A 144,179-nucleotide genomic window follows, 5' to 3' on the forward strand; every position below is an offset into this window, starting at 1 on the left:
GATAAAGGAGAAGGGGGAGGAGTCTGGCCAGCTCCCACCTCCCGGCTGCTGTTCCAGCCAAGTGGCTGAGCTGGAGAAAGAGAACTGATAACAGATAAGGGGCTTGCTTTCCTGTGGCCTTGTTTACACAAGCTTAGGTTCTTGCCGGCTGGTCCCTGGGGTTGGGGTGGGGGTGGAGGAGCTACGTGGGTGGAGGGCAGTGTGGGTTTCTGGACTGAGGCTTGCTTTCAGCTGGCCAAGGCCTGCTTGGCTTATAGATCTTCCCCGTACCTCCCACCCCATCCCCAGCACCAGATTTCCTGCAAGAAGCTGGTTGAGTGGAGGCTTGAGCTGAAATGCAAGGCTTTCCACACGTGGAGTTGGGGGGGCCTTTCACCTGAAAACAGTGGACATGGCAGCTCTGTCTCTCACTTGGCCTCTGGGGCTCTGGGCATCTGACAAAGGATTTCTAGTTCCAACAGAGCTTATAGTCACATATTCAAGCGAATTTGAGAATCCCCTGCACTCTATTCCTCAGCCTTCCTGCAACAAATTGGGTCAGACTTGTGCTGTGTCTGAGGCCCTGGAAGCTGCGGAAGAGCAAGCGCCATGTGCCAGGTCCTGTGCTAGGGAATAGGGGTCGGGTCATGAACCAGAGAGACACAGTCCATGCCCTGGTGGACATTAAAAGCAGATAAGTGAGTCTACGAATCATGGCCAAGGCAGCATATGCTCTGGAAATGCGGCAGGGAATCTAATCTCTCAGGTGGTTGGGAAAGACTTTTTGGAGGGATGGCATCTCAATAAAGGATTGGGCTGGGCACGGAGGCTCACGCCCGTAATTCCAGCACTTTGGAAGGCCGAGGCAGGCAGATCACTTGAGGTCAGGAGTTCGAGACCAGCCTGGCCAACGTGGTGAAACCCCATCTCTACTAGAAACACAAAAATTAGCCGGGCATGGTGGTGGCACGTGCCTGTAGTCCCAGCTACCTGGGAGGCTGAGGCAGGAGAATCACTTGAACCTGGGAGGCAGAGGTTGCAGTGAGCTGAGATCGTGCCATTGCACCCCAGCCTGGGCAACAAGAGCAAAACTCCATCCCCTACCCAGCAAAAAGAAAAAAAAAAATAGAGGATTGACAGACAAGCAGGATTGAGTAGAGTTGCAAGAGACACATAGAGAAAGAACATCCCACACAGAGAAAACACTACAGGGAAAAGCATTTTAGAAGCAAAAGAGATGGGGTGTTTGGGGAGAGAAGAAAGTGGCAGTGTTTAGTGGGACCCTGAGGAGGGTGCAGGCAGAGCAGAGGTGGGCAGAGGCTAGATTATGGTTGGGGGTAGAAGTGGAAGGCAGAAAGCGGATTGGAGAGAGGAGAAGAGCGGGCAGACTGGAGGACTCCGGGAGACTTTCCTCTGCAGGAAAGCGGGAGCCATGGTCCTTTCTGAGGTATTCTTAGATGGTGACTCCTGGAGCAGAAGCTTGTCAACCTCACCCGGCTGCCTTCTGTGTCCAAGCCCAGCAAACGCTTGTGGGTTTGGGGCTCCCTCCCGTGGGTGTCCTCTTGGCCTCAGCCCCACCTGTGGCAGGCACATCTGGTTTCCCAGCCCCGCCTTGGTTGGGTGGAGATGACACCAGCCTGGAAGTATTGTCCTGGGAGGTCAGCATCTCCCAGGTGGGACGGGTGGGATGAGGGTTGAGGCTGAGCTGCAGCTCATCTGGGGAGGGCCTGACTCCCTTGAAGCTGTCTGCAACTGCCCCCCATCCCCATTGTGCCCTCCTAGGTGGCAGTGAGAAGGATTCAGAACTCCTTGCTTAAGGCCAACCCTCCCCCCGCCGCCCACCCCACTTCCAGGTGCACAAGTCACTCCCAAGACCTGCAGCAAATCATCCATTTCCCCTACTCATTCCTTCCTTCACTCCATTCCACTCAATAGTTACCGAGGCCTGTTAACTCTCTGGCACTAGCACACACACCTTCACTGGGTTAGGCGCCGTACCTTGGTCCAGGAAATCCCACAGCTGGGAATATTAAGTTTAATGGGTCAGGGTACAGGCTCTAACACCAGACTCCTGGAGTTCAAAGTCTCTAACTCAGTGACCTGGGGCAAATCTCTCCATATTTTTGCACCTCAGTTTCCTCATCTATAAACCAGTTAACAGTAGTACCTACTGCATAGACTGTTGGCAGATGAAATGACAGCATTCCCATAAAAGGCTTTGAGAATAGTGAGTGGTCAATGAATACTAGTGGCTACTGTTTATATACATCAGCTGTTCACTTTGGGAAAAGGAAATGGTTAGGAAGGAATCTTTTTTTTGAGAAAGCAACACAGTAACATTAAAGGTATCTACCTTAACAGCAACTATTTTTATTTTTAATATTCACTTCCAGTACCTTTTTTTTTTTTTTGAGACGGAGTCTCGCTCTGTCGCCCAGGCTGGAGTACAGTGGCATGATCTCAGCTCACTGCAAACTCCACCTCCCGGGTTCACGCCATTCTCCTGCTCAGCCTCCCGAGTAGCTGGGACTACAGGCGCCCGCCACCACACCCGGCTAATTTTTTGTGTTTTTTTTTTTTTTTTTTTTTTTGGTAGAGACGGGGTTTCAGCGTGTTAGCCAGGATGGTCTCGATCTCCTGACCTCGTGATCTGCCCGCCTCGGCCTCCCAAAGTGCTGGGATTACAGACATGAACCACCGCGCCCGGCCTCCAGTACTTATTTTGAGATCATGATAAAAAAAATCCAGAAGTCTGGGGAATTGCATGCTTTCTTTTCTTTTGATCTACTCCAGTAAACCTGCTATGTATATAGACTCAGTAAATGACTGTGGGTGTGGGATCCACGCCCATGCCCAAGCCTACAGGTGAGAACCCTGGATTTGGATTCCTGTTCATCCCTGAAGTCTTGTGTGATTGTGGGTATGTTGTTTAGCTTCTTGGAATCTGTTTCTCCTCACCTGTTAAATGAGGATACTAACCCTCTCCATGGGTTATGAGAAGTAGCTCTAATGTGGGCAAAGTGCCCAGCACAGAATAGAGGATTAATAAATGCCAGCTCCCAGCCTCTCCCTCTGATACAGTGTGGGGTTCAGAGGATGGTAAGTACCCAGGGGTTGGTACCACCAGACTGGCCCCCAGCCCACCTCCCACCTTCCCATAGTAAGCCCTGGAATTCACCTGAGAGCACTAGGGCTCTGGCCTACTTTAGAGGCTGGGGGTCAACCAGCCTCCAGTTTACTTTGCTGACACCACTATGGGGAAAGGAGGGGCCATGTGAGCTTCCCCAGGGTCAGAGGGACCTGGAAGTGGGAGAAGGTAAGGGTGAAGTTGTTTCCTGAGAGCCCTTGTGGGTTCTACCGGTTTATGGCCAGGGTGGACTGGCAACTGTTGGGGAGAAGGACCGTGGGGTATGTGGGTGGGGTGAGCTGGGGATTGCAAAGTTCAGAAAGCTCAGAAAGAGCCAGGCACAAGAAGGGAGAAGCTGTGGTGATTAAGAGAGGAGTCCATTAAATCAGACTGGTGGGAGCAACCTGGCTGAGTTACCTGAGTCCCCCGCCACCCCCAGCCAACAGGGGGCCTTTCTCAAATAGAGAAAGGAGAATATTGTATTCATAATGAGTAATCGCTTATGTCTTCAGAACATTTTCAAATCAGAGCATTCTTTTACATCGATTTTCTAATGTCAACCTTACTAAGAGGCAGGGAAAGGGAGGTAATATTCCTACTTGACAAATGAGGAAATGCAGGTTCAAAGGGGCTGAGAAACTTGACCACATACATATAGCTGCCAAGCTGGAACGCAAACCTGGCCTTCTAGCACCAACGTACCTGCAACTGAAGGATCAGTAGGCATTTTCCAGGCAACTAGTAGATTGGGTACTAGAATAATTTAGAATTTCCTCCATTTAAAAAAAAAAAAGGTAAAATAGAAAGACTCTCTGGCCCTCTTTCTTTTTCAGATTCATCGGCTTCTTTTCTGACTTGGGCATTAATATCCATGCAGAGGAGCTTCCTGGGGGCAGTGCCCCTCCGAGGAATAGCAGCATGCAGATGGGGGGCCTCAGGGCAGCCCTGCAGAAGGATTTTCAGAGCTGCTTGTTAACAGGCGACTAAGTGAGGTTGCAAAATCACACTGTCTGCGCATCAGCTGTCACCAATAGGATTAGGGGCCTCTCCATTTAGTTTGTATCTAAGAGATCATACTAACAAACAGCATGAATGTGAGCCTTGGGAAGGCCCATTTACCTCTCTGGGCATCAGTTTGCTCAGCTGTAAAGTGATGAACTTACCTTAATTTGACTTTCTGTGTGCAGGTTGGTGGAGCAAACGTTTCCGGAATTCCTGGAAACCAGCCTGTCTCTGCTATTACCAAATGGTAGCCCTGGATCTGTCACAGTCTCTCTGGGTCATGGTTTCTTCGTGTGTAAAATGCAGAGTGGTGGCTCTTTAGGGTCCTTTCAGCTCTAACATTCTCTGCAGAAGCCAGTCACCAGGCCTGGGCTAGAAGGAACTGTTGGAAAGTGAGGACTAGGGCCTGCATACATGGGTCTGAACGAGGGGACCCTGTGGGTGAGCTGGGGGTGATAGAAGCCAGTGGAGGGGAAGGGTCAGGGGGAGGGGCTGGAAGTTAGGAGTTGGAATTAGGAAAGAGGGAATCAAGATGCCTGGCTAACCTGTCAGGACCTTGCCCATCTATCTGGGCTATCTCCAAAGAGGTTCCTAGAGTCCAAGCCTGAGGTCCTGCCTGGGGAGACCCTCTGAGGAGGCTGTAGTCAGCTACATCCCTCTGCGCAGGCAGATGAGCCTTCTTACCTGGCAGGCTCACCCGGCAAGCTCTCTGCTCAGTGGACCTTCCCCGCCTGAAGCAGGGAAGGAGAGAAATCCCCCAGCTGGGCCTTGCCATAGCTAGCATGGGGTTAAAACTAGGCTCTCTAGGCAAACAGTGTCTTTGCTATCTTGTGTTTGGAACCCAGCATGGGGGAAAGGTGGAGTCCACAGGCAGCCAGTTGTGTCCAGCACAGCCTGCTGTGTTATCTCGGTGCAGGGCAGCTCACAGGGAGGCCAGCCTGCAGATTATGGCCAAACTGTGTTCACCCTGGCCATCGGGCTCCTTCCCATCAGGGCCACTGCTTTTTCTTTAAACAATTGCTGTGGAGCCACCTCCAGTCCAGCTGCTTTGGGAGACTTAGGAATGTATTCTTTCTTTCATGGACACGGGTGAGGAGTGGAGAGGTCTTGTGGTATCCTGGCAGATAATGCAACCTGTTTCAGTCCTTGCCACTCCCTCCTGGCAAGCCCTGTCTCCCCTCTGTGATTCAGTGTCTCCACCTTTAAAATAAGGAGGAGAGTCCCTTTGGCCACCCGTCTCCCCCTGGCTCATGAGGACATATGGGGATACATGAGGTCCTGTCTATCACAGAGCTGTGGGTCTTTAGGGAGGCCCTCAGAAAACACCAGCTGCTCTTGTTGGTTATGGGGATCTAAGGTTCAGGAAGAGCCCGGTGGTGTTATTTATTACTCACGAAGTCTTGGCCACCATGCTGATCCCAGGCGGGACGTGGTTAGCCAGTCCTAGACTGAGCAGGAAGCCAAATGAACTTCCTTTTTTTTTTTTTTTCTTTTTTTAGAACAATCTCAGAAACCTGGTGCTCTCAGCCCTCAGAGTCAGCTGATGCCCCTTGCCCAGTAGCCGGGGTAGAGGTGGGGGTGTCAGTTTCTGCATCTGGGCCCCTGAGTATTCTTGGGAAATGACGCATGCTGTCGCCAGCTGTACAGGCCATTACCCGTTAAAAAAATGTGACTGCGGGGCCATTAGCCCCGAGAGTTCAGCACCCTCTGCAGTGGGAGGGTAAGAGCTACAAAAGGTGCTTACAAAAGGTGCCTTCTATCAGCTGGAGACTAGAGCCTTAAACTCAGAGTCCAAAGGCAGATTGCACTTCTGCTGCACACCAGCCATGTAATCCTTAGGAGGAATGAAAGCTCTCTATGCCTTTGTTTCCCCATCTGTAAAACCAGCACTGCAAAAGAATAATACATGCCTTGTAGGGTTGTTGCAAGAACAAAACATAATCTAAAATGTTAATGGATGGTCCTAGTAGAACAGGTGTGTAGAAAATGCTCAGAAAGTGAAATAGAAGGGAGAGAAGCTAGGATGAGAGTTTAAGATATGTGGACAGAGAACATGGCAACAAGCTGTCCTAATCTTGGAATGCATGAACTGCAAATAGCGTGGGCTGCAGGTCCCCCAAGCACAGACTCAATGGCATGGCTGATGACATCAGTCCAAGGCTGTCCAGCCTGGGCAACAGCATTCTTATTTGGATTAAAGGAATAGAAGTTGCAGAGTAGAAGCAGGTTCCCAGAAGGATCCACCCTCCTTCCACCAAAGCCCACAAACAAGTGAGCTCCTACATGCCCAGAGCTCAGAGGCCTTTATAGACAGGTGTGAGGAGAGAGCGGGTTCTGTGGTCAGAAGCCAAGGCTGGGCATGGAGAATTCTGTTTTCCTGAAGCTGGCTGTTTCGTCACCTGGGACAAATTTCCTAACCAGTCATCCCCAGGTAAAGGGGAAGGCCGCAGACAATGGGCTTTTGGCCTTCTGCTTCTGAGCCCTCTGATCTTGATGTGTCATTTGACCTCTCAGCTGTGGTTACGCCTCTGGGAGATGGGGATCATAACCAACTCTCCTGGAGGAGGGTTGTGAGAATGGAATGGTGAGATGGCTGAGGTCCCCACGTGCTTCTGCATGGCCAGGTGAATGAAAGGGGGTGCTGTGATGAGCCATCTACACCTCTGTCAAGGGGCAGGGACTGGTCACCACTAGGATCTTCTCCATCCTGAACACTGCCTTGGGGAGCTTAGGTAAAGTGAATCACCCTAGGGGTAGGGAAGTGGAGAAGACTGACTGGGAGGAAGGCTCCAGGTTAAACTTTTTGGTGCCACCTTAAGAGAAATCTGTTTGGAGGCTTAATTCATCTGTAAATCGGACAAGTCCTACCTGCTTTCCTGAGAGAAGGAGCAAATGAGAATTAATTAGTAAACGTGGCTGTCAAACTTGGTCGGTGTTATTATTAACTTAATGTGTTTGTTTAAAAGGGGGAGGCTGGCTTGCTGCAGTCTACAGGCAGGCGTGTGAGCTGCTAGCCTGCCGGCCAGGTCTGATGAGAAATCCTGTAGATTGTTTCCACATGGGAGTTTACAACACAAATAATTAGTTGCAGTGGTGGAAGGCCTTGGAGGCGAGGGATGATGGATTCTGATGATGGATTTTGCAGTCCTTCACATAAAAGGCAGAGGTGTTCTCTAAGGGAGGAGTTGTTGTACTAGGGGAAGGGCGCCCCAGGGGCTTAGGCACCACAGCCTGAAGCCAGCAGGCAGGGTGACCAAGGGGGTCACCCCTGCTGTCTCAGATAGTTGGGGAGGCGTGGGGAGTGCTGCACACAGGCCGCACGTGTATGCCTGTATTCCTGGAGTGTGTAGGTGTCTGGGGCTTTCTCACAGGCAGATCTACCGTGCTGCTCCAGAAGATACCAGATGCTCAGCCAACCCACTGCATGCACCAGCTACACTAATGTGGTGCCCACTCAGCTGGGGTGGGGGAGAGGTGGAGACCGGTGTTGAAAGGATGGTTTATACTGAACAACTTCATTTTTCTAATATGTGCTGGTGCGTAAGGGTTAGCAGATAGAGTCTCTGCTCTAAATGACACTTTATTAAAGTGGCTCTGTGGCTTCAGCTTTACCCACTTTGGTTTCATGAACTGTCCTAATCTTGGGATACATGAACTGAAAATAGCGTGAGGTGAAGGTCCCCCAAGGATAGACTCAATGACATGGCTGATGACGCCTGTCCAGGGGTCACCCACTGACGTTTCTTGCCGTATATTGGTTTCTAATGCTTCTCAGTCCTTCCTTCCAAGGCTAAAATCATGGACTCTGGAGCTAGGCTACTTGGATTTAAATATTGGCTCCACCACGTATTAGCTGTGCAACTTTGGTTATTTTTTTGTTTTGTTTTGAGACAGTGTCTCACTCCGTCACACAGGTTAGAGTGCAATGGTGCGATCTCGGCTCACTGCAACCTCTGCCTCCTGGGTTCAAGCAATTCTCATGCCTCAGCCTCCAGAGTAGCTGGGACTACAGGCGCATGCTACCACACCTAGCTAACTTTTGCATTTTTTGTGGAGATGAGATTTTGCCATGTTGCCCAGGCTGGTCTGGAACTCCTGGCCTCAAGTGATCCACCTGCCTTGGCCTCCCAAAGTGCTGATATTACAGGCATAAGCCACAGCACTTGGCCTAGCTGTGCAACTTTGGGCAAGTTACTTAAACTCTCCGTGTCTCAGTTTCCTTATCTGTAGAATGGGAGTGATGATACTTCATAGGTTGGTTGTGGGGATGGAATAAGTTAATATTTGTAAAGCTTTTAGACCACTGCCTAGTGAATAATAAATGCCGTATAATGCTGGTTAAACGAATGAATGAGTTCTGGTTGCCCTAAGCAGACTGGTTGCCCATGTCTCTATATGATTTCCTCTCCTCTAAGCCATTTTAACACACAGTAAGAACAGTGTGCTTGCTATGCACTTAACATTACATTTTGTAGCTCTCCCCATATCTAGAAGCTGCCCTCCTCTGAGCACATTAGGGTTCTGTGAGCCCATTTTCCTCTCTGGGGCCCCCACATTCTGTCTGCTGCTGTGACCTTTGTTATTTGAGGTCAACATGGCAAAACCCTGTCTCTAATAAAAACACAAAAATTAGCTGGGTGTGGTGGTGGGCACCTGTAATCCCAGCTACTCGGGAGGCTGTGGCAGGAGAATCCCTTGAATCCGGGAGGCAGATGTTGCAGTGAGCCGAGATCACGCTACTGCACTCCAACCTGGGTAACAGAGTGAGACTCTGTCTCAAAAAAAAAAAAAAAAAAAAGAAAGAAAGAAAGAAAGAAAGAAAAAATCCCTCTACGTCAGGCAGGGTGAGACCAGCCCCCACCTACACACGAATCCTTGCTGTGCAGCTGCCTCCAAATGTTGGTGATGACCTTGAACTAAGGAGAACACTGTCCTGGTGGCACGTAGGACAGGGGTACAATGGGGTACTACTGTGTTCTTTGGAGTTCCGTTTGATGTCTGGAGTCCTTGGAGTCCCTGTGGCTATCTGCTGCTCTGGTTTTGCATGGGGTTAGGCCAGAGTCTTCTTGTATCAATAAAGGACATTTTATTGACTGTCTGCTCGTTCCTTAACTACTTGATTGTGACCCGACTCATTATTTTCAGTAATAAAGGTAGAACATTGTTGAAAAGAACTGGAAAATAAGAGTTATACAGTTAAGTAATTGGCAACACACTTCTCCCTGGAACTTGAGCAGACCTTGTGGTTAAACGTGTGTGCAGGTGTGTTGTGTGTTCATCAAGCATCTTTAACAGGTTCACACCATTGACATCATAATATCACTTCTAGGAAACTGTCCTAAAGAAATGCTATAAAATTTGCAAGATGCTTTATGCACATAGATGTTCTACACACAAGTATTTATAAAAGAAAACCCTGGAAACAACCAAAATGTCCAGCATTTCAGATAAGGTTATGTACAACCACAGTTGCACTAATTCTAGTGGTTTTCAACCTTTTGTAAGTTCATGAGTTGCTTGAGACACTTACTAAGATGAAGATTCCCAGCCTCCACCCCTAGAGATTTTGATTTAATGGATCTGGGGTGAGATCCAAAAATCTGCATTTTTAACATACCGCATATAATTTTGTTGCAGATGTTCTGCAGTTCACATTTGAGAAAACTGATCAACTTGATGGGATATTTTACAGTCATTTAAAATGATGTTTGCAGAGAGATTATAATAACATGGAGGAATTCTTTATAACTAAAAAGGTATGAAAATTGTGTATACAACTGCATCCAATTATGAAATACAACTATATAGAGCAAAACAAAAATATACAAAAATATAAACACAGGTGGTCTCAGCATGGTAGAGTTATGGCGATTTTCTTATTTTTTTCTGCATTTTCTATATTTTCCAAAATTTCTAAAAGCAAGCATTATTTTTATCATAAAAACTCATATGCCTGTAGTCCTAGCACTTTGGGAGGCTGAGGTGGGTGGATCACTTGACCCCAGGAATTTGAGACCAGCCTGGGCAACATGGTGAAACCCCGTCTCTACAAAAAATGCAAAAATTAGCTGGGCGTGGTGGCTCATGCCCGTAGTCCCAGCTACTAGGGAGACTGAGGCAGACGGCGGAAGTTGCAGTGAGCTGAGATTATGCCACTGTACTCCAGCCCGGGTGACAGAGTGACACCCTGTCTCAAAAACAAAAACAAACAAACAAAACACCCATAGGCTCATACTTTTAAGACAGACAGTATCCTCCTTGGAACAAATTCAAGGGCTTTCTCTTGTTCACCCTCTTTCCTGGGATTTATATGCTGGAAGGTTCCATCTTCTCTTTGAAGAGGCTGAAGGACCCTGAAGCAGAGTGAGGCTGGTCTCTTCACCTTCAGATGGGCTAAACCCCTTTTGGAAGTGCCTTCACACTCGGCTTTACCTATAGACATTTGATAAGCTTCTGGAGTTACTGAAGGCGCATTCAGCCCTGTTAGTGGTTGTTAAGATAAAAAGAATACTTAGCCTGGGATTGCACTTTATTTTGTAGAGCTGAACTATCTTAATGTCATTCTCTTGAGGATTTTTTTTTAAAATATATATATTACAATTTGTACAGGACAGTGAGGCCCTGTGTCAAGAAGTTGAAAATAAGGAAAACAAAGTTGTCTGCTGAGAGCTGTATGTATTAGTTTGCTAGGCCCATCATAACAAAGTTCCAAGCCTGGGTGGCTTAAAAAGCAGAAATTCATCGTCTTCCAGTTCTGGAGGATAGAAGCCTGAAATCAAGGTGTTGGCAGGGTTGGTTCCTTCTGAGGGCTGTGAAGTAGGATCTGCTCCAAGTCTCCCTCCTTAGCTTGCGGATGGCCGTCTTCACCCTGTGTCTTCTCCTGGGCTTCCTTCTGTATGTGTTTGCATCCAAATTTCGTCTTCTATAAAGACAGCAGTCATACTGCAGTAGGGCCACCCCAATGACCTCATTTTAACTTAATTACCTCTTTAAAAACCCCATCTCCAAGGAAAGTCATATTCTGAGATACTAGGGCTTAGGACTTCAACATATGACTTTTTTGGGTGATTCCAGTCACCCTATAATGATGCATTGCTAAGCGACCGATAGCAGGACACAGAGCTGTGCAGACTCTTAAAGAGTTGGAATGGGTTCCCGACATGTCTGATTTAACTGTCAGATAGCTTGGAAAGTAAAAGTGAGAGGCAATGTGGGCTGTTTCCTTTGGGACCTGATCAGGGAGGGAGAGCTTGGGCCCAGAATTGCCATCTGGCTCATCCTGGGGAAAGGCAGGTACCCCTGTAGTAGAGACAAACTCATCAGCTTAACTTGCTTCTAACCAGATCCACTTGTGGCTCTCTGAATGTCAAGTCATGACTGGGACCAAGATCGGTAACCTGTGCAAGCCTCCCCTGGAGAAATGGGAATAAGAATTCCCTGCGAGACTGTCCTGCCAGTCCCGAAGGCTGCTGTAAGGCAAGATTGTGAAGATGCTCAGTAAATTGCCAAGCTCTTTCTGTCCCCAGCAAGCTGACAGAGCTCTGAACATCCTTGCTTACCTGCAGCAGCCGATCATGATGCTGTCTTTGAAGCCTACAGGTTAAATTATACTTGGAGGAGTCTGGAACTTGAAACAGTATTCAAGGAGGAGAGGTGGCAATGACTATTAGGTTGGTGTAAAAGTAATTGCAGTTTTGACATTAAGTGATGGTAAAAACCACAATTACTTTTGCACCAACCTAATAGTTGTAGCATATGTGGTGGTGATAGAAAACCTTCAGAAGGTCCATTGCCAAGGGCCTCCATACATTCTTAAAAAAGTAAAATGCCCGGGCATGGTGGCTCATGCCTGTAATCCCAGCACTTTGGGAGGCTGAGGTGGGCTGATCACCTGAGGTCAGGAGTTGGAGACCAGCCTGGGCCACATGGTGAAACCCCATCTCTATTAAAAATACAAAAATTAGCTGGGCATGGTGGTGCATGCCTGTGGTTCCAGCTACTTGGGAGGCTGAGGCAGGAGACTCTCTTGAACCCAGGAGGCAGAGGTTGTGGTGAACCGAGATTGCGCCACTGTACTCCAGCCTGGGCTACAGAGTGAGACTCCAACTCAAACAAACAAACAAACCCATCTTTATTTTGAAATTGACATATGCTTCATATATGAAAATTTATAAGTTTGATATAGAAGAATAAAAAGTAAAAGTTCCCGTTCTCTAGCCTTCTACCTCTTTTCCATCACCAAAAGCCCCTCCCCTCAGTGAATGACCTGTTCCGGATGTTCCTATGCGTAGACAAAACATATATGTAAATACTTAAAAAACCAACATGCTCATGATTTAGTTCATACTGTTTGAAAATTTGTGTTTCTAACTTAATGAATGACTGTGGGCTTCTTTTCACGGCAGTTCGTGCACAGGGATTTTCATGTTACTTTTTAAAACTGTTGCTTAGTCTATACCACATTATAGATACACCATGTACCATTTAACTCATTGGTGGACATTTTGGTTGTTTCCAGTTTTAAAAAATGTGACAAACCTGATTATAAATGAATATCTTTGCTCATGTATCTTTGAATCCTTGTGTGAATGGCTCTCTGTAGGATACATTTCTAGGCATGAAATAACCTAAGGTGATATTTATGTATTTAAAATTTTGATAGATTTTATAAGTTGCTCTAAAAAAGAAAGCTATCAATCTACACTCTCTCCAAAAGTTTATGAGAATTCCTGTTTCCTCCCATCCCTGCCAAGAATGAGCACTATGCCATTGGGCCCTGAATTTGTTAAGATGTCGAGGCTGAATATTATTTTGAGAGTGTGTTCTTTCAATATGTTTCCAGAGATACTTAAAATCATGATCATAAGGCCTTTTGGAAAATAGCATTTGGATCCAAGATCACAGGAAATTGTCAACAGATTTTCCAAGGAACCCACTAAGCTCTGGGAGCGTATTCAAGGGGACCTAGGATTTTCTACCTGAACCCAGACGTTGCACCAACTCATAGAGAAGCTACACATCTGTCTTTCTTTTCATGTGAGAGGGGGAAAAAATAAACAAAGACAGATTTGAACATGTAATCACACCCGGTGCCCTTGAAGCAGTTCTCTAGTTATCTATCTAATCTATCTGTCTGTCTGTCTATCTATCTATCTATCTATCTATCTATCTATCTGGTTATCTCCTGGGCCTCATCAGTTTTCCTGATTCTCTGAATGCCCTGTAAATAGTGCTTATATGGGGTGCCTGTATGAAATGTTTAGAGACAATCAACTCCTTATCCAGTGGCGGGGGGCGGCGGGGCTGTGGAAGTAGCTGGCCTTGCCTAACTTTGCTTACCCCTCAATCTCATGGAACACAGGAGACGCTGGCTGCTGCCTAGTCCAGTGGGCAGACCAAGGGCCTCATTAGGGCAGCAGCAAAGCAGAGGTTCCAGAGCTATGAGAAAATGCACCTTTGATAAAATGATCCAGGATTTTGTGTTCAGTAATATCCAGAAGGTGCCATTTTAACTGCAGCATACATGTAAGTTTTGCATTTTATGAATCTGTTATGTTTTTCTCTTGAATCACATTGCAGACAATGCTATATCTTTAGAGCTGAGGACTTCTAAAGGTCTGCCAGTATCCCCTCCTGCCTCCTCCACCCACAATCATGACAGGTTAAGTGTTCTCTGAGGTGCTGGAATTTTCCAGTCCTTCATGGAGGCCCTGTCTGCTGGGATTCTAGAGATGGGGCTTCGTTTCCGTGTTCAGAAGACCTGCATTACAGGGTGGGGATGGAGATTTCATCAGAAAGCATGTGAAGGTGCCAGCAGTGTTGGTGCTCAGCAAGGTTAATTTCCTACCCACTACAAGCTCATCCCATCTGAATCACAGGATTAGCAGAACAGGACTCTAAAGACTTTAAGAAGTGCTTTGTTGCTTTATATACAAAGTTCTAGAGAAAGAAGAGGCAGGAATGAAACTGGAATTTCACCATCTTCTTCTTGGGCTGTAGCACATATCTGTGCCTGCAGTAAATGTAAATAAATGTAAATATGTATATCTAGACATACATATATATAACTGTAGTTTTTCCTTGAGTTGAGTTGAAGTGAATTGAATCATGTTTGTATTCACCCTATGGAAGGTCAAATGTGTAATTCATGATAGGACAAAAGGTAAAAGCTTCACTCCTTTCTAGAGCTTCTTAATATCTGCCGTTTTCGTTACCTATGGAAGAATTCCAGTCCATGTTAGAGGTAGGGAAGTAAACATTTGCATTTCTACAATGTACTAAGCCCAGTGCCTCATTTTACCTTCCCAACAGCACTAGGAGTATTGTTTTGCAACTCAAGAATCAGAGAGTTATAACCATTTCTTCCTGAGGTCACAGGTGACAAGGGGTGGGGTCACGATTCAAACCCAGGCCGGCCTGATGGCACACCTTGCTCTGGTCCCACTCACCGCCTCCACGGCATAAGCTTCCTGGAGTCGGTCATTTCAGAAAGGAACGCCAGCTCATTATTGAGTTCCAGATCTGAGTGTAAACAGTAACCCCTGGTCCTGCCCCTTGAAGGCTAGCTTGGGGCTCTGTCCAGCCACCAAGTGTCAGGTGTCTCAGGAACGCTAGTCATTCCTGTGGGATAAAGTCATGTCATCCAGGGCACAGAGCAGGCAGGCATGGAAGGACAGAGGGACAAAGCAACCTCTGCCACGGTAATGGGTGACATGTTTCTCAGACTCCTCCATGGCTCAGGCTTTCCTGCGTGTCCTTCCCAAGACCCTTCTGTGGCTTCTTCCTTGGGAGAGGCCCATGCCCTTCGTTAAGTCCCCAGCTTACAGCAGTTGCTGCAGAGCCCATCCATTCAGGTATTTGGTCGTTCATTCATCCAGTGACTATTCATGGAGGTGCTACCCTGACCCCATCACCCTAGGTGCAGAGGACAGAGCAGGAATCACGGGAGACCTCGTCCTTGCTCTCCAGGAGCCTATGCATGGTGGAGAGAGAAAGTCAGCAGTCACAGAGGTAATAATGCATTGACCACAGTCTTCTCAGCATAACCATGGAGGAGGTGCTGCAGATATCTAGAAGAAACGTGCACTCTGAGGTCTACAGGGGGAGCTGAAGTTGTCTAGGGAAAGAAGTGGGGAAGAGTATTTATTTAATAAACCCAGCAGCCACTGTTTTAATGCTTTACACATACTAACTCATTTAATCCTTCTAACAACTCTATGACCGGGTACTATTAGAAACCTCATTTTACATTTGAGGGGTGAAATGACCTGTCCACGATCACCCTGCTAGGCACAGTCTTAGCCAGGATCCAAACACATGAGCCTATGGACAGTATTTAAAGCAGGGAGGGGAAGGGATCTCTCCTGCGTGAATGCAGGCAGAGAAAAGAAGAGGCCCTCGGCTGCAGCCGGGGCGAGCTCCTGTGCTAAGGGGGACTGAGTCCAGGAGATTGAAAACAGGCATTAGAGGGGTAGAGAGTCAACAGAAGAAAGTATTTCTAGAAGGAGGGAGCAAGCAGTTGGCCAAATGCTTTGGACTGATGGGGGAGGATGGGGACTGACTGAGGATTGACTGGTGGTATCATTGTGATGCTTGACAAGAGCCATTTTAGCGGGGGTCATGGGGGGCAAAGCCCAATTTTCAAGAGTTCAAGAAAAGATAGGCGGAGAGGAGGTAGTGACTGTGATAATAATTCTTTTGAGGAATTTGACTCTAAAAGAAAGAAGCTAAGTAGGGCAATAGCCGAAGGGTGATCTAGTTCCAAGGGATTTCTTTTTAAAGAGGGAGGTAGTAAAACATGTTTTGCACCAGGAGGAATGCCTCAGCAGAGGAGAAGCCAATCAGGCAGAGAGAGCACCCAACACAGAGTGAGGGCCTTGGGCTACACCAGGGGCTGGAATCCAAGGTCGAATGAGGGTGGCCTTAGACAGGTGCGTGGCCGCAGGGGCATGGCAGATGGGCTGACAACAGATGGGCATGGTTGTATGCAGCCGCCTGGGCATGGGCATGGTTGTGTACCGGCTTTCAGTGGCAGGTCCCTGACCAACATCTCCTCCAGAGCCTGCTGGTTTGATTTTCCCCTTGTCCTCTCTGACATTTTAGCAGAGCCACAAAGAGAGGGAGGCAACCTTCTTCTCTGGATGCTGCAAGAGCTAGAGGGCATCCCTAGGCATTCTGTCCCCCCAGGTGTCACCACCCTTTGCCAATTGGTGCAGGCTGAGAGGAGGGACGCTGACGGTGGGGTTCAGCCTCGGCTGTGTTCCTGGTGAAGCTGTGAACTGAGTGCGAGGAGAGAGCTGCATCCACTGAGAGTCATTTTCTTAAAGGCTTGTTTGGCACTTGCTCTTCAGGAGCCCTGGGGATTTGAGGACACAGGTCAAGGGATTCCTGCTGTCATGTGACAGACATAGTATCCACCCACTCGACACACAAAATGGCTATGAACCCCATTCCAGCAAGTTTATGTAAACTTACCTCACAGAATTTCTTTCTTCTTCTTCTTTTTTAAATTATTTTTATTTTTATTTGTTATTTTTTTGAGATATAGTTTCGCACTGTTGCCTGGGCTGGAGTTCAGTGGTGCGATCTCAGCTCACTGCAACCTCTGCCTCCCGGGTTCAAGTGATTCTCCTGCCTCAGCCTCCCAAGTTGCTGGGATTACAGGCACCTGCCACCATGACTGGCTAATTTTTTGTATTTTTAGTAGAGATGGGGTTTTGCTCTGTTGGTCAGGCTGGTCTTGAACACCTGACCTCGTGATCCACCCGCCTCAGCTTCCCAAAGTGCTGGGATTACAGGCGTGAGCCACCATGCCAGCCCTTCTTTTTCTTTTTTAGATACAGGTTCTTGCCCTGTGGCCCAGGCCGGAGTGCAGTGGCGTGATCATATCTCACTGCAGCCTCGAAGTACTGGGCTCAAACAATCCTCCTGCCTCAGCCTCCGGTGTAGCTGGGAGCACCACCACACCCAGATCATTTTAAATTTTTTTTGTAGAGACGGGGGTCTTGTGGTGTTGCCCAGGCTCCTCACAGAATTTCTGATGCACAAAATTGGCCAATTAGGGCCTTGGGGGTGATTTATACTTTTTGAAGGTTTGAATCTAAGAAATTCACAGCCTGAAGTAGGCACCTATTCCTCCCTGGCTCTCCAAAGCGCACCTCTTCAGCCTAGCTGTGTTTCGCAGATAAACACACAAACAAAAAGGGGGAGAACGAAACTGGGAGAGCTCTGAATACAAAATCAGGGATTTCCCATTGGGGAAAAATTCCTCTGGTTAAAAAAAAGGATTTGGGTAAATGAGGCAGACACACCAGAGGTATAAGACAGCTAGCATCCCACAGTCCTGGTTTACTTCATCAACCACTTTCTCTTGAAAATAAAGTATAAAAAAATAACACGTAGATATGTATCCCCTACTCTCCCCACCAAAGAGAAATTCTGTCTGTCAATTTCTCTTTTCCCCCAGTGTATTGTAGGCTGTATTGTAAATTGTTTTCCTACAAAGTAATAAAATGTAAATGTGAGTTTTAGATATGCTAATGTTTTGGGTTGTCCAAGCATGAATTCCCAACCAGTTATGGGTTGAGGAAGCTGTGAGAACCAAGGGGGTGATGAGAAGGCAAGACAAAAGATCCCCATTGTTGTAGCTGAAGAAGGCTAGGATTTAGGAAACCTGGGATCTGATGTGAGCTGGAGGCCTTCAGGGGACACCAGAGGCAGGTAGGCTTAAAAAACCTTGAAAGCAGAAAGCATCAGGAACATTTCTCCACCGCAGAGTAGAAGAGGAGGAAGGGTTTTGCTGGCAGGGGCTCAGCTCCTCACCTCTGGAAGACTGAGCAGACCCCTACTGCAGACCCTTGAAGAAAGAGGGCTGCACAGGGCAATGGCGAAAGGCATGGTGCCCCATGGAATGCTATCGAACAGCTACCCCAGCAGAACTCTGAGAGGCCTTCCAGGAGTTCATTTTCTTTCAAACCCTTCTTCCAATTTATCATGGTAATCAGAGGTAGTATTCACATCAGGTGAATCAGGTGAGGATTCGCAAACAGAAATCTGTTAAAACCAAATTGATTTTGTGAAACAGGGAGTACCTGAAGCTCTGGGGGATTCATCTCAAAAGACTTCACAAAACAACGTGACTTTGGATTTCATATGTTTGGACAAAAAATCCAGCTTTTGTTGCACTTTGAAGGAAGGCTGGGTCTGGCAGGGATTCCAGGGCAGCTGGGGAGATGCGTGACAAAGGGACAAATGAAAGGCGAGGGGTATGTGAGAATGCTGGGGAACCTGCTTAGGGGACTAGACAGTAATGAAGACCGATGATGTGGGAGAGAGGGTAAAACCCAGGATTAGCAAGGAAGAGCTCAATAATAGCCAAGAGCTTCTGCAAGCTTCGGGAGGGTGATTTGGTTCAAAGAAACCTTAAGAGGTAGAAAGGCATGAGCGAGGGGAGTCTGAGAAGGGCTTTTTCTCAGCCTAGAGGCACAGGAAGAAGTTTTAGAAGTGTGGTGGGAGAGACAACTGTGAAATGGGAAAGATGCTAAGAAGGACGCCTCAGATTGGTGGACAGCCCCAGGAAAGACATGGAGGAGTTACCAGGTAAGGTGAATTAAATGGGGAAGACCGTGCTGAAATTAACCAGGCAGGAAAGCAGGGGAGAAGCCCAAGGGGTGCATCTGTAGCTGTTGCTGGTCCCTGAGGGCCTGCTGTGTGCTGCCACACTGGACTTCCCTGTATCCCCAGAACCTAGTGTGGTTCTTGCGTATAGTTGACACTCATTAATTATTTGTTGAATGAATGGATGGGTGGAGAAATAACAAGTAAATTGTCATTGAGGCTGCTGCGAAAAATAGTGTTGCAGTTCCTCAGACAATTAAACATGGAATTACTAGATGATCTCCTAGGTACATACCCAAAATAATTGACACAGGGACTTGAACTGGTATTTGTACAGCCATGTTCCTAGAAGCACTATTCACAATAGGCAAAAGGTGGAAGAAACTCAAGTTTCCAACTATGGATGAATGGATAAGCAAATTAGAATGTTTTCAGCCTTAAAAAGGAAGAACATTGACACATGCTACAACATGGATGAACCTTGAAAACATTATGTTAAAGTGAAATAAGCCAGTCACAAAAGAACAAATATTATATGATTCCACTTACACGAGGTAACTAGAGCAGTAAAATTCATAGACACAGAAAGTAGATTAGAAGTAACTGGCGGAAGGAGATAGGAAGGAACAGGGAATTGTTGGTTAATAGATTTAGAACTTCAATTGGGGAAGATGGAAAAGTTCTGAAAATAGAAAGTGGTGATAGTTGCACACAGTGTAAATGTCCTTAATGCCTTTGAACTGTACATTTAAAACGGGTAAGTGATACTTTATTGGAGGTGGGGGGGCGGAGTCTTGCTCTGTCACCTAGGCTGGAGTGCAGTGGTGCAGTCTTAGCTCACTGCAACCTCTGCCTCCTGGGTTCAAGTGATTCTCCTGCCTCAGCCTCCCAAGTAGCTGGGATTACAGGTGCCCGCAATGATGCCTGGCTAATTTTTGTATTTTTAGTAGAGATGGAGTTTCACCATGTTGGCCAGGCTGGTCTTGAACTCACGACCTCGTGACCTGCCTGCCTCGGCCTCCCAAAGTGCTGGGATTACAGGTGTGAGCCACTGCGCCTGGCCACATTTTATGTTATATAAATTTATCACAAAAAAGAGGTAAAATTATCTCTCGAATATAGCAAAGAAAAAAAAAAAATGACCATGCAGAACATGCTAAAACCTTTCTTAAGACCCACATAAACTTTCATTCATGTAATCCTCACAATGATCTTATGACTCAAGTTCTATCATTTTCCCAGTGAGCGCCAGGCCTTGTGCAAGGTGTATTACACAGATGGCTTCTTATGGGGAAAACCCTTCACAGTGGGTTACTATGTTCATTTTGTGGATGTGAAGTGGAGTCTTCTAGGTAGACAGAGACATACAAGCCAGTGAGGTGCCTGAGTAGGCTGAAATTCAGGCTTGGCTGAACCCAGAAGCTACATGGTTTCTGTACACTATGCTATTTCTTCCAGCACCAAGTGAGCCAAGATTAGAACAGAGGCATAGAGAGGTCAGCAGTGTTCATGTAGGATGCATGTATTAAGCACTGACTGTGTACTCAGCTCTTTACTTGTCACTAAGAAGATCAGAGAAGTAGAAAACGCTATTCTTGCCCTCATAGGCTTGTCTAAGGTACATGGGGCTCCGCAGCAGGTATTGGTATAAAACTATCTTTGGTTGCATCACATTGGCTCCAGGGCTGTAGGATCCAAAGGGAGAGAGTTAGGGTGGAAGAGAATCTGGAAGATCTCTGGAGTCAGGGCTTCCTAGGAAGGAGTCATTGAGTCCATTCTATGTTCTAGGTGACAGAAAAATCTAGTTGTGTAAATAGGAATAATACTAACACAAACTCACAATTCCCTATCTGTAAGCCTGAAACTCAAAGATCCCAGGGACAAAAAGGTTTTTTTTTTACTTTTGCTGTTGTTGTTTGTTTCTTGTTTTTGTCAATCTGGTGCCAACTCTCATTTGGCAGCAAAATCTGATCTGAACTGGAGAGGCTATTTGCAGTCTGAAGTCCCTCCAAGTGAAAGTTGACATGGTCACTGCGGCATCATGAATGTGTCTGATTGTGAGGCCCTGCCTTGGCACCCACTGGGGAACATACACTAAAGACAGCCTAGGCACCATATTACCTCCTAAAATAAAGAAAAATGCCGGCTTGTGGCCCCAGGGATTTTGGATGAAGGATTGTTAACTTATATTCATCGCATGATAGACTATGTGAAGCAGGCATTTTACTAAGTGCTTTACTCCCATTACCTCATTTAGTCCTTACAATAACCCTATGAGGTAGGTCCTGTTATTATCACTCTTGTTTTACAGGTGAGAAAACTGAGACCAGAGTAGGAAAATAACTTGCCGAACGAAGGCTACAAACTTGTAAGTGATGGGGCCTGAACTTAAGGTCTTTCTGTTTGGGCAATAGCATTTCAGTGATATCCTTGGTTGGAATAGTTTTAGAATCAAGGTAAAGATGGAAGTCAGACCATGAAGGCCCCAGGAGGAAGGAGCCAGAGGGGAAATGGGACCTGAGGGGTGGGTTCCCCATCTGGCTGTTGACAGGCAGGGGAGGGCAGATGAAGGTCAGAGGCGACATCTCAGATCAGGTGGGCCTGGCTGCGCAGCCAGGGTTGGGGCTACAGAGGGGTTGGGCCTCTCAGGAGAGCTGGGGTTCCCGGTGATAGAGGCTGCAATTTGGACATCACAGAGCCCCAGAGAGCCTGAGTCCCCAGCCCTGGCCTTTAACTTGTCACCTTCTCTCAGACGTAAATGGCTACCCTCAGGCCTACAGCCATTCCCCTTTTTGTTGAAAGAGGAAGCAGTCAGAAGGCACCCTTCACCCACTCTATGTGGTCTGAAGAAGAGGAACCTGGATCTGATTTGGATTTTTTGAAGAAATCTTGCTTTGATGTGGTCTCATCCAACTTCTTCATTTGCTGGTCTGAGTGGGATGATGGGTGCTGTACCTCTGTGGGGACCAACCAAGGGGATTCTCTCAGCCAAGGATCTCCCCCATGAGGGAGGAGTTTCCCAGCCCTGGTACCTGTGACTCCTTGGGTACCTCCAATGATCTCCAGGCTATTGGAACCTTCTCAAGACAAAATTTAAATATTGAAATAAATATTCTATGGAAATAAACCTGTGGGAAAAAAGAAGCGTATGCCAATCAGATTTTTTTGTTTTTGTTTTTGTTTTTTGGAGAGGGGAGGATAAAAGAGAGTTATAACCCTTTAAAAAGATATCAGTATTCTAAAAGCATAGGCAATCAGGCCGTGAGTGGGGGAAGCCCTGGATTTTAGTTTTGACTCCCTTATCCCTTCACTGTATGACTCTGGGCAAGAATAGATTTTGTAAATTATAAAGCATGACAGCAAGAGGATCAATGCTGCATGATCATCACCCTAGAGCAGAAAATCCTACCATGTTACCTGCTTTGATCTGCTTTCCTGAATGAGCAGGGATCTGACATACATTATCAGGGCTACTCATATCCATACTTCCCCTCTCTATGCCTCAATTTCCATAGTAGTCAGGCTGAGCCAGGCCATGCTGCAGTGACAAATAAGCCCCCAGTTTTCAGTGGCTTCACAGAGTGAAGCTTTGTATTTCCTGCTCTGATGAGGATGGGCAGATCTTCCTCCATTTTGTAAGTGTGCCGTCTAGGGTACATGGACTGTCTGGTCACAGTGGCAGGGGATAAGAGGGATGGAGGAGGCACATCCTGTCTTCAGTGTTTGGGCCTGGAGATGACATGTGTCATTGGCTATAATTAATCACCTAACTGCAAGGAAGGCTGGAAAATTCGGGGAAGCACATGGATATTCAGTGGGCACAAATGGACTCTGCAACAGTTTCCACATCTCTCAAATGCAAGGGTTGGACTAGATGACCTTGGAACAGGCACCCCCCAGCTCTGGCCTTCTAAGATTGTCTGAGCCAGAGACCCAGAAATCGATGACTCACAGCAGTGACAGTGCCCTGCTTCCACAGGAAAAGCTGCACCCCTCACCACAAAAATCAATTTTACTTTCTTCATTCTTTCCCAGACCATCTCTGAGCTATTTGTTCTGTACTGCCCCTTCATCAACTCCCAACTCCCAGATACTTCCAAGGTAAAATGGCCTCCAGCGACCCTAGACCAGTGTAAATGTTTGCTCTCTGAAAGAGACGGGTCTTGCCTTGAAGGGACACTAATGAAGAGCTGAAAGCTGGTAGGCTGAGACCACCTAGAACCACTTGGCCCTGGAATCCCACCTCCCTTCTACCATCTCTAGAGGAACTCAGGAATAATTCTAATGACTGCCTCCATTTGCTTTCTCCTGTTTCCCTCTTGATGTGTATACTTCCTAATCCTGTCCCAGTTTGGTGAGATCCACACTGATCACTGGAAACATATCTGTCGAGATGACTAATGATGCATATTTGAGGCCAGGCGTGGTGGCTCACGCCTGTAATCCCAGCACTCTGGGAGGCCGAGGTGGGCAAATCACCTGAGGTCAGGAGTTTGAGACCAGCCTGACCAACATGGAGAAACCCCTTCTCTAAGAAAAATACAAAATTAGCTGGGTGTGGTGGTGCATGCCTGTAATCCCAGCTACTTGGGAGGCTGAGGCAGGAGAATCACTTGAACATGGGAGGCGGAGGTTGCTATGAGCCAAGATAGCACCGTTGCGCTCCAGCCTGGGCAACAAGCATGAAACTCAGAAAAAAACAAAACAAACAAACAAACAAACAAACAAAATCCGCACATTTGAAAGGCAATGACTGAATTATTGGATCAGGAATACGCTATATAGTATTTCTTAATATCAGCATGGGCATTTGACAAGGTCTCATGTGATCACAGGAGGAGGGATTGAAGGTGCTCAGCTAACCTGTGTGATGGCATCATGTCACACACTGCTGGTCTGACATCCTGCATGCTCCAGTTGTGATAATAGGGGTTCTGCCTTTTTCAGGAGACCGAGTATCCACTTTGAGGCTTCATTCTGTTAGACAATCCTTATCGTGGTAGTCTGGCCTATACCCCAGCCTCTCTGCAGGAATGTCAGAGGCCTCTCAGCACTGCTTATTCTTGATGACTTATCACCATTGAGTAGCCTGTCAGGTAGTGCCTACGCCCTGACTCAAAGGGACTCCCAAGTCATTCTGCATCTGGGTGTAGGCTTCCAGTGCTGCTGTGGCTGTTACAGAATTGTTAGACATTCCTCCCATCCAGCGGTGGGACCTATGCTCCTCCTCTTGAATCAGGACAGTCTTGTGACTGCTTTGATCAGTAGGGTATGGAGAAAGTAATGTTTTTTGACTTCTGAAGCCTGGCCATAAAAGACCCCACAGCTTCTGTCTGGTTCTCCTGGAATACTCACTCTTGTGACCCAGCTGCCATGCTTTGAGAAACCCAAGCCATGTGGAGAGGACACATGTCATTCGACACATGACAGTCCCGCTCAGCTCAGTCTTTGAGTCCTTCCAATGTAGGTACCAGACATGGAATGAAGAAGCCTCTAGATAATTCCAGCCCCTAACCACTCAGTTCGTTCCCTCACCCCTGTTGTCTACTTTTCCCAGCAGAAGCTCTGAACATGAACCAAAGAAGAGGCATCCCAGCTGTGCTCTGTCCAGATTCCTGACTCAGGAATCTGTGAGCAGAAGAAAATGGTTGGCATTTTTCATCAGCATGTCTGAAGTCATTTGTTCCATAGTAATCAATAACTAGAAAACCACCTAATCCTTCCGCCATTAGCATGAAGATGGGTGGATCGATGTCGACCTCTAGAAGAGAAGTCTCTAGTAGTGGGCTGCAGGCTCATTCCTATCCAACCTCTTTAATGACAATTTATAGGGAGCAACAACCTCACCAAGAAAGACAGCAGGATTATTGGGAAAGTGTGGGTGTCATAAATTGAGATAAATAGGCAGAACACTGGGGGATGGATAGGAATCCTGAAAGATCTCAACCAGTTCAGAGGAATGTAATCCTTGCACTTAGCCTTTGAAATTCACATGGAAATGTGCTAGGTGAAGTAGGGGTTAGCTGGGGAAAGGAAGGGGTTGATCCCCAGGCAAGAGGGCACAAGGTGGGTGAGACAGAGCTTGGAGGCACTGAAGGTAGGGCACAGAGGGATTATCCAGAGGCACTGAAGGTAGGGCACAAGGATGACTTGAGATGGGCTGGTCAGTGGACAGGAACCTGTCAAACAGGGTCTCAAGGTCCTTTTACCCTGCGTCCTAGCCCTCCAGAGCTCAGGAGCCGAATGGATCTGGCTGTTTAACACCTTGGTTCACCAATTCTTTTGGAAGATCCTAAAATGAGGTAGAAGTAGTTAAGCCAAGACAGCTTTGAAACATACAACTGGAATACCAGGAATACCAGGACCAGAGTGGCTGAGTTTCCCAGAAGTTCATTCTGTTCAGGTTCCAACGGGGCCTCCTCCACCATCCAGTCCACCTACAGTGCTGGGCATGCAGCATGCCAGGCGGCCCCACAGAAACACCTTGCACTGGGGTCCTCCTGCCTGCTGTGAACAGTGACCCTAGCAGTGCTCATGGTTAATATTGTTGTATCTCCCCATAAAAAGACTACTGGGTGGGAAGATCCCAGATGGATGTGACTTCCTGGGGCTACCATGTCTGAGCCTGGTGGGATATGAGCACTGTGGACACCTCTTTTTATGCGAGGTCTGGCCTGAGGTGCAGGATCTGCGAAGCGAGAGGACCCTGCCGGCACCCGGCCTCTGAGTGGCTCAGTGGGAGGAGGGGCGTCCTGGGTGCTGGGGGTGCCTGGTGCAGGCCCCCACTTGGCCTTCTCAGTCCCTCTCAGAGTTTGCCAGGAAGTGACACCATAGTAGACTCAATCCTTCTTCAGGCCTCAATCCCGGGGCTTCAGAAATAGCTAGAAATTGGCTGGGTAAGCAGGCGGTGGCTTATATGGAAAAAGAGGCCCCTTGGCAGCTGCCCCCTGTGTTTGTGGGGCTGTGTCCTGCCTCTGTCCCTAATAAGTATGATCCGCATTAGCACTTTCACCTCTTACAGTCTCAGTTTCCTTGTCTACAAAATGAGAATAGTGCCTATTTCAAGAGATGACTGTGAGGATTGGATGAAGGTGATTCTATTAAAAGGGTGTCTGGCATAAGTGGTTGCTGAGTGGCCACAGTCATTTCTCTCCTACCTGTCCTGTGGACTCCAGCACCTGAGCGTTCATGACTGGCATGCGCCCTCCCCTCTGTGCAGGGGAGCTGTGCACAGAGCCTTAAAGAACCTCCCAGGGTGGCAGTCACAGGTGAGGGAGGGCATCAGGCGCCAGTGGAGCTGGAAGGCTCAGCCTCGGTGTGGTCATCTCCCTCCTAAATTTCAAGGGACAGAAAAGGTCCTCCTGCTCTTTGCTTGGTGTCTCCCAAATCACCTTTCCTTCCTGACACTGGAAAACCAAATCCACAAGCACAGGTGACAGCTGCAGAGGGCTCCTCTTTCCATGTAAGCCACTGCCAGCTTAGCCAGCCAATTGCTAGCTATTTCTGCAGCCCTGGATGGAGGCCTGGAGGAGGATGAAGTCTGGCTATGGGGTTACCTCTTGACCCTAAACCCATGCTCACAATCACCACACAGGCTGCCTTTCAAAAGTTTATTTTCAGGGGAGTCACAGAACAGCAGGTGGAGACCCCTAGGAAGAGGAAGCAGCTGGGGTGGGCTCCAGAGGGGTATGGGTCAGGGAATAACCTCAGAGGAGAATGAGCTGCAGAGTGGTGGCCTGGCAGAGGCACCCCTGTACCCCTCACCTTCCCTCCTCCCCCACTCTTGTTCCCTGCATCGTGAACACCATTCCACCGGCTCCCAGGGCCCACCCGGCTGACCACGTGCTCGCCACTTGGCTTCCAGGCTGGTCAGGGCTGGAGGAGGGTAGGAACCCTGAGACACTTGGTCCTGGGAGGTTGGGGGTTGGGGCATGGGAAGGGACAGAGCCAGGCTGTGACAGAGGATGGAGGGCTTGAGTGACTGATGGAACAGGTTAGGTGGGGCAGCCCTGAGGACTGTCCCCCTGAGGAGAGGGGTTCTGAGCAGCAACCTCGCTGTCCAGGGCCCAGCAGTGAGGGAGGCGTGGCCTGAAGCTTGGATTCTGGCTGCGGAGGGCTTGTCGGGCTTGCTTGCTGAGGCCCAGGGCCTCTCTGGGAATGAAGGAATGCCTCCTGCTCTGGAACACTGAGGCCTGACAATTTTCCCTCTCAGCAACATTTACTTCTCTGTAAAACAGATTGTTATAAGCTCCTCGGGAAGTTTGTTGGATTTGGTGCCTGAGTTCACAATCTCCTGGGGTGGACAGAGGGTTTGGTAGAAGAATTAGGTGTGAAGATGGATGGGAGAGCAACGTGGAAGCTGGCTGGGAAGAGCCTGAGGTATTCCAGTCAGGGTTCTGTCTCTCTGTCTGTGTGTGTGTGTGTGTGTGTGTGTGTGTGCGCGCGCGTGTGTGTGTCTGTCTGTCTCTGTCTCTGTGTGTGTGTGTGTGTCACTCTCTGTTGGGGTGGGAGAGACCTCTAGCTCTTAGGATCATTGCCTGTCATGGCCTAACCCTATTCCCCACTCTATTTTTGCTAACGTAATTACTGTTTCCTTTGTATGATTTTTTTTTTTTTTTTTTTTTTTTACTTCAGTCCAATTCCAGGCCTCTTTGTTTAAAACAAAACAAAACAGTGCTCTCTTTGGCAGCACATGTACTAAAATTGGAACAATACAGAGAAGATTAGCATGGCCCCTGAGCAAAGAAGACACACAAATTTGTGAAGCATTACATATTTTTTAAAATAAAAAAGTAAAAAAACAAAACAAAATAAAGCTTTCAAAACTTAACATTTCTGTGACGTCTCCCTGAATCAGTGTAAACAGCCATGGCATTGGGTGCTGCCTGATGGTGAAGCTCTTCAGGCCTTGGAGACTGTTCTGCAGGTGTCTCTGGACATTCTTTTTTTTTTTTTTTTTTTTTTGAGTTGCAGTCTCACTGTGTTGCCCAGGATGAAGTGCAATGGTGTAATCTCAGCTCACTGGAACCTCTGCCTCCTGGGTTCAAGTAATTCTCCTGCTTTAGCCTCCAGGGTAGCTGAGACTACAGGCATGCGCCACCACGCCTGGCTAAGTTCTGTATTTTTAGTAGAGACAGGATTTCACCATGTTGGCCAGGTTGATCTCGAACTCCTGATCTCAAGTGATCTGCCTGCCTTGGCCTCCCAAAGTGCTGGGATTACAGGCATGAGCCACCATACCTGGCCATCTCTGGGACATCCTTGAGTATCCCACATCTGTCTGCTACTGTTTGGGCCTGTCATTCTTTGATCAGTAGATATGGCAATGTGTCATCCAATAACTGATCCCTTACCAACTTTTTGGTTTTTTTCTGAAATGGAGTTTTGCTCCATCACCCAGGCTGTAGTGCAGTGGTATGATCACAGAACACTGCATCCTCAACCTCCTAGGCTTAGCCACCCGAGTAGCTGGGACTAGAAGCACACACCACCACATCTGGGGACAAAAAACATTATTTTTATAGATGTAGGATCTCACTATGTTGCCCAGGCTAGCTTTGAACTACCGGGCTCAAGCAGTCCTCTTGTTTCAGGCTCCTGAGGTGTTGGGATTATAGGCATGAGCTACCAAGCCTGGCCCCTTACCAGCTTTAAGTTCTTCAGTTATCTGTTGGTTTTTCCCTCTGCAGATAAGAAATCTTAATTCCCATAATTAATTTTATAACCCAATCAACACAACTTCTTTTGAAATCACTGCATCCATCTCTCCTAAGTTTTCAGAGTCTCCATTTTATAACAAGTGGCTAAGCCCTGAGTACATAGAGACTGATGAAAAGATTGCATGGTTTATCTCTGCCTCTCTGCTTAGATTCCTGTTTAATAATCATTAAATCTCTCACGTGTCACTTCTATTTGCAGTTTACGGAGCACCACCATGTCCCTTATCTCAGGCCATCAGCCCTTCTTGGTGATCTTATTATTTCCACTGATTCAGGTTAAGCTTGGCTTTATTTAGATCATCTTTATTATACCTGTGGGTAGGTTTTGTAAGCAGGCCCTAGCACAGGTTCAGTTGTGGGTTTCCTTTTAAAAGGTCAGTGTGAAACAGGAAATGTGACTAAGAAAATCTTCTTCCTCCATGAAGCCTCACTTCGTTAACTGGAAGAAAAGCTCCTATCCCGTTTCCCCCCAAACTTACTCATGGCCCAGACACATTTCAAAACAGCACGTATTTCCCAAAACACTGACATGTGCATTCTAAGGCTCGTGTGTGCGGTGAGTAGTTCTTTGTCAGGTTCGCTCTGTGAAGGGGCCCTGTCGTCACACCAGTCACTGTTCTTCAGAGAGCTGAGGATGTGCAGGGGCCTGAGGGACCTGGAAACCTGGTGGCTGAGCAATGAGGAGGGTGGAACTCATGGTTGGAACAGTTGGCCATTCTCACGCAGATAGGGGCAGAGCCAGAACGGGAATCCAGGTCTCCCGACTCCCTGGCCACATTAACCCAAGTAAACCCATATCTACCTCTTTAGCTTCTGGAGGCCCCTGCATCTTTCTCCTTGTGGGACACAAGCCAGGTACAGTTGCAGGGTGGACATGTGGTTTCCAAACAGGATGCTGGGGAAATTAATCTGGGATTCCTGACTGGGGTTCTTCAGGAGGCAGTGGTGGCTCCCCTGTAGATCATGTGGTTTGCGACCTTGTTTCAGTTTTCTTATCTATAAAGTAGAAAAATAATAGTACTTATGATGAGGTAAAGATAAATGAATACACATAAAACACTTAGAGCAGTCTTGGTGTGTGATCACCCCATAAGCATTAGTGATTATTATTCTGGTGGGTTGGTTAGCTTTCCTCCGTTCTATTCAGTTCAATGAGGGTTCGGCACCAACCATGGGCTTTGCCGGGACTGTGAAAATGGCCACATTGAGGCTCCACCTTAACCCTGGCCAGTCTCCCAACAGCCAGCCATTTGTCTTAAGAAGAGCTGAAGGAAATAATCGAATGGTGCAATGCAAAGTCAACACTGATGGGACTGAGGGGCATCTTTTCGGATAAGACGTGCAGTGGGGAGCCCACCTCTGAGTTGGCCTGTTTCCGGTCTCGTGCGCTGCTCACTCCTCACAGACTCTGAGTGAGTGGCATGGTGGGCCCAGAGTCAATTCTGGCTTGGCAATGGATACTGTTACCGAGGGCGTGGGTTGAGGCGCAGGAGCTTGGGGCTCCAGATGCTTGGAGTAAATGCGAAAAGGGAGTGTGGGATGATGTGAGTGGGAGCTGTGGATGGGTTCAAGGGTGCTGAGTCCTGGCTTGACTCACCCTTCCAGCTTCTGCTCTAACTCTCAGTGCCTTTGTCTGCATGCTGGGAAATCCCTGGGTGCCGGGTTAAACCCTAACCCTAAAAGGCACGTAGACACTTCTCCTGAGCTTTGAGTTGCTTCATTCTGCCCAGCAGCTTCCTGAAAATGTAGTCTTGCCACACCAGAGGAAGGATGGACCCGTAGCTGTGGGGGACCCTGTGTCAGCAGGAGTGAGCTGGGGCTGCAGCAGCACATGTGAGCAACTTAACAGGGCTGATGGTTTTTCAACAAATTTTTAAAAATTAGAAAAATATTTAAAATTTTTGTGGGGACGTAGTAGGTGAGTATAGTTATGAGGCACGGGAGATATTTTGATACATGCATACAATGTGTAGTAATTGCACCAGGGTAAATGGGGTGTCTGTCACTTAAAGCTTTTATCCTTTGTGTTACAAACAATCCAGTTATACTCTTTTTGTCATTTTTAAATGTATTTTTAAATTCAGTTATTATTGACTATAGTCACCTTGTTGTGCTATCAAATACCGGATCTTATTCATTCTTTTTGCTCTTGTCGCCCAGGCTGGAGTGCAGTGGCTCAATCTTGGCTCACTGCAGCCTCCGCCTCCCAGGTTCAGGAGATTCTCCTGCTTCAGCCTCCCGAGTAGCTGGAATTACAGGTGCACACCACCCTGTCTGGCTAATTTTTTTGTATTTTTAGTAGAGATGGGGTTTCACCATGTTGGCCAGGCTGGTCTCGAACTCCTGACCTCAGGTGATCCACCTACCTCAGGCGTGAGCCACTGTGCCTGGCCAAGATCTTATTCATTCTTTCTAACAATTTTTTTTTGTAGCTATTAACAAGGCTGAAGTTTTAATACAGCTTACTTTTATTGCACACGCCGTGCATTATGCACCAGTCTGTGTTCTTCCAATGCTACCAGGAACCTCTTGCCTTTGTATCAGTTCATAGTTGTCCTCTTCTCCAACTGCCTGTGTGTCTGGGTCAGGGGTCCTCTTTTATCGAGTGGAGCAGATGTGCCCAGGTACAGAGAAATGCTTTGTGCTATTGTCTGCCAGGCAGGAGCATTTTCTTTTCTCAAATATTCTTGGTAAATAGGTGAGCAGTCTTTACCTGAACACACTGGGTGTCATATGCCCCAGCCCTAACTTGAATGTATGGGCTTGCTGCAAGTGGGTGATTCCTTAGACCTTTGCTCTGTCCCTAGACGGGATCACAATAGTCCTTACATTCTTAATGGGTCCCTATCTGGAATCCATTTGATCTTAAAATAAAATGGCAGTGGAACAAATTTTTCATTAATTTCTAGCTAATTTGCAATGAAATTAGATTTCTGAGTATAAGGAATATTTTTTAGGGAATAAACTTATAAGCGAGGTTGCTAGGTGTTTCCCATTGATTAGCCTAGTGTTTAAAAGTATAATGTCTTGATTTTCTGGTTTCTTACTTTTTTGAGTTCCCTCACTTTTCTTCCAGAGTTCCTTATGCAGGTCTGGAAAACAACAACAACAACAACAGCAGCAGCAGCCACCACCACTAGCAGCAGCAGCAGCAGCAGCAGCAAGAGAAAAGCAGGGGTTAGTTTGGGGGGTTGAAATGGGAAAAAGTAGACATTTCCAGCTCCCAACATCTTATTTCCCAAGTATCTTCAGAGCCCTAGAAAATGGCTCGGAGCTGCCTTTGCAGTTTTGAAGCTGCACTTGGGTTCCCATCAGCCCCTGGGCCTCCGATTGCAGCCTGGGGAGCACCTCTGCACTCCCAGCCTCCTGGGCATGGGTTAGGGTGAAGATGTTGTGCAGTGAGGGGTGGGAGCCTCACACCCTAATAGAGCCAAGCCGGCCACACTGCCTGTCTTTCCCAATTAGTTCCCCAAAGGGAACAAAGCCTTATTTCTTCCCTCCCTTAGTTCCCAGGCACTGGTTGGGGAAAAACAATCCTTGGCAGCTCAGGGGTTAAAAATAAAACACAGCGAGGGGGAAAACAAGCCGGGCAGCTGCAGCGGCTCCTCAGAGCCCACTCCAGGCTAAACAGAGGCCCCAGCAACTCCTTGGAGACTTGAACCCTGGGCGATGGAATTTTCCCTTGCATGAAGGCTATTGTCCTCTGGAAAGGGCCAGGGCCAGAGGAGGGCCTGGGGAGCACTGATCTCCCGAGCCCACAGCCAGGGAGCTCCTGAGAGCCCAAGGGCTCGGTCCCACCCAGCTGGGTTTGGGTGAAAAGGCAACGGGGGTGCAGCCCACCCCTCCCCCTTTGGGAAAAAGGGAGGGCTTGGACTTCCAAAGGCCTGGGTACCAGTTGTTGCCCCACTCCTCAGCCCAACCAGCTAGTCACGGATGGAATAAAAGGCTTGGTTCCCTTGGCAACTGAGGGGACTACAGTTTTTCACAGAGTACAAGATGGGTTGGGGAGGAAGGGAGGTGAAAGTGAGGGATGGGGGAGGTTTGCAGGAGGAGGGAGGAAGGGGGGAGGGGCAGCCTGTTTACCAGTGATGTTTGAGTTTGAGTCTCAAGGGAACCTTTTGTAGGTTCTGGCCTGGGAAATGCACAGGATCCCCTGAGTGTGGGAGGTGCTCTTAACTGCTTCTCAGTTTTGAGTCACCATTGGAGGTCTCTGGTTCATGGTGGAAATGTGATTGTTGTAGGCCTCATGCTAACCTCATGGACAGCTCAGGAGAGTTAAGCAGAGTCTACCTTTATAGGTGACTAGGCCTGGCCCTGTTTTATAACTGGAGACCCCTGGAAGTGTTGATAGATGCTTGAGCCCATAGAGAGCTATTTGTGAAGCAGAGATTAGAATAGCAGGCGCCTGTCTCCTGGGTCTGATCTCAATGGACTAGACAAGGCTATTTTTAATATCAAGCAGAAGAGTTGCTGAAATGTAGACAAAGTGCAGAACCTGGGCTGATTTTGTCTCAAGCACAAGACTTTGTGAGAGGAGCTTAAAAATCTATCCATGTACTGAACAGATACATTTAGCTTCAGTGAAAGCAAGTGATAAGGGACGGGAGACTTTGTCCCAAAACTTTGGGATGAGAGGTCCCCACATGTTGTCACTAGCACGGAGGTGTACGAGAGACTTGGTATAATCCTCTCTGAGGCTTTAGATGGTCAGGGCTGCCCACCTGGCGTTGATAGAAGCACCTTTTATTGCTGCCATTAAAAGTGTGGCATTTGCCAAATGAAAAGAAAGGAAGCAGAGTGAATCTGTTGATATGGTGGTTTAAGAAGAGAGAATAGTGTAAACCAACACACTGTTCAAGAGTCTGAAAACGATTTTTTTAACAAATGGAAAACAGAACCCCAGACCCCTATCTGGTATAGCAAGGAGTTCTTGGAGATGATGAGAATGGGGTTCATGGCTGCTTTGGTGGAAGGGCTTGCTTGGTTCTTCTGCTTTTGCCGGGGTACCTGGGAGTGGGACGGGGGTGTTGGGGGAGAGGTCACTGTGTTTTTGTGAGGGGGTGACGAGGGTCATCACCGTGAAGTACTTCCTCATGCACACCAGGGTCAGTTCCTTCAAAGCCTGGCTCCGATGGTGGGTCTCATCTGAAAGACACAATTTGAGGAAACCTAGAGGGCAACTCCTAAGATGAGGAAACACCTGGATGGCAGGTCTCTGATAAGGAAACAATCCTGAGACACAACTGCAGCTGCTTTGCAGGCATGACTTATGGCCAATCAGATGACCATCTGCTTTAATCATCATAACCAAATAGAAATAATAAAAAGATCAAGGAATCACTTATCACCTAATTAATTTACTTACTGACTGGTGGGTTGGCAGAGAAACAAGTCTGGGCAATGTAGAATAACAAGCTACTTAGAAAATATGCAGAGAGGCCAGGCGCAGTGGCTCACGCCTGTAATCCTAGCACTTTGGGAGACTGAGGAGGGCAGATCACGAGGTCAGGGGTTCGAGATCAGCCTGACCAACATGGTGGAACCCTGTCTCTACGAAAAATACAAAAAAAAAAAAAAAAAAAAAATTAGCCGGGCGTGGTGGTGTGCACCTGTAATCCCAGCTACTCAGGAGGGATTCAGGAGAATCACTTGAACCTGGGAGGCTGGTTCTCAGGAGGCTGAGGCAGGAGAATCACTTGAACCTGGGAGGTGGAGGTTGCAGTGAGCCGAGATCACGCCACTGCACTGCAGCATGGGCGACAGAGTGAAATTCCCTCTCAAAAAAAAAAAAAAAAAAAAAAGAAAAAAAGAAAAGAAAAAAAAGAAAACAGAAAATACGCAGACAATGGCAACCCAGGGAAGAGAAACTCACGTGAGCTCACCTCTGCGCTCTCGAGCTCATATACATTCATGTAAGTTTCAAGACAATTCAGTGAGGTTGGTGTGATTATTATTCTCATTCTGTAGATGAAAAAAGCTGAGGCTTGGGTGGGTTAACTAACTTGAGCAAGATCACAGGGTTGGAGGTGGTGAGCACTGGGTTTTGAATGCTATCAGATTTATCCTCAATCTTTACAGCAGCCTATAGTCAGAAAAGCATTTTCAGATCTGAAATTTCACTTGACTCTTAAAACCACTTATGGCAGGAGGTGATTCCCATTGACAGCCACAGAAGCTGAAGGTCATGGAGTTTAAGTGACATGTTCCAATCACAAGACTCTATGTGGCAAAGCTATGACTGCTCTGGGACTTTTCACACGATGGCCTGTTTCCTGATCTCAAATTCCATTCTCAAATATCCAGGAACATTTTTTTGATTTGTTTGTTTGTTTGTTGGTTGAGATAGGGTCTCACTCTGTTGCCCAGGCTGCAGTCCATTGGCACAGTCACAGCTCCCTGTAGCCTCTCAACCTCCTAGGCTTCAGCAATTTCCAGCCTCAGCCTCCACAGGCTAGCTAGGACCACAGATACGCCTTTTAAAATTTTGGGTATAGATAGGGTCTTGCTACATTACCCAGGCTGGTCTTGACCTCATCCAGGAAGACTTTGATGTCTGCCATTCACTCATACATATATTTATTCAGCCATTCAACTAATATTTGCCAAGCACCTGTCATGAACAGGGCATCAAGGGAAATGGAAAACACACTAGATTTTTAAGAAGGCCCTGTGAATAAAAAGAGTCTTATAATCTTACCGTCTGTGTCTGCCCTCACAGTTATCAGTGGAAATTTTCCAAAATCAATGTGCTAACCAATGTGTTTTCTTTCATAAACCGACACACTTACAATTGAGGAACTAAAATGTTAAGAACTATTGAATCACGAACATTCTCTGAACACCTTACACCTTAAAATGGAGGTAATAATTCAGTAAGGTTTGGATGGACTCACGATGACACCTCAGTGGGACACTTCCAGTTCCTGGAGACAGAGGAAAAAGAGTTTTGGCCAAGGCTGCCTTTGGCTGTCCACATTTGCTCAGACGCTCAACCTAACTAGCATTCCTGTCTCCCCCCACCGTCCCTGCAGACTCTATTGTGAAGGGGCCCCTCCCATGGTCAAGCTTCCTCCCATATCTGATTTTATGGCCCAGCTACTTCCTGGACAGGGCCAAACACTTAACAGATGCCTAGACTTGTATGGGTCCACGTCAGTGCGTATGCTGGTCATATTTCCTACACACCCATCCATGCAGAATCACACATTAAACATGATTTCTCACACAGAACTTCCAGGGGGAAAACCTCATCCCCAAAGAGACAGAAGTTGCCAGAATATGTACAGGGAGGCAAAAAGCACTTAAAAACAGGGGAGCATGGTCATTTGCCCTGGAAGAGCATGCAGTGTTGGGAGAGCTGATGAACAAAATTTCCATCCCTCTCCATTCATCATTCATCAGTAAGTCATGCAGGTCAAGGTGTAGAGGGAAGGGGAAGAGGGCAGAGAGAGGAGAAAAGGGAAAAGAAGTTGTTGTTGTTGTTGTTGTTGTTTCTTTTAGAGATGGGGTCTCACTATATTACCCAACCTGGCCTCAAATTCCTGAGCTCAAGTGATACTCCCACTTCAGTCTCCCAAATAACTGGGACTACACGTGTGAGCTACCACACCCAGAGAGCTATGGAGTTTCCATTATAAGGAAAATGAAGATGACAAAGGAATGCTGGGGACAGGCTTTTGAAGGGAAGAGATCAACTCAGGCTGAAGTGCAATGGCACAATCACACTTTAAATGAGTACATTTTTAAATTTGTGAATTATATCTCAATAAAGAGATTTTAAAAATAGATACCACAAACCTCACACATTTAAAACATACAGGATATGGCATACAAAAAATAGATGGGACATACTTAAACTAAAAAAAAATTACTTATTATTCATCTGAAATTAAAAGTTAACCAGATGTCCTATATTTTATCTGGCACTCCTACCTCCCCAGCCCTCAACACCCAAAGCTCTTTGAATTTGTTTTCATTTTCTGTCCATATGAAGTACCTCTTGGGGCAAAGAGCTTCAAGGTTTATTATCCTCTTTGTGAAGCAGTGCCATGCTTTGTCTTCACTTCTCCTAAGTGTCCCCTTCCCACATATTTCAGAAAACGGTGTATTTCTGCTGGGCTCGTTTTCTCCTTAATGCTATGGAGGTCCATGCTCAGCATCGGGCTTCCCAAACAGAAATATGCTGGACACATCAGACAATTTTTTCTTGGCCAACTCATCCCTCCATCCCTTCTTTATGGTTGCCTTTTTTCAGGTCTCTTGTTAGGAACTCATGAGTGAGTAACATCCAACAGACCACCAATCCAGATGTGATGGCCCAAGGGGATTCAATATTGGTGGGGGGAAAACTCCCTGAGGGTTTTCCAGGTCCTGTCCTAAGAACCAAGTGCTTAAGAAGCACATTCACAATGGAGGAAAGCCACACCATAGCATAAATTCATTTGCTATATGGAGTCTAAATTTTGCCTTTTTCCATTTCATGTGATGTGGGGGGTGTGTGTGTGTGTGTGTGTGTGTGTGTGTGTGTGTGTGTACGTGTTGTGGTTTTTGTTTTTTGCCTGTTTGTTTTTGTTAGCCTGATAACAATCCAGCAGAACAACTGAGAGGATGGTGGAGCGAAGGCAGGTAACATGGTTTGGCTCTGTGTCCCCACCCAAATCTCGTCCTGATATAATTCCCACATGTTGTGGGGAGGGACCCAGGGGGAGATAATCTGAATCATGGTGGTGGTTTCCCCCACACTGTCCTCAAGGTAGTGAATAAGTCTCACGAGATCTGATGGTTTTATCAAAAGTTTCCACCTTTGCATCTTCCTCATTTTTCTCTTGCCACCGTCATATAAGAAGTGCCTTTCGCCTCCCACCATGGTTCTGAGGCCTCTCCAGCTGTATGGAAGTGTAAGTCCAATTAAGCTGCTTTTTATTCTGAGTTTTGCATGTGTCTTTATCAGCTGCGTGAAAATGGACTAATACAGCAGGTGAGAAGGATCACAGTGTGGTCTTCTGGATGCTTTTAGTGCAAGAGAATGAATACACAATGAAGATGGTGGTTGTGTTAGGAGGGCGGAATTATGACTTTTATTCTCTCTTTTCTGTTTTCCAAACTTCATATCATATAGTTCTCTAAAGATAAATAATTTGAAAGAGTGCTTACATTTTCATTTAAAAAATATAAGGCCTCACAGTTAAAACTGACTACTAAAAGAAAATATTGCATTGTAAAATAATCAAAGTATGTAAATGCTTTATAAATTTTATATACTATTTTCTGAGTAACTTTCCCATGGTTCCCTTGTTCCATGCTACATGGTAGCATTGCTGGAACTGGAAGTCAGGTATGCCAGTCTCAAAACCCAGGCCCTTCCCATTATATCACATCAGACATGTACCAGCTGGATCTCGTGAAAGTGTGATCTGTTCAAGAGTCACATGGATTTCAGCAGTTTATTACCAAATTATTTATGCTTGGATATCTAGCATTGCCTATCTACACAATAATTATTTTCATAATATTGATTCTTGTGCACAAAATCCCTGCAGTCTATGAATGAATCGGCAAGGAACAGTCAATTACCTAATAATAGCTACTGTTTCCTGGATGCCATGGGCCAGGTACCAGAATTAAATTTGAACTTCATTTACCTAATTTAATCCTTGCAATAATTCTGAGGAAGATTTCAGCCCCATTTTATAGATGAGGAAATGGAGATTCAGCGATATTAAGATCACACAGTAAGTTTTTACAGGCTGAGATTCAGAAAATCCTAATTAGGTACAACTCGTTTTATCATATGCTAATATTTAAAACATTCAACCATACCAGTTGAGAGTAGTAGCCTTCCTTCTCTAAGCAGGGGGTAAACAGTTCTCACTTTTTGTGTGTGTTTGTTTTGAGACAAGGTCATGGTCACAAGCTCTGTGCCCAGGCTGGAGTGCAGTGGTGCCATCACAGTCAACTGCAATCTCCGCCCCCTGGGCTCAAGTGTTCCTCTCACCTCAGTCTCCTGAGTAGCTGGGACCACAGGTACACGCCATCTGCGCCTGGCTATTTTCTGTATTTTGTTTTGTTTTGTTGTGTTTTTAGAGACAGAGTTTCTCCATGTTGTCCAGCTTGGTCCTGAACTCTTGGCCTCAAGTGATCTGCCTGCCTCGGCCTCCCAAAGTGCTGGGATTACAGGCATGAGCCACTGCGCCTGGCCTTTCACCTTTCTAAGAAACTTAAAAGGAGAAAATGTGGCCAGGCCTGGTGGCTCAAGTCTGTAATCCCAGCACTTTGGGAGGCGGAGGTGGGCCGATCTCCTGAGGTCAGGAGTTCAAGACCAGCCTGACCAACATGGAGAAACCCTGTCTCTACTAAAAATACAAAATTAGCTAGGCGCGGTGGCGCATGCCTGTAATCCCAGCTACTTGGGAGGCTGAGGCAGGAGAATTGCTTGAACCTGGGAGGTGGAGGTTGCAGTGAACCGAGATCGTGCCATTGCACTCTAGCCTGGGCAACAAGAGTGAAACTCCATCTCAAAAAAAAGAAAAGAAAATGAGAGGAAATACTTGAATCATCCTTAGAGTTGACCTAACCCTTTAGATGCCTACAATTAAACTGGGAAGCAAATTTCTGAAGGAGCCACAACTTCCAAATCTTCCTCATGCACCTGTTAAACCACCCTTCTCTCAGTGTCCTTGAGGGTTTGTATTGTGAAGGCTGTGGAGGAAATCTGCTTCTTTATTTCTTCCCCTGCCTTGGGAGGATCATTTTCCATATTAAACAGAGCATCATACATTCCTGAGAATGCCTCTCCCACAGACTTGTTTTGACAACCAGGAGGGAGGATGGGAGGAGACTTGTAGAATGGGCTGCACAATAACCCAAGAAGATCAAGGAAAGCCCTTTCCAAAACAAAGGTTGATCATTTATAGTTCCCTCTCAATCTGGGCTTCTCAGAGAGTGCATTAATCAAAGGGGAAACACCTGGCTCTCTAATGCCCTTCTTGCTTGTCAGAGGCGTGCTTCAAGGCTTTCATCACGCTGATGGTGACCTTCTAAGTCCGTGTTTCTGGTCAAAGGTTTGTGTATGTGTTTCACTGACTGGGTTGAGCATTTATCAACCATTATTGGTATTTCATAACCATTCCCTGGGTGTTGTAATTAGAACTCTTTTGCATTCTCAAGTTTTGATATATGATTTTTAAAAACAGAAGACTTTGGTTTTAAAATCATGCAATTCCCTCCTTTGTGGGTTTGCACAGAAACGTAAGAAGAAATTGGAGAGAAGGGTTTCTTCTGGGACTTTTACTCACAATGCCTTCTTTCCAGAAAGCTCCATTTAGCATTATTTTGGCAATTGGTTTTAGCATAAGTTACAGATTCTCCTTCAAATAATTAAAAACTGTTTACATCTTTGGGGTAGGCATTACTCCCTGTTTTGTAAGCAAGGAAAAATTATTGCCTAAAATCTTAGTGATTTTGCCTCCCTACCAGAAGTAGTGCTTTTATCATTACGTAGCAAGAATATCTGTACAGATCTATTTGGCAAAGATTTTATTCAAAGGTCTGGGTGCTGATTAACACTGCCTGGCCCAATGAACAATGGGTGTAACCTGGGCTTGATAAACCAAATAAGACCTTTGTCTTGTTTTGCTGGCTGCTCAGAAGCACCTCTACCATAAAATCATTGTGCCTCCAGGGAGAGACCTTGTTTATTTTTTTCACCCCTGATAGATAGCTGAATACAAGTCGGGGTATTGATAGAAAAGGCTTCAAGGATGTGCGTGTGCTTGGGAGGGTTTTATGTGTGTCTATACATGCGTGTGCACCTGCTCACAAGTAGACTACTTCCCACTGGGGTCTGGGCTGTGGGGAGTGGGATGGTGAAGCAGCTAGTTCACTGGCATGGCAGGTAGGGCTTGAACATGAATTGTACACATACGAGTATCCAGGTACTCGTCCTCACTGCCCTGGTTGGGCCACTTTGCCCAGATGGATAAGACCAGGACTAAGGAAGCTCTAGCAGTTTTCTGAACATAATACTGTACTATACTTATGGGTGCCTAGAAAATACTTAAGAGTTTGTGACTGGATTAGCAAGAACCCACCCATCTCCTGGGAAAACTGCTTGGGCTCACTCCAGATTGGGGTCAACAGTGTCACTTTTATTTCCTAAAAATACCCAAGCTTGTTAAAAACTTACAAAAAAAAAAAAAAAACCTCTTATCTGTTGGCGTACGACTTGCATCCCTCATCCACTGAACTTGCAAAGGTGTCACAGAAGCTTCATCTGTACCTTCGGGCAATCTCCGAGAATGGGTATGCTGCTCCAGCCCCTGCTGTGGATCTGGTTTTCAAGACGAGGGAAAGAAGCATTAGGAAGACCACACACCAGTGACTTGATGCCTGTCCTTGGCCAGGTTTTAGAATGGATTATTATATATTTGGAGGAAGTGAGAATGCTTGGTCTGGGGACAAAAGACTCAGAGGGGATGAGGCTTACAGCCTTAAAATACTCAAAGGGCTCTCACAGAGGAGAGGATATAGACTGATTCAAACTGTGCCTGAAGGGTGAAGTTTCCAGAAGGACTATTTTGGTTCAACATAAGAATGACTGTCTAACAACCACCCAACAATGGGTGGAAAACTTCCTTAGAGGTGCTGAGAAAGGGCCCAGGCTTACGACCGTTCAAGCAGAGGACAGCAGGGATGTTGTAATAAGAATTCCAGCAGTGGGCTCGAGGTTCAACTGATGACCTCCAAGGTTCCTTCCAGCTCTAAGATTGGATGATTCTATATCTGTAATTTTCCATTTCCCTATTAAGAAGAAATTTTCCACATTGAAAATTGTTTTAGTGTTTGATAAAAGCTGTGGGATGATTTTTGCTTTTGTTGACTTTAACAGGGAGCTTACTCCTTTGCCCCAATGGCTTAACAAGACATAAACACATCAGTGATATTTATTGGATGGGAGAGAGAGGCGTTTATTGTTGGGTGGGAAAGTCCTGCTTGCTTACATGGGGACTGGCATGGGGGAGTTGGGAACTCCAAATCTTGCCTCACATTGTTTCTGAAATTCCTCTGCCCAAAGGACCTGGGCATTTTACCCCAGTTCTGCCTAGTGGGTGCAGCAGAGGTGTCTGGAGGCTGACCGACATTTCACCAATCACCTTGGTAGTTCTCATAGATCCTCCCAACCCCTACAATTCCGTGTCCACGGCACAGAGCCCTGTATAATGTGATGACCCTAAGGAACCTTCTGAAACACTTACCTCACACATGATCTCTCCCAACTTGAGGACAGAATACACTTTCTTTAACGATAACTGACCCTTTTTCAAATGCTCCTTCCATTAAGCTATCATAAAGAATATAAACGTTCTATTAAAAAAATAAAGAGAAAGTGTGTCTGGTGGCTCACGCCTGTAATCCCAGCACTTTGAGAGGTCAAGGTGGGCGGATCACTTGAGGCCAGAAGTTTGAGACCAGTCTGGATAACATGGTGAAACCTCGTCTCTACAAAAAATACAAAAATTAGCCAGGCTTAGTGGCATGCACCTCTAGTCCCAGCTACTCAGGAGGCTGAGGCAGGAGAATCTCTTGAACCTGGGAGGCGGAGGTTGCAGTGAGCCGAGATCTGCACTCCAGCCTTGGTTACAGAGAGTGACTCTGTCTCAAAAACCAAACAAACAAAAAGAGAAACATGAATTTAAACATCCCTTATATACTAGATTATAACTTCACCTGACTTTAACATTTAAATGGAAATTTCTTGTGTTTAGTATAGTCAATTCTTTGCCTTGAAGATTGACTGGTAAATTTTTTTTTTACACTTACTTTACTCCATCTCTTTCTTTATTGGATTAAGGATATGTTGCAAGGAGAATTCTAGGAGTTGAAAGTAAAATACTGTTAATTCAGAAATGAATAAATATGTTTATAGCAATGGATTTCTTACTAGTGTTCGATTAGTAGAGTGTGATCAAGGATCTGGGATAAAAGACCTCACCCTTGATGGGGCCCCCTGGAGCACCTCAATCCTTAGTTCTTCCAGCAACCACCAGGGAGAGTTGAGTATTACTTGTCAGATCCTTTCAGCTAAGTTTCAGACTGAAGGCAATGAAGAAAGGTACTCAACATGATTCGTTGCTAGAGAAACACAAATTAAAACCATAGTGCGATACCGTTATACACCAAAACTAAAACTTACCTGAAAAACTTTAAAAACTTAGGCTGAGCATGGTAGCTCATACCTGTAATCCCAGCACTTTGGGAGGGTGAGGTGGGAGGATCTTTTGAGGATAGAAGTTCGAGACTAGCCTGGGCAAGATAGTGAGACCCCATTTCTAAAAAATTTAAAAAATTAGCCAGGCATGGTGGTGCATGCCTGTAATCCCAGCTACTTGGGAGACTGAGATGGTAGGATCACTTGAGCCCAGGGAGGTTGAGGCTATAGTGAGCCATGTTCGTGCCACTGCACTCCAGCCTGGGTGACAGAATGAGATTGTGTCTCACTTAAAAAACAAAAACAGAAAGACTGATTTATTCAAGTGCCAAAGAAGATATAGAACAACTTGAAATGCTCATACATTACTGATGGGCATGTAAATTGGTACAACCACTCTGGAAAACTGTTTGGTAACCTCTACTAAAGTTAAAGATACTCCATGATCCAGCAATTCCATTCCTAGGTACAGACCTAAGAGAAATGAGTTCATATTTCTTCCAAAAGAAAGGTACAAGAGTGTTTTTGCAATTTTATTCATAATGACCCCAAGTTGGAACCGAAACAAATGTCCACTCATAAAAGAATTAATACATAGATTGCAGTATACTCATATAATGAAATACTACATAGGAATAAAAAGAACAAGCACCTGAAACCACTGATACCACAACATTTTTTGAGTGGAAAAAAGCTAGACATAAGAGCATATATTCTATGTTTTCATTTACATAAAGTTAAAGAACAGGAAAACCAGGCAATGTTGCTGCAGAACAGTGGTTACCTTGGGTAGGAAGACAGTGACTCAGAGGCAGGAGGAGGGAAATGTTCTATATTTAAATCTGTGTATATGTATCTTAGGTGTACACATTTGCAAAGACCGAGCTGCTAATATAAGATTAGTGCACTTCAAAACCACAAAGTGATACCATTTCACACCCACTAGAGTAACTAAAACAAAAGAGACAAGACGATAATAAGAGCTGATGAGAATGTAGAGAAATTGGAGCCCTCATATATGGCTGTGGGGCTGAAAAGTGGTGTTTCAGAAAACATTTTGGTACTTCCTTAAAAGTTAAGCATAAAGATGCCGTATGGTTGGCAATTCCATTCCTAGGTATATGCCCAAGATAATTAAACACGAAAATCTGTACATGAATGTTCACAGAAGCTTTATTCGTAATAGCCAAAAAGTGGTAACAACCCAAGTGTTCATCAGCTGACGAATGAATACACAAAATGTGCTGTGTCCATACAGTGGAATATTATTCACAATAAAAATGAAGTATTGGCACATGCTACAATATGGATGAACCTTGAACATGTTACGTTAAGTGAAAGAAGCCAGTCACAAAAGGCCATATAGTAAATGATTCCATTTGTATGAGATGCTCAGAATAGTGACAGAAAGTAGATTAATGGTTGCCAGGGGCTGGAGAGGATGAAATGGAGAGTGAGGGTTTTCTGGTGGGGGGCGGAGGGGTCTATGAACATGTTCTTAAATTAAGCAGTCATGAGATTTCTCTGTGAATATAGTATTATAAAAAAACACTGAATTATATACTTTTAAAGGGTGAATTTTATGGTCTGTGAATACTTCAATAAAGCTGTTATTAAAAGAAGATTATTAGACCTTACTGTATGTATTTACACCTCATTAAGAAGACAGAACAGTAAATTGTCAGAATTTAGAATTCTGAAAAATTTCAGAATTCTTCAATGGAAAATGACAAAACAGGGAAAGGGCATGGGTTGGTAATAAAAAGAATGGATATCAGTTTGAACAGCTACTCAAAGTGCCAGATACTTTATGTCCATTATTTCACTTAATTGTCAAGGACTCCTACAACACGTATATTCCCAATGAGCTCCTTCTGCAATTCACAAAGGTCGCCAAAGCTAGGACTTGGGGTTCAAAGGTGTCTCTGCTTCATCATCTTGTGCTGCCCTTCAGATGCACTCCCAGTGGGGTTAGGGTTGGCCTTGAGTTGACCTTGTCCGGCATACTCACTTGGTGGAAGAGGATCCTGAGACCCAGACACGGGATGTGACTTATGTAACATCCCACAGGCACCCCGCAGCAGAGCTGGATGAAACCCTGATGCCCCAGTGTGGGATTCTTTGGTTAATAGCTGATAAGGTAAAAGCACTACACCGAGCACCTTATTACATAGATCTGCTTGGTTACAGGGCAGTCTGGAAGGGTTCAGGGCAGTGAGGATGCATCCACTGGGGCACAGAAATCCTTCTGGGTTTCTCAGAGCAGTTCTTGTGTCGGCCACCAGGGCACTTGCAGCTGCCTTGTTTGTGGCAGCTGAGTTGTCCATCACCACGTGTGTGGATAGGTTAACTGGTGAGCACACACTATGGAATACCCATGGCTCTTAGAAGCAGGGAATGACATGCACATACTATCACATGGTGATACCTTAGAACTGGAAGAAAGCAGAAAACCAAATGCTATTTACAGCATACCATTTATGAATTAAAAAAGCAATCCTCCTACAAAATAATACCATATATCTCACAAGAATATGTCCTTATCAAGGGATCCCTTGAAACACATGAGTATAGCAACTACTGGAGTGAGGGGAATGCAGTGAGTGTGACGATGTTATGAATCAAATAGGATAATTAACTCAATTCTTTACCCCGGAGGCCCAGAAAAAAATGAATAAAAAAATAGCAGCATCAGATATTTTATGGAGACAGGAATCTGTTTTCTTTCTTTCTTTGTTTTTTCTTTTTTTTTTTTTGAGATGGAGTCTCGCTCTATGGCCCAGGCTGGAGTGCAGTGTCGTAATCTCAGCTCACCGCAACCTCCACCTCCCAGGTTCAAGTAATTCTCCTGTCTCAGCCTCCCGAGTAGCTGGGACTACAGGTGCACACCATCACGCCCGGCTAATTTTTGTATTTTTAGTAGAGACAAGGTTTCACCATATTGGTCAGGCTGTTCTCCTGGCCTCAGGTGATCCACCCGCCTCGGCCTCCTGAAGTGCTGGGATTACAGGCGTGAGCCACCAGGCCCAGCTCTGTTTTCTTTATTGTACTGACAGAGGCCTGCGTGCACCTGAAAGTGTCTAAATCAAAATCTATATATACAACATTTTTGGAAGTAAGCAGAGAGAACTGCAAAGACAGGAAGGTCTCCAGCTGTGCACTGTCCAAATATCTCCTGTCAATGCAGCTAGCTTTCCAAGGATGGCCTGTGGTGCCTCTTTACTACTTGCTACTCTGTCCTTGACATTCATTATACACAGGTCTTGGACCTCAGGCCTCCAGAACTGTGAGAAAATATGTTTCTGAGGTAGATAATAAGTTTCTGAAAAAGATACATTGTTTAAGCCACCCCATCTGTGGGATTTTGTTATGGTAGCCCTAGTACACAAATACAGCAGGTATTGGCGGAGCTGGGATTTAGCCTCACAGGTGCAACAACCAGCCTTCAGTCCTGGGTTCCCTGTTTAGTGACATTATCTTCTAGAAAGTGAAGCTGTGGTCACTTTCCTTTTAGACACTCTCATCTTTGGGGGTTGAAAGAGCTGAGTAAGGGCCGGGCATGGTGGGTCACACCTGTAATTCCAGCACTTTGGGAGGCCAAGGCAGGAGGATCGCTTGAGGCCAGGAATTTGAGACCAGCTTGGGAAACATAGCAAGATCCCTGTCTCTATTTTATTAAAAAATAAAAATTAAAAAGAGCTGAGCAAGGTGGATCTTTGGAAAGAATAAAAGGGATTCCACGAACTCACTCAATCGCATTGCTTTACTCGGGGCAGCAGTTGGGGAAGCCATGAGATGTCAGCCAATTGACAGGGCACCCGGCAGTTATCAGGCCCCTGGTGAGGGGAGCTACCGCGCCTTGGGATATACATTCAGCTGCAAGCACCTCTCAACGGTCAATAATTCCTTTACAAGTGCCATAGGCCTGAGTAAATATGTACTCCCTGTGGGCTGTCCTAGGGACTGCTCCTTAAACAAGGCCGATTGTGGTGTTTGAAAGCACAGCTCCTTCTGATGTTAGGCCAGAGATGATTGTTCCCGTATCAAAGAATTCATGAAGGTCAACAAAGCTCAGGAATGGAGGGGGTTGAGCCTGCGTTCATCCGTGGTGCCGGGGGAGCCATGCCCATACTGTTCGTGCTAGGAAAATGTCCCAGGCAGAGACTGGAGGACAAAGACTACTTCCAATACTCTTGAATTTTAGCAGTGTTGAGGCAAAGAAATCCTCTTGTTCTTTGTTTTTGTGGTTTATTTTTTGTTTGTTTCATTTGCTTTTGTTTTCTTTTTTTAGATGGAGGCTCACTCTGTCGCAAGGTTGGAGTGCAGTGGCGTGATCTCAGCTCACTGCAACCTCTGCCTCCTGGGTTCAAGAGATTCTCCTGCCTCAGCCTCCTGAGTAGCTGGGATTACAGGCATGCACCACCACATCTGGCTAATTTTTGTGTTTTTAGTGAAGACAAGGTTTCACCATGTTGGCCAGGCTGTTCTTGAACTCCTGACCTCAAGTGATCCACTTGCCTTGGCCTCCCAAAGTGCTGGGATTACAGGTGTGAGCCACTGCGCTGGTCTTTTCTTGTTCTTTCTGTAATTCCTGTTGTCCACATTCCTGCTTGTCAGCTCTTGCAGGTCTTCTAGGAACTGAGGGGTTTTGCAGGGAGAGGGGAATAGACATTGTGTGTCTCTGTGTTTATATTTGTTGGGAGACGTTGTAGCAGGGATTGTGTGTGCATGTGTGTGATGAAGGTGAGGTAGTGGAGGTAAAAACAGGCAGAAAGGAAGGGAGAAGGGACGGCCCAGATTCTCTTGGCTCTCCTGACGGGTTTGAGAAGCTACTGAAACTTGGGCTTTTCCTCAGCCAGCACTTACCATTTAAAGGCCTGGTTTGAGGGGGCCTTTCTGTCACTAACAGGCCATACCCTTCCGGCACTATTACCCTGTTGGTCCAGCAAAAACCTTTGTTGAAGACAGTGTCTCAGCTTATCTTGGTTTAAGATATTTGCCCCCTTCCCCTACCCACATTCACGGGACTGTGACTAGAACCCAGTGAAATAGGCATGAGTTCAAATTCTATGTCTACTGCTTTCATTGGATGAGACCTCGGTGATCATTTAATTCTTGAGTCTCAGTTTACCCAACCATAAAATGGGAAAATAGTTTTGATTCCATAAGACTGCTAAGAGGAATAAATAAAATAAAAAAAGTTTTTGGCATATGGTGGATATTCAAAAATAGTAGTTTTCTTCCTGCCACCCAAATATTAGCTACGCAGTTTGTGTCATTCATTCAACAAATGCTTATTGGGTGTCAACTAAATGCTGGCAGATGGTGCCCCCTGCAGTTGTGCAACATGGTTGCCCAGATGTCCCCGCCCTTATGAAACGTACAGTATAGTGGGTAAAAAGCAAAGTGGAATCAGGTGTTAGGAAAGTGGTGGCATCATATTTTCTTAGCCTTGTTCTCTGATGTCTCCTCCTTTGGCAGTGAGGCTAGATAGGAACGTGATGCTCAAGGGGACTTCTCTGAACTGAACTTTGAGAACAAGACAATAGTGACTCACAACAGGTTAGTTTCCATCAGCAGCAAAGGAAGGGCTGGGGAAGAACTCAGGGAATCAAACAGCTGTCACAACAACCCTCGTCATCTTCTATTTAGGTGGGACTCTTCCCCCTTGCAAGCCAAATGCTAGGTGGACATTACTCAGTGAATTCTCTCAGCCTCCTCATGGGGCAGGGAGGAGGCGAAGATTCTTAGCGATGAGGAAACAGGCAAGGCAAAAAGATAACTGCCTTGCCTGAAGTCGCACAGCTAGTACAAGCACTGGACCGAGAATTGGGTTGCCCAACTTGGAGCCCACTGGCTCATACTCTGATCATGGGACAAGGAGGTCAGGATGCTGTGTGTGACTCTGGGAAGCAGGGTTAGGAAAGTTTTACATCTTGCTCTGATGCTTGCCAAATACGAGTTCCTTTATTTTTAAATATATTTTTGAGGTAAGGTCTTGCTCTGTTGTCCAGCTGAAAGTGCAGTGAGAAATCATAGCTCACTGCAGACTCAAACTCCTGGGCTCAAGTGATCCTCCCTCCTCAGCTCCCTGGGTAGCTAGGATTAAAGGTTGCACCACCACACCTGGATAATTTTTTTATTTTTGTAGAGATAGGGTCTCACTATGTTGCCCAGGCTGGTCTTGAACTCCTGGCCTCAAGTGATACTCCTGCCTTGACCTCCCAAAGGACAGGGACTACAGGTGTGAGCCAGTGCACCAGGCTCCAAATATGAGTTTTAACTGTACACTCCGTTCAGCTTTGGTGGCCCCAATGCATTACGTTTAGGGACATTCCAGTGTTGGTCCCCTCCCTGTTCTCTGACGCTATCCATAGGATGTTAGTGTGATAGAACCTTAGACATAATCCAACCCAACCCCCTCATGTTACAAATGAGGAAACTGAGGCCCAGAGAGATGAAATGACTCACTCAAGGTCACACTGATCTAGGTCTAGAACTCAATTCTGTCAGCCACCACTCAAGATTCTTTCTCTTCCACTGGAAGTTTCCCAGTAATGGCCCTGCTTTCAAGCCCTGACTCTCTCAGTTCTTTTCTGTGGCAGCTCCTGACATCCTAGGTCAGAGATCCAAGCCTCCAGTTCTCCTATCAGTGCCCCTTGTTGGTGGCCAGCTTTCTGGACCACCTCTTCGGGATTTTTCTTGGAGCACCATCTTCCTCAAGGGCTGTCCTGAATAGCAGACACAGCATAGGTGCTTGGAATTGGCAGGATTCTTGAGATTGAAGGATGGGAGCCGCAGCTCCTCCCATCCTTGCACTTATCTGCAACATCAGCATTCTGAATAGCCTCTCGGGCTGGAGTGCTGAAAGCATTTAGCAAGTGGGGGAATATTTTCTAATGACAGTGACTTCTCTGCTGTAGATAACATCTGTGTCAGCAACCTCTTTTACCTACCAAGCTTGCCATTTTCTTTGACCACACTGTTGGACTGCTTCAGAAGTCTCTACTGGTTTAGTCAGGTGACAGTGTCTTGGATGAACTCAGCCTCTGGCCTCTGTCCATTGACCATCCTACCTCCGTATCCCCCCTCTCGAGCCTCGTGGACCGGCTAGCCAGCTCTTGCTCTTCTTCTCCCGACACAATTCCCACACTTGAAGCCCTCTGGTGTGAATATGTGGGAGATAGCCTTGGGTGGGAATTGTCTCTTTTTATGGTTTTTAAAAATGTTGAGTTTGCGCTTTTCAACCTCATTTGTCTCTTTTGGTCCTGGGAACAGGGAGTCTTAAACTTTGTAGATCTCACTGACCTATTTACTCAGTACGTTCACACCAGGCTCAGACATGCCTGCTGACCCTTTCTTCCCCATTTCTTCGGGAGTGCGGATAGCCTGATCACCACCATTGCTTAGGAGCTTGCTGTGTAGACAGCACAACTCTGGCACACAGAATGACAGGAAAGGAGAGAGGAAGAACCCTCAGGTAATACAGTGAGAGGTTGCCAATTCTGTGGCTGAAATGGGTCCTCTATGGTCAGAGGGGGCTGCTGGCTGTCTCAGCTCCAGGATCCCACAAGCACCAAAGAAGGGTTACCCATAGAGAGGAGGCGGAACTGGCTGGCTGGTGTGAATGAGCTGGCGTCCGGGTTAGGGCACAGTCAGGTGAGCAGGTCAGCACACCCTTCTCGGCCATGAGAAACCCGTGGTAGAGGCCTGCTGGCACTTCCTGCACTACCTACCTGCTGGAGGTTATCTAAAGCCTCTCTCTCCTGATGCTCCAAGCACTTTACGTTTATCTCACTCATCTGCACACTCAGTGAAGTGGGGAAGAGACGGGTATTATTATCACCACTTTACAGACAGAGAAACTGGGGCACAGAGCAGGTGCGGAGTGCGGGCGGGGCCGGGTTGAGAACACAGTCTGACTTTAGCCTGCAGGACACACCGACGGCAAACTTCATACCTATTACATTAAAAAATTAACTGTAAAAAATTCAGATGGTCATCACGTTTGAGATATAGGTTTCTCTGAAGGAGAGAAAGGGGAATAGGTGCCTGGCATCAAAATTGCCTGGGGTCTTCTGTTGTAGTGATCATGCTTTGGGTGTTTTCAAGTTGGGTGGTGAGTGCATGGCTGTGATATTTTTCTTATTTATTTTCTGTATGTCCTAAATGTTGCACAGTAAATTAAAGCCATTCAGATAATACAAAAAGCACGAGATTATTATTCAAAATAAAAACATTTCAACTTTTATTCCTGAGACCCTGGGGGTCAAGGTAGAAATCATTGCTTAACATAACCAAAGGGGTGGTGTATTTCCAGTGAGAATGGGAGGGGAAACTTCTGGCAGAAAAACAATCATGGAATTCCTTATCATGAAGTCAAAAATTAAATTGAGCATTTTGCAAATATTTACTGAACGTCTACTATGTGCCAAACACTGGTTTAGGCCCTGAAAAACATAATACAGTTCATCTGCTCAGGGCCCTTCCGTTCTAGTGAGAAACAAAGGTAAAAATATGCCAGTAATCAGCAAATATCATTGTAGAAGCTGGGCTGAAGGCAAGAGGAAGAAGTTTAAGTAGAGATAATAGTTTCAGGGGAGAAGGCCCCTTGGAGGAGGGGCTCCCCCAGTGAACCCATCTCTCAGTTCCAAAGGACCCCTTTTCTGTCATCTACCACTACACAGATTTGAGGAGCAGCACAGCTCACTTAGGAGGAATGGGGTGAGGGTGGGGACAGAGCTAGTGACATGGGCCTAACACCCCAGTCAGTCTGGGTGCTGGTTCCACCCTGGGTGTGCCCAGGGCCTGTGCGTTATACCTTAATGAGGGGTTGGGCCAATGGTGATGTGTTTCTTCCTTTTTTAATGAGGTGCTGTTTTGCATAGATAAATAGTATGATTGTGATGTGGGAACCAAATGGCAGATCATTTTGCAAAAAGCACTGGGCAGAGGTGAGATTATGAAACCAGTTCTGCTTCAGGCCTGCTGCCTGAGCGTGGGAACCAGGAGGTGTCTGAGTCTGGGCCTCAATCTGGGCCGACTGGATCGAGGCCGCCCTCTCTAGCTCATCTCTCAGCAGCTGGGCTGGGACAGGAAGATGCTTCTCCACTTTTTACCTGCCATTCAGTATCCCAGGCAGGGCAAGCGGATGGAGGAAAGCAGGTGGCCTCCCACCTGCTGTCCTCACATGAACATATGGTCTGAGGTTGATGGGACCAATGCCCTGGTCTGAGGCCCAGGACCAAAGCTCTTAATGTGTATCAAACTGATTTCTTATTGCTGGAGAATAAGAGCTGAAGATTTAGGTGCCGCAGGAGGTGGGTCTTGGGCAGTCTCTTCTGAGGCTCAAAGAGGTTTTATGCATGTTGAAAAGCAGGAGACAGGGAAAGGGAAAACATCCTTGGTTCTGGGTTTACAACGGACTTCCTAGCTGGGGTAGCTGGATCTCAGAAGGAGAGGTAGAGATCTGAAGGGAGAGGCTGCTTGCACAGCCAGGCGGGAGAACTCAAGCAGGGTGGAATGAGATGGAGAAGACAGTTGAAGAAGAAGAACCAGGGCTCGGATTTCTAGACAGAGGATGCTCCTGTAATGCCCCCACTCAAGTGGGCCTTTGGAATGGCTGGAATGGTCATCCAGCAAATAAACGCACTGCACATTGTTTGTGCTTTCATGTACCCACATGCCTGCCTTTCGTCAGGTTCAAAACACCAGATCCAGGAGATAAGTAAAGCCAAGACCAGCACTGCCCAGGATGGAGACACAGGTGCCTACATCCCCACAGGTGGCTGCGGTGAAGGCAGTAATGAGAGTGCCCCCTACAGAATACATCAGGGAGAGGCAGCCTGGGGTATCAGTATGAGCCTAGACAAAGGCAATCCATTCATTCACTCCAGGGACAATCATTTGTGGAGCCCCTACTGAGGTGTCAATAAGACAAAGATCTCATCTGCGAGGAAGTGGGATCAGAATAACTTCCTGACATTACACATCTGGAGAGCAACCAGTTTTTTCCTCCCGGTTTTCCGTGGTTCCTCGGCACACTGTCACAACTGCAGCCCTAGGTAGGAGGTGAGAGTTGGCTAATGGTCTTCCTCACATCCAGACCTCCACTTCCCTCTTCTACTGGTGGAGCAGCTGGGGAAGGGCAGGATGGGAATGGGGGAGTTGGCTCTACTCTTCCCAAGGTCTTGGGACTCAATGGGACGCCTCTGGATAGTTCCCAGACGCGTTGGGTGGTGTGGCAAGGAGTGTTAATGATTTAATGATGCAATTCAATTATGCCAGGCTGTTAATGAGCTAAGTGCAGTATCTTTATTATGCATCAAATACTGGAACACATTAAGTACCTGCAGTGTCTCAGGCCTTCCCTACATGCTACATTAAAATCATGATTCTATAAGAAGCTCATAACCCCTGCTTGTCTAACTTCTTCCATGACCTGACCTTAAATTGATCTGTAAAACCAACTGTGACCTTTATCCTAGAGCTTCAAGAAAGTGGCTTAATAGGGGATTACAATATTTGTGTTTCATGTCATCCCATTCCTGGTCCTTATTCTACTGTGTTCTCACTGTAGGGAACCACTGTAGATTCCTACCACACCACTAATTCCAGTTCTGGAAATGAATTCCATGACAATTATTCAACAGAAGCAAAAAATTACACGTTTGAAGATGTTCACTGTGCTAACAATTGGAAATGATACAGCACATATAGAAGATATAAAATATTAGAGGACTAATTCAGCAGGTTATAGGAAATCTGTGTGTGGTATATTGTTTAACTGTTAGAAATGATCACGACAATGCCTTTGCCACATGGTGGAAGATGTTTCTTATAGTAAACAGAAAAGGTAGAATATAAATCAGTATGTACCTTTGGCAATCAATTGGCATGCATGTTGAAGGCTGCTTGCAAAAGATAATTATGTTAGGATAATGGGGTATAGGTACCAGGCATGGTGGCTCACATCTATAATCCAGCACATTGGGAAGCCAAGACAAGAGGATCACTTGAGGCCAGAAGCTTGAGACTGGCCTGGGCCATATAGCAAGATCTGTCTCTACAAAAAATAGGTGGGATTCGTAGTGCGTGCTTGTAGTCGTAACTAATCAGGAGGCTGAGGTGGCAGGATCACTTGAGCCTGGGAATTTGAGGCTGCAGTGAGCTATACTTGTGATACAGAGCCTGGGTGATACAGAGAGGTCCTGTCTCAAACAAACAAAAAGAGTGGTGGGATGTAGGTCATTTTATTATCTTACAATATTAGTGTTAAGGCTGGATGTAATTTTCAAGCACACTCAGAGAGGAAAAAAATCCTACCTTAGAATCTTGTAGTAACATCTCATGATTAACCATTTTCTTCATTACGTTCAACTTGTTCTCAAAGTGAGGTGTGGGACCTGGCGGTGTCTGAGTGACCTTGGAATTGTACTCAACACACTGATTTCTGGGCTCCACCCCACCTAGAACCAGAATCCTTTGGGGCATCATCCAAGAATTGGCAGTTCAGCCAAGCTTTGCAATGATTCTGATGCACGTTCATGTTTGAGAACCACTGTTCTAGAAGTTCTCAGAATCAAATTGTAAACAGATGACAACAAGAGGCAGAAATTGATTTTCTCTCATGAGAAGCAGCCAATTCTCTGAAAGTCAACTTACTTAGGAGTCATTTCACCAGTTCTTTGAATTTGCCAATATGCCAAAACTTTTTTTTGAAATAATGATTTTCTGAAATACATTCAATGACTACGTTCTCCATGAACATCTGATTGTGCTCTGTCTGAATGTGTTAGTAACTATGCATTAGGAATGTATTCTTATTTGATTAAATGTATTTGTCATGAATATATTTCTTACAAATACGTTCATAAGAAAAAGAAAATATTTTCATTAAAATGACACATTAAAAATATATTCAAAAGAAGAACATACTTATAAGGAAACTAAACCATTCTCAGCCTCTGAGCTTTTGACAAATTGAATATTCTTTAAATTGCTGTTAAGAAACACATATTCATAGAGAATATTCAAAGAGTTCCTATGAAATTTGTGAGTTTCATGAACTCAAAGAATTGCCATTTAGCAAATTGGTCCTTTGGCGATTGAACTTTTATTGAATTGACCAAGAGTCTCCTTGAAAAACCCAAGGCACCCCCCACCCAATGCTGAGGTTCAGGAGCTGGCTGGTGACCTCGGAGGCTGAAGATGGGTTGGTAGGATGTAGGAGGATCTGGGCATGGGATCTCTCTCCACTGAATCCCCAAGGCTCACCCACAGAGTCCTAAGAAGGCCAGTGGTAGCTCTTCCTCTGTCCACATCCAGTTGGGTCTGAAACCGGCCACCCATTTCATCAAGGAGAGCAGCTCTTACCAGTCTTTTAAAGATGTGAACTTGAAAAGGGAGGGCAATGATTTGTAGTTTAATTGGAGAAGTAGGGACAGACCACACTCTTGAGGAAGTCCCTGTATGTCTTGCTTTGCCTCACCTAGAGGTGGGAGTTCCCCACGGAGAACCTTCACCAGGGGACCCTCTTCTGTGACTCTGCCGTAACTCTGTTGCTTACGGAGATTGACACATGACCACTATTTTAGTAAGCAGCTAGTGAAAGAGATCCCAAAAGGAGATTGTGCCCATGTCATCAGCCACTGGCAGTCTTAGGAAATCACTGACAATGTCAGGTGCCATTTGTTGAGTGCTTTCCATGTAAGAGTCAGTGTATTCACCAATTTCCATGTACTATCTCATTTAATTATCACAACAATCTGTCAGGTAGGTCCTGCTATGATTGCTGGTTTGTAGATGGGGAAATTGAGACCTAGAGATGTAAATCTCTTGCTTGAGGCCTCAGGACCACATGTGGTTGACTTGGGATTTGAAACCAAGCATCCTGGCTCCAGAGCTCCTTCCTCCTTTGGTTAGCAAGAAACACTCGAGGTTTTATTGCCTGAAACCCATCTGCTGCTAGCACGTCTCAAGGATGAATGTTTAAGGAGAACATGAAGTACTAAAGGATGATATTCTCCTAGATGGCCTGTTAGGAGTTTGTTGCAGATGATTCAACTGGACCAAAGGGATTTAAGCAGGCTCTGGGTCTTGGGGCCAAGAGCAGATGAAAGCCAAGGAGTCTTTGCTGAATCAAAAAAATAATTAATCGACGATACAGGTCCTGAGAACTCCTCTGGGTGTCAGAGCCTGAGGGAGATGGAAAGCTTCATGCGTATGCTTTCTTTGTAAGGTTGCCAGAGAGTATATAGGATCCCCAGTTAAATTCGAGTTTCAGATAAACAATTCTTAATATAAGTAGGTTCCAAATATTACATGGCATATGCTAACACTATTTTTTGTTGTTGTTGCTTATTTGAAATTCAAGTTTAACTGGAAGTCTGGTGTTTCTATTGGCTAAATCTGGCAACTCAATTTCTTTGGGAAGATAGCTCATAACCCAGGCAGGGTGTCCATAAGGGCAGAGTAAAAAGTAAGATAATGAAGTCTTTCGAGGAGAAGTTCTGGATTTGAACCCAAGGAGGTAACATGATCTCCTGAGTAACAGTCTCTGGAAGGGGCCTTGTGATATAGGAAGGCTTCCTGGCAGGGCTGGTTCCTAAGGATGGTGGGAAGGATCTGGAAGGGCAGAGAGGGCGGAAGACTCAAGGCACATGTGGGACCAGCAAGCAGACAATGAAATATCTTGAGGAGACTTCATGCCAGGGAGGACTGGAGGTGGAAGATAAGTCTGGGGGAAGAGTCTCAAAGGTTCTGCTAGGGAATCTTGACAATGTCCTTGGACAAGGATGAAAGGCTAATTTTGGCAGGATTTTGGGAAGATGAGTGTGGTGATGGCATGTAAGATTGGCAGGAAGAGTGCGTGAGTTGAGTAGGTGTGGAGAACTGAGCATGAGAGGGTGGGGGTCCATGGCAGTGGGAGAGGAAGGTGACCAGAAGGACATTCCAAAGGAATGGTCTCATCTGGCAAGAGGACAGATGGCTTACAGTGGCTGTTTCCTCTCAAGTGGGAGACCTGGACCCTGCTGGGCCTAGAGGAGGAGAAGGCAACCATGGGTACAGAATCTCAGAGGGAAGACTCTCATGTGAGGAGCACCCTGAGAAGTGTGACCACAGAAGGGACAGGGAGGAAGAGAGCGAGTGCCACATCTTGTTCTATTCCACTCCCTCCCTGAATACACACACACACATTCACCACTCTGTGCTTATTAGGTTTACATAGATTTCCATAAATAGTGGACTCCTGTTTTAACTTCAGATAGTATTTATTAAGGATACAATTTTAGCCTTGGATTCTGTTGTTTACTTCCCTTGGAGCCAGTCTTTTGAAGCCTTCATTCTACTGACAAAGCTGTTACCAGCTTAGTGAGTGACCCCTCTTCTCTGTGTCCTTTCATAGCTGGGACAACTCCTATTTCTGGTAAAATGTTTTGAGATCCTCTAAAGAAAAGCACTTCAGTAGCACGGGCGATTACTGCTATGTGGCCAGCTCATCCCCGGCCCTGGCCCTGGCATCAAGCCAATCCTGAAAAGCCCGCTCAGCTGTTATAGGTTTTCCCAGCAGAGCCACCTGGGCAAGAAAGGAGCGGCCCAGACAGGTTGGAAATGGAAACAGTCCCAGCCCTTTCCTGGGACTGGGTGGGACAGGACAGACCCACAGGGGCAGGGCAGGGGGGTGGAGTCTCCTCTAGCCAGGGCCTGGCTCTGGGTACTCTGGCTTGATCTGATCTTCTCCCTGCCCTAGGGTGATTGAGGGCTGGGCTTACAGCAGTGGTGACTTTCCAGGGTGACCTGGAGGAAAGCTGTGGGCCCAGTGGGCCAGTGCATTGTGGGAAGGGAGAATGTTAACCTCCCAGCAGGATGATGGGTACTCAGTGCGAGCAAGTACAGTCAGACCCCATTTCAAACACATGACTGCAGACCTCCTGACTGCAAGTCTTGGGCCAAGTGTCGCTGTGCAGGCAGGGGAGCTTCAGTTCCTTGAGGAACTGACCAAGGCCAAGGCATACTTGGGCTTAGGTCTTCTGCAGGAACTATGGCTAGCTAGCTCACCCCAGCACACGCTGACCTTGCATCAAGGTGACCTGAACCTCACTGATGAGGAGAATGGGAGGGGAGACATTGCGTGAACTGGCCATTTATTCTCACGCTGCCAGCCAGCCACTTTCCCGTGGGATACAGACCCACTTAACCCTCACTCCCCATCACTCAATGGCTGAACCAGGGTTCCTGAAGCAGCGCGTGGACCTGCTGACCTTTCCTTGTTCTTTGGGCACCTTTTGCCTGTCAGTGAGCGCCCTTTCCCAGGAATGCCCTTCCTCCACCTTCCTCTCTGTCTGGTGAACTCCTTGTCATCTGACAAAACTGGCTCCAAAGCCTCCTCCCCTGTGAAGCTTGCCAGTTTCCTCCTTTGATGCCTTCTTCTCAGGGCTCTCTTCTGTTTCTTTGCTGGGGAGAGAACACTTATGTAACCCACTGCACTGACAGCTTCATGCCCGAGGCCCCAGTCCCACATAAGGCTCTGAACTCAGTTCCTGTCATCTTCCTGATCCAGCCTGGGGCTCCTGAATTCTTGGGGCCAAGCCGGAGCCTGGACTTTTCAGGGTTGCTGGGAGGCAGTGCCATGCCGCTAGGGCTCTGAGCAACCTTTCAGCTCCCGGTGGCCTCCCCAGGTCCCTGTCTGACCAAGCAGAAAGTGCCCAGGTCAGGACTCACACAACACCACCTGTGGCCTTGTCTCAGCCTTATTCCGCCTTTCCTGGCTCCTCTCGGAGGCACTGATTCCTCTTTCACCCCCAAGACTCCTCCACTGACCGCTCCCTGACTCAGCAATGGCCTGGCTTACAGAGACAGCCTCTCCATTCTGGTTCTCAGCAACTGGGCCAGGCGGCCTTCCTGAGATGCAGTGGGCTGGTTGGCGCTGCCTCCTCCGGTGTGTGTTGGGGGAGACATCTCAGCCAGGCCGGGGCTGGGGTGAGGTGGGGAGAAGGCTCAGGAGAGGTGGGGGATGAAGCTGGGGAGACCAAGGGACCAGCCTACCGTCCACAGCAGTGGTTCTTCTTAGTGGGGGTGCAGGGGGAGACATCTGGCAAAGTCCAGAGACATCTTTGCTTGTCACAACTGGCAGGGGGAAGGAGTGCTACAGATATCTAGTGTGTGGAGGCTGAGGACGCTGCTTGCCATTGTACAATGGCCAGGACAGCCCCTTAACAAAAAATATCTGGTCCAAAGCGTCAGCAGTGCTGACGGGAGAAACCCTGCTTCGGTGAGAGGGGTGGAGCCGGCCGGGATGGGGGCCTTATGTTTGAGAGGTGGGCTCAGGTGGGCTTCCCTGAGCTGAGTGGATTGTTATCCTCAGGGCACATCTGCAACCTCTCTGCCCCTTCCGGGCTCCTCCCGTGGAGCCACAGTTCCTCGGACTGTCCCAGGTCTCACTGCTCACCACCATCCTGACCTCCCCAGTGGGGGCTGGGGGGCAGTTTCTACAGCCAGGGGATATTGGATGAAAATAGAGGAAATCTTTACCTGCTCCCCCCATCTCCTAATTTTTTTTATAAATAGAGATGGAGTTTTGCTCTGTCACCCAGGCTGGAGTGCAATGGTGCGATCAGGGCTCACTGCAGCCTTGGACTCCTGGGCTCAAGTGATCCTCCCACCTCAGAGCCCTGAGCAGCTGGGACCATAGATGCAAGCGTGCACCACCACGCCAAGCTTGTTTGTAGAGACAGAGTCTTGCCGTGTTGCCCAGGCTGGTCTCCAACTTCTTGGCTCCAATGATCCTCCCACCTCAGCCTCTCAAAATGCTGGGATTACAGGTATGAGGGATCACACCTGACCCTCTACTTGCTTTTGTTTTGTTCCGTGTCAGCCCACAGTTTCACAGGCCAGGGGGCCAAGGGTTTTGTTATCTTATTTTTAAAAAGCTATATATAAGGGACATTTCTTCTTTTATTGATTTATAACAATAATGTTCATTACCACGCATTGATCACTTATTTTGTGCCAGGAACTTTCATACACTTTATGTGATTTCATCGTCATGCCAATCCTACTAGATAGTATTATTATTACTCTTTGCGGGGAAAAAAAAAACAACCAACAGTCCAGATTGGTGACATAATTTGCCTAGGAAGCAGAGATACAAGGCAGCAGTGCTGAGGTTGGAACTCAGTCTTTGACCCCCAAATCTGTAAGAGAAACCTCCTGAAGATTTCTCCTGCAGGAAGCTGATGTCACAGAGGAGGCTTGAGCGAAAAGTGATGCTGGGCTTTTGTGTCTGCCTGAACTGTGTGGATGTGGGTGGGGGCAGCCGGGAGAGGAGCTTCAGGCAGGTAAACATGGGACAGGGGCCTCTGGGAGACAAGAGGCTACTAAAGGACGTGGGCCGATTCTTGTGAGGGAGTGACTAATACTACCATGAGTCAGCGGAGGCCTGGGAAGCATCCTCATCCTCCTCCCAGGGCAATGTCCCAACCCTGGGGAAAGCCCGATCAGTGCTCCCTACCCCTGAAATGGGCTCAGCTGCCTGAAAGGAAGCTTCCTGTGAGGCTCTGGCAAAATGCTGTCCATCCTATTCTCCCAGCCATGCAGGGAGCTCCCCAACCTGGCAGCGGCCTGAACCCCCACTGCCCTCCTCAGCTCTGCCCAGGCTAGAAGAAGAGGGGCCCAAGGAAACAGGAAATGGGGACCAATGGGGCAAGGAGGAGTGAGTTTCTCCAGTGCCAGGGCTGAGAGTCAGGCTCACCTCCAGGGGTCCTGGGCTATGAGGGGCTGCAGGAGGTTGGCAGGCTCACCAAGAACCAGAGGTGGCTTTCCTCTTCTCAGTTCTTTGTTCCCTAGAGAGCCCTTTGTCTGCATTGACTTGGACTCCCAGGAATGTGCTGGCCCGCCCTGGGTAGATCACCTGGCTGGGCCTGTGGCTTCCATCTCTGAAGGAAGGCTGGATGCATGAGGGTTTCCTCTTGGCTCTCCCATTGCTCCGTACAGCCACAGGTACCCCTTAAGGGAGGTGGCACTATCCTCTTAGGAGAGGGGAGGAGCCTGAAGCTCAGGAAAGTTACATAACTCACACAGAGAAGGGGAGCTGGGGCTTGAACCCCTGTCTCTGCCTCCATGCCCCTCCCCTGGCCTTCCTTCCGCACTTCAGTGGCTCTCGTGTGCAGATGGTTCTCTTTGCTTTAAGGGCTCTCCTCTGCTCCAGAAAAAACCGGTGATGCTCTTGGTCCTCTCTTGACCCCCTTCTCATGGGGACCCAACCTCAAGAGCAAGTAGGACTCTGTTTCCCAGGGCTGGGGAACGTCCAGCTGCCTTGCAAGTGGGCTTCTTCCCTGCAGAGTAGCTCAACTGGCTGCTTGAAGTGTTACTGACACATCACTCTCCAAGGACCCTGGGGCACCAAGATGTGAACTCCCAGCCTCGGCTGCCTCAGGCAGGGATTCCCGCAGTGCTGGGCACCTGAGTGGTACCCACGGAGACTGAGGCTGCGGTAGCCTGTTTCCAGTGCTGGCTGCTGCTTGCTCCCTAGCATGTGGCTCCTAGAAACAGCAGCTCTACAATGGGGGCCGGGGCCTCAGTGGCTGCATCTAGCTGCTCAGGTGGCCTTGACCCCTGCCTGAGTGTGTGTGTGGGGGTGACAGTTGGGGGGAAGAAGCTGTGCTCACATATTTTCTTGACAGCAGAAAACATCAAAAGGGGTCTCAATCCTTAAATAATAACAGCCCAGTCGGGCACGGCAGCTCACACCTGTAATCCCAGCACTTTGGGAGGCCGAGGCGGGCAGATCATGAGGTCAGGAAATGGAGACCATCCTGGCTAACACAGTGAAACCCCGTCTCTACTAAAAATACAAAAAATTAGCCAGGCCTGGTGGCAGGCGCCTGTAGTCCCAGCTACTCGGGAGGCTGAGGAAGGAGAATGGCGTGAACCTGGGAGGCGGAGCTTGCAGTGAGCCGAGATCGCGCCACTGCCCTCCAGTCTGGGCGACAGAGCGAGACTTCATCTTAAAAAAAAATCATCATAATAATAACAACCCAAGTTTATTGGGTCTCTATTATATTCATTTTTAGTAAGTTTATGTTTAAGTACATTTATTTATTTATACATATATTGACTCATTTAATTCCTACCATACCCCAAAAGAGAGGTACTTTTTTTATAGATGAGAAACTGAGGCTCAGAGTTGGGAAGTAACTTGCCCTAGTAGTATTGATAGTAGTGGGTTCTGGCACCCTGAGTTCTGGCCTAGGCAGCTGGTTCCCAGGTCTACCCTCTGGCCACTGTACTATATTGCCTGTAAGGACACTTTTGGGAAGGTCATACGGGTTCCCCTGGATGTCTCTTATGAGGCCTCTATTTTTTAGAGCCTTGAAGAATAATCCAGGCTAACCAGGAAGAGGAAAAGGGGTGGCGTGGGGCCCAAAGACAGGGCCTTCCTGTCTTTGGCAGAGGTGACAGGGTAGGCAAAGGCTTGGAGGCCTGATGGTGCTAGACAAAAGCAGAGAACTATCAGCACATCAGTATTCCTAGGAGGCAGGTGTGACAGAAGATGAGCTGGCGAGGTTTGCATCATAAGGGCCTGCAAGGCCATGCTAGGGCCCTGAGCTTTGTCCAGCCTCTGCCACCTGGCCTGAAAGACCACAGGAAAGAGGAGAACCTCATAGAGGAGAGGCTAACAGTGAGACCAGGTGGACACGCACTACCTGTTTTCAAGAGTTACTATAAAGCTAGAGTGAACAAGGCTGTGGAATTGGTGAAAGGATGCACATTTGTAACAGTAGAACAGAATGGAGACTGCAGAAATACGCATGCATGGTCAGTTGATTTCTGACAAAGTACAGAGGGAATTCACTGGAGATAGATGGTGTCAGTTTGTTTCTGCTGCTATGACAAAATACCTGAGACTGGGTCATAAAAAACAGTGATTTATTTTCTCATGGTTCTGGAGGCTGGGAAGTCCAAGATCAAGGCACTGGTGGATCTGGTGTCTGGTGAGGGCTGTCGTCTGCTTCCAAGATGGTGCCTCTTGATGCATCCTCACATGGCAATAGGGACCAACAGCTCCCTCACACCTCTGTTGTAAGGGTGCTAATCCCATCCGTGAGGGCTCTGTTCTCATGAGTTAATCACATCCTAAAGGCTCTAATTCTTTTATTTATTTATTTATTTATTTATTTATTTATTCATTCATTCATTCATTCATTTGAGATAGAGTCTCACTCTGTTGCCCAGGCTGGAGTGCAGTGGCATGATCTCAGCTCACTGCAACCTCCACTTCCTGGGTTCAAGTGATTCTCCTGCCTCAGCCTCCCAAGTAGCTGGGATTACAGGTGTGTGCTACTATGCCCGGCTAATTTTTGTACTTTTTGTTAGAGATAGGGTTTCACCATGTTGGCCAGGCTGGTCTCAAATGATCCGCTTGCCTTGGCCTCCCAAAGTGCTGGGATTATACGCATGAGCCACAGTGCCTGGCCTAGGCCATAAGTCTTAAAACTATCACAGTGGCAATGAAGTTTCAACATATGAATTTTGTCGGGATACATTCAAACCATGGCAGATAGTCTGTTTAAAAAATGATGCTAGAGCATACAGACATCTATGCAAAAAAAAAAAAAAAAAGAAAAGAAAAGAAAGAAAAGAGAGAGAGAGAGGAAAAAAGAAAGAATGTTGACCTGTAACTCAAAAAGGATCATAGACCTAAATGTAAAATGTTAAAATGGGAAATACAGAAACATAAGTGGAAGTACAAAAGAAGAAGCCTAAAAGCATAAAAGAATTAAACAGGAGAAAATCTTTCTGATTTGGATTAGGCAAAGATTTCTTGGATATGACATTGAAAACACAATCCAGGAAACAAAAATTTAGAAATTGGATTTCATCAAAATCAAAACCTTCTGTTTTTAGAATGGCACTGATAACAAAATAAGAAGACAAATCTTCTATGCAGACTGGGAGGAATATTGTAAAATCTGTATCTGACAGAGGACTTGTGTCTGGAATATATCAAAAATTCTCAAAACTCAGTAAGAAGAAAACAAACAAACATTTGTTTTTTAAAAAAATGGGCAAAATACTTGAACATATACTTCACCAGAAAAGAAGTATGAATAGCAAATAAACACACGAAAGGTGTTTAACATAATTAATCACTAAATTTAAATCATAATGAGAAACCACTATTATTATTTTGGAATGGCTAAAATAAAAAAAATTCAAAACACAAAACTGACAATATTAAGTACTGGGGCAGGGTATGTGGAGCAACTGGGACTCTCAGACAGTGCTCGTGAGAATGCAAAATGGAACAGTCACTTTGGAAAACAATTTGGCAGTTTGATATAAAGTTAAGCATAAACTTATTATATAAGTCGGCAATATCACTTGTGGGTATTTACCTGGAGAAATACAAACTTCTGTCCACAAAAAAAACCTGTAGACAAATATTTATAGTGGCTTTATTCATGATGGCCCAGAACTGGGAACAACTCAAATGTCCTTCTATTACTGAATGAATAAACTGTTATACATCTATGTATTGTAACACTACTTATCAATGAAAAGGAACTTCTTTTTATTTGAGACAGAGTCTTACTCTGTTGCCTAGGCTGCAGTTCAGTGGCATGATCTCAGCTCACTGCAACATCCATCTTCCTGGTTCAAGCAATTCCCCTGCCTCAGCCTTCCAAGTAGCTGGGATTACAGGCACACGTCACCACACCTGGCTAATATTTTTGTATTTTTAGTGGAGACAGGGTTTCACCATGTTGGCCAGGCTGGTCTTGAACCATTGACGTCAGGCAATCTGCCTGTCTCAGCCTCCCAAAGTGCTGGGATTACAGGCATGAGCCATCGTGCCCAGCCAAAAATGAACTTCTTCTTTTTTTTTCTTCAACTTTTATTTTAAGTTCAGGGGTACATGTGCAGGATGTGCAGGTTTGTTACATAGGTAAATGTGTGCCATGGGCTGGGTGTGGTGGGTCATGCCTGTAATCCCAGCACTTTGGGAGGCTAAGGCAGGTGGATCATGAGGTCAGGAGTTCAAGACCAGCTGGCCAAGATGGTGAAACCCTGTCTCTACCAAAAATACAAAAATTAGCCAGGCAAAGTGGCAGGTGCCTGTAATCCCAGCTACTCGGGAGGCTGAGGCAGGAGAATCACTTGAACCCGGGTGGCAGATGGTGCAGTGAGCCGAGATCGCGCCACTGCCCTCCAGCCTAAGCAATAGAGTGAGACTCTGTCTCAAAACAACAACAACAACAACAACAACAACACCATGTGCCATGGTGGTTTGCTGCACAGATCATCCCATCACCTAGGTATGAAGCCCAGCGTCTATTAGCTATTCTTCCTGATGCTCTTCCTCCCCTAACTCCACCTCTGACAGACCCCAGTGTGTGTTGTTCCCCGCAGTGTGTCCATGTGTTCTCATTTTTCTGTTCCCACTTATAAGTGAGACCATGCAGTGTTTGGTTTTTTGTTCCTGTGTTAGTTTGCTGAGGAAAATGGCTTCCAGCTTCATTCATGTAACTGCAAAGGATGTGATCTTGTTCCTTTTTATGGCTGCATAGTATTCCATGGTGTATATGTATCATATTTTCTTTATCCCATCTATCACCGATGGGCATTTAGGTTCATTCCTTGTCTTTGCTATCGTGAATAGTGCTGCAATGAACATACATGTGCATGTGTCTTTACAATAGAATGATTTACATTCCTTTTGGCATATACCCAGTAATGGGATTGCTGGGTCAAATTATATTTCTGCCTCTAGGTCTTTGAGGAATTGCCACATTGTCTCCCACAATGGTTGAACTAATTTACACTCCCACCAACAGTGTAAAAGTGTTCCTTCTTCTTCACAACCTTGCCAGAATCTGTTATTTTTGACTTTTTAATAATCGCTGTTCTGACGGGCATGAGATAGTAACTCACTGTGGTTTTGATTTGCATTTCTCTAATGACCAGTAATGTTGACCTTTTTTTCATATGCTTGTTGGCCACATGCATATCCTCTCTTGAGAAGTGTCTGTTCATGTCCTTTGCCCACTAGTTAATGGGGTTGATGAAAAGGAACTTCTGATACATGTAGCATGGACGAATCTCAAGTGCATTAGGCTAAATGAAAGAAGGCAGATTGCGTGCTATGCACCCAATGATTCCATTTATATGGCCTTTTGGAAAAGGTAAAACTAAAGGGACAAAATACTTGATGGGTAGTTTTTAATGGCTGGGGCTGGGTGAAGGGGTTGACTATAATGAAGCCCTGGAGAATTTTAGGGGGTGATGGAACTGTTTTGTATCTTGATTGTGGTGATGGTTACACAACTGCATGCATTTGTTAAAACTCAAACAACTGTATTTTAAAATGGATGAATTTCATTGTATGTACACTTAATTTCAACAAACCTGACCACCACCACCAGCACCACCAACACCACCAACAGAGGGTAGTTAGGTTATAGGGCATAAGACAGAGTTTGGGAGACCTACCTTGAACCTGGTCCCTAATTGGCATTCTGCCTCCTCAGACCCTGTCTTCCCAACCTTGAGGCCTCAGCCAACTCCTACGGAAACCTTGCTCCCTGCAGTTTCCAAAAGCCAGAAAGGGAACCATTAGCGAGCCCCTTCTGTGGAGTGTTAAGGTCCTTGTTTTTATTAACTGTAAGTGCTCCTGGGAGGGCTAATAGCTGAAGTTACGGCAGGCTCTTGCAGAGGAAGGATGGGAACGGAGACCGTTTTCCAGGAGGTTGGAGAAGAGTGGCATGGGGTGGAGGATAAGCCTTCACTGTGGTTGGCGGCACTGGGCTGCTCCCATGCATCATGGGCGTGTTGGTGGCAGGGGGTGAGGAACTACATGGAAGACAGGCGCGCACCCCATGCTTGCTTTTGGGTTAGTTTACAAAGTCTTCCCTCCCCACCTGGCAACCACAGCCCCTGCCTGGGCTTCCTTCCCCAGTACCTTCCTCAACCACCTTCGAATTTTCCAATGCCAAGTACAAATAGCCAGGTTTGGGGAATTATTTCTTTACGGTAACTAAACACAAAGGCCTCAGGATCTTCATTTGGTATATTTCTGCTTCCTTGGTCTTCTGGGGTTCAGATGACCTTGGGGCTTCTGTAAGGGAAGTTTTCTGGTCAGTGAGAGGAGCAGAAGGGCTGGAGTAGGCATCAGGGCTCCAGGCTTCCATGGTCTTGCCATGCCAGTGAGGAGGTTGGAGAATTGGCTAAAGTAGCTGCTGGGAGCCAGTAGCTAATGATTGGATTTTTTTCTATACCATGTTCTTCAAATTTTCCATGCACCTTCCCACTGCAGGACCTTTGAACATGCCAGCCCCTTGAGAAGTTCTGTTGGACTGCCACTCACTGCACCCGACTGTGTCTGTTTGCTGAGGATGCCAGAATCAGGAAGACAAGGGTTCTCATGTGAAAGAAGACTCCGACCTAGGGAGAGTGGTAGTGAGAGTGGTACTACTACTACTACTACTACTAATAATAACAGCGGCAACAACACTGGCAGAGCCATTGAGGGAGCACTCATGAGGTGCCAGGCATTTATGTGCACTATGACATTCAAAACTCACACCAGTCTTACAGATGGACAGTGTTATTATTCCCATTTTATCAAAGAGGAAACAGGCCGAGAGAGGATAAGTCACTTGCTGAGCTGATACATGGCAGGGCTGGAACTTCGAGTCTAAGCCTCAGGGACTGGAGAGTCACGTGTTTGGCCATAGTGTTTTCCCACTACACCCAGGAAAGTCCCCCTCTGCCTCACTGGAAGGAAAGTCACATCCAACTTTAACTTGGCAGGTCCTCAGTTGGATCATTTAGAAGGAATGAAAAACAAGAGTAACATTGGCTATTGCATAGGATGCAGGCTACCAGCCTAAGACTGCGGGCAAAGGAGGGCTGGGCAGAGGTGCTGCACATACCTGGCCACCTGGCCCCAACTCTTCCTCTGGGACTCTTTCCACTCATGGCACTCATAGAGGACTCTTTTCCAAGGTGGGAAATCCAGAACAGACTGTTCAGGGTGACCAGAGGCTTGTGGGAAGATGCCTCGGGCCGTAAGCCTTCCTGACTCAGCGCTCTTCCACTCTAGTTTTTGGACAGAGGTAAGGCATGTACTTGATGTTGAGCCCACAGCAGACCGATAAGTCATCCTCAGCCTCCCAGAGTCTGGCGGGGTTCTGTTGTCTAGTAAGCCGAAGACAATACTTCATGAATAATGTGGGTGTGATGTTGGGTAACAGTGATGGTTGATGGGCTCAGGGGCTGACTCATTTCTGAAGGCCTTGAATCAGACCAATGTTATTTCCTTTGGTTTTCAGTGGACCTAACCCAGATTGCCCTGAACACCTGCTCCTGTTGCTGAATCAGAGATGTGGGCTCTGGCCGGCGGAGGACCGAGACTTTACTGTGGGGCTCGAGCCCAGTTAAAGAAACACTATCCGGGAGATTCTATCGTGGGACTTGAGGCTGGTGGACAAAGCGGGAAGAGGAAGGCCTGGTCTGAGTGAGGGGCATGGGTTTTGAGTCCACAGAAAAGAGGGGAAGTATGCTTTGGTTGAAACCAAAACAGCTCAGAGGAAAGATACAAAATAGGAGCCCTGAGCAAGTTTAGATTTCTGTTTTCTCTCCCTCTCCTAGCGCTCCTCTCATAAGCTGGGTAGAGGAGAAGCAAAGCCAGGAAATGAGTCCCTGGGTAAGGCATGCTTCAGGCAGGCCAGTGCCCAGTGCCTGCACTGCAACCTTAAAAGTGACCTGGATCAAGATCTGACCAGTTGGAGCTCCCACCCTTAGCTGGTGAGCCCAGCGCCTCCTGTGTGGGGCGGTCTGGGCTGTCCAGCTATGGGCTTCACAGACACCCCCAGAAATGCAGCTGGGGAGACCCAGCTCCCAGGGGAGTTCCTTGAAGGCAGGGTGGAGTCTTCCCTCCCTGCTTCCTGCTGTGCATCCTGAGCTTCGGGTGCTCAACAGAGCGTGTGGAGGAAGATGCTGTGAGGATGACTCCGGAGCAGTCACCAGGATGCAAGACTCCGGGGAAGACAAGTAGGGGGCCAAGACCTAGGAGGAGCCTTTCACAAACCGCAGGTCCAAGTGGGAGGTGCCAGGCCCCAAGCAGTTAACACTTTTGTTATTGTTAGGGCTAACCCTGGCTTTAAGCCAAACCACGATATGTAACAATTATCCAGATTATCCAAATTGTATGAAAACACCACGTACAATTATTACTCAAATTTTAGCTGTTCCCAGACAGCTTCTGGGAACACATCTATTGCACGGAGTCAATTGCATTGTGTGAAATGTGTGGCCGGCAGGTTATTGAACTTCTAGGTCCCAAGTAGCATCACAAACATGAAGACTCGGGGGACCATTCGCTCCCCTGCCCTGCTCTTTGTTTTGTCCTCCATTTCCTTCTGTGGCTTTGAAAGTCCCATGCCCAGGACAATCTGCTCTGTGGAGAGCCTGGAAGAAATGGGGAGTCCTGCTACAGATGGTTTGCCGAGGCTTGGCCAGGGAAGTTTACTGCGTTGCAGCAGCCTAAAAACGCAACTGGATGGGCATCTCTGCTTTGGAGCATCAGCACTGGCATCATGAAATGTGGGCACTGAGAGAGACTGAAACTCTAGTCCAACTCTCCCCTGGGAGCTCCTTCTCTAAAATTCCAGAGACTGCATTGTGGCTGGTGTGGGGCCCGGGGAGCATTGCTGTCACTCTTGCCACCCCTGCTCCCTCCCATCCCCTTGTCTGCAAATATTGCCAGGCCCTGTGTAGTTGTCCCAAAGTTCCTCTGTGTCCCTTGCCTCCCTGCAGGGAGAGAGAAGCTTGCAGGTTCTACTGACCCTCCCAGCTAATCTAAGGGGATAGACGGAATGACAAATATTTCTTCAGCAAGGGCTCCTGTGGAAGAGTCAGTGAGCTCCGTGCTTCCCCAGGTGGAAAGGGTAAACGGAGGCAGAATCTGAGCACATGCAGCAAAGATGCTCATGGTGAGGGTCTGCAGGGGGACAAGTGCTAGAACATAGTCTTTGAGTTGCTCTTGTTCCCAGGCCCTGACTGGCTCCCTCTGTCATTCCCTACCTTCTTCAGTACAGTTCCCTCTTTAAATTTTCTTTGGTTGTCAAATGATCCTTTATTGAAATACTTCTATATGCAGCCCTTAACTAGCTGGCCACTCCACCCGCACCGCTATCAAAGCCATCTGTGATGTCGCGAGGGTGGGTGGCGCCATCAACACTACAGCCCACAGACTGGGCAGTCCTCACAATCTCTTTAATGGTTCCAGAGAGTTCTCTGGCTAAAGATCAGTGCTGCATCTGTTGGGCAATGTTGATGATCTCACCACAAATGATATTTCCACTGTGCTTAATGTTTTTCTGCTTGTTTCTGTCTCTTGGTGGTTCCTCGAGGGCTTTGACGATCACTGCAGAGGCAGAAGATGCCACCTGAATCTGGCCTGTGTGTTCTGCACCGTCAGTTTCACTGGAATCCTCTGGCTCTTCCAGTCAATTATCTTGGTGATGTCCTCATTGGCCTTTTTTGGGACAGACCCAGGGGGCTGATCTTAGGAGCCAGAGCAGATGTAGTACTGACTAGTGCACCTCAGGTATATGACTTTGATCTCGTTGGGATTGAACTTGGATGGCATGGCAGAGGCAGTGGGTTTCTTGGTCTGCCATTCACAACCTCATTCACATGCCCTTCCAGGCTTATCTCCTAGCTCCTGCCTCCACATTCCTATGTGCCACATACACTGATCTGCCTATCGTCACCACCTACGGTGGGCTTGGGTGCCTCTGAACCTGCTGCTCCCTCTGCCTGGAATATATTTATCTCTGCTAAACTCCTGTCCATCTTTTCAAGCTGAAATCAAATCCCCTGTCTGGAGTATTTTCCAGATCCGCATGGAGAGGGTTAAACCATGTGCATTGCCAGCCACTTTATGGGAGAGAGGGTTTATCTCATTGCACTGTTACTCTCTAATGCCCCTGACATGAGATAGACACTCAATAATGGTCCTATGAGTGAATGAATGCGTGAGTGAATGAATGAATGAGCTGGTGGCAGGGTGAGAAAAGGAAACAGATGTGTCCATTAAGGGAAAACCTGCCTTGTGATTGGAGCCTCTCAAGGCCTCATTCAGGATGTCTTCTCCGGGAGTTGGCTTTGGGGTGCTGCCTCTCCCGCTTTTGCCCCTTGGTGCTAAGTAAGAAGTTCCTCGATGACGCTGTGCCGTCTGCCTGGCCTCTTCCAAGGATTGCTTCATTGGCTGCCGGCTCCTGGCTTTTCTGGTCAATTCAAGGAGGGATGTGCACACGTGGTTGGGGCTTAATGCCTGAGAAACCCTGGGAATCAATTAGATCTGGGCTAAATCAGACGAAGGAGCTCACGCTCTGCAGGGGGGCTGGAGTCTACTTGGGGGCAGCTAGACAGATGCTTCATAGAGAGTGAGAAAAGTTTCCAGGGTCCGGGGTCCCCGTGTTCTTTGTGGGGGTATGAGGAGGTCCTTGAGGAAGGGGCAATAATAGAGATAATTTATCTGGTTGAGGTTGGATGAGAGGGAGCCTGGGGATGGTGGCAGGGGTCTGGGAGAGAATGGGTGAATGTGTGTGTGCATGTTTTGTGGGGAAGGAATGTGGGAAGGAAGGGTATGGACAAGGCCTGACTGTGAGGGCAGGAGAGAGCTGGGGAGTGAGGGTGACTCAGGGGCCCAGCTCTGCAGCCCCTGAATAGTAAGTGCCTGCAAAGGCTTCGCAGGCAGAATGGAAGAAAAGGCAGAATCCAGAAGCACAGGCACAGGCTGTATTGAAGGGGCAGAGTCCCTGGTGCAGAGAGCACCCTTAGCTTGGACGTGTTAATGCAGGCTCAGGTTAGGGCCTCCACAAGAGGCCCAGGAAGCAGAAACAGAGCTGAGAACTCTCCCAGTGCCGGGCGCAGAGATCAGGAGGAGCAATGTGGGAGCTTCTCAGCCATGGGTCCATGCATTTCCCCCTCTTCCTCACAATCGCCCTGTGGGGACAGGAGCAGTTTGCGCCCAGGCTGCTGAGGAGTGTGGGCAGCCTGTTTCCCACCTACCCGCCAGCAGTTTATACACTAATAGCCCACAGCACCCCAGGAGGGGGTGAGCGGGGATCCATTTGTTTTTCCAGAGTTTGACCTCTGGGTAAAACTCTTTCCCCAAAATGTGCCGGTTTAAGTGAAAGTGATAAATCAGCCCCTTTGAAATGCAGAAGCAGCTTGGGGAAGCCCCCTTTGATATTCAGCTTGGAACCGGGGCACTTAAAACCTGGGTTAATTCTCCGGCTTTATTGGAGGCAGAGAAAGAGAAGAGGAGGAAACCCAGGGCTGGTCATTAAGTCTGGGGGACTTGAAAAGCCTGGGGCAGGGGCCAGGCTACCGCAAAGGGATCACGAAGGCAAAGCGGCCCTGGGAAAAGCATCCCGGCCCGATGAACTCTAATCCCGGTTCCCACCCAGACAGATGAGACGCGGAGGGTGGTGGAGAGGAGGGGGCGGGCAGGACCGGAGAGAGGCTCTGGAGGATGGGGAGGCGGTTGCTATGGAAACGGGGCGGGCACCGGGAAGGAGAAAGCCAAGGGCTAACTTGGTAATTTCCTGAAAGGAGCTGAGAATTCAAGAGAGTGTGTGTCCCATTCACTGGGAGGCTTGTGCTTTCAGAGGTCTGGGGGCTGCGGCCCCTCCATGGGAGCCAGAGCTCTACTGCGGGCCTGTTACCTCCAGAGCCCTGGTCTGGGCCCTTCATTAGAAACATCTGCTCAACATAGTCTCCGCATAACAGAGTGGAGGGGGGAATAAGGCCTTGGGGCCACCACACGTCTTTCAGAGGGTGGGGGCCACTGAGGATGCAAGGTTTTCTCCCCCGTTCCACTCTCAGAAGGGAGGAAGGGCTGGGTGTGGGGACACAGGGGCCCCAGGGTTGCTTTGTGCTAGTAAGGGGACCCCGCATCCTGGATTTTCCAGGGTGGTTCCCACTGTTATTCCCACAAGTGGTAAGTCCCAGTCTTGGAGTTATCAGAGAGGGTGTTCCAATTCGGGGTCTGGGACAAGCAACCCCAATAACTACTCTCCAAGGAGATTCCTCAGAGTTTCCGAATGTGGGTCCTGCCTCCTGACACAGCTGCTGCCAGCCGGCCTGTGAGCTGCGGGCAGGGCTGAGTGGATGAGTGGGGGGACGGTTGAGCTGCTGCCTGTCCATCCCTGCTAAGTCTGTTTTTTGCAGAGGAATGGGGAGGCAGGTAGGGAGTAGAGGATGGGAGTTGAGAAAGTAAAAACTTGATCCTCTAGAGCTTGGTCCTCGCATTTCAGCCAGGCCAGAGGAGAGGGCTCCTGCCAGCCCCTGCTCCCCTCTGACTCGGGGGTGCTAAATTCCGGGGAACATATTTACTACGCTGTTGGGCTGGCCTTTGCCTGTCATGGGTTCTGGCTCGGTGGTTTCAGACACAAACACTCAGGATCAGCTTGGTAGCCAGTGACAGGGGCCCTTCCTGAGCCCCCCAGCACCTCTCCCTACCCCCTCCTCGTGGAATCAGGAGCTCATGTCCCTCTGGAGGAGCTTCACCTCCACTTGTGACTCCCACTCAGACCCCGGCCCACCTGGGGCCAAAAGGGCCTCAGGGGTCCACTCTGGTCTCCTGAAGCCTTTCCAGTGTCAGAACAACTCACCCACAATTGCATTCCTCAGCAGGTCTCAGGCAAGGAGGTAAACTAAATAAGTCACAGAAATCACTTGCTTTTAGGCTTCTTTAACTTGGGGTAATGGAGAGCAACCCTCTAGAAGGTGGGGGCCGTCACTTCCCACCTTCTTGGGGGATGTGGGGAGGCAGGGACAGAGGACCCTTAGCAGGGCCCAGTGGCCCTCAGAGCTGCTGCCCACTTTGCAGTCATCTCTGATGCCTCCTCCTTGCTCTCCTGCCCTTGGGGTGGCCAGGAGAGCACAGGGGGCTTGTCCTGTGCTTTACTCCCCCCTCACCTTGAACCTCCACGGCGCCGGAGCCATGTCATCAAGCTAAAGCAGCAGGGGCTGCCCAACCCCTTGAGCCCCATTCCTGACTGCAAGGGCGGTGGGCTTTGGAAAGGAGGGTGGGAGTCAGGCTCACAAGGTGCCTGCTTGAAAGCAGAGCCAAGGGGCATTAAGAAAAAGGGGCTGGCCAAGGGGAGATACCATCAACCCAAGGCCCAAGAAGAAGGAAGTGATGGGGGAAAGGAGGAGTTGCAGGATGTGGAGTCCAGAGAGAGGAAGACAGGAGAGAAAAGATGGAGGGCAGTCAGCAGGGAAGGAAGGGAGTGTCAGAACCAACTCCTGGTCAAAGCGAGTGAAGGTCAAACTTAGGTTGTCTGAGGTGTTGCTGGGAAAAAATCTGTGGTGGTGGTGGTGGGGTGTGTGTGCGTGCACATGCATGCATAGGAGCCTGTGTCCAGATACACACACACACACACACACACACACACACATATACACCCAGGGGGAGCTACAGGGTAGGCCTGTGCCAGAAACTGCTGCATTCTTCTTAACCCTAAAGCCAGCATTCTCTTTGCAAAATGCTTTCTCATTACTAGTAGGCACATTTTCCTCTACGGCACTCGGCTCACTCGGCTGGTTTCTATGTGCTCGCTGCAGTCAAGGCTCTTTTTTCCTCCTCCCTCAAGCGGCTATACATACACAAAACACCTGCATTTTATTAATGCTGCCTGGAGCTGGGGCGGGATGGAGCCCCCTCTGCTCTCACCGCACCCCCCCCCCCTCAGCCATGCTCAGTGAAGCAAAACGCAGGGGTTAACCCTGTGTAGCTGGGTTGTGTCCCAGAGATGTAGTCCCCATGAGGGGTAAAGTGCAGAAGAGGTACAGGGGTCCTGGCCCCGGGACAGTTGGACAGACATTGTGGGAGCTCCCGCCCCCCACCACACTGCCCCGGCACCACGCATGCCTGGCCCCAAGCTTTTGGCCTAATTCTTGTTTGGCCCCAGACTTTTCTGTTGAGGAGCTGAGGATACCATTCTGTCTTGAAAGGAATCTTTGCAAAGCTCTAAGAGAATCTCCGAAAGGATGGCCCTGTAAACATCTCATCTGTCTGCCTTTAGGAGCCATTGGGACTAAACAATTCCAGAAAAAGGGCTGCTTTTCTTTAAAAAATATTTTAAATTACAAAAAGCACAAAGAATATAAAAGTTGCCTGTAATTTCTTCACCCTGGCAGCTTTGTTAACTTTGTTTTTAAACGAACACATACACATTAGAAAGCATAACATGAAAATTGAATTTCTCTGCCCTCAAGTTACAGTCGCTCCTCTCAAAGGTAATGACTATTAAGAGTTTCTTGTGTGTTCTTTCCTTCCAGGGAAATAACTTGGGCATATAATGACATCTTCTTTTTTAAATTAAAAATAAGTCTGTAATTCTTGTCATATCAGCACATGGAGATCTCCTCCATTCTTTTTTTTTTTTTTTTTCCTTGAGACAGAGTCTCACTCTTGTCACCTAGGCTGGAGGACAATGGTGCTATCTCTGCTCACAGCAACCTCTGTCACCAGGGTTCAAGCGATTCTCCTGCCCCAGCCTCCCCAGTAGCTGGGACTATAGGCACTCGCCCCATAACCGGCTAATTTTTTGTATTTTTAGTAGAGATGGGGTTTCATCATGTTGGCCAGGCTGGTCTCAAACTCCTGACCTCAGGTGATTCACCCCCCTCGGCCTCCCAAAGTGCTGGGATTACAGGCATGAGCCACCGCGCCTGACCCTCCTTCATTCTTTTTAATGGTTGTGTGGGAATTCACAGTATGGCTGTACAATAGTTTATTTCACCAGTGTCCTAGTGAGGGGCCACAGGCCACTCCCAGTGACTAAGTCTCGCAGACATTGCTGCTATGAGGATCCTTAGACATATGCCTGGAGCGTATGTGTGTGAGGATAGCAGCATAATTCCTGCCAGTGCAATTGCCGAGTCAAAGGATATGTGCATGCAATGTTTGGTCTCCTCTTTTTTGAAAAGGGATGTTTCTTTTCCTGCCCTTCTCTATTTTTTTTCCTACCAGGTAAACTCCTACTTACCCATCAGAATCCAGCTCCAATTTCATCTCTGCGAAGCCTTCTCTGGTTGCTCTGGGAAACAACCAGCTCCTTCTTCCATGCTTCCTTGGTCCCACTTACCAAGTCTTACTGTAGCCCAATTTTTTTTAGGTGTTTCTTCTCCATATGGGTTCATGATTTGAGGACAGAGACATGTCTTCTTCTGAGGGCACAATGCTTTTGTCTTAAAGTTTTCTTTGTGCAATTCCACTTCTGGATACAGAATTGAAAGGAGGGACAGATATTTGTACCCCCAAGTTCACGGCAGCATTATTCACAATAGCCAAAAGGTGAAAACAACCAAAGTGTCCATCACAGATGAATGGATGAACAAAACGTGCTACATGCACACACACACACACGCACACACACGTAGACATACACGCACCTGCACACGCACACACACACATGCACCTGCACACACACACGCGCTTGCACACACGCCACATGCACCTGCACATGTGCACACACGCACACACACTTGCACCTGCAGATGTGCACACACACGCACACACACATGCACCTGCACACGTACATACACACATGCACCTGTTCACACAATGGAATAGTATTCAGCCTTCAAGAGGAATGAAATTTTGATACATGCTACAACATGGATGAAGCTTGAGGACATTGTGCTAAGTGAAACAAGCCTGTCACACAAGAACCCTGCGTGACTCCACTTACACAAGGTACTTAGAGGAGTCAAAATCATAAAGATGAAAAGTAGAATGGTAGTTGCCAGGGGCTGGGAGGAGGGGATAGAGGAGTTAGTGTTTAATGCGCACAGAGTTTCAGTTTGGGAAGATGAAAAAGTTCTGGAGAGAGATGATGGCGAAGCTTATACAACGATGTGAATGTACTTAATGCCACTGAACTGTACACTTAAACATGGTTAAAATGGTAGCTTTTACATGAGGTATATTTTACCAGAATAAAACATTTTCTTCGTGTGAAAATATACCCTCTAATAGACTCAGAGTTGCTGACAGGCCCTCTCCGTGGGTTGATGTAACCGTCTCCTCACCTCAAGATGAGGTTGACCCATCCAAGATTGGAGGGAACTTATCCTATTTTCGGATTATTTCCAGGGAAGGGAGCCCATGACATTATTAGGCAATCTTTTCCAGTGTCTCAAAACCCCAGACATTCTGGGTACCAGACCTTTCCTGCTGCACCTGAAGTTGATTTTCCTTGGTCAGTAAGTGCTTTGTCAGGCCACAAACTTCTCATATGCTCAAAGGCTCTAATTACACCATCCCTAGAGTAGATCTGATGGTGCCAAGTAACAGGCCAGCAAGTGGACTTCGGAGGCCCAGCAAGGCTCCCTGTCTCACAGGCTTCTCATCAGCATCATGGATAAACAGTGCTAGGCTTGGATTCCTAAGCAGTCCTGGGACACAGGCCCCCCCCAGGCCCTGGCAGGTGAAGAGCCTACCATTTCTCACTTCATTTAGGATGTATAATGGTTTGTTGGACGCTAGAACTTTACCCTTTCAGATCTGTGTCTTTACTCTTCAGCTGGAGGCCTCTTGTTGATAGGGTAGTATTTCCCAAAGACATGGGAGCTGAGCTAGAGAGTCATTTCAACAGCCCTTACACTCTCCTCTGACCAGAGACCACATGACATATTAATCAGCTGCTTGAAAGGTATGCCTGGCAGGCATGTTTCCTGCAGCCTGGAAGATGCTGACCTCGTCAGCTTTGAAACATCAAAGGGCTAACAAGAGAACAACAGGCTGAGAAAGACCTCATCACCTGGGTGCTTGTTGACTGCAGCCTTGTAAGGCCCAACACAGCTGAGATGTGTTGTCTGGAGCTCGGAGGAAGTGAAGCTTTTTCTGCTATGAAGACCCGCCTTCAACCCCCTTTTGGGCACAGGAAGGGGAGGGGGTGAGCCTAAATTGTGGCCCCATGCTTAGTGACTCAGATGTTACTGCTACCACAAAGGGAAATTCATGTGGGGGTGGACACCTCCAGAGACCTCACTCACCTGTGATTTGGGGGATAATAGCATTACTCATGTGTTCACGTGCCAGGCCTATCACCCCGGAACATTAGTCAAAGGGCTGCGTTGACAGTGATTTCAACTCTTGAATTATATGAAGGACTTGGCCGCAAGAAGGCGTTGAACCCTGAGGAGGACAACAGGCCTCAGGTACTTCATGTGATTAAAGCTGACACAAGGGGAGTCCCACGGGTCAATCCTGTAACTGGGGTCTGATATACGCTAGTGATAGGCATTAGCATAGTCTGCACATTATATGATGGTCTTGGTCCTTTTCATTTCCTGATAAGCTGGAATGTCTGACAGAGTAAATTCCAGATGCCCTTGTGGAATTCTCATTATGATCATGTTGCTAAGAAACTGTCTTCTACCTGTAAGCAATTTGGAAATACTATTAATAGTATTAACATAGGGTTTTTGCAGTGTGTGGGTTTATTTCTTATTATATTTATAATCACCCCCACCACTACCTTCCCACCCCTAGCTCACCATCCGAGGAGCTGGCATCAGGAAGGAAGAAAGGAGTGCAGAAGGAAGGGAAAGGTTGTCCAGGCTTCACAGGAAGAACTGCATTTGTATTATTCTGTATTGAATTCTCAGGACCTCCACATTGCAGGCATCTAGAGGTTCTAATTAATAGTTGATAAATCTTGAAGGGAGGAAAAAATAGTCACAGAAAGTTCACTGGAGTGACCTGAAATTCCACAGCAATTTAGCCAGGAAGCTGGGAGGAGAATATGCCCTTCCAACTTGCAGGCCAGCTCTCTGCAGGAAGTCAGTCAGCTCTCCCAGGGGAAGCAGTGGCCAGGGCCAACATGGGTCTTGAAGCTCAGGACTGGCTTTAGGACTGTGGTTCAGACAAGATGGGCGGCTCAAAGGTATTGAAGGGCTAGGTAGGGCCCTGAAAATTGGGCCTTTCTGCAGCAATCATCAGGGAGACTCATGGTCCTGGGCTACGGAAGGAGTCTTCTTGGCCCAGAATGGCCAAACAGCCAAACATTAGAGCACCTCCAGGGATGCGTCCCTGGAAAGGGTCTTCCCCCAGCTGGCTCCTGCGGAGTGCAGGCAGGTCTGCGGGTCTCTCCTCTAGGAGGGATCCAGGGAGCTTGAGAGGAAAAGCGACAGTGTGCCCGCCTTCTTCCTTCTCTGTAGGGCTCTGCTCTCTTTCTTCTTTTTTGAGACAGGATCTTTTGCTTTATTGTCCAGGCTGGAGTGCAGTGGCGTGATCACGGCTCACTGCAGCCTCAGCCTCCTGGGCTCAAGCAATCCTCCCACCTCAGCTTCCTGAGTAGCTGAGAACATGCCTGGCTAATTTTTAAGTTTTTTCTAGAGACGAGGCCTCATCGTATTGCCCAGGCTGGTCTTGAACTCCTGGGCTCAAGCAATTCTCCCACCTCAGCCTCCCAAAGCACTGGGATTATAGGCGTGAGCCACTGAGCCTGGCCTGCTCTCTTTCTTAAGGCGAAGGCTTCTGTTATTTTTTGGTCAACTGAGTGCAGAAAGCCTGTTCCCCATGGACAACCCTTGAGTGGGTCAGAATGTCAGCAGGAGGGAAATGATGGCTTTCCAAGAGTGTTCTGTGCTTGGACATACCATCTCTTGTGTCCTGGTCCTGAGAGCCATGAGACGAAGAACATGGGACAGAGGCAGTGACTGAACTGGGCTTGAGTACACCTTTGTTTGCTGGGCCTGTTTTCCTACCAAGAGCCTGTCAGCCGGGTTTTGGAAAGCCAATCTAGGAGAACGCAGGAGGTTGCAGGCAGCTCTGACCAGCCTGTCTCTCCCCACCCCTTGTTTCAGACCTCTCCAGAGTCTGATGTCCTTCTGCACAAGTCCTTGTTGTCCAGTCTGTGGCCCAAACACCCACAGGGCATGGTGGAGGCCCGAGACAGCGCTGGTTTTGCTGGGGCCATCAGAAAAGCTTACGAAGCAGGCTCAGCCATTGGCTGGAGGTCACTGGCCCCTGCTGGGCTCATGCAATACTCATGGAACTGGTGTGGGCTCCTGCGGGCTCCCTGTGAGCAATGCCTCACCTATTTGCAGCTTGTCAAAGGACTTGTTCAATATCCTGCGTCCCTTTCTGTTCATTTTTTCTCTCCCCCCATGCTGTCCTCCTTCCACTCTCCCCGACCACCCCTCCTCTTTTTAAGCTCTTGGCACCAAGTAGCTATGAAGACTCTGAGACCTGGACCATCCCAAGGCTGTAGCTTTCTTTCCTCAAGTCTGGCAGGCTCTGTCGCTGTGAAGAGTCTGAAGGCTTTTTCTTTTCCAGGTAAGCTGGGGAGAGGGTTTGAAGAGCACTGTGAAGTTATGACGGTTTCTTCTTTATTTTCTTTTCCCTCTCTGGGCCTAAGACACCAGATTTTTTTTTTTTTTTTTAACAGTACATTTTGGCAGGCCCCGTTTTTTTTTCTGACAGAAAAAAATAACAGGCATATTTTGGGCGATTACTCAACTGGGGTCCTTTGTGACAGGATATGCTGCTGCGTGACTAATGGAGCTGGCTTTCTCCTGGCTTCCTTCCCCTTTCAGAGCTCTTGTTTACTGCCCTATACAAAAAAAAAAAAAAAAAAAAAACAATAAGCTACAGATTTTTATTAAAAAAAAAAAGCCTTGTGAGATACTCAAAGGCAATAAATCCTTCAGAGATTCCATTTCCAGGGCTGCAAACTCCCCGCCCTCTCCCCACTTTTTCTTTTCAGTGCTCAAGATTCACGACATGCGAATCTTCTTCCACCCCCACGTCCCCGCTTTCTTCTGAACATATGTCCAGCAGATCGTGGGGGCCAGGGAGGGCGGGGGAAGGGGAGCAGGATGGGAACCATATTTACGGTGCTTAACTCAGCAATTGCTAAAGGAAGAAATAATGACTTCCAGGGGGCTCTGGGCCTTTTTTCCAAGGCCTTTGTGTTTTCATAATCTATGACAATTTTGTGGTGTAAGCAAAAGTTATTACAAAACATGGAACCAGCCTAATGAGGAAGGTTATGTTCTAAACTAGGAGGGACTATCTCTTTGTAGAGGAAATTCAAATTTGGCTGGCTTTGGAATTCAGAATCCCTGGGCTTTCCAGAGAACTTTTGGGAGAGACTCTCTGGAGCTTGGTGTGCCTGACAGCTGGAACTGGACTTTCAGTTTTTCTAGAGATCAGATGGTTTGTTATTTCAAAAGGTGTCTGGCCCATGGATGGGAAAAGTTGACTAGCTAGTTAGGTTTACCGGAGACCGATTGGTGTAGATAGGGCACAAGACTTGTGGCCAGGCGATGGGTTTGAGTCTCAGTTGTAATCTGGAGCAAGTCATTTAATATCTGTAGGTTTCAGTTGCTCTGGTGTTAAAATTGGGATTGTGTCCCCTTCCCTCTAGGCTGCTGACAAAAAAAAGTGAGATGATATAAGCTTAAGGCACGGTGGGAATTCTTTTTTTTTAATGTCAATAGTTTGTGGGGTACGAGTGGTTTTTGGTTACATGGAGAAGTTCTTCAGTGGTGATTTCTGGGATTTTGGTGATCCCATCACCCAAGCAGTGTACATGGTGCCCAAGATGTAGTCTTTTATCCCTCACCCCCCTCCCAATCTGCTCCACTTCCCAGTCCCCAAAGTCCACTGTATCATTCATATGCATGGCATGTATGCATTCTTGACAATTAGAGAAGTATGCAGTTGATCCCTTCTAATGCTTCTTCATGCAAAGTGCTGGCTCACACTTTCTACAGAGGAGAGAGGCTGAGAACTACAAAGCGTACTGATGAACAGGAGGGAGGTTATTTATACAGTGGCCCAGGGCACCATATTACATGGGTGTTTGGGAGGCTGGTTTTGCTTCCAAGTTTGCCCACTCCCTGGTCATCTTCCAGGCAGGTCTTAGAATCATAACTTTGATCACATTCCTTCCCTACCCAGGAAACTCTCTTGTCAAACCCAGACAAAAGGCACCTGCCTGCTCCATCTTGCCTGCCTTTTCTTCTGTAACTAAATCATCTTATGCCCTAACTCTCCATCTTAGCAAAGTGAACACTGGATGCAGTTTAGCCACTTGCCTGACGTTCATGGTACGTTGCTTGGAGGCCCTCACTCCTCCTTCACCTTCCTATTCCTCTTCCTCCTCCTCTCTGTTACATCTTGTTCATTTGTCATTTCTTATAAGATCCTACTTCAGCTTCACCCCTCTCTGACTCTCCACTGAGTAGGAACACCTCAAGTAGACACTCCAAACCCTCTGATAAACCCTAGCAACTATCTTTTTTCAGTCTCCACAATTCAAAAATCGAATAATGCCCTAAGTAAAGGCAGTTGACTTGACTTCTCCAGAAGGTAAACTGAGACCCACCCAGGGAACAAACTGGACAGAGATTACACAGTAAATCCATGACAGACAGAAATAAAACCCCTGCATCCTGATTCTAGTTTGCCTGGAGTTTAAAAAGAGGTTCTTTAGCTTGAATATCCCAGAATAGCCTCTCCCAGGCTGACCCGCTGTGAAGTGATGTGTTGCAAGGGTTGTTTTTTTGCCTTGGCTTAACTCTTAAAAAAACACCCCAAACTCCCAAAATCAGCCTAAAAAAAGCCATTTCTCACAATGTCATCCAGTTGCCAAGTTTAAACTTAGTATATTACATTATGAACGCCTCCAGGCCTCACTCTCAGCTTACTGCGACGCTCAGGTATCTGAACTGAGTTCAGAAATCACAGTTTATTGAAGGAAACAGATCATTAAGTCACTCCACTGGACTGAAGCTGTTGACGTTGTTTATTTGGAGAAGCTGAGCACTGACTAATGTTCTCTTGATTTACGTGGATCAGGACTAACTGGAGCTATTTAACAAAGGGTGTGGCCATCAGATAGCATGGGACGCATCTGGACTAACGGGAAGAGGAACGGGACAGTGGTGTGCTGAAGCTTGCATTGGCTTGTGAAAGCTGATTGGTAAATTTTCAGGAATTTTACAAGCTGGTTTTTAAACGCAGCCATTGTTAAAAATTAAATGATACAAATATATAATTAATTATATTTTTAAAAGATAATAAATACTTCCAACAGATCAGATCCTAATTTTTTAAACTACACTTTACTGTCATCTATGTGCTTGAGTTATGTCTATTACACATATGGCGGGAAGACTATAGCGTGGTATACTTTCTTGTTCATTTGTCATTTCTTATAAGATCCTACTTCAACTTCACCCCTCTCTGACTCTCCACTCTCTTCCCAGTTCCACAGTTAGTAACATCACATTGGTAGCTTGAAATTGGCCATGGTGACAATATTTACACCACAGAAATTGGCACACTCTATACTCAGGGCTTGATTTATTGTTGTGTTGATTATCTCGACTTAAGGCAGTGATAGAGAAAATGTTAATACGGTACGATTAGACGTAAAAGTGTGCCGTGTCTGTAGCAGTGACGTTGTGAATCATAATATATTGAGGTAATATTTTTCTAGTTTTTGAAAACTACTACCTGATTCAGCAAAAAAGTGGCTCATATGGGAAAAAAGCAGCAAAGTTCTGAAATGCGTCTTCATTGTTTCACTTTTATCTTACTTATTATTGTAGATGTAATTATTAACCAACATTCACATCAGATTCGCAATTGGAAAGCCAGCTGTTAAACACTTACCAGCTCACTACTGGAAAGAAGTATATATGGACTACTCCCTTGGGATTCCAGAAGAAAGAACGTTATAGAACACCTACAACTTGGCAATCAGGGGCCTGAGGTACAGCTGAAGTACAGCTGTGGAACAGGAGATGCTAATTCCTGAGAAGAGAGCAACACAGATTTTACAGTCAGCAGCCAGAGGCTACCCTCAGAACAGGAATGTGAAAAATAAACCAGATATGCTAAACTGAAATCTACCACTGGACACCAACAAGGTTAAATGGTAGAAAAGCCATAATCACTTCTAAATTCAAGGGTAGGATTAATACTATATTTTCACAGTACCTGAAAGTTCTGTGGCCTTTCCTAGACACCAGTTCATGTGATTAACAGAACAGAACTGAGGTTGAGGGGAAAATTAGGTATCAGCATTGGGCCCATTTTACAGATGGGAAACTGAGGCAGTGGAAGGTAAAATAGTTTGCCCAAGGTTACTTTTTCTGCATAAATGGCTACCCTGGGACTAGATGGGGACAGAACTACCACAGACTTGGGGGTCAGACATACTTTGGTTAAAAACTCAACCTTGACATTTATGTAACATTGGTAACGTTACTTTACCTTTTTAAGCCTTGGGTTTTTTGTTTGTTTGTTTGTTTAAACTTACAAAATGGGGATGATAAAGCCTAGATTCCAAGTTTGCAGTGAGGGTTAGTTTAAGATGATGATAGATGCAAAGGACCTGATGATTGGGAAGCCTTTGCACCTCCTATCGTGTACTTATATTACTTACATTTGATTTTGAAATACAATATAAAACTCTTTTGGCTAACGTATTTACTTTTCTAATTATATTTGTTGGGTTTAGGTAAATTACTCTGCATGGCCTTAGGCCAAACCAGTTTGAGGGGGTGGGGGCAGGGGCAGGGAGGAGGGAGAAGGGAAGACGTGAGTCAGAAGAGGAAATCTGGTTATGATCCTGTGAAAGTGGAGGCGGACCTGGAGCATTTGGGCAGGGGAAATAATTAAAATTTTGTAAAGGGCTCCTTCACTCACTGATAATTGGAGATAATCTGTATACACTATCGTGTTCAACAAGGCCATTTCATGCAACAGAAGCTGGAGCTCCAGATGGACTGCCTCTGCCTAGACTTAGGGCTCCACATCACCACCAGCAGAAATGAGAAGGCTTGGAGACCTCTGTGCCCCCACACCCTCACAGCCTCACCAGCACTCTCTGCCTTGGAACAAAACCCAACCCCACAAAAAGCTGAGGCCTCAGGTCATCCCTCAGCTGCCAGGGCAGGGAGGCAGCCACTCCCCTACTTCCCAGAGTGCTCACTCCTCCTTCTGGATGGGCCTTTCTTCTTAGAGCTTGTTAGCACTAGGCAAACTATTAATTCACTAGACTGTAATCTCTGTGAGGGCAGGGGGTTTTATTTCATGTGGGACATAGAACAGTGCTAGAGACACAGAAGGCTCTCAATAAATAGTGGCTCAAAGATGAGTGTAAATGAGTCATCTTCATCTTTTGTTTTCTCTTTCAAATAACAATCCATTCTTTGATCAAGCTCAACAGGTTCAGATTTGGCTCAGGGCTCACAAGGGTAAATCGAGGAGGTAAGGGTGTTGTTGAAGGTTTGAGGGGTGCTCACTGCAAAAACAGGCATCTCTGAGGATGGGCCATGGACCAGCCGACATGGACTGAATGAGGCAATGGAGCTCAGTGGTTAAGAATGTGGTGGTTCAAATCCAGGCCCCACCATTTATTAGCTATGTAACCTTGGGCAAGTTATTTTTATCTCTCTCAGTCTCATTTTCCTTATCTGTAAAATGTGGATAAAAATATCCACCTCTTAAAGTTGTAGTGCAGGTTAACGAGATAAAGCATGGCGAGTGCTTAGCACGGAGCCTGGCGTGGGAAAAGGAGCCAATATTCATGGCACTGTGGAGGTGGAGGTGGAGGTGGAGGTGGAGCATTTGGGCAGGGGGACGAATACAGCCGGAAGAGCTGGGAAAAAGGCCAGTCTGCAGATGTCCTCTATGTACTCAGATGGCATCTTATCAGCCTGCAATGGGGCCCTGCAAAGAGGCCTACCCAAGGTACTACCCTACAGCAGTAACACCTACCCAAGAGGACCTGGCTGTGGCATGGGGACTGACACCATCATGGCCCTAGCTAGATCCAGAAGCCACTGGAATGATGTCAGTGCCTTACTCTACGGATGGTGTCTTCCCTTGGGCAAAATAACCACAAACACACCTCAACACGTAAGACAGTATATACAGGGCAGGACACCCATACTGAAGCCATGCCCAAGAATAAAGGACACAAGGATTCACAAGATACCCTGAGTTGAGAACTACAAGGTTTAGAACCAAGGAGGAGCAAAAGGGCAAAAGGGTGAGGTGGTGTAATTTTCCCTCCAGGAAGATAGTTGTGGTTTCATTACAGGAGATGAGTTTTCAGGGGGCATGGAAAGGAGAAGGGCTTGGAAGAGAAGAGACACTACATACTGGAGGGAGCATGTATGAAAATGTTATGCCCAATGTGAAGAGGCTGGGGCCGGAGCAGCAGTGCAATTGCAGGGTGCACAAGGATTCTCTCCCACCTCCAAGCAGAGCCCAAATGCATCCATCACTGGGCAAATGAATACTCTGCCCTGGATACTGATGGGGTCCTCTGAACTTGTTCCCCAGGGTGAGCCTGATTTAGGCTCAAGAAGTCCCCATTCTGCTTGATATTGTAAATGGCATAGGTACCCAAACAGCATGGTATATGGGAAGACAGACCTGGAATAAGGGCTAGAAGGCTTGATTTGAGGTTCCAGAAATCATTTTCCAGCTTTAATTTTGAGCTTCAGTTTCCTCATCTGTGACAGGGAGGAGCATAGCGGGCTCCCCTCACAGGCCCCTCGTGATGAACCTCTGGGGTCTTTGCCTGTGGGAGCTCCACGCTTTGTGCTTCCAAGGACCAGTCACTTCAGCAGGCCCCTCAGAGCACAGCTTCTCTGGTTAATCCTGACCTCACGCTGGCCCTGCCTGCAAGTGGAGACACAGACCCTGGCTGCTGGGCGGGGACGCCCGTCATCCAGTCAGTGCAGCTCAGGCACTAAGCGCATGAATGGACGCTTGCAAAACACACTGGGCTCTTTGCTTGAAAGCCACCAGAGCGAGACAAAGGATGCCTTCCCTGGCTGGATTCCTAGCAGGGGGCTCGCCACAACTGCCTCCTCCAGAAAAAAGTCTGTGCAGGTGTAGACATGTACACCTTCCTGAATGTTGGCTCTGCCCCACCTAGTGTGCAGTGCAGATGCAAATTCCACTCTCTTGCAGCTACCTCTTGCAACTGCAGGCATGTCACGTAGCTCTAACTCCCCGGCTTCAGTTTCCAGAGTTACAAAGCAGGAGCCACAGACACTCTAAACTCCCTGCCTTCTAGCAAATCTCCTAAAAGCTATTAAGGATCGTTTCTGATTCTGTGGGACCTCTGTGGATCAGCTTGCATTCCCAAACCAAATGCAGCCACTTGCCTTGGTCTAGCTTGTTTGGTGTCCCCAACTATGGCTTACTATGAGGGTCTACAGCCAGCTTGCTGTGGTGGGGTTCTACCTTCCATGTACCAGCTAAGTGACCCAGGACAAGTCAGTTTAACCTCTCTGTGCCTAGGTTTCCTCATCTCTAAAGTGGGATCATAGTTGCACTTACCTCATAGGCTGTAACCTATGCCATATGAACTCATGCTTTTGAGTCGAGTTAATTATATGAGTTAACACAAGTGTATGAGCTCATACTATACACGTAAAATGCTTAAACCAGTGCCTGCACATAGTAAGAATCATTATAAGTGAAACAATAGTAATAATGATAGTAGGTATTATTATTCATTTTCCACCCCAATTATCATTCTAGTTCCATTTTTCTGACTTTCTCACCACAGTCTTGAGGCCTGGCCCTATCTGCCCTAGGCTGACTACTACCATGAGCACTCCAAGACTCAGAAGCAGAGGATGGAAGAGAGGCTGAATGAAGCAGGTGGAGACGGAGGGTTGAGAAGAGGATGTGGCTGGGCTGGAGGAGCAGGGAGAAGATAAAGACCATTAGAAATAGGATGAGAGAACAATGCCCGGGCTAACCCTCTCGGAGCTCTGAAGGCCCAAGGCAAAGGCACAGTGTCTGTGGAATTGTCCCCAACTCTGGAGTCCCCCAGGATCTACCTTAATCTGACGTGTATAATGTGTGTATCACACTGGAATAGAATGAATTAAACTTGAAAGAGAGTTTATTCCTCAAGGCAGGTGGGAACTCCATCGAATGGAATTGAACAGCATTAGAAAGTGAGGGTATTGGCTATATTTCTTCTCCTTTGGCTTCGAATGGAAGGTTGAGAAGAACTCTAGCCTCTTCAACCCCAGGCCTTCTCTTAGCACTCTGCGTTACTGTACTGGGGGCCGTAAAGGAATCAGGCATATCCTAGATGCCTAAGTAAGCTGTGAGAATAAGAGGGCTGTCTCACGCCCATTTGCCTGGACACTGAGTCACTTCCCTCTGTCATTCCTAAACCATCCTGTGGCACCATGTTGGATCTGTGCCACAGAAGTTCAGGAGACTTGGATTCTCCTCAAACTATGTCTCAGAAAAGCAGGTCCCTAACCCAGATTGTTTTAGACCCCTCCCCAATTCCCTCTGTTTGTTACTGACACACTAGTCCCTGAGATATGATCCCAAGAAAGGGAGGCAGGAAAGGCCTTGCTTGTCTACCTGCTACGTTTGTCCTCTCTCTCCTCTGCTTCTCCTCCTGGCTGGGCAGAGCTGTCTACTTTCCCTTCCTATCTGAGGGGAAATTTTATCAGGCTATCAACTGTCTTTTCTGAACTATGGCTTATGGTAAAGTCCCATTATCAGACCACCTGACTTGGCACTTTAAAGGAAGATTTTAAAATTTAGAAATCTTTCCACAAAGCCTCTAGCAACTCAAGAGAGTTAGCATGGACCCCCAAGGCTGAGCAGTGGCTCATCATCCAGGTAGTGTCGCCTTCCACAGGGAGAAGTGGGTCTGCGGCTGGGAAACCATAGCATGGGATGCCTTACAAGGGAAAGAGGGAACAGTGGTTTAAGATGCTCATTGGTGATACCCCTGGCCTACTTATGGAACATATACCCCATTACACACATAATCCTGTGTAATGGGGCTTCCCATTTTATACTTAGGGGTGTATATTTAAATAAGTGAGGGGGGCATACAGCAAATGAAAGTACTCATTTCTGAATGCTGAGAATATGCATGATTTTCACTTTTTATTTTGCTCATACACATTTTCTGACTTTCTACAACTAATATGTTACCTTAGGATAGAAATAAAAAAATAAAATTCATAACATTATGTTACATAAAATTTTAATTAAAATATACAAATATATATTCATTAAGTATATCTAAAAAGACTTCTATATACCTTTTCATTTATATATGATATGATACATAATGTAACATATAATATATATGATACATTAGAATACAGGTGACTGACTATTCATAGAAAAATTCTGAAGGAACACAATAAAATATCAGGTCTTCTAGTTGTGTTTTTCTGTATTTATTTTTGTAATTAGGAGGAAAAAAAGTGTGTATATGTATGTACATATGTAAATGTGTGCATATATGTGTATATAGCATGTGTATGCATGTGCACATGTACATATGTATATGTGTGTACGTCTATGTGCATGTACAGTACATGTGCATATGTATATGTGTGTGTACCATATCGTGTATAAGTGTGTATAGTATGTGTGTATGCATGTATATATATGTATGTGTGCATATACCTGTGTACAGTATGTGTATGTATGTGTATAGGTGTGGGGAAGTATATATGTGTGCACACAGTATGTGTACATGTACATATGTGTGTGGATGTATATATATGTGTGTACAGCATGTGTATGTGTGTGCATGTATAGATGTGTGTTACAGTATGTGTGTGCACATATATTATGTGTGAATACAGTACGTGTATGTGTGTGCATGTATATATGTGTGCATACAATATATGTATATGTGCATGTATGTGTGTACATGTATATATGTGTGTATATGTGTGTGTACAGTATGTGTATGTGTGTGCATGTATACATGTGTGTGCGCATGTATACATATGTGTGTTCACAGTATGTGCACGTGTGTATGTGTGTGCATGTACATATGTGTAAGTACAGTATGTGTATGTGTGCATGTATGCACATATATATTTGTGTGTACTGTGTGTATGTATGTGTGTGCATGTATATGTGTGCATACAATATATGTGTGTATGTGTGTGCATGTATATATGTGTGTACATGCATGTCTTACGTGTATGTGTTTTACTATTTATGCTTCCTTTGGTGAAGACAAACACTTCCAAGTTATTTTCAGATCATGATTCTTGTTTGTTTTCCTGGTACAGATTAGCTATCTGCTTTTCTCAGCATGAAAACAGGTACAACTTTTTTCCTGTGTTGATAGCTTCTAAATGTTGGACTTGGGCCTAAAGTGACTACAGGATTTTGTGCATGTTTAAGTTTGACCAGGTCTGGCTAGTGCATGAAACCAGTCAGCACGGTTGAATGAATGATGGATGAACATCTAGAGTTGTTTACAAACAGCAAAAAACGCACCTAGTAGAGAATGTTCTGGACTTAATTCCCATGCACGAGGTACTGTGTTCTGTGGTTGCTGCCTGTCTTCAGGGGATGTACTGCAGACTAATCGGGAGCACGATTCACAGGGCAAAGTAAGAGAAAGGTAATGTCTGTAACACCCTCCGAAGGGACACCGTGAAGCTGCATCCTGGATGTCCAGGCCCCGGGGGAGATGAGCGTGATGATCTCATGGTTATTTTCCATCTCTGATGATCAATGGGATTTCCCTGATGCTTGTGTACTGTTTGCAATTTGTTCTTTGGCTAGCACTTTCTAGATTGCTTTGAAGACAAACACTGATTTCCCCATTTTATTCTGGGCTATATAAATAGCAACGTTTTAGGTTCCCACCCTTTGTTTATAGATTTGCCTCAGGAATTATTATCCAATATAAAAATGGACCTAAGAGAAAGAAAGTTCTTAAATAGGTGGACCTAGACAATACGGAACCTCTGGCCAAAATAGGTTCATCTATAAATAAGGCCTCACTCTTCCAACCCCCAGCCCCTTTGCCATTGGAATTCTCTGACGGCAGAAAGGCCCTTGTCTCTGCCTAGAATTTTGAAATTCTCTGATGGAAGTTTTGGTGTAATGGCAAATGTCATTTTAAGGCCTCAGAATGTTTTCCACTCATTACAAATCACCCTTCCATGAAGCAGTTCTTAAATCCTTCCCTAGCACTAGTAAGGATTGAGAAACAATAGGGGTTTCATGCTTTTGTCCAAATTGCATGGAAAGTTCCAGGGGTTACAGGAGGGAAGGATGGGGAGGAGAACAAAAACAGAACGTCTGGGTCTCAGGATATCCAGCTTAAAATATTAGCCTCTGGGACTCACAGCTTCAAACATGTCACTGAGTCTATAAATACCATTCTCATCACCTGGAGTTGTAAAGCGAACATTGTTTAGCTTCTCTGGCTTTGCATTTACAGTCTTGTTTGCCTGCTGGACACTGTCCACCCAACACCACCTTCCATGGGTCTCTGTGGGATTCTAGGACTATCAGGGGACTGTCTGGAAAGGAAAACCCATTATACCACTGACCCCAAGAAGGGAGCACCTGGAACCACTCTCGCAGTTTTTGCTGAACGTTTCCATAGTTCTTCCTGGTTATGCGTCTTTTTGATCACTTACATTTTTTTTATTTTGGATAACCAATCAAAGCCATCAGTATTTCCTAAGGCCCTACAGTGTTCAGAGCACTGTGGAGGCATCCTTGGGGCATATAACGAATTCCGAGACAAGGTTAGGGGACACACAGATTCATTAAAGCCAACACATCTGAAACAGAACATATAAGGTGGTTTTCAATAATTAAACTGTCTATGGTAGGCAAAAAATGCAGTGAGCACAGGAGAGGGAATGCCAACTCCAGGCTCCCCAGAGGTTTGTCGGGGTGGGGTGTTGGGGGAGAGAGCAGAGTTGAAGCTGGACCTCTAAGAAGATGGGCACAGTCTAGACAGATATTTCAACAAAGGGAATGGAATGAGCAAGGACAAAGAACAGGGATGGAGGAGGATACGGGGTGGGTTTGTATATCTGGCCAAGGTGAATTCACACTGGGGGAGGACATGGTAGAGCAGACTTGAGTGGTGGTAGGATAGGGTTACTTTATGGAGGGCTTTGAAAGCTTCTTTTTCACTGTAAGTTCCTGTGCAACATTTTCCAAAAAAAGACATTGCCAGCAATGGCTTGTCCAAAAGTCTGACACTTGCCTTGGACTTCCTCCTCCTATCTCCTTCCTCAACTGGCCCACCTAGTGTAAGTCTCAAAACACACGGACCAACCCAGGATGGATGGTTTGCCCAGTTATCATGGGTGCCCTTTGGACAGTTCAAACTGGCTTTCCCTTGGCAGGCAGTTTCATTTTGCCAACAGAGCTGGACTGGAAAGAGACTAGATCAACCGTTTGGGCTATATCTCCCCAGGCTACCATCTTGGGAGGGGGGCAACAGCAGACACCAGGAGCTGGCTGGCATCAAGGTGCAATCTGGTAGTCACAGAAGAGATTCTTAATCTTGGAGGGTCTGTGAGCCCACAAACAGCTGCTTGGCTTGGCTTGGCTTGCCTTGGCTAGTAGCATTTCCAGCAGAGATGAGCAGGAGATGGATGGGTGATTGAGAGCTGGCAGTGATAAGAAAGAAACGGTCTTCAGTACTGAAATGAGATATTTGTGTCTCTATCTTCAAATGCACAAGTTCTGGCCTTCGACCACTTTGCTGGCAAACTTAAGTTTTTCCATTGTTGCCTGAAGCGCTCCAGTGGAAGACGAGGGTGGAGGGACCTGCCAGGGCTGCTCTCCACGTGAGAGGAGGATTTAAAGTAGCAAGTGGCCAGGAGGGCAAGGGCTGTGCAATGAGACAGAGGATGTGAGGGGTCAGGATGTGAGAGGAAAAGCCATTGCTCGGCATGGCTGGGGACTGGGGGCTCCCAGGGATGGGAACTGTGGCAGCAGTTCTGGGCTTTTTCCACATCTGTCACCCTGGCCTAGTGCCGTCTCCTCTCCATGAGACCAAGAAGCAAATGTAAGGGAGGAAGGACTTTTCAACAGAAATGCTCATAAAGAAAGACTTAGTTCCACCAACTGAGCTGCAGTGGGGGTGGAGGTGGGGGTGGGGGGAGTGGGGGCACTTGCCACTCTTCCCTGACTCCTAACCATGACTTTCTCACTCAAAAACTGTCCATCTGTCCACTGCTCTGCCAAACCCCGGAGCCCCATGCTGATTTCCTTTGGAAGAACCCCAGCTCCCAGGGCGACCTCAGCAACAGCAGGGCCCACGGACGGTTCCAATCCCAAACTTCCCGTCACAAGAAGGGTCGGCCTGGTCTATGGAAGTTACAATAACATAGTGGCCGTTTATGAGCAAGAGCCCTCAATAAAGTCATCGGGACGGTTCTCTCGGCAGCGTGTCTAATCTTCTCTGGCTGCCATTCTGGGCGCTTGGCTCCTGATCTATTTTGGTCTCTCTCTTCTTTGACTCATTCTGGGACTTCCGTGCCATAAATCTGAGCCCCCCCACCAGGGCCTGGTCCCACCAGCAGGCAGACAATTCAGAATTAGCTGCAGTCATGGTTGTCCAAACTGACAGGCAGGGAAACTGAGGCACAGCAGGTCGCAGGTCCTTGTCTCATCTCCCACAGTGACCTGGCAGTACAGCTGCCAGCAAGGCCCAGGGTTCTGGCTGGGACTTCAGCTCTGGAGTTGTTACAGAAGGCCAGGGGCCATGTGAAATGTTACAAAGCTCTTACTGGGCCCCACATGGTTACAAATCCCAGGGCTCTGCTACAAATGGGATTGTGATGGGAATGCAGTGGGGGTGGGGAGTGTGTGTGTGTGTGTGTGTGTGTGTGTGTAAGTGGCGGGTTTGCTAGTGTGTTTGAAAGCCTTCCATGCCTGGAATTTGACAAGCATGGAATAAAGACCAGAAAACCCAAAATAATGGGGGCGAGAGAACAAAGAGTCTTCCCAAAGCCATGGTTCAAGCTGTGGGCAAATGTCTTCCTGTTTCTCATCCAAAAGTCCCTGCCCCTAGGCCCAAGGGGCTGGCTGGGCTGGTTTGGCCAGTCCAAGGCCATTCTGCAGCCTCAGGCCTCTCTAGATGCGGCCTACGTGCTCTGGAGAGGGAAGCAGGGGAGGCAGGGAGGCAGTCAGGGCTTTAGACACTTTCTAGGTGCCTCAGGGGGCCTACATATTTCCTATGTAAAGTTCAGTCTGTTTGCAATTAGACTTCTCTTCTTTGCTTATTTCCGGAGAGATTATAAATAGTGAAATCAGCTTAATTTGGCTCTCTCTGAGATCAACAGGCCACTGTTTCCAACAGTCTGAAAACACCAAGCAGTCCCACCCACATTCACGGGTCATGCCACGTGGCAGGCCAGTAGGCTCTCCATGATGAAAGAACTTTAAGTTGCATGAGTTTTCAACAGATAAGACTCTTTCTGAACTCTAGCAAAGATATCTTCTTTTCAACTTCAACTAAAATAGAAAGAATCCAGCACTGTTTAGGTCTTAAAATCCTCTTTCTTTCCATAATGAGCTCAAAGCTGTAAAAGGTCTTTCGGGAAAACCCATCTTGGTTCAATTACTCTACCAGTTTTAGCCTTTTCTTGGGGATTTGGGCACAGAGAAGATCCTGAGCTGCTTCAGACATGCAGATGCTGCCCCTGACCTACCTTCAGCACAGCAGGTGTCTGAGGTCATTTCACCAGAGACTGGGAGAGATGTCACTGGTCAGCATGCCTGGGCGTGCAGGAGAACAGCCTGCCATCTGTGAGATGACTCAGGGGGCAGAGGGGAGCCATGGATCATAATCCCTTTATGCTCTACCTTAGTCAGAATGGGAACAGCTACTGCTGTAGTGACAAATAGATCCCCACGTCTCAATGGTTATGCCACCTGAAATGTGGCTTCAAGATTGCTGTCATCAGGGACAGAGCTGGAGGGCAGCTGCGATGCTTTTAAGGGTTAGCCTTGAAAGTGGCTGACATGACTCTGTCCACATCCCTTTGGCCAGGATCTAGTCATATGGCCTCCACCTAACTGTAGGGGAGGCCCGGAAGTGGAGTGGAACATGTGGTTTTTGATGAGCAGGTATCATCCGGGGCTTTGACCTGGCGTCATCAGCCACAGGCCCTGAAGCCTAATGAAGGTCCTCAGACAAAACGATCATGAGGGTGTGGACAGAGTGGTGCTGAGGACTGACAGGACTTGCTGATTCGCCAACCCACCATCCCCTCCTGGCACAGATGCCCCCAGGAATGTGGCTGCTTCGAGGAAGTATCCTGGAGGGTGACCCCAGGCTTGATGTCAAGATGGAGCCTTTAGCAGGTAACTGGGGAGAAGAAAAATGAGTACCTGGGTTATTCATGGAAGCAGATCTTTCCCAGACCCTCAGCAGGCAGGGGTGAGGCCCTTTCGTGGACAGCACAAGGATTGGTAATCACTTGTTTCCCAGCAGACCCAGGCCAGGGAAATGCTTCTTTACAGCTGCCTCAGATGAGGATCTCCCACAGGCCTCACAATGGGGAAAATGCTTTCTCCTGCTGGAGTTACCTTACTTAAGGCTGGTCTGCCTTCAGTTAGGACTGTGGATACATTCTCAGCTTTTGGGGATCCATGGGCCAGGGTGTAAGTGTTTTTCTGGCATGGTAGCTGGGAGGAGAATTCCGCAAACAGTGAAAAGTAAACCAAAGGAGATATAATAAATAAGAGCTGACTTACATACTTTAACCACAACAGAAATAGTAAAGCATTCTGTCCAGACTGAATTGAGCAATCATCATTAATTTTCTTCCATCTGGGAACTAACAGAGCTTTGTCAAGGGTTCATTATTTGCAGTGTCTACCTTTGTATTGGCCTGGGAATCCAAAGCTGAACCCTCACTAGTATACGGAGGCGCGTGGGGGAATATTGGCTCGAACTGGATGTAATGGTTAATTTTATATGTCAACTTAACTAGGCTATGGTGCCCAGCTATTTGGTCAAATACTAGTCTAGATGTTTCTGTGAAGGTATTTTTTAGATATGATTTACAATGAAGTCAACATTTACAATCAGCTGACTTTAAGTGAAGCAGAGAAACTGCCAAAATAGGTGTGGACTTCATTAATCAGTTGAAGATCTTAAGAGCAAAGGCTGAGGTTTCCTGAAGAAGATGGAATTCTGCCTCCAGACTGCAACAGAAATTCTGCCTCAGTTTCAGAAATTCTGCCTGAATTTCCAGCCTTTGGACTCAAGGCTGAAGCATCAACTCTTACTTGCTCTCCAGTCCACCTGACTTCCTGCAAAATTTCAGATTTGCTGCCTCCTTCCACCCCCATCACATGCGTCAATTCCCTTAAATCCATCTATCTCATCTATAGCTACATCTCTCTAGATTCATCTACCTTAGTCAGAATGGGAAAGGTTACGCTGCTGCGGCAAATAAACCCCTGCATCTCGGGGGTTACGCCATCTGAAACACGTGACTTCAAGATTGCTGTCATCATGGAAGAGAGAGCTGGAAGGTTGCTGAGTTGCTTTAAAAGGCCAACCCTGAAAGAGGCAGACATCACTTTTGTCCACATCTACATATGTATCTAATCTATCTATATATAGAGAGATCCTATTGGTTCTATTTCTCTGGAGAACTTTTATAATACAATGGGGGAAAAGCAGATTAAATTAGAGAAAGTAATTTGATGACGAGTAAATATTTTTATTATTTCATAGGAAAAGGGAGTAAATAATAGGGAAACAGAAATTGTGATGATATAAATAAGGGAGTTTCACTATAGCAGTAATACTTATTACTATGTTAAGCATATCAAGTGAGGTGTAACAAAAACTAAACTCAATAGAAATGGTCTGGTTGTTTAATAATTTCATTTCCAAAGATGTGATGTTTGCTGATGGAATTTCCTGCCTGGGGTTCACCCTCTTCTTGTCTGAGGACCTCCTGGTACTGCTCTCCTCACATTTAAGTATGTAAGTATGTGATATGCCTCTGTCTGTGTCCCTGAGCAATAGACTGTGCTTGCAAAGTACAGATCTATTGCTGGCCCTGTCTCCTTTCTCTTAGTTCCATTTACACTTTTGAATGTATTTTTAAACAACAGCTGTAATCTAGGGATCTTTGGTTGCCAGGGACAGAAAATCATCTCAAACTGCTTTAGCAAAGGGGAAATCCAATGGCCCATGCAACAAAAAGATCCAGAATTAGGGCCAGCATCAGATATAAATTGATTCAGGGATAAAATAATGTGTTATCGGGACTTGGTTACTCTCCATCTCTCAGCTCTACTCTCTGCTATGCTGGCTTCAGAGTCAGGTTTCATGTGACAGAAAAATGACAGCAATTCCAGCTCTATACCTCTCAGATTTCAGATTCAAGGGGGAAAGCGTGAGTCCTCTTCCCAGAAGTCCTAAGGAAGACCTTAAGGTATCTCATTGGCTCTGATTGATCAGACGTCCATTCCTAAACCAATCACTATGCCCAAGAGAATCTAATGCTCTGATTGGCTTAGGCCTGGGCCCTATGCTTCACCCTGAGTTGGGGGCAAAGTTGGCTGCACTGAAATCTCATGGACTGAGGGCAGGGCATAGTGTGGGATTCCCCAAGATGAAACAGGGGCATGAGTACCAGAAGAGAGTGGATGGATGCTGATGGAGTAAGGTCACTTAAATAAGAAAGCTTAAACATTCATAATCTATCCATTTGTGGAAAAGCACCTCTAGGGGCAGTACCAATGTGAAGTTTTCATCATTCTTTTGGCTGCCTCAGGATCCCTTTCCATATGTGTTTGGTATAATCACCACTGCCAGGGCCATACAGTCCTATTAGTAAAGCATTCTTCCCTTGAGTTCTTCTCCCGATACCAGCTCTAATACCAGTGTCTTCCCTCCAGAGCCTGATTACAGACACAGTTTGGGATGGGTTGGGGAAGTATATTTCTGACAAAGCGATGTTTCCACTTCACACATATGACTAATAGGGAACTTGGCCAGGAATAACTTTTTATACAGTTTTGGAAACCCTGGCCTAGACCATAAATCATGGGATGAAGCTTGATCCCTGTCTTTTAAGTTAAAACTCAATATCCTGCCTGAAGGGCAGAGCAACAGAGGATCCTGAGATAGAGTACCCAATAGCGTCATCCCACTGGGATAGCCCCCAGGCCTGTGAGGAGGTCACCTTCCCATGGCATTGCCCTCTGGGGCAAGGCAGAAAGCCTGAGCTTGGCCCCTTACTCCATTCTCCTTGCTGCCTTGCCAACAAAAGCCTTAAAAGTCATGGAAACATCTCTGGTTTTCTAACTCAAGAGATTCCAGCAACAGAGGTCAAAGAGTCACATGGGAGTATGTAGAAGGGCAGATATATCTGGGCAGGAAGATGCTTATCCTTGGTGCATTATGTGAGTAGGGGGAAAAAGGGGCTGAAAGGACGGAAACAACATGGCAGGGCTTAGGGCTCTCAGGGGGACACTGGGAGAAGAGGCTGAGAAGTGGAGTTTGTCTCGCTGGTTGAGAATTCGGGCATTATTGTCATGGATTTCCATTAGGAGTCACATCCAGAAAACTGCCAAGCTTCTGGCCCAGGACATGGAGGATAAGAGGGCACAAGATGGCCCAGAGGATGAGTGGACACATTGATAGCTGAGTGGTAAAGGCTCAGGAGTAAGGGTTGGGGTTGGAGCAGCAAATAAGCACATATGAACCCAATGTGATCAAACGCTAGCATGACAGAGCAGGTGGGAGATTCACTGGCAGCAAATAGATATCCCGGAGTGATGAAGGAGGGAACTGTGCTCTCTTTTCCAACATGGAGAGCTGTATTCCTCCATCTTGGCAGAACTTCCAGCTTTCACAGGGCCCAGATCTTTGGGGAACCTTGTTTTGCCCTATATCAGCTAAAAATAGTCGGGTGAAATGCGACTGACCAGAGAACCTTTAACCTCTCTCAGATTTAGCTTTTGGACAAAGTTAAGAGACTCTCTTCTGAGCCTTATTTTGGTAAGAACATCATTGCAGGCGGGGGTGGATGTGGTGGGGAGAAACTCTGTAAGGGCAGGCTAAAAGGTGCCACATTTTCTTAGTTTAAATCAGTAGGAATCATCCTTGGTGGTTGGGGGACTTTAAGATTATGTAGAAAAGAGATAGGGGAAAAGTGTCAGAAAGAATGTAACTACAACCTCCTAGAGTAGTCTTTGCTAAAAAATTATCTTGAAAATAAGTGATAGAATTGACTGCCTCTCTAGCTAATAAAATAACAGCAACAACAATGCTTATTTTTTCTTACTCCTGTAGGGTTTAGGCAGATTACCTGAGGTCCAAATTCCCTGGTGGCCATAAACAGGAAAACCTTAAAGCTTATTGCTAGTGTATTCTAGCACCAAAGCAATACCTTCAATAGTTAGAGTCTGTCTTAATAATAATCTAGAATAACACATTTATCAAGTACTTATAATGCACCTGATGCCAACTTTAATGTTTCACAAATATAATCTCATAAAATCCTGACAATGAACTTGTGAGAAGGGACTACTGTTCCCATTTTACAGAGGAGAAAGCAGAGGCTCAGAGAAGTTCAATAACTATAGCTGGAAAGCAGTGGAAATCAAATTCAATCCTGGTCACTTAGACCACAAATTGTGTGCCTTTAACTCTTATGCCATTCTCATCAACACCTACACTCCCTCCCACATCTAGCACTGTTAGGCCTAAGTCTTTAGGAAATGACTCAAAATATGAGTGTATTGGTCAGCATTCTGGCAGGAGACAGAAGGCACACTCAAATGGGGTAATTGAGCAGAATTTAGAAATGTGACTACTTACAAGTTACGGGTAAAGCTAAAGGAAGCTAACAAGGCAAGGTGAAGCCCTCCGGGGCTAGCAGGGGTGGGGAGCCTGAAGGGTAAAGGGAGAGAAGTGAAAGAGAAAGTATCTGGAGGAGACAGCCATCCATCAGGGGCTATGGCCTTAGGCAGAGGGGCAATGGAGAGACACAGCCAAGCAAGGACCCATTACAGTAGAATCAGGAGGATAAATAAATATTCCGACCTTGTCCCACCCTTCTCTCTCTCTCTCTCTCTCTCTTTCATTCTTTCTCTGTCTCTCTCTCTCTCTGTTTTTGAGACGGAGTCTCTCTCTGTCATCCAGGCTGGAGCAGAGTGGCTTGATCTTAACTCACTGCAACCTCAACCCCGCTGGGTTCAAGCAACTCTCCTGCCTCAGCCTCCCAAGTAGCTGGGATTACAGGTGTGCACCACCATGCCTAGCTATTTTTTTTGTATTTTTAGTAGAGTTTCACTATGTTGGCCAGGCTGGTCTCAAACCCCTGACCTCAGGTGATCCACCCACCTTGGCCTCCCAAAGTACTGGGATTACAGGTGTGAGCCACTGTGCCCGGCTCCACCCTCCTGTCTCTTGCTGGTGCCTCCCACTGGCAGAACCCAACTGAAGCCAGAGGGCAAGTGTGCCCAGTAATGCAGTCCACAAGGCCAGCCTCCTGGGGCACAGAGCAGTGGGGGGGAGGATGGGGTGGCTGTGGAGGGGCAAATGGAGATGCCCAGCATAATGAGTTAACACGTCCAGCTGTCTGAAGGCTTCTGCTTTGGACTCAGGGTTAATTTCTTTCATCTACAAGGAAAGGGATGGCTTATGAAGGCTTAGGAAAGAAAGTGATGCTCGTTAGGAATCAGCATGGATTCACCAAGAAAAAAGATGACCTACTCATTGTACTTTTTTGGAGGAAGGAGACGGGATTCCTAAGTTGGTAGTGCATGGCATTGTGGTAGGCAGCAGAGCAGACACCTCATGGCTCTCTTGAAAACAAGGAGGGCTGGAGACAGTGTCACTGGGACAGCTGGGGATGTGCTGAGTGACTGGCCCTAAAGCTGCTAACAAACAGATGGACGTCAGCCTGATGGGTGGTTCCATCCGTGTCCCAGAATCTCCCATGGCCCTTCCATTTCAACAGTTCTATTAGAGACTAGGAATAACTCTCAGAGGCAGCTCACATCTTGGATAACAGAATTAGAATCTCCTAAGATCCCAACAGTTTGGATTCATGGTGGCTGAATGTAACAAGATGAAATATAATAGGATTAATGTACATCTGGAACCTGGGGCTAAACAAATGGAATTTTAGCCTGGGATGGGGCAGATGTGAAAGACTCAGGGGTGTGTGTTGACTGTAAAGTTGACATGAGTCAACCTCAACAATTACCAAGAAAATTGGTGTCATCTTAGGTAACATTAACTGAAGAAGAGTGTTGAGGATGAGGGAGGTGTTTCTCCTGCTGGCCTCTTTACTGGTCTGTCCCACTTGGAATGCCACTGCACTGCTTTTAAAGGAGAAGCAAAATGCAATGGATTGCATTTGCTGACAACCATGGGAGGGGGGAGGGGACTGAGAGTGTGTCACACGAGAATGTGTGAAGGAAAAGTAGAAGAGATAAATAAGAGAGCTGGCAAATAAAAGACAGGTCCTCAAGTGTCTGGAAGGTAGTCATGTTGAAGAGCATTGTTGGTGGAGGAAAGAAAGAGAGTGCAAAGACCACTGGGTGATGGCTAACCAGGCCAGCCTAGAGCGAAACCTGCTGGCAGTCACAGTGAGACGTGAGGTGGTAAGTTGGCTTCCCCTAGAGATGTTCGCACACAGGGCTGTTGGAGGAGAGACTACCTGGCATGAAATGGAGGGCGTGTTGTCTCAAAGGATCTCTGTTGAATTCGAATGCCTGGGCACATGAGTATATTTGTATGCCATGCTCCCTTCATGCTAACACTTCCTTGGGCATACCGACCCATGATGGAGTGCACCCATTCATAGTCTTCAAACTTTGGAGCATCCAGCATTCTCCTTTAAGTGACCTTTGGGAATCTGTGGAGAAGCAGATTTCGCCAGCATCACAGAAGGAGCCAGGGCTTTGGGGTCTGGCAGATCTGGGTTTGAATTTCCCCTGGGCCACTTCTGGCTGTAAGATCTCAGAGAAGACATATTTGGCATCATCAGCCCCTGGTGCAGACCCCGGGCAGGCACCAGGGATTCCAGTGCGCGTAGCAACAGACATGGGTCCTACCCTCAGGAGGCTTACTGCTCTGGTCTGTCTCCTGTTCTGTAAAGCAGGAATAATTTCTACTGTCCTGCAGTGTGTTTGTGGAATATGTGGGAATCTCAGAGTTGGTTCCCTTTCCATTCCTTTCCTTGCAAGGAGCACAAAACTATAGTCATTCACAGGAAACCACAGACACTCAGAAACCCTCATGGGCCCTTGTGTGAAATCCGTCCCCCTCTTTCCTTTCAAAAAGGTTACTGAACACCAGGCCTGCCTGTCACTGCTTCCTAAATGGCTGGCCTCCCTCTGTGGCTGCAGCTCTGCTCAGGCCACCCATTCACTGACTTTCCCCTGAAGGCTCTAAGGGACTTTCTCCTGGAGACGCTATACACAATGTGGTGAGATGTTGATGGCAGATGTGGGACAGCCACTCTTTCTTAGCAAGCAGGACTCCCTCATTTCAGTGGTCCTGGGTCTTGATCCTGCAGAGTTCTCAATGTTTGGGCTGAGTGAAGTCTAGTTTCAGAATTCACTTAGCCAGAAACAAGTGGCTTTTCCTACCCATCTTTCAAGGTTCAGCCCAAACACTGCACCCTCTGGAAGCATTGCCTAGTTTCTCCCCTTCCCCTAAACATTCTGTGCCGCATAACCAAGGACCATCAAGGATTGGTCTCATTTCCTGTGTGCTCCCACTTTACAGAACAGGAGACAGATGAGAACAGCAGCTCCCTGAGGGCAGGAGCAGTGTCTGTTGCCGCATGCTCTGGAATCCCGTGCCTGCCCAGGCTCTGCACCAGGAGCTGATTCTGTCTCCTAACTACAGTGTAAATCCTCAAGGGCAAGACCAGGTCCTCTGATTCTCTGAATCCATCAGAATGTTTAGCTCCATTTTGGGAAGATAGTAGATGCCCAATAAAAGCTTGCTATTGGATTCTTATCCAAGCTTCTCACAAATCCCTTTTTAAAGTCAAGAGCAGAAAGAGTAAGTAAGAATTTTATTCATTCAACCAGCATATTTTGCAAAAATCTCAAATCCGTGATTCACAAACTAAAAGCTATTCAGCAGCACGTCTCACGTGGCCAGCCCAGTATTATTCTGGTTTTGCTTTTAATTAGTGCAAATATTTTTAAAAACAGGATACTTTATACAGAACTCTGGATTTCTAGGCTGTCTTAAATACCCAAAACTGAGTGGTGGTGCCCCCTTTAGAGGGGCCAGCCTTCTTCAAGTCAGGGCAGTGCTCACTCCTGTGAGTTACTGCCAGCCCCCATCAGCATTTGAGTTCGTAATCCAAGGCTTATTTGTTTAAAAGCTACTGACATCAATAGGAATCTCACAGAACGGTGAACTCAGACACCTGATTTCCCTGGTTTATTTCTTGACCCACTGTAGGATGTGCCAACCCCCTCCAGCTCAAGATTCTTTCTTCCCCCAGTGCAACCAAATCCTAATGCCCATTGCAGGTGTCTGCATCTCCTGTCCGTCCTGCTGATGGCTCTGTTGGCAGCAGGCTGAGCGTTCTTGTCCCAGAACTTTTGGGGAGTGCTAAGGTGGGCAGGTGTGTTCCCTGGCAGGGCAGGGCTCCAGATTGGGCCCATAGGGCCCCAGCAGCTGCTGTCCATGTGTCACTTCCCAGGCAGAAGGAGGGCGTCTGGGGAGACCACCCACTCAAGGGCTGGGCTGCCTCTCCAGAATCTCCTTTCAAAGACACCCTGGGAAGCGACCCTCGACTTGCCCCGTGCAGTGTCCGGAGGCTGCCCAGGCTCTCAGGGCAGTCGGGACCCTCCCAAGGTCCTGTTTCCTGCCCTCTGCAGGCCCAGATTTCAAAGCTGTCAATTCACTCCTCCTTTCCTTCTTACCCGCCTCCCGCCCTCTTCTCCCCCCCAACATTCTTTGCTTCTTGTTTATATTGCAGAAAACATCTGCGAGAGTAAATGACTGAGATGAAAGATCTTGGCAAAGGGCTATTTTTCTTTGCTTGGCTTACAGGGGGACAGATGAAGACTTTAGCTTCATCCTCGCCTTCCCCAGCGTGACTCCCTCCCCCAGCTTCCAGAGAGGAGAGAAATGGGATCTGAATGAAGACAGACCAGAAGGTGGCCCAGCCGGCCCCAAGGCCTCAAGTCCCCAGGCAGGGGAGATTGTTTTTCCTGTGGAACAGGCTGGCCTGGAGGAAAAGGCTCCATGGCTGGAGAGGAGGGGGCTTAGATCAGCATGCTTCTGCAGCTGCTTCTGCAGGGCTTTCCCTGCTGGCTCTGCACAGCCTTTCCCCCAGCGCTGTCCACTCTCTGCCCTCCCTCCAGGCCACACAGTCACCCCTGCCAGAAGTAGACCTTTTGGCAGGTGATGAGGGAGAGACCATCCCGCCAGTGTTTCCTCTCTCCCTCCCTCCCCTCTCTCCTGAGCGGTTGTGATGTCCAGGCAGTGACATCCTGGGCTGCACAGCCTCTCTCCTACTCCAGGGAGCTTTGTGGCTTTAGACAAGTTAATAACTTCTTGGGTCCTCAGTTTCTCCCTTTGTAAATTGGGAATAAAGATACCTGCTTCACAGAGTTGTAGTGAAGATGAAATGAAATGATGTAACAGTGCATGCTCTACACAAAACCAGGCACTTAATAAATGGTGATGATAATGGTGTTGATGATCAGGAGGAGGAGGATGAGGATAAGGGTGATCCGGTGGGGTGTGGGGTGGGAGGCAGGGAGAACCCTGAGGCAGAGTCTCTAGGTGACTTTCTCTAGGTGACTGAACCTCCATGTTTCCCTCCATGGATGGAGTGGAGTTCATTCCGTCCTCTTCCTTGTAGAGGGATTGTGAAGTAGGGCTGAATGATTACACTTGGTGCAGATGAGATGAAGAGGTGATGGGGAAACCAAGCTTCACTATCCTTGGCACTATGAGGACCATTTTCCTCTGTGACTCTTAACTGACCTGGCACTTGCCAGCTCTCCTGCCTGGCCATTGTCACCAGGGGGCAGGGGCCAGTAGCCCTCATCATCTGGATAAGCCCCTGGTGCCATGCACCATGAGGACAGGTCTGTCAGTGCTGCCCAGGGCTGATTGTCCTGGGCCCCAGATTCTCGGTCTGGGAAGCCCCCACTGACATGGCACCGGTAGCACCAAGGTTTCCAGGGTGGCTGGCTCAGAGGCTCCCACAGAGCAAGGCCAGGGATGTGGCTGTCCTCAGAGAGCAGCTGGGGAGCTGTCCCCACCCCATCTCTCCTGCCAACCCAGCCCAGGGCCTCCCTCTTTTTCATGGTCCCTGGTGCTCCTGTTGGAGTTGTGCAGTGGCCATGTACTTCCTGGCAAGGGCAGGGCCAGATCTTAAGAAGACCTCAGTGCCCAGACCAAGGCAAGGCAGCTGTCACTCAGGCAAATAATGAGCAGATTCTCACTAGGTGGGACAGGTAAGTCCTGATTCAGGTGTAAGAGGAAGAAAGTCAGCTCATGGGCAGCAGCTTAGGAGGTAAACGGCTGGCGGCTGAGCTCCAGGGCAGGAGATGTCCTCTTAGCCTGTCTTTGTCCAGCCTGGGTCCACCAGGCTCACCAAATGAATCTAGGGATGTCTGTTTATGAAGCATGAAGCTGATGAGCACAGAGCAGAAGGTCCAAGCCTGACAACCTGTCCCGGCACTTCTGGACCTGCTCCGTCAAATCCTCCACACACTAAGGAGAAACAACCTTTTCCTGCCTGCAGGCTTCCTTCAGTACATGCATAGGAAGAAAACGCCTGGATCAGTCTAGCCCTCCTAAACACAGATGCCTGAAGCCCCTGGACTGATCTCTGCAGGGGCTGAGGCAGCAGTCCTAATAGATGAACTATTAGCTCCTATGAGCTGGACCCTGGGGCTTGGCCCCCCACCAGGCCCACTTAGTATATTATTCAGCTCTACATTTAATGATGGGGAGGCTGGTGCGGTGGCTCACACCTGTAATCCCAGCACTTTGGGAAGCCAAGGTGGGAGGATTGCTTGAAGCCAGGAGGTCGAGACCAGTCTGGGCAATATAGCGAGATTCTTTCTATTTTAGTTGAAGTTGAAAAGAAGGTATCTTTGCTAGAGTTCAGAAAGAGTCTTATCTGTTGCAAACTCATGCAACTTAAAGTTCTTTCATCATGGAGAGCCTACTGGCCTGCCACGTGGCATGACCCGTGAATGTGGGTGGGACTGCTTGGTGTTTTCAGACTGTTGGAAACAGTGGCCTGTTGATCTCAGAGAGAGCCAAATTAAGCTGATTTCACTATTTATAATCTCTCCGGAAATAAGCAAAGAAGAGAAGTCTAATTAAATGATGGGGAAACTGAGTCTCAAGAGATCAAGCAGCATGCCCCAGCCACGGACTGCTAAGTTTCAGCTGCAGCGTCAGGATTTGAACCTGGATCTGTGTGGCTCCAAAGCCTCAGCATTCCCCCGACTGCTAGACTTACAATGTCCAATATGGATATCACTAGCCACATGTGGCTATTTAAACTTAGGTAAAGGTTCTGTTTCTCAGTCACACCAGCTCCATCTCAGTGCTCAATAGTCACATGTGGCTAGTGGCTATCCTATTGGACAGTGCAACTCTAGAACATTCCGTCTTTGTAGAAAGTTCTATGTAGAAAGTCAAAGGCAGCACTATGACTAGGTTGTACGGAGGCTCTTTCCTGTTTTAACCAGGCTGCTTAAACCCTTTTATTCAGCTGTGAATTCATCTAGTCTCTGACATACACCCTGTGCCCTCTCCCTGTCTATCCTCAAAGAGAGGGTGGTAGTTCTTGATCCCGCATAGTGAATGGGAACAGTGGGGAGCAGGGGGGACAAGTGACCCACGGGGGCTGGGAGCCAGGAGCTCAGCCTGGTCCTCCCTGCCATGCTGCACCTTCCTTGCTGTGTCTGTGCAGAATTGGGGCCTGGCTGGTCCTCTCAGGGGTGGGGGGCCTTGGGGCCTAACTCAATCACCCGCCCAGGCAGTCCCAAAGGTCACACTGCCGGCCTGCGGTCGCCTTTTCAGTTACCCGACCCGCTAAATAGGACCCTGAGAGCGAGCTCTGGGCCAGAGCGCAGGAGAAAGGGGCTCTGTGTGGTCGTCCCGGAGCTGCTCTGCACCCCGCACAGAGGCCAGCTCTGTGTAGCACTGCCCAGAGAGGCCGGGAGGGGCGGCAAGCTCTGGTAGCACACAGCAGCCTCCCTGTTCTGACACCGGCTCCTGCATGTTGGGCCTCAGTCCTCAGTGACCCCATCGAGAAAAAGGGGAGAAGAATCTGAGAGCTGGACAAAGGTTTTATATTTTGGGGTTCTGGGCAGAAATCTTGGAGCTTCTCAGCTGCCCTAGGATGTAGGCAGGTACCTATAGTCATCTCTGCGGGTGGGCTGAGATGACCAGGCTCAAAGAGGGCCCTGCCCCAGACTGCCCAGCTAGATGGCCGCAGAGGCTGCCTGCTGCCAGGCGAGCAGGGTCCGGGCTTTTCAAAGTCACTGACAGTGCTCAAATCTGGTTTTGCCCAGTCCGAGCTCCTTGTACCTGGTGCTGTCAGTGCCTGCCATTCCTCTGGGTTCTCCTGGCTCCTGGAGGACAGGGACTGTGTTCTGCTCCTTGCTAAAAACCAGCACCTGGACCATGCCTGCTCTTAGAAGGCCCTCAGCAGACATCAGATGGATGGATGAATGGCTGCGGTTGAATGTGGGCAGAGTGCTTGGGACAGCAGTGTCACCCGGCTGCTGTCTGTTGTGGGGCAGTTACCTGTCTCAGAGAAAATAGGGAGATGGCAGAGGCTGGGAAATTATAGTCTCAATTTTATCCTTAACCAGCCACTAGCAGCAGAGAGAAAAGACCCCGCTGATGGGAACCTGGTGCTCCTCAGGTCCCACCTCTTAGGGCCGGTCTCCAGCTCCTCCCTGCCCTCTTGGCCATGGCTGCTGGAAGTCAGAGGCCCACTCTGGGGGCTGACTTCCGAGATGTGCGCCAGAGTGCCCCGCGGGTGGGCGCCCCTGGCAGGCCCTGGCTGGGCGGAGGCTGAAACTGGAGCAAGAGCTGTGTGTCAGAGGGTACACGGCTGCACAAGAAGACCTCAGCCAGGATGAACTAAATCTGCCCATCTCCTCCATGCGCCTGCCCTCTCCCCCGACCTGAGCAGGTTTGCAATTCATCTGCCATCCTCAGATGCTGTTCCTGCTATCAGATGATGAAAATGGAGATTCGTCTTGAAGAAAGAAAGAAGTAGCTCACTTCCCCCACACCCCTAGTCTATTTGAGCCCCTCCCCTCCCCCATCACCATGTGTTCCTGAAACCTGGGGCTGTTCCAAGCCCTAGATGTGCTGGAAAGTATATCCCGGAGCAGCTGTGAACCTGCTCAGGCTGCCGTGGCCCGGGGTGAATCAGAAACCAAGAGATAGGCCAGCTAACAATGCAGTCCCTTGTTCCCGCATTGAGAGAGAGATCACCATCAGCACCAGGCTCCTGAGAGTGGGGGCAGCGAGCTGGCGCGCGCACACACACACACACACACACACACACACACACACACTCACCATTTGCCTCCTGGCACAACCCACTCACCTAGCCCACCCAGAGCAAGTGCTGGGGAAAGGTGTTACATAGCAGGCCTGAGACCATCACGACTGCCGGCGGGGCCAGCCTCTCTCTAAGGTGCCTCCATCCCAGCCTCCTACTCTCTGCTTTCACTCTAACTCACCTGGGAAGGCAGGGAGGGAGCTGGAGGGGAGGGCGTGCATGAAGCTTGAATGGAGTGGGATTGTCTTGAGGTTTTCCACTGGGCTGGGGAGCGTGAAGGGCACAGGGATGCACAGCCAAAGGGGGTTCTTGGAGCCTGAGAGGGTTTGGGAAAGCCTGTTTACAGGAACCAGACACCCTGAGAAAAATAACTTGCAGGCAAGTTTCGAAGCAGGCCTGGTCACGGAGCTGGCAGCCACTCAAGGCCGCGGTAGAGTTGGGGGCCTTCCCATCAGGCCTGATTACAACCGCTCGTGATCCTCGCCAACTGCAGGGAGGAAGTGCCAAGCACCCATGGGGGTCTAAACCACCTACAGAAACAGCCCTGTTCACACACACCACATGCTGGGAGATGGGGCAGGGAGTTCTCTTCCCATCACAAATGGAGAAACTGAGGCTCAGGGCCATCTGCCTGCCAGGCACGGATAGCAACAAAATCAGCAGCTCGTGTCCTTAATGCAATTCCTAAAGGGAGTGGGGAGTTCTGTCCACCAGACATCTCCCGTGAACCTGATCTAAAAGCAAACAAGGAAGAATGAGCAGAAACACTCCCTGACGTAAAGGTGTCTCCACAGCCTCATCTTCTCAGACAAGGCGGGCAAAGTCCAAACTCTAGAATGCTTCCAGGATAGAAAAAAGCCTTAATGCCAAGACCGACCCACCGGGATTCCATCAGCTCTGTATCACTGGGCTGACTCCCTGTCTTCCTCCCCACTCAGACATCCTGCAGGCTCTGCCTCAGAAAGAGCTTTCAAATCCTGCCCCTTGTGTTCCCTTCTCAAGCACCATTGCCTTCATTCAAGCCCACATCATCTGTTCCTGGAGTGTCATCAGAGCTGTCTCTCTTCATCATGCCAACATGCCAACAACCATGCTCCCAGCTTACAAACCGTCCTGCTTTTCCTAACCTTCAGGATCAAGTGCAAGCATCCGAGTCACACAAGGCCCTTTAGACACTGGGGCCAGCCCCAGTTCATCCTCATCTCCTTTTGTTCCTACCCAGTAGCTGCCAGGTCAGGCAGCTGACTTGTTCTTTGACACCCCTGTGCCTTTGCACATGCTGTTTCTCTGCCAAGAATATCCTCTCTCCAGCACAGTCTCTACGTGGAAAAATCGCACCCAGTTTCAGAATTCAACTCCGGTGCCCTCTATGCATGGGCCTGTGTTCGTGTCTCCATGGTAGGGCTTCTTTGAGCTATAATGATCATTTGCATATCTGTCTATCTCATCAGACCAGTGGTTCTCAAACCGGGGTGATTTTGGCTCCAGGAGACATTTGGCCATGGCTGGAGATATTTTTGGTTGTCACAATCTGTGTGTGAGGTGGTGCTACTGGCATCTTGTGGGTGGAGGCCAGGGATGCTGCAATACACATCCTACAATACACAGGACCATCCACACAACAATTATGTGGCCCCAGATGTGAGTTGTACTGAGGTTGAGAAGCCCCGGACTAGTCTGTGTGTCTCTTGAGGCAAATTCTTATTTGTATATCCATGGCTAGGCCTAAAGAGGTATCCTATAACTGTTTCTTGTTTTTTTTTTTTTTAAGATAGGATCTTGCTATGTTGCCCAGGCTGGGGTGCCATGCTCATAGTGGGCTATTCCCAGTCATGCTCATAGTATGCTACAGTCTCCAACTCCTGGCCTCAAGGCATCCTCCAGTCTCAGCCTCCTGAGTAGCTGAAACTACAGGCATGCACCGGGGCACCCAGCTTTCAATAACGGTTTTTTGAATAAATAAATGAGCAGAATGACTTAATAGTTATATACTCCCCACCTGTGGGATGTGAGTCATCATAAGCCCACCAAGTTAGAACTTAAGAAAGCTGACTAATAGTGAGTGAACAAGCATATTGACAAGGATAGAATAAAACATGCAAGTGAATCAAATGCTTTGCTTTCAGTGAAGAAAAGGACCAGCCTATTATCAGAGTGGACCTCAAGTTAGGCATGAACACACATCATCACTGTAGCACTTCTTTTTAAATTAGGGGCTTGTGATTAAGAAGTATCAGTAAATTGCTCCACTATGCTCACAAAGCAGACGTCAAACCCTTAGCAGGACAGAGGACTCAAGGTCTGGCCCTACTTCCTACAGGGGATATGGCCAACTTGGAGACGGTACAGAGAGAATCTATGCAGATGATGAAAGCTTCGGACACCTAAGCCCATGGAAGGAAGGCAAAAGGAATTGATATCATTTAACTTCAAGAAAGTAATGACTTGGAGGGTGTCCTAATAGATATTTTCCAGTAACACAAGAGGTTATTAAATGGAAGGAGTGGCCAGTCAGTCTTTGGCGTTCAGGACCAAAGAAGAAGAAACAGATGAGGAGGAAGGAGAATAAACGACTCCTGGACAAAGCGAGTAAGTGAAGGTTAGGCAAGAACCCACGGCAGGCATGGCCGAGGGTCCTAGAGGACGCTGCACCTCTGCCGCTTCTCTAGATGGGATCCCTTTCCCACAGCTAGTGCTGTTGGAGGGCTGGGCAGGGGGCTGTCCAGGCTTCAGGCCTTGCTTTTAGAACTTTCCTTTGAACCGGAAAAACAGGAAAGACCTGGGGAGACTGGGAGGCAGAGAGCAGGAGTATCAGCAAGAAAGCAAGGGTGAGAAAAGAGAAAGGACAGCAAGAGCAAGAGGTGGCTGGAAAGACACCAGGAGAATGTCGGGGCTGCATGGCCTCGGCATCTGGAGCGCAGACTGCGGCTATATTTAGACTGCCATGACTTGCAATAATTTGTGCAAGGGGGGAAAAAGGAAAATGTGAAGTTGGCGTCTTGTTGGGGAGGGAATGAATTGTAAGAAAGGAATGGCCTGATGGAGGTGAGCTGTGCCTGAGGCCTCAACTCTTGGCCTCTAGGAAAGAGCCTTTGAGCAGTGCGGGCCGTCAGGAGTGAGTGATGGTGTTTACTGAGCCTAATCCAACTCATGCCCCCATTCCCAGATGTGCCCTGTGCTCCCCACAAGAATGTGGGCGCGCTGGGCGTGCCAGGCGGCCTGTCTACCACAGCACCAAGACGGTTCCGGGATGATTCAGGGTCCTCGCTGGAGAAGTGAGGGCCCAGGCAGAAGCTCTGGAATGGGGCTCAGGGCTTACGTGAGCAGCACTCTGTAAATTCTAGGAATTTGTATACATTGCGGAGGCCTCTCTCCAGCTGGATTATAAATAGAGGATTAGTTCAAAGGCAGGCAGCCTTTTAAAGAGACGGTGCCAAGCGAAGCCTACAACCAAATACAGTCAAACCTTCTTCAGCCCCTGTTGGCTTCGTCCAAATAGCATATAAGTCACAGCAACGGCATTTCCCTGGCTGACAAGGTTCCCTGATGTCCTTTAAGAAGTGGTCTGGAGGGTTCGACTTCAGCTATGTAGCAAAACCTCAGTTATCCAGAACAAAACCCATCATGCTGGATAGTGTAGCTTTCCAGCTAGCTTAAGGTTTGTCCTTTTAAACATCACACGTGGCTGGGCATGGTGGCTCACGCCTGTAATCCCAGCACTTTAGGAGGCCAAGGCAGGCAGATTACTTGAGTTTGAGACCAGCCTGGGCAACATGGCGAAACCTTGTCTTTACATAAAAATACAAAAATTAGCAGGCATGGAGACACATGCCTGTAGTCCCAGCTAATTGGGAGGTTGAGGTGGGAGGAGCACCTGAGCCCGGGGAGGCGGAGGTTGCATTGAGCCATGGTTGCTCCACTGCACTCCAGCATGGGTGACAGAGTGAGACCTTATCTCAAAATAAAATAAAATAAACATCACATGTAAACATTTCATCATTTTGGATGGAAGTTTTCCTTAAAAAAGTCATATGCTTACTAGGTTTTAAAATAGAATATACTGATCTTAATTTCACATTGCTGTTCTACTTAAGGTCATTTTTAGAAACTTTAGTTACAGTGCTGTTAACCCAGTAGTGCCCAAACCTTTGAGATATGCGTGGCCATTTGCATGTCTTCATATTGTTATGCTTTTGAGGTTTTTGGGTCTACTTTGTATCATGTTCTGATCTCTTTCTGTGGCAGTGGTTACTTTTCCCTGTTGTGAGGGAGAATGCTATTTTGTTCATACCTGTAGCAACCTCAGGACTCATCTTCTTTTAGTCTGTTCTGGGTTGAGAAACCAGATATGCAAACGTGCTAAAATTATGTGTAAACAAAAAGTAAATAGGTTGTAAGGAACCTAGCTTTTCCTATTTCGAGAGGATTCATCTAGGCTTCTTAAAGGGTAATAGGCCATCCAGCCCTCTGAGAAGCCAGTTGTTTTGAGTTAGATGCTACTTTAAACACAACAATATGGTCATCTGTAGATAATGTTGGCTGCTTAGACATCTCTTGGCTCATCCTCAGGTTCTGGTCTGATTTTAGGTAATGAAGTGCCTGAGTAACTTTGTTTGGGGTAGATAGATCCTCACTCTAATTTCAAGTCTAAGTTCTCAAAGCCCTTGCATTTGAGGCAATTGAGTTTTTGCCCACTTATGTGTGAGGCTGGTACAGTGATTAAACCCAGCACAGGCAAAAGACCATAGATAATTACCCTGCCCAGTTGTTCATTAAAGTCCCATTTTCTGTGTCCTATAAGATACTGGGGATTCTAGGCAGGATGCTGAGCAGAAGAGTCACATGTAGGATCAAGGAATGAAAAGTCAGTCACTCAGAGGCACTGGGTTGTGAGTTGGTTCAGAGAAGCAGGTAGAAATTGGATATTCAAAATGGATGAAAATAGGTCAGGCCAGTCCAGGAGGGTGCAGAGGTCCTTGGGTAGTTTTTAGCATCTTCTTGTTAAGCAGGGAAAATCTTTCTGTGGTCAATCAGAATTAGTGCTTTGTAAATCCCTCAAATGGCTAACCACCCATCAGCAAAGATCAGACATTTCTGATGGAGAAATTAGGCTCTGCAGGGGGGAGTGACTTTAGAGTCTCCCAGACCAATGGGCCAAGAGGTGGCTCTCAGGAGCCCTGCAGCCCAGGCCGCCACCACAGCGAGGCAGCCCTTGGTCAGCATGTCTTAAGGCAGAAGGACTCTCACCTTATTTCAAAGGGTGTCTTGAGAAGTGTTATTATATCTTACTCCTGTATAAAGGCTCAGGGTCAGACTGATTTTGTTCTTCTATCAGTATCAGGTTAAAAGACAGTTGGTCTCTTTGCTGAAGGTGTTCATCATGGCCAATCTGCTCCCCCCGTGATTGGAGGAAATCTGGCCCATACAGCCCTGTCTGAAAGCATGTGACCCCCCTCCCCTCTTCACACATGACTGGACCAGGGGTGGGCACTTGACCCAAGGATGACCCATCTATTGGCTAACCAATGATGACCAATGATTGATGTGGCTTGGCACAAAAAGATAAGGTTAAATAAGATAAATACATCGTTTTCAGGGGAATCTAGACTTGAAAATGGAAAGAAGGGGCTAATGGCCAATGGACACTTAGGCTGAAAAGTCATGCATGGTATGGAGTGGGGCCATGATATCCCTCTGTGAGCTGATCTGACAGAGAAGTGGAAACTCACAGTACAAAGTGGGGAGTGGAGAATGAATCAGAGGCTCAGAGAGAGAATGCTTAGAACATAAAGTCCCCAGAAGATGGCCAAGGTCCTGATAAATTGTCTATTCCTGTGAGTCCTAGTTACTCCTGTGTTCCTAGCTGTGAATTTCTGTGAGCTAGCCTGGGTAGGTCTCTGTTCCTTGAAACAAAAAGAGCTTTGCCCAAGACTGTCACCATCAGTATAAAGCAAGCTGCTCAACCACGAGACGCTCAGAGCTCGGAGCTTGGAGCTCGGAGCTCAGTCCGTCTTACTGTGTCCTAATGTGCCCAAGGAATCCCATTTCTGTAACTTTTCCCCAGAGGACCCATTTTAAAAGGTTTTTAATCCTTTCTCTGATCACTCTGAAAGATCTCCACCTCTTCATGTTCCATTGCTATGACATACGAGGTTTGCCTCTGGAGACAGCCAGGATTGTGCACACTGGACTCCTGGTCATCAGTCCTAGGACTGCTAGGATTTCTAATAACAGAGCTGTTCCAGCTGACTGACACGTAGATCTGCTTCTCCCATAACCTGATACTCCCCACAGGGTCATTGCTATCGCAAAATGTCAGTGCAGGAAGAGGCTTGGCGAGCATCTGGCCCAACCTTGTCATTTTAGTAATGAGGAAACTGAGTCCCAAGGAGGCTACATAACTTACCTCAAGTCAGGCAAAGTTGAATAACTTGTTTTTCTGTGTGTGTGTGTGTGTGTGTGTGTAGGTTTGTGTGCTTTTACCATTATTGAGCTTTGTCCTACTAGTTTAAAAATTCTTCGTTAAGCTTCATAGGGCATTTTGAATTCTGTATATTTAAATTCAAATGAGTGTGCAGATGTTGCATAAAATTCTGTATGTGCCCAAGGTAGAATGAACCCACAAATATCCCACTAATACTTGTCTTTTATACGACTGGTCTCCAAAGTAGGGTGTGTGCAAGTTGATTTATTGGGGTAAGGGGAAAAGATTAGAATGTCTTTTTTACCATAACAAATTAAAAGTTTAAAGAATGAGATACAAAATAGACAAAATATATATATATATACACACATATATATATATGCTCAATAAAAATAAAAACTAATCAGAGTGGCTGGGCACGGTGGCTCAAGCCTATAATCCCAGCACTTTGGAAGGCCGAGGCGGGTGGATCCCCTGAGGTCGGGAGTTCAAGGCCAGCCTGACCAACATGGATAAACCTCGTCACTACTAAAAGTACAAAATTAGCTGGGCATGGTGGTGCATGCCTGTAATTCTAGCTACTGGGGAGGCTGAGGCAGGAGAATCACTTGAACCCGGGAGGCGGAGGTTGCAGTGAGCCAAGATTGTGCCATTGCACTCCAGCCTGGGCAACAACAACAACAAAAACAAAATTAATCAGTCAATCAAGGCTTTAACATGTACTTCAAGTTTAGAATTGCTGTCCACGAAAGCACCATATGCTATAATGTGGTGAGGACTGTGTGTATTCATCTTAATTCTGCCCCATATAATCCCACTATGTTAGTAGTACTTGTACTTCAAAATGGAAAACTCATAAAGAATGATACAATAACCTTAATAGGCTCTACTACAAACTATATTTAATAAAATTAATCAAGTATTTCCTGACTTTAAAAAACTCTTAGAAAAATAAGAAAGACTATTACTTTTTAAATACAAAAATGCCTCTAGCCTCTATCTTAAATCAAAAGCCAAGAAATTCTTTTTTTTTTTTTTTTTTTTTTTGAGATGGAGTCTCGCTCTGTCACCCAGGCTGGAGCGCAGTGGCCAGATCTCAGCTCACTGCAAGCTCTGCCTCCCGGGTTCACGCCATTCTCCTGCCTCAGCCTCCCGAGTAGCTGGGACTACAGGTGCCCGCCACCGCGCCTGGCTAGTGTTTTTTTTTTTTTTTGTATTTTTTAGTAGAGACAGGGTTTCGCCGTGTTAGCCAGGATGGTCTCGACCTCCTGACCTCGTGATCCGCCCGTCTTGGCCTCCCAAAGTGCTGGGATTACAGGCTTGAGCCACCGCGCCTGGCCCAAAAGCCAAGAAATTCTTAATGGCACAAAATGGGAGGCACTCTCCTTAGAGACAAAACAAGGGTGTCAACTATCACTTTTATTATATAGTTTTATGATGTAACAATTATTTTGAAGTTTTTGCCAATGCAATAAGACATGCTATAGCAATAATAGGTAAAAGTTCTGGAAAAGAGCTGAATAAAATTAGTAGAATAGATTAATATAAGACAAAGAAAAAAATCAACAGGTGAAGCAAATTATGTCAGTTTCCCCCAGTGATCTGAGGATAAATAAATGAAGTTCTTTTATATTTAGAATTTTAATGCTGGAAGAAATCTTTATTTTTATTTTAAGTTTTCCTTTAATCTCAGCTAAGTCTGCTAAGAAATCTTACATGTATATCTGACCCGCAGAATATGTTCAATAAATATTTGTTGAATATATGAATGAATTATAAAATAGCCTTATTGTATAGTTAATATAGCAAGACCCAGACAGATTAAATGACAAAGAAGGCCACTTTTAAGGAAAATAGATTTTTCTTCATGTGTAAGGCTAAAGTGGCATCACAAGTCATTGTGAAGGAAGAGATTTTATTCATCAAATATAGCTGAAGCAAATTAGAGATCTGAAGAAAAGAAATAATTTAGAAATGCATTGAACACCATTTCCAAAGACACTCCATATAGTTGAGACAGTTAAATGTAGAAAACACTAAAAAGAATCAACACAGATTTCTTGAAGTAAATACAGGTGAAAAGATATATCTAATCTAAATAAGAAGGGGCTGTGGACTAAAAGCAATGGAAGAATCATGAAAGACCTGATCAAATGCCTTAACTTTGGCAAATAATATAAGCCAAATTAAAAGGCAGACAACAAGCTGGGAGAAATATTTGCAACAAAATGTGAAAGACACAAAGCTAATATTCTTTAAGAGTTCTTATGGCTTGACAACAAACACAAAAAGATAAATGAGCCAAGGACAGACACGTAGTTTACATAAAAGGAAGTACAAAAGACCAACTTTGGAATGAAAGGTCAGTTTCATTCATAGTCAAAACTTTATAAATGATCATTTCCCACCTAGCAAAGAAGTGTACTTTTGTTTATTTCTTAAATGAAATAACTCAAAGCTGCCACTTTTGTGAGAAAACAGGCATTCTTACTCACTGTTAGCGGAGAGAAATTGGCACTAGTTTACAGAAAAGCCCTTTGGCCAGATGCATCCAGAACCTTGAAAATGTTCATCAACTTTAACTCATTAATTTCACTCCTGGGAATAGTACCTATGGTTGGATTGCTAGATTTGGCAAATTAAAAAAAAAATGCCTAGCAAACTTTGAATTTCAGGCATATGAGGTATATGATGATGTTTTGGAATAAATTTGTCCTGGGGAATATTTTGAGCATACTGACACTAACAAATTATTCATTGTTTATTTGAAATCTAAATTTAACTGGACATCCTGCATTTTATCTAGCAATCCTTGCCTATGTAAATAACCTAAAATGCAGCAGAAATTTATGCACAAATTCTTTGTTACAATTTTACTTATAATAGCAAAAATATTGAAGGAAAAAATCCTAAATTTCCAACAATAGAGGAATTGGAGGAGGGATGTGTGTCTGGCGAGTTTTTAATGACAGTGCTTACAATATAATGTAAACTTAAAAAACCAAGCAAGCATCTTACACCCATTAGGATGACTATCATTAAAAAAAGGAGAAAATAACAAGCGTTGGTAAGAATGCAGAGACACTGAAACTGTTGTACGCTGTTGGTGGGAATGTAAAATGGTACAGCCATTGTGGAAAACAGTATGGCGGTTTTCCAAAACACTAAAAATAGAATTACTGTATTAGAATCCAGCAATTCCACTTCTGGGTACATACCCAAACTAACTGAAAGCAGGGTCTTGAAGAAATATTTGTATACCCATGTTCATAGCGACATTATTCATAATAGCTAAAATGTTAAAGCAACCTAACCATCCACTGATGAATGAATGGATAAACATAATGTGATATATACATACGATAGAATATTATTCACCCTTAAAAATGCAGGAAATTCTGGTACATGCTACAACATGGTTGAACTTTAAGGACATTATGCTAAGTAAAATAAGTCAATCACTAAAAGACAAATGCTGTATGAGTCCACTCACAAGATATTTAGAGGAGTCAAAATCACAGAGACAGAAAGTAGAGTGGTGGTTGCCAGGGGCTTGGGAGAGGTGAGAAAGGTGAATTAGTATTTAATGGGTACAGAGTTTCAGGTTGGAAAGATAAAAATGCTCTAGTGATGGATGGTGGTGATGGTAGAACCATAATATGAATGTACTTAGTACCACTGAAGACTACACGTAAAAATAGTTTAGGTGGTAAATTTTATGTTATGTGTATTTTATCACAGTAAAAAAAAGGAAACAAACAAAACAACAAACTGAGTAGGGTCAAAGTTATAATCTTGAGTATATAAAACAATATGTGCAGGAGAGTAACTTACAAAATGCTAACAGTGGTTCTCCTTGAGTACTGATATTATAGGTTATGTTTATTCTCTTATTTATATAGTTCTGTGTCATCTAAATTCCCTATGATGAGTGTATAAGACTTTTGTAGGGATGAAGTTAATTAAAAAAAAAAAAAAAAAGGAAACAACAAACCAGTGTCTGATCAAAACCTGCACTATTGACATTTGATGACATACATAGGAGAGTCCAGACTAGTCTGTGAGGTGAGATTGAAAATGGAGCAGAGATGCCACTTCTTCTCACATATTCCTGATCTTTAGGTAGAGATTCAGGAAGGAGAACAATGTTCAGTGTGGTTTTTGGGCTTCAAAAAGCAGCAGTGGGAATCTGGGCCCTGTTTCTAGGCAGAGCCCCAGGAAGACATTCAGGCCTTTGAGAAAAGATGCTGCAGATGGTCCTTAGATGGTCTCACAGAGTCCTGTGTGCCTCGGGGGCTTGAAAGTCACTGATGGATTCCAGGGTCCCTCAGAGGGGCAGTAATGGCAGAAAGAGGTAGATCCTGTGGCCATGTGACTAGGAACAGGTCTTATAGCAAGAGTCAGGGGCCATTGCCTGGGCACCAGAAAGGGGGCAGACACTATGGCCCTACACAGCCCTCCTTGATCCCTGAGGCCATAGGGGCAGCTTCATGTCTGAGTACTCAATAGGTACTCATTGTATGAATTAGATGAACAAGTAAATGCTCGTTGCAGGATTTAGGATGCCAGCAATGCCAAGGTCAAGCCTGAAACAAGGCCCCTAGAGGAAGAAGGGAGGAGACGGAATTATTGCACAGAGTGGGAGGGAAGCAATGGAGGCAGTAAGTGGGGAGCATGAAGCAGGTTGTAGCAGAGTGCCCCAATAACAAAGGGAAAGGCAGGTGACAGCCACCGGGGAAGGCGAAGCCCAAAGTGGAATCTGAGAGATGATGGCTTACTGGTTCCAGTGCCTTCTCCCATCCAGAGAGAGGCCCCACCCTCCTTTCATGACCACTTATCTCTCCTGGGAACCTGCAAAACTCTGTCAAAGGGGAAGCTGGGATCTGATGTTGTAGTGTTTGAGTCAGGCCTTCCAGGAGGGGTGGATGGTCCTCCCAGACCTCCTAAAAAGGGGAAAACACAAGGAGCTGCTCTGATTTCCTGGCACATGTTTAGCATTAATATTATTTTAAGTAAGTTATATGTTCTGAACACATCTATCCATTTATCAGAGGAGTAGGATAAAACAAAGTAATAAAAAGCAGGGAAGAGGAATTTTGTCTTGGATCTGTGACTGGTCTTTTCTCCCTTCTGAAATAAGGAGTAGAATATGGTTTAGCTGAAGCACTTGTTTATTTTAAAGGGATCTGGATCTTTATCCCCCCACCACTCCCATCCTCCTCTGGTCTCCTTAAATGAATGAGTGGATCAAGAAACAAGACCCAACTATATGTTGTCTACAAGAAATCTACTTTAAATATAAAAACACACATAGATTAAAAGTAAATGAATGGATAAAGACATACCATGCTAACACTAATCAAAAGAAAACAGGAGTAGCTATATTAATTTCAGAAAGAGCAGGCTTCAAACCAAAGAAAGTTATCAGGGATAAGAGGGGCATTCCATAATGACTTAGAGGTCAGTCTTCCAATAAGATATAATAATTCTTAACTTGTATGCACCTAACAACAGAGTGTGCAAATGTGTGAGGCAAAAACTGGTAGAACTTCAAGGAAAAACAGATGAATCCACTATTACAGTTAAAGACTTCAATACCCCTCTGTCAGAAATGGACAGATCCAGCAGGCAGCAAATTAGTAGCAACATAATTGAACTCAACAACACCATTAATCAACTAAATTTAATAGAAATCTAAAGACTATTTTATGCAATAACAGAATATACATTCTTCTCAAGCACACATGGAACATTCACCAAGATATACCATATTCTGGGCCATGAAACACACCTAAATGTATTTAAAATAATAGAAATCATACAAAGTCTTCTCTCAAACTACAAAGGAATTAAACTAGAAATACTCCGATAGCTGGAAAATCCCCAAATACTTGGAGATTAAACCACACACTTATAAATAACATATGGGTCAAAGAAGAAATCTTAGGAGAAATTTAAAAATACTTGGATTTAAGAGAAAATGAAAACGTAACTTAAAATTTGTTGGATGCAGCAAAAGCAGGGCTTAAGGGGAATTTATAGCACTGAGTGCATATATTAGAAAAAAGATCTAAAATCAATCACCTAAGCTTCCATCTGGGAAACTAGAGAAAGAAGAGCAAATTAAATCCCAAGTAAACAGAAGAAAAAAAGTAATAAAAATAAAAGGAAAACCAATGAAATTGCAAAGAGTAAATCAATAAAGAAAAATGAATAAAACCAAAAACTGGTTCTTTGAAAAAATCAATAAGATCAATAAAACTTTAATCAGGCTAAGAAACGAGAGAGGACTAATATCTAAGAATGAAAGAGGGAACATCACTACAGATCCCAGGGACATTAAAAGGATAATGAAGAAATAATGCTATGAACAACTCTGTGTCGACAAATTTTGATAACCTAGATGAAATGGACTAATTCCTTAAAGGATACAATCTGGCAAAACTCATACAAGAAGAAATAGACAACCTGAATAGGTCTATATCTATTAAAGAAATTGAATCAATAATTAATAACCCTCCAAAATAAAAAGCACCAGGTCCAGATGGGCTCATTGGTGAGTTTTATCAAATACTTAAGGAAGAAATTATACCAATTTGCTATAATATCTTTCAGAAGATAGAAGCAGAGGTCATACCTCCTAACTCATTCTATGAGGCCAGCATTATCCTAATAACAAAACTGGACAAAGACGTTACAAGAAAAGAAAATTACATACCAATTATCTCTTACAAACATAGATGTAAAAATCCTCAACAAAATATTAGCAAATGGAATCCAACAATGTATAAAAAGAAGTATACACTATGATCAAGTGGGATTTACCTCAGGTATGCAATATTGGTTCAACATTCCAAAATCAAGTAATGTAATTCATCACATCAACAGGCTAAAAAAAAATCCCAGCCAGGCATGGTGGCTCACTCCTATAATCCCAGCAATTCAGGAAGCCAATGCAGGAGGATCACTTGAATCCAGGAGTTGGAGACAAGCTTGGGCAACATAGTGAAACCCTGTCTCCATATTTGTTTTTTAAATCACATGATCATATCAATAGATATGATTCTATTGAGTGGATCAAGAAAAAGCATTTGACAAAATCCAACCCTCATTCATAATAAAAATTCTCAGTAAACTAGAAATAGAGGGGAATTTCCTCAACATGATAAAGAATATCTACAAAAAGTCTACAGCTAACATCTTAATGGTGAGAAATGCAAAGTTTTTCCACTAAGATCAGGAAGAAAGCAAGGATTTCCCCTGTTATAGTTTTTCAATATCATACTAGAAGTCCTAGATAATGCAATAAGACAAGAAAAGGAAATAAAAAGTGTTCAGATTTGGAAGGAAGAAAGAAAATTTTGTTGTAAATGACATTAACATCCATGTAGAAAATCCAAAAGGATTAACTTCTTAAGATCCTGGAAATTCAAGCAATTATAGTAGGGTTGCAGGATACAAAGTTCGTACAAAAATGTCAATTGCTTTCCAATATATCAACAGTGGACAATTCGAATTTGAAATTAAATCCCTTAGGACAGAGCTGTCATATTGTGCACATGCAACACACATTAGACACGAGTACAATCTCTGCAGACCTTCATCATCTTTTATCTGAACTGTGTCTTGGGCCTCCTTTCCTCTATTCTTTCCTTAAATAATTATCCAAATAGCAACCAAGGTGAACTCATTAGAAAGATGAGTTCAAAAATGACCATTTTCAGTCTCTTGCTTAAAACTCTTCAAGAGCTCCTTGTTGCCCACAGGGTAAAGACCTTTAACACAATGGATAACGTCTCAAAGTTCAGGATCCTGGCTACCTTTTCCATTGCACCTCCTGCCACCTCTGCTTTAACTTTATGGTTAGAGACATTAAACTGTGAGATTCCCAGCTCAACCATTTCCCAGCATCCGCCCCAACATACACCTAGACGAAATGGACCAATTCCTTAAGGGATGCAATCTGGCAAAACTCACAAGAAGTCTAGTTGCTGTTCATTGCTACACATTGCTACTTCTTTGGTATTTCCTTAGTTGTGGAATACTTCAGCCCATCCCTTGGTGAACTCTTCTTCCCCACTATAAGTCACCTCCTCCAACAAACTAGAACTGAGTCTCCCTCTTCTAAAAATACCACTATCATTGCATTTATCATGCTATGTTTTAAGGGTGCACTTCTTCTGTGTCTTCAGCCCTACCAGAGCGTAAGCTTCTTGAGAGCAGGAATTTTGGTTCCTTTGAGTCCCCAACACCTAGTAAAGCACCTGGCCCTCAGTAGGTATACAATAAATGTTTCTTACACAAATTATTATGTACTGGCACTGAGCTAAGCACCTTACAAAGTGGATTACTCCTAACCCTTTCAATGAGATGGAAAAGTAGCAACCAGTCTGCCTATTTAATAGATGAGGAAACCAAGGCTCCCAGAGATTACGGTGTTTGCTGTAGGTCTACATGGTTACTCCTGGATTCCAGATCTTCTGACTCTAAAGCCCACATTCATGTTGCTGCACCACAGAGAGTCCCTGGAAAGGGGTCCCTTCTGGGGCCACTTTGGGTATTTGGAGGTAAAGGTAATGTCATCACACAGGCCTAATGCATGGATGTGCTTACGGAAAGTTTTAGGGAATCATTGCTGGCTGCTTCCCAAAGCCTTAAAACCTGGGCCAGAGGCCGGGCGCGGTGGCTCAAGCCTGTAATCCCAGCACTTTGGGAGGCCGAGACGGGCGGATCACGAGGTCAGGAGATCGAGACCATCCTGGTTAATACGGTGAAACCCCGTCTCTACTAAAAAGTACAAAAAACTAGCCGGGCGAGGTGGCGGGTGCCTGTAGTCCCAGCTACTTGGGAGGCTGAGGCAGGAGAATGGCGTGAACCCGGGAGGCGGAGCTTGCAGTGAGCTGAGATCTGGCCACTGCACTCCAGCCTAGGCGACAGAGTGAGACTCCGTCTCAAAAAAAAAAAAAAAAAAAAAACCTGGGCCAGGTATGGTGGCTCACTCCTATATTCCCAGCACTGTGGGAGGCTGAGGCGGGTGGATCACTTGAGGTCAGGAGTTCGAGACCAGCCTGGCTAACGTGGTGAAACCCCATCTCTACTAAAAATACAAAAATTAGCCAGGCGTGGCAGTGCATGCCTGTAATCCCAGCTACTCAGGAGAATCACGTGAACCCGGGAGACAGAGGCAGCAGTGAGCCGAGATTGCGCCACTGCACTCCAGCCTGGACGACAAAGTGAGACTCTGACTCAAAAAAAAAAAATAAAAAAAACCACCTCTCCCACAGGCCTTATGGCAGCCAAACTGAAGGATCTTTCTCAGTACACTCCTCCTCAAAGTGTCTGCAGTGCTGTCCTTTTCTCTGTTCCCTCAAGTTGCCTTCTTTTGCTTTGGACCTCTGGCTTCTCTTCCTCCTAATTCCTAAATATAGATGCTCTGCTTCCCCACTTTTCATTCCTTTTGCTGACATATTCCTTCAGATTGCAGTCGCTGTCCCTGACCTGTGGCAGAGATGACCACCAGATATGTGTAGCCCACCAGGGACTACCCATCGGCCACCCTTGCACACAGAGGGGCCAGGTGACTGAGTTCTGGCTGATGGAATGCCTGGCTCATAAAAGCCTCCTGCCAGATCTTCCATATTCTCCTGGGCAACATGAATGTCAATTCCAGGCTGACCCTGGAGCCACATGTTGAAGACAGCAGAGCCCCCATCACTCAGGATTCTTAAATTACTCCAGAAGCAAAGCCCTACTCCTCAGCCCTGTGCCAAATTAGCTTTAGGTGAGCAAGAAACAAATCTCTATTGTGTTACACAGCTGAGATTCTGGAGTCTGTTATAGCAGCTAGCATCGCCTGACCTAACTCAGATCCCTTGCTGACCCTTGTGTTCTTGGGCTCTCCTGTCCCCCAATGAAGCTCCACCCTACACCTCATTGCCAAGTTAGCCTTCTTTCAGTCTACCTGGGGTTGCTGCCATGCCCCTCAACTCTTCAGTGCCTCCCCTTAACCTCCAGACTGAAGGACAAGACCTCAGGCTCCAAGCACCAACCCCCTTGCTCTCACATTCTTGCACTTCTGTCAAATCTGATGAGTTTGAGTACTTGACATACATCCTATCCACTCCTGTCTCTGCTTCCTGTTGTTTTCTCTCCAGCTCCACATGAAACCCTTCCTTCTCCGAGATGGGCTGTTCAGGTCCCCCAGCTGCATGGAATGGCCCCTTTGAAAGCTCACAGCCCTCTGCTTGTGCATCATGTGGGATTGATCAGTTGCGCTGCACTGAAGTGCTGCGCAGGTTTGCTCGGCACCCTTTTCCTCCCACTGAACCGTTGGCTCTCTGAGCACAAGCCTGGGTCTTACTTGTCCCGGATTGGGCCAGGCAGATCCCAGGTACAAAGTGGATGTTAGCTCCCCTCCCCCATCACCCAGCAACCCTTGATCTTTCTTCCTTGATGGTGAGGCCAGGGAACTGCAGAGTGTACACAACCAGCTCATCCATCTCCCTCCTCCCAGCACATTCAGAGGGCTAACTGTGTGACCTTTTCCATCTGTGGATTCCTCTCCCTCTCTCTCTTTTTTTCCTCTCTTAAAAACAGGGTCTTGCAGCTTGTTTGGAAGCCTGGCCTGGCTCGGAAGAAGTTGGCTGCTCAGTTATATTTAGGCTAGCAGGGACATCAATCTAAAGCTCTTTAAAAATAAAGTTCTGTTTCAGCTGGATCCCCAAGAACGTCCCCACCCACTCCTAATAAGAAGCTCATTCGCCTCCTCCAGGCCCCCAGTCTCAATTACAGACCCTTCACGTGGCCTACACATGTGTGAAAGTGTGAGTTAGGATGTCAGCTCACAGTTGCCCTCTTTGACCCAGTTCAAAAAAGGATTTCTCTCCTCTTCCAGGCCTTCCTTCACTGGCCTTCTCTCCTTTCTCTCCCGAGGGACATTGTGACTTTGGGGCCTCTCAACCTCTTTAAACTAGCCAGGAGAAAACCTGTGACTGAAGAAACTATCTCCTCCAAAGTTTCTGGGCCCTGCCCTTCACAGGGCAATGTTCCCAGCTATGGTAAGAAGCAAAGAGAAGACAAAGACCAAAGCCTGACACAGAAGGTGAGTTTTGCAGTTGTGCTAAAATGTGCTGCGGGGGCCTCTAAATGAATGGTCCCAGCAGGCTGCCTGTGTGTGCAAGTGTGTTTGTGTGTGTGTGTATGTGAAGAGGTCCTCGTGAATGCCGGGCCGACACTTCCTACTCCTGAACTCGGCCGCCACAGCCCTGGTTCTTTTCCATCCCCACTGATGAAACGCTTCTTTATGTCTTATTCACATCCTGTCTTGACTACCACAATTGTCTCCTTGCCGGGCCCACATGTCTCTCATCACCGATGGGATCCAAATGTTGCTGACAAAATAATCTTGCTGCCTTTGTGCTGCAATCACATTCCCTCACTTCTGCAAATTCTTCTCCGTCTCCCCATTACTAGGGGAATCACATACACAGACCACCATCTCCCTCTGCCTCTCCTACCAGCTTGTTCTCATCCTCTGGCTGTTCCCAAGCTCACAGATCTTTCAGGCCTGCCCAGGATGGCTGGAACAAACTCATACTATTTATTCAGTCAGCAAATGTTTACGAAGGCCGAGTGAGGTGGTTCATGCTTGTAATCCAGAAATTTGAGAGGTTAAAGTGGGAGGATCGCTTGAGGCCAGGAGTTCAAGACCAGCCTGGACAACATAGCAAGAGCCCATCTCTACACAAAATAAAAAAATTAGCCAGGTGTGATGGCCATGATTACAGTCCCAGCTACTCTGGAGGCTGAAGTGGGAGGATCACTTGAGGCCAGGAGTTTGAGGTTGCAGTGAGCTATGATTGCACCACTGCATTGTAGCCTGAGCAATGGAGCAAGACCCTGTCTGGAAAAAAAAAAAAAAAAAAAAAAGTTTGTTGAGAGTGACAGGCACTCTTTCTAGGCACTGGGGAAGTAGCAAGAAACAAAACTGAGGACAGCAGTCAACAAATAAAAACAAAATAGAATGTCAAGAATTGTAAGTGCTCTGAAGAAAATCAAAGCGGAGAGAGGGGCTAGAGAGTAACTATTCCACAAGGTGGTCAACGAAGGGCTCTCCCAGGAGGCCTGGAACCTACTTCCCCACCTTCCCTCATGCGGGGCTTGGGGCCGCCATCCTCCTGTTTTGCCAGAGGACTCCCCTCCCAGCCTACTCTTGTATGTGTTTATCTTGATTTGAAGATCAGGGAGGCGCTGGGCAAGTCTGCTTCAGCAGGAGACCTCTTACATTATTAACTCATTCAAGACTCACTAGGACTGGGAGACATCAAGCACATACACAAACCCCCAAACACAAACTCTATTCTTTTCCAATTCCTGGTCTAGAACACAAATGGCCATTTAAATATGGATTTTTCTTTTTTTTTTTTTTTTGAGACTGAGTCTCACTCTGTTGCCCAGGCTGGAGTGCAGTGGCACAATCTCAGCTCACTGCAACCTCCGCCTCCTGGGTTCAAGTGATTCTCCTACCTCAGCCTTCCGAGTGGCTGGGACTACAGGTGCCTGCCACCAGGCCCAGCTAATTTTTGTATTTTTAGTAGAGACATTGGCCAGGCTGGTCTCGAACTCCTGACCTCAAATGATCCACCCACCTCAGCCTTCCAATGTGTTGAGATTACAGGCATGAGCCACCACACCTGGCCTTAAATATGGTATCTGATTGACTAGTGAACACTTATCTGAGTGTCCTGTCAACGTCTGAATTGGGTCTCCTCTTCCCTGGAATCAGGGGGTGTCTACTGGCAGTGGTCACCCAAAGCTGACTCTGTCTACCCTAGCTGGGCCTCCCTTTCTTCAAAGGACAGTGGATCCATGACATGGATGCTTAGTGACAATTAGCATTAGCTTCACTTTTAAACAGTCCATGGAAAAAAGCACCTATGGCTGGAGGCCTCAATGGACAATTTTATTAGCAGGTGAAATGACTGCCATTAAATTAGTAGCAATTAAAGTTGCTATCACTTAAAAAAAATGCTGTGTCCTGTGTGTTTTCCTTCCTGGGAGGTGAAAGGCAAGAAGAGGCAGCAAGACGATGGCTAGATCTCCACTTAGACTCGGAGCAAAGTTGTAAATTGCTCTTCTTCTCAAAGGGTCTCTCTCTGGCAGCCAGCTCAAGAGTGGCAGCCATTGTGCCCATTGCAGTTTGTCCTTGCCCTAGGTTCTTAGTGTGGTCTGTCTAGATCTGCCCTATCTAATACAATAGCCACTAGCCCAGGGGCAATTGAGCATTTGAAATGTGGCTAGTCAGAATCAATATATACTGTAAGTATATAATACACTCTGGATATTGAAGACTAAGTACAAGGAAGTGAAGGTGAAATATCTCACAAATAATTTTTATATTGGTAACAAGTTAAAATGATATTTTGGGGTTTAATAAAATATAGTATATATTAATTATATTAAGTAACTATGATAGAAATTAGATTTCAAATAAAACATATCCTTAAAATTAATTTCATCTGTTTATTTTTACAGATGTGTGGCTATCAGAAAATTTAAAATGACACGCATAGCTTGCATTTGTGGCTTTCATTACATTTCTATTGAAAATCGCTGAGTTAGCATCAGATCTCTGGTTTTTACAACATAGTTTAAAGCAGTTCCATCTTGCTCACTATAAATTTTACACAGAGCACCCTCCACGATATAAAGCAGGTAAAAGTGGAGCTGCCCACATTGAAGGGGGTGGACATTTGCGGAAAAAGGAAGTTGGGGGTGCATGGCACAGGGCTGAGAAGCCCCATCCATTAGCAGGAGACTGTTAGGCTCATCTATTATTGGATCGGATCACCCATTCATTTGAAATTGAGGGGGGGGATACTCAGAGGCCCCCATTCAATCACCCTAAGTGGAATCTGATCATTATCTTGGGATAAACATTCCAAATGGAAGGTGAGTGCTGGAAGATAAGGAAGATAAGGAAACCATATGGCCCTGTCACCGGAGGCTCCCAGAGTCTTATTTTTGAAAGGATTAATGCATCCAAAGGGGGATCATCATAGTTCCGTTTCTTGAGGCAGAGGCCCCAGAGCCTCATTTAGGGATGTGAACTGTCCCAGTCAGAAAGGACTAGGATTCAGGATGCATTCCTCCACCCTCTACCTTTTCCTCTTCCCTCATACTCTGCCCATCTCCCTTCATACCAAAGCCCCCCAAGTTGGTGTAAATGGATCCCCAATCTCTAAACTATACTCATCATCCCAGGCCTACGGAGTTGGGGTCCTGGATCTCCTTCTCCCTTGATCTAGCACCATTTGCAGAGGCTTCACCTCTGTCTCACCCCCACACCATTACTGGCTGACCAGTGGTGGCCGCCAAGGTGGTATACAGGGGAGAGACATTTTCCAGGCAGGGGTGGGAGGGTTTCAGTGGCTCTGTAGGGACTATGGAGCCAGTAGTAGGCTGAGAATCCCAGTCATAGGGGGAGGGCAGGTAATATGAGCCCTGGAGAAAGGGATCTGGGGCTAAGGGGAGTGGGAGGCGAAGGCGACGGGCTTTTGAGCACGTTCTCTCCTCCCCACGTCACAAGGCACTTCATCCTTCATTCCTCTGGCATTGCCGTTCTTGCACAGCTGTTTTCTGACCCACAACTAGAGACTGTTGAAGGCATTCAGTTTAGGTAAAAAAGTGGATGTGCTAAGCAGAGGGAGTGGCTTCGGGATGGTGTACTAGTAATCATTGATAACAGTAATAATACAAAAAATAACCAGTATGTATTGAGGGCTCATTGATTACCTTGTTGAATCCTCAATAACTCTATGAGGTAGGTGCCATTTTACCCAGGAGGAAACTGAGGCTCGGAGAGGCTAAGTAACTTGCCCAAGTTTGCACAGTTAGGAAGAGCTGACGGTAGGAGTCCAACTCAAGAGGCTGGACTTTGGAGCCCGGGTTCTTGATGCAGACAGGAGGCCAGAACTTGCTTATTCCTATTAAACTTCAGCAGTCTTGGTCAGTAACAAGCAACTGGAAGACAGTTGCCAAACTCTCTCTGTGCACATTTTGGACAGGCCCAAGGTAACTTGGGCAGTTGCCCCTGGCTACCACCCAAGTAAGCCTGAGCTGTGGTCTCATACCTCACTTGCTGGAACAATCCAAGCCCAGTGTTGTCCAAACAGCCCTGGCCAAGAAGAGGCCACTCCCCTACCCCGTCGTCCAGGATGGTCACATCTTAGGGTGAGGTGGGAACAACAATGGGTGTGTGTGGGTGGGGGTAGCCCCACCAGCTCCAGCCTACAGGCTTCCCTGCTTCAGGATCACCCTGGCTGGTGGCCTGGGCTTCGGGCTTTTCTGTGCTCTGAGCACATCTAAACATTTGGAGAAAAACAAGAAAGCGAACAATAGACGTTTGTGGGCTGGAGAACAGGGCTAACTTCCCCCAGGGACTAGAGCACTGTTCATAAACTGCCCCAGCTGCACTCTCACGGTCAGGATGTCACTGGAGCCTCGCTGAATTACAGCCTTGTCCTCTCCAGGGGCGGGCTGCGGACTCCTGTTATACATCGTGGGGGGAATGCGAATGCAGTGGGGAAGCCAGCCATTTGGGGGAAGGCGTATTCTCCTGCTTGAGTTTTAGGAAATCACATAAAAAATATGCATCCGAGCCTTGGCGTTGTAGCTCTGCCAAATCATCCCCTGACAGACATGTCCTGATCACAGCTGTTTGCCTCCCAGGAAAGGAATCAGGTTTCTGTCAAGTGGACTCTGGGCACAGCCCCAGAGAGTTTGATGGGGTCCCAAGGACCTGGAGAGTCTGTGGAACTCACTTGTGTGGAGAGTAGTTTGGACAGGAGGCAATGGCCTTGGTATCCTCAAAAAGAGGCCCAGGGCTGGGTGTGGTGGCTCATGCCTATAATCCCAACACTTTGGGAGGCCAAGACAGGAGGATCACTTGAACCCATGTGTTCAAGACCAGCCTGGGCAAGACGGTGAGAACCCGTCTCTACCAAAAAAAAAAAAAAAAAAGAAAGAAAAAAGAAAAAGAAAAAATTAGCTGGGCATGGTGGTATGCACTTACAGTACCAGCTACTCAGGAGGCTGGGGTGGGAGGATCACTCGAGCCTGGGCGGTCAAGGTTGCAGTGAGCTGTGATCGTACCACTGCACTCCAGCCTGGGCAACAGAGCAACACCTTGACTGTAAAAAGTGAAGGCCCACTGGTCATTGCACTTGAGTAGAGTGGGCATGGTGGGCCAATGGTAGGTTTCTTGGAGCTGGCTCCCCTCAGGCTTTTTGGACAGTTGCTTCCCATCGTCACAGCCATGGGCAGCAGGGGCACGGTGTGTTAGGTCAAGAACAAGTTGGTGAGTGAACCGGTGCAAAACAGAGCTCAGACACCCTCCTCATTCATACCTGGCCTGGTGGTGCCAACCAGGCCCCGTCAGGCTGAATCCCTCGATCCGGAACTCCCAGTCTCTATCCCCAGGACCCTAGACAGCTTGTGAGGGATGTCCCCATCTGGATGGCATCCCTGGCAAAGGCCGCAGTGTTTCTAAAGAGGCTGTTCAGACATCACATCACAGTCCCAGACGGCCGAGCGGCTCCTGTGCTCACTTGGCCGCTCTCCCTGAGAAACACTTTGGATGAGAGAGTGCTTCAAGGTTGTTTTGCCTGAAGGAAGTGGTAAGAATTCAGCGAGCACCCCACAGTTGAAGGAAAAGTCGGTGGCTTTACTTACTGAAAGTATTAGTAAAGAACCCCCCGGAGGATGTGAAGCTCCAGACACTAGATGGGCAAGAAGGCTCCAGATGAGGGGGCCTTGGAGGCAAAGAGAGCGGAATTTAGAAACAAATGGTTTGGCTTCTGGAGAAGAAAGAAAGGGTTTCTTGGTGTCTAAGAGGTTTAAAATGGCTGTGCTAGGTCACGCCTGGAGCATGATCCAAAGGCAAAGGTCAGTAGTGTTTTGCTGAAGAGGTCTTCCTGAGAACGCAGCATTCCTTCCTGGCCTGCTTCACTTAGCAAACCCTCACTGAGGGCTCCTGGGATTCAGAGGATCGAAAGATGAACTAGAAATCTCACCTTCAAACTCTCCCAGGCCAGCCAGTGATGGTGACACAGTGTGGACAGAGCAAGAATATGAGGTGGATGGCCAGCACGCAGCGCACACACAGACACTGGAGCCTGGGGAGGCAGGAGCCTGAGCGGCGTCTTCAAGGGTGAGCCAGAGCTGGCCAGGCAGCCAAGGAGATAGGACAGACATTCCCAGCAGAGGGAACAGACCGTGCAACGGCTGCCAGTGACAGCATGGCCCCCAGGGAGAGTTGGGACAGTGGTAAAGGGATGGGTGCCCAAACAGGAAAAGGTGCACCTTATACTCTTTGCTTTTAACTCCCTAAATTTTCTATATGCCAGGCACACAGGAGCTTCAAAACCTTGTGGCACGAGGGCCTCTCTTGAGTCAACTTCCATCCATTCTAGCACATTAACTAAAGGCCTGTCCCCAGCTTCCGAGCTGTAGTGACTCCCCCAGGGATCAGTCTCCAGGCCACTCCCTCCTCCCATACCCTAATACTGTCCTGAAAACCCTCTGGTCCACCATGTCAGAGGCAAGCAGTACACTTGCATGTTATGAGGGACGGTTCTGTACCCAGGAAGTGAAACAATATTATCACTGTATTTTCCTGACTTCCGGTCTCACAGCGTCTCCCCAACCCAGTCCTGAAAAACTGCTATTAAATCAATGCAGCTTTAGAATTGAGGGAATCCAGTAAAACCCAACTACACCCACCTTTTAGACACAATCTTTGACCATATACGTCCAGAATTTCATATATGCTCCCTAATTGTATTCTTTTTCTTCACAATTGGACACATAGTTGACTGGCTTAACTCCAGTGAGCATTTGATTGAGGCTAAATAATCCCACTTTCAGCGTGCCTAATGATTTCCATCTTTGTCTCAATTATATGAGCTCTGTGAGACCTGCCCTTCTTATCACGAGAATCAGCACTTCATTTTTCCATTTCCACTTATTATTATAAAATAATAGGGCCAAAATGCAAGAAAATATTCAAATACTTGCACAAACACTGCTGAACAGTCCAAAGGTGACGCTGTTGAAATGCAGTTGTTGGCCGGCAGGCAGCATTACCATGTGATGGCTTTGAAATGTTCCTTCATCTGCCAGCCTGGGAGAGCCTGAAACCAGGGGTTGGCTCAAGGGGTTGGAATGGTGGTGGTGGTAGGGGTCAATGCAGAACATATGAAAAAAAGGATGTGTCATTAAAAGTTACGGGCCTAAGGTTGTCTAATACCATCCCACCCTCTGAAGCTCAGAGGGGTATAAATCCTGACACCTCCTGCCCAGATGGGCAGGCACTGCTATAGGATGAGGCTGCTGGTGAAGGTTTCTGTCCAAGCAGCTGGTATTGCATCACAAATGTGCTGGAGTAAACCTTCTCACGTCTCCAAGTCCGGAGGTGCATGGGCGGTGGGGTAGGGACTGCCATGCTATTTTATAGCTGGGGAGATTCTGCACACTCATCCGGGAGAGAGGTCAAGTTCTAGGTCACACCTTCCCAGACGTGGCTCCAGGCTGACCTGCTGCAGGGGGACTAGTGGGGGAGAAAGAGCGGGCTGCTATCATCTATAGAGATAGGGGGCTTACTGGCCATCAGAGTGGTGAAAGGATACTTAGTGTTGCTTGAAGAAATTCCTCAGGAGGCTCAAGAGTGCCTGGAAACAAACACCCAGGATTTCTTTGCCACTTAGCAACCCAGGCAGTGGAACGTGACTTACGTCTCTAAGCTTGCAGTGAGCACGGTCCTGGCAAGCTCAGCATTCCTAGGGGCTGTACTGAGAAGAAACTCCCTCTCCTCAAAGCTACCTGAATACCAAAAACCTTTCCTCAAAGCTTCTTACTCTGGAGTCAGAATCCTCCCTGATGTGGTAAGAATTTTGTGAGAAGTGGTAAGAAACCTGGTCTTTTAGTTCATAACTAGCGTGTTAGAAGGGACCGAACCCGGTCATAGGGACAGGAGACTTGGCCTCCAGGCTCGCCTCTGCCCTGTCTTTCTGAACGGCTCTGGACAAGTTCCTTCGTTTGCAAAATAAGACTGTTGGTCTATGATGGATTAGCTTTAATACTCAAGTATTAGAGTACTGGTGAAATGTGACAATATGTGAAATGTGAAAATTATAAAGTATGACTTAAAATAAATATCTTAGGAGGTACGTATGCTTTTTACAGCTGGGGAATGTAAGTCCAACCCTGGGATTTTTAACAAACTACCACAGAAGGAGGACTCCTGGGCTCCCACTCAGGCCTCAAACAGGCATTACAAAACGATAAAGCTATTTGCTTCTGAATCCAACCCTCCCAAGCTGGTTCCTCCTTCACCTGCCCTGGAAGGAAGGGCGGCAATTTCCCTTCAAGATGCTGAAGGTATGAAAGCTTTGTTCGCAAGCTGGGGTATGAAACTTTTTAAGATTAAACATAAGACCAAGCACACACTTTTCAGAGCTGCTAAGGCCCACATTTTGTGTTTAGCTTTGGGTTTCCAAGACCCAATCTGAAAGGCAGTGCTTTCTCTACCTTTAAAGAAGAAAATGGGAAAGAGAGGTGGGCTTGGGGGTTCTTATTTTGCAAACCTCCCTGGAGACAGTGCAAAAACTCCTCCTCTGCAGCAGCAGGTAAACACCTGAGCTGGGAAGGAAAGCTGCCTGCTAGTCCCAATGAATACTGGCAAGACAAGGGCAGGCAAGAGGCGGGGCAGCTTCCCTGCCAGCTGAAAGCTCACTTTTGTTTGAACCATGTCCCAACCACCCGCTGCCTCCCCTCAGGAGGGAGGGATAAAACCAAGAAGGGTGTGATTTTCCCGTGGGGCCATTGCTAAAATGAAGTCGGGCATCGTGTGGGGCGGGAAGCTGTGGCTGCAGGAAGCCAGGGGTGATGTCCTTCCTGCAGAGTCTCTCGAGCCCCGAACTTGCGGGAAGAAAGGCCTCCCCCCTTTCACCTCGTTCGGGTTGGTTTGCGCTGGAATGCCACGCTTTTCAAAGTGTCTGAGTGATAGGCACTTTCTAAATATGTACAGCGATGGCCTGATAAGCAACCAAGCGTCTGGCTTCGCGGGTTCATGCCCGAGGCTGTGCGGTCGGGAAGGGTGGGGGCTCAGCTGAAACCTCAGCTCCTCCTTACAGGCCTGGCTTGGAAACGGTTCTGTTCACTGCTGGGGTCCCCATTTTCCAACTTTTACTTCTGAGACTGGAAGAAGACAAGAGACACCTCCCCACCCCCTATCCTCTGCTTCCACGCCCGCGACTCAGCCCAGGTGACCCAAACGGCTGAGTCAACTTGGCGCAATCCGAGCGTCCCCATTGCGCCGGCCGCCCCCAGCCCCCTTCGCCCCTCGCTTGGCCCCACAATGCGCCCTTGTGCAGCGCCTGCAGTCAGGCCGGGGATTTGGCGCAGGGATGGGGGGAATATTCGTCAGATATTTAAAACAGAGCCGAGAGAACAAAGCAGGCCTTTGTGCAGTGAGGCGGCCCGGGAGCTGGGAGCCGCCGGCCCCCGCGCACGGTGCTGGGCCAGGCGAATGCGCATGCGCGGGGCGACCTGCGAGCTCGGGTTCCGGGCCGGCTTCTACCCAGGTAAGCGGGGCGCTACGTTAACCCCTTCCCATGCCGCGCCCCGGGGCGCCCGAAGCAGAAGCGGGCTGCTAGTCTGCTGCCTGCTGCATGTTTAACTGAAAAAACAAATAGTCATCTTCCATGTTTCTATAGGACACATGGCTCAAGATAAAATGATACACCACTTGAGAACCCAAATTTTCAATGACTGGAAAGACTAAGACACTTGGGTCACGTAAAAATCAAGACATTTGGAAAATACGCCATCTTCGGATGCTAGAAGAAGATGGAACCTTTTGATAGGCGTGGGCTTCTTCCGGCTTGTTTATGCTGGGTGACCGGCTCTTTCATTTTTGTGTTCACTGTCACTTGGAATTTGGAAGACATGCTGGTTGTTGTCAAGGACCTGGCTTTTGTTTTGGGTTGTGGGCTGACTGGATGGTGTTTGTTTATTAAAAAAAAAAACACCGAAAAACTAAATAGCTAAATACAAGTGAAGTGTGCATGGTACAAAGATGAGATTGTGTCATGAACCGAGAAATATGTAATTAATGAAATTCTATGCAGAAGAAAGAAAGAAAGAAGAGGAAATTAGTAGCTATTTAAATACATTATGTTATTGGGGAAGGAGATAAAGTTTCTCAAGTAAGGTAGAGTAGGAGCGAGTTGGGGGGAGGTGGCATGTGCAAAGTACCCCCATTCTGCTTTATATTGACAGTGATTGCACCCCATAGGTAATGGGGACTGGCAGACAGAGGCTGGGGGAAGCCAACGGCAGGCTTAGAAGTGAGTTATTGTGCTTGAATTATTCAGATGGGTGAGAAAGGCAGTCCCAACCAGATGATTTCACAGCCTTCCAAACGCAGCTCCTGGAGCATGTCCAGTGAGGTTAGATGGACCTCCCCCATCAGACACGTCAAGGGGAGTGCAAGGACTTAAAGGAGGTCTCGTGACTTGTATGCTAGGACTCTGCAGTAGCCCACCCTGCTCCGACTGTGGACACACATCTGAGGAATTTATGGCTTTCCTTATCCTTCATAGCTCAATTACCTGGTGGTCACAAGAAAGCAAAGGGATTTTTATGTGACATCATCTTGGCAAGAAGCTCCCTTACCAACCTTGACCTCCAGGTCTCCATGGCAATTGCTGCTGGGACATCATTGGCACCAGATTGTGTCCCCTAAAGGCCACACTGCAGCAAGGGCAGATAAACAATTTCATGGCAACAGTCACGTAGCAAACTCATTCTTAAATGTGGGCTGGTTAGTTAGGATGATGTAAGTGGTTTTTTCCACTCTCTTCCACATTCTGGCTCCAGAATTCTGGGCCTAGGGCATAGTCAAAGAATGTACCTTGGGGTATGAGGTAAGAAAACAGGCTGGGGTGGGACTGGAAGAAGTACCTTCTTCTAGACACAGGGACAAATTCTCTTTCCTTTCCCAGTTGAGAGTTCATTTTCTGTCTCGGTTCAACAAAGGCATGTTATCTTTATGTAAAGGAAGCTGTAATAGACAGTCTCCAAGATGGCAGCCTTTAGTTCTTTCCCTCCTCAGATTCATGAGCTGCTTCTCACCCCTTAAATCTGGTCTACTTATAGTGATTTGCTTGACCAACAGAATATGGTAGGAGCAACATTCTAGAACTTCTGAGGCTTAGTTGTAAGAAGCTTTGCAATATCTGCCTGGATCTCTTAGAACTTTCAATACTGGGACACTTGCTCTAGAAATCAGCCACCATCCTGTGAGAAGTCCAAGCCACAGAGAGAGGCCAGAAATAGTTGCTGCCGTCAAGAGCCCCAGCTGAGCTCTCAGCCAGCATTCAGCATCACTGCCAGCCATGTGAGTGAGTGATGGTGACCTTGGATGTCCAGCTTAGTAGAACCTTCAGATGATTTTGGCCCTAGCCATTCCAACTGCAAGACATCCTGAGTGAGCTGAGCCCAGTCAACAGAGATGTGAGAGATAATGATGCATTGTTTTGAGACACTAAGTTTTAGAGTGTCTGTTGTGTAGCAGTAGGTAATTCAAGAGGAATGAAATGCTAGATGGGGTGTGGAAGATAGGAGAGGACCTCCTGATATCTCAGCACTTTGAAAGGCTTTATTTATCAGGATTTTTTGCCCCTGCATCCCACCAACACCATCCCTGCTTTCTGAGCTGTGCCTGGCATACTGCACCATACAAACCTTGCACTGCTCACTAACTGTGCCATGTGTATTAGCCTCCTCAGCCTGATGGTGGACACCTTGAAGGTAGGGACCTATATGATTTGATCCCTACCCTCCTTAGCACGGACAGATTTCTCAAGCTGTTCCAGTGGATAAATACGGGGGATGACTGCTGGAGCAGCATCTTGAGGTATTTATGTGGCTTGGCTTCTGATCTTTGACATTTGATAACTGATGAACACGCTATTTGGGCCCACCCAGGAGCCAGTCACACCATGGAGGAGTCTGAACCTCATCCACACTGTGGCCACTCAGGGGAAGGAGACCAGGGCCAAGAACGTAGTTGCTAACCTCCTGCTTAGATTTGCTTTTTGGGGGCAGCCCTGGAAACCCAAAGAAGAGCTAAAACTGTGTGGATGGGAGAAAACCCTCAGAACCCATTCATAGAGATACCAGGAGCAGCTGAGAACCTATTGTAGGAAGGACACATGTTCAAAACCTCCCCCAACTGCCCATCTAGGGACATGGATGTTTAAGCCATGCTAGGGTCAGAAGTGGGAACATAGGTCAGCTTGAGTAGAACCTGGTGCCTGTGCAGGAACCCTGCCTTCTGTGGGCCCAGTTGCTTGGGAGGCCGAGGAGGGAGGATGGCTTGGGTCTGGGAGGTCGAGGCTGCAGTGAGCCATGTTTGCACCACTGCACTACAGCCTGGGCAACAGAGTGAGACCCTGTTTCATAAAAAATAAATAAAAATAGAAAGCCTGGTGAGCCCAGTGTCCACTCAGAGCTCAGGAGAGAGGGAGAAGAAAGGCAGGATGAGGGCAGCTCAGGAGGCGGTCCTTCATTCTGCCAATAAACATTCTTTTGTGAATCAGGTCTGGCTTGAGGCACAGGGTATGCAGAAAAGTTCAAGGGAGACAAAGTCCCTGCTCTCAGGTAAAATGCCTGGAGGAGTCATTGCTCCCATACACATCTCACAACATGGGCAGAGCTTGGCTGACTATGGGTGTAGGGGAGCTGTGGCCTTCCCTCCTCATTATATCCCAGTCTTCCCACTTTGTGAAAGATCTGGAACTCCCATGCTATAAGGTGGTATGAGTGTGGGCACTAGAACCACATGATCTAGTCCAGGTCCCAGCTCCACCATTTATTGGCTGTGTGACCTCGGGCAAGCTACTTAAACTCTCTGAGCCTTTAGTGTCTCATCAGTAAAAATAAGAACAGTAACGGTGCTTCATCTCAGGGTTGTCTGAGGATTTCATAAGATCCTCCTGGCAAAGTGAGCCCTTAACTCCACGTGTGGCACCTGCAGGCACTCCAGAACCACTGGCTCCTATCCTATGTACTCCCCACGACGCATGGGAGGGCTCTGGGTATGAAATTATCTGCAAAGTCCAAGTAACTTTTCCTTAGAAAAAAAAAAAAAAAGATGATGAGGGAAGAAGAGGAAGTCTCACTTAGGAACGAAATTGCCTAGGGCCCTGTTTCCTGAGAGGATCTCGCAGGAGTCATATGACATTGGTCTGACTTTCCTGAACTGCCCACGCATGCGCTGAGTTTCAACAGCCCTGACTGCCTAGGCTGCTCTTCCTGAAACTTCAGAGAAGCTTGGGCTTCTCTCTGGCCAGACCAAAAATGGTTCCCAGGTAATTGCCTGGTCCAAGAGCCATAGAGGATTTAGAATTATGAGGGCAGGGAACTGTGATTAGGGGGATCCCAGAGTCTCAGGAAGCATTTCGGTTTCATCCCTTGAACCCACTTCCTGCTCTGGCATATGGAGGTGCCGGAAGTGCTAGGAGAGTGTGATTGGCAGGCCTCACTCCCTGCGCATCTTCCCTTTTAGCTTCCCCAGAACCATAGCCCCCTTTAGACTGGGCATATGGGCAGATAACAAAGGATATCATGCTGGGGACGCATTTCTGAGAGGGAGTGACTGCCCTTGCCTCTAAGTTTGAGTTGCCTTTGCCCAATATCCCTGCAATGTAAAGTGATTGGCAAAGCGGACTACAGCCCTTGGTTCTACACCCATCAAACGTGCTGAAATCAGATTCTTTTCCAAGCAACACATCCACATTATGCCACCATCCAGACGACACCAAGAGCTAATCATCCTGAGTATGAGATGTGTTCTCTGGTGAGATGCCTTGACCTCCACGGGAAGGTTGTTCTCTTGAGAAAATGCCAACTTCACCTCATCTTTCAGGGGCCCCCTTCCTGACCAAAAGGCTCAAGGTAAGCAAAGCTAGAGCCCAGTGTTTGGGCTACATTCCAGACTCCTAGTGTTTCCAACCCAGAGGGGTTATACTCACTGCAAATCTTTACTCTCCTTAAAAGTAGTTTAACAGAAAGAAGACATTTGATCTTTCCCTAGTACATCTCAGTTGTTTGATTTTCACTGTCATGTGAATTCAAGACATAGAAAAATAAAACACAAAGCCCCACTGGCCCTACTGGTTTATCCATCATATTCTATTATTTTCTAAGAAGTCTGCCTTATTAGTATATCTGATCACTTGAGGAACACCTGGCTAGAATGTTTAGGTGGTAGCAAGGGAATGATTGGCTTATTTTCCTCCCCAGATGTAATTCTTTGGGCTCTCCACCCAGGGTCACTACTAGCCCATATGGCACCTATGTACAAATTAGAAAAAGGCACCCCTTCTTCTTTGTGGATACAGCCGTGCCAGGGCACAGCTTGGCAGGACGAGTGCAGGATGAATTTCAGCCCCCATCTGCCTTCTATACAGGTTGGCCTTTTGCAGTGAACAGCCTATGCAACTATACGTGGTGGCCTTGCCTATACTCAATGTCACTAGCTGTCATTTCTCTTCTTGAAAAGGTGCGTGTTGGAGAGGGAAGGGAAAGACGATGCCTGTTACTGAACATTATGGACAGGGTCCCGAAGAGTGACACCATACTGTGGGCATATTTTGAGGTCTGGGAGAGTTTCAGGGTATTTTATAGCTGGGCCCACTTTCCCTGGGACTGAGAAGTAGGGCTTGGAAATTAAGGCAGTCCTGGGGGAGGGAATAGCTGGTCAGTCTGCCCATAATCCTGCCCCATAATCCTGCCCAGAAACCTGACAGCAAACAGCCCTGGATGTGATCATTTGAATGCTTTAGGGGAGTTTCCAAGAACCCTTCACCCTCTTCTGAGAAAAAGAAGGTAGGTCCATGGTGCTCTTCTCCCCTTGCTTCCCATGGAGCTTTGGTCTATGGTTAGGACATCTGGGCACAGGAAGTATTAACCTGTCTCCGTTTTCAGATCTAAATCCAATCACCTGTCAAGGGGCTTGCCTTCCTCACTTTGATGAATTAATTTACAGAGTTCTCCATGGTGTGGTCTCGGGGTGTCAGAAGGGGGCGAGTCTAGAAGACTCCCTGCTGGATCTCAGGGGTATCGTCTTCCCCTGCTGTGAGCCAGCATAAACACCTCTAAAACTGAATGAGCAGCACATAGCATGTCCATAACATGAATAGACCTCAGGAGGAATCATGACATCCAGTTTTGTTTTGTTTTGTTTGTAAATGGATACATTAATAGACCCAGCATCAAATCCTGTAAGTCACCAAGGGCTATCAGGAAAGGTAGAGATATTTGTTCATTTCTCATTCATTCATTCATTCATTCATTCATTCATCAAACAACTGAGTGTCTACCATGTGCCAGCCCAGGCTCTGGGGGTGAGGAAGTGAGTGAGAGAAATGCCCTCTTGCCTTTAATTTAAATGCCGTCTCCTTAGAAAGGCCTTCCATGACCACCTTCTCCCCAGACTTGTGACCCCCTGAGAACTCCATTTTGGCAAACAGCCTCCCACTTTTATTACTTGATCCATTTTTGTCTTCCCCACTAGACTCAGCTTCAGGAGGAGAGAGACCATGTTTTCAGGAATCAGAATGAATCAGCACCAATCTTGGCCCAAGATGATATGGGTTGACTGAAGCAGTTGTCCCTTATCGAGTGTCCTGAAAGTCAGAATGGCTCCTGTGCTTAGAGCATCTGGCCCTGGTGAAGGGTCTAATCCCATGTGAGGATTCTGCTCCTGAGAGGGCCAGGACCAGACGATTGCCAAGGTCCCTCCAGCCTAAAGGCAGTGACTCTAGGACAGATGGGGCTCTGGAGGCCTGGATGGTAACAGGGTAACTGGAGCTCAGGAATGGAGGCCAGGTTAGAGGCATGCTTGCCCAGTCATTCCAGGTGCCCAGGTTCCAGAATTATCCCTCTTTAGGAGGGAAGTAAAGACATGAAGAGGAACCCTCTGTGGTCCTGTGCTGACCCAACTGCCACCCTCAGCCAGAGGCATGAGTGACATGGGAAAGGAGAGCGGCGTTGGGGTTGCTTGGCCTGCCTCCTGCACCCCAAAGCTCTGGGTTCGATTACACTCATTGTCACTGTGCACAGAACCTGCGTCACCACTGGGGAGATCAGCTGGGCTCTGGTTGCTGACAGCACTGTTTTATTCTTGCTAAGCCACTACATCTTGGTTCTGTTGTTATGTTTCCAATAGCAACAGGAGGAAAGACAACTTTTTCTGCTTTGTGAGCTTATGTTTTTTCTCCTGTAGGATGGGCTGTAAACAGCCCACCGCCCCAGCCTGAAGTCTTGATGTCCTTAGGGCCCCAGTGTGGCCTTAGCCCAGACCCTGGGGGCCAGTAAGGAGAAGGCCAGCTTAGCTCTGCCCCAGGGAAACAGCGGGTGGCTGGGGTCATGGAGGATCCGGGAGCCGGGAGCCGGGAGCTATCAGCTCTTCTGGAATTGGGCTCAGCTGCCCTCTTTAGTTTTGAATGACTACAAAATACCCATGGTGGCTGTCTTGGGTAGGCTTAAAGCATAGAGAGTGGAGAAAGGAAAAGGAGAGAAAAAAGGAACTTAACAGTAGAGGAGAAAGGAGTGGGAGAGAATGGCAAGAGAAGAAAGGTGGCTGTGGAGAAGTGCAGTGACACCATCAGCACCCTTGGGCATCACTTGGGATTTGAAGTCAAAGAGGAGGACCCCGCAGGCCTGGGTGAAAAATATAGAGGTTCTCTCTGGCAAGGGGCTTTTGCTTTCCATTAAGAAGGAGCTGCCATCATGAATGGATGGATGGATGCATGGACAGGTGGGTGGGTGGATGAATGAAAAAATGAGCATGGGATGGGATTTTCCTGGGATTGAATGAATGATAAAGGAAGGAGAAATAAGTGAGAAGTGAGAGTCTCCAATGAGGGGGTTAAGCCATCTTAGGCAGAAATTGCCAAGGAGTGGTTTGGGAGGGCCTTGCCCGCTCCCCTACAGTCTCCATTGGCTTCCCCTAAAGTCTTTCTAAATAAATAAACATGCAATCTAAGTGGAAAAATAGAGTGTTTACTATACAAAACAGCCTGATGGAAACTCCCTGGCTGCTGTATCAGCCAACATTCCATCCATAGGTTCTCCTTTACAGAAACTCCCGAGCTGCCACTCATCAACTACAAGGCATTGTGTCTGCTTTCTCCAAATCCCATCCCAAACCAATTGTATTCAGGCTGCGGACGGACAGGTGAGGGCCTGAAACATGATTAGAGGACATAGGGAAAATAAACTTTAGATTCACTTGAGAATAGGAAGAGTTAAAGAACCTTAAGCCTTTCAGTCACTCCTACTTAGGGATTTGGGGTATTAATTAACAATAGCAAATCATTGGGTAGATTGTCTCTGCTCTCCCTTCAGTTAAAAATGTTAAGTACAGGCTTTTCTTCCTATGCCCAGTAGGACTAGTTCACTGGGGCCAGGATCAAGGGTTAGGGGTCAAAGGACTATACTCTCTAAGCCTTGAACCAATAGTGTGAGCAGTTAGTGCAGAAGTGAGCAAGGCTCTTCTTTCATGGAAGTTTCTTATCAGAAACCAGAGCTGTCTGGAGGGACACAGTGAGTCAGATTACAACAGCTACCCATGGTGGGGACAGGTCAGAAGGGGTCATGCAGAGGCTGTAGGGAAGGTTGCTATTCTTAGGCCTCTACTACCTCAGGCGTCTGCTGACTCACTTGGGAATCTCTGGACTCCTGGGTAGATCCAGTCCAACAACCTGCCTAGTTCTTGGGTAAGCCTGGATTGCCTTTAATGATAATAAATAACAAGAAAATATAGACTTTTTCTCTAAAAGAAAGATGCAATATCACGTTTAAGCCTATGCAAGAGGAAGGGTAAGGAGGTCTGATTCCCAGAGAAGCATCAGTCTTACCCTAGATCTTGGAAAGACTCCTGGAAGGAAAGGGAGAGAGAGATGCTAACCCCGGAGTAGTGGCCCTGGAGGCTTTGGTACTGAGTCACAACATGGGTAGGGGAAAGGTACATTATATTTGGGGCAAGGATCAAGTGAAAGTCTAGGAAAAACCTCAACCTTGGAGACTGAATAGGCTTGCCACATTAGAAGCCTCAAAAGGGGACTTAAGTGTCCCTTTGATCAAGGAGAAGACAAAAAAGGTGCACTATGCAGAAAATGACCTCCTCAGGAAGGCAAGTAGGTTTAATAGGTTTTCACAGAAGGGTGGGAGACCATTTCATTTTCCCTTTCTTAGGACAAGGATCTGGGGATGTTTACCCGAGAGGTTATGTTCATTGTGGCCTAATGTCTTTCAGAGTAGACTGTCACAAACTCTTTGACTCCTTCTGCTCATGGATTCCTTCTACCATACCTTTGGCTTCCATTTCTAAATGTGCTTCAGCCTGGGGGAGGCTGCAATAACTGACTCTATCTAACTTGCTTTCTTGACCTCAGGACTAACCTTTTAAAACTCATGACTTTTCCTTCTTTATTTAAAATCTCTATCTTTTAACTTATTATTATTATTTTTGAGACAGAGTCTTGCTTCATCGCCCAGGCCGCAGTGCAGTGGTACCATCTCGCTCACTGCAAGCTTCCCCTCCCGGGTTCACTCCATTCTCCT

At 46.8% G+C, this 144,179-nt stretch overlaps 3 long non-coding RNA genes and 1 other non-coding gene across 6 annotated transcripts; 3 read left to right on the forward strand and 1 right to left on the reverse strand.

Annotated features, from left to right (window-relative positions):
- The first annotated feature begins 27,397 nt into the window (after positions 1-27,397).
- LOC116275977 lies at positions 27,398-27,504 on the forward strand. Its single transcript, XR_004185443.1, has one exon. It is a non-coding gene; the product is annotated as a U6 spliceosomal RNA (small nuclear RNA).
- A 37,956-nt stretch (positions 27,505-65,460) lies between these two features.
- Positions 65,461-77,818, reverse strand: LOC108586896. Of its 3 annotated transcripts, none has more exons than XR_004185384.1 (3): positions 77,732-77,818; positions 75,721-75,951; positions 65,461-67,093 (listed from the first exon to the last, which is right to left on the reverse strand). It is a non-coding gene; the product is annotated as an uncharacterized LOC108586896 (long non-coding RNA). The 3 variants fall into 3 exon arrangements; XR_004185383.1 differs by lacking the exon at positions 65,461-67,093 and adding an exon at positions 69,699-71,001; XR_004185382.1 differs by lacking the exon at positions 65,461-67,093 and adding an exon at positions 71,347-71,665.
- A 442-nt stretch (positions 77,819-78,260) lies between these two features.
- Positions 78,261-84,181, forward strand: LOC103886330. The gene is made up of 3 exons (XR_649855.3): positions 78,261-78,624; positions 79,897-80,018; positions 83,303-84,181. It is a non-coding gene; the product is annotated as an uncharacterized LOC103886330 (long non-coding RNA).
- A 49,807-nt stretch (positions 84,182-133,988) lies between these two features.
- LOC101001772 lies at positions 133,989-135,616 on the forward strand. Its single transcript, XR_004185385.1, has 2 exons — positions 133,989-135,127; positions 135,260-135,616. It is a non-coding gene; the product is annotated as an uncharacterized LOC101001772 (long non-coding RNA).
- The last annotated feature ends 8,563 nt before the right edge of the window (positions 135,617-144,179 follow it).

This window comes from Papio anubis, chromosome 7 (genome assembly GCF_008728515.1).
Source record: "Papio anubis isolate 15944 chromosome 7, Panubis1.0, whole genome shotgun sequence".
Lineage (NCBI taxonomy): Eukaryota > Metazoa > Chordata > Mammalia > Primates > Cercopithecidae > Papio > Papio anubis.